The sequence below is a fragment of the Erigeron canadensis genome, chromosome 1 (assembly GCF_010389155.1).
Source record: "Erigeron canadensis isolate Cc75 chromosome 1, C_canadensis_v1, whole genome shotgun sequence".
NCBI lineage: Eukaryota > Viridiplantae > Streptophyta > Magnoliopsida > Asterales > Asteraceae > Erigeron > Erigeron canadensis.
The window spans coordinates 36264587-36407232 of NC_057761.1; the positions used below are offsets into that span (position 1 = coordinate 36264587).

At 33.8% G+C, this 142646-nt stretch overlaps 17 protein-coding genes across 27 annotated transcripts in view; 8 read left to right on the forward strand and 9 right to left on the reverse strand.

Moving 5' to 3' along the window:
- Positions 1–231, forward strand: part of LOC122603060 (cytochrome P450 CYP72A219-like) — a 2642-nt gene extending 2411 nt beyond the window's left edge. The window contains exon 5 of the mRNA XM_043775675.1: positions 1–231. This exon is cut by the window's left edge and continues 344 nt beyond it. Coding sequence (XP_043631610.1) covers positions 1–85 — 85 coding nt within the window. The 3' untranslated portion in view covers positions 86–231.
- An 8767-nt stretch (positions 232–8998) lies between these two features.
- On the forward strand, positions 8999–31735 carry LOC122603839 (cytochrome P450 CYP72A219-like). 3 transcript variants are annotated; one of them, XM_043776681.1, is made up of 5 exons: positions 8999–9420; positions 30133–30353; positions 30441–30685; positions 30816–31200; positions 31294–31735. In XM_043776681.1, exons 1-5 carry the CDS (start codon positions 9147–9149, stop codon positions 31720–31722), a joined length of 1554 nt encoding a protein of 517 aa, XP_043632616.1. In that variant the 5' UTR covers positions 8999–9146; the 3' UTR covers positions 31723–31735. The 3 variants fall into 3 exon arrangements, with proteins under 3 accessions (XP_043632616.1, XP_043632600.1, XP_043632608.1); XM_043776665.1 differs by lacking the exons at positions 30133–30353; positions 30441–30685; positions 30816–31200; positions 31294–31735 and adding exons at positions 10804–11024; positions 11120–11364; positions 11449–11833; positions 11942–12520 and having other exon boundaries at positions 9033–9420; XM_043776673.1 differs by lacking the exon at positions 8999–9420 and adding an exon at positions 21884–22255.
- A 2498-nt stretch (positions 31736–34233) lies between these two features.
- On the forward strand, positions 34234–42050 carry LOC122585613 (probable ubiquitin-conjugating enzyme E2 23). 8 transcript variants are annotated; one of them, XR_006321744.1, is made up of 11 exons: positions 34234–34783; positions 35201–35280; positions 35528–35585; positions 35665–35722; positions 36510–36786; positions 36878–37126; positions 38069–38842; positions 39291–39469; positions 39647–39712; positions 40092–40176; positions 41704–41973. XR_006321744.1 is itself a non-coding variant. In XM_043757734.1 (3 exons), the coding sequence occupies exons 1-3, from the start codon at positions 39438–39440 to the stop codon at positions 41941–41943; spliced, it is 360 nt and encodes a 119-aa protein (XP_043613669.1). In that variant the 5' UTR covers positions 38868–39437; the 3' UTR covers positions 41944–42050. The 8 variants fall into 8 exon arrangements, 1 of the variants encoding a protein (XP_043613669.1); XR_006321739.1 differs by lacking the exon at positions 39647–39712 and having other exon boundaries at positions 34236–34592; positions 34687–34783; XR_006321741.1 differs by lacking the exon at positions 39647–39712 and having other exon boundaries at positions 34237–34783; positions 36510–36652; positions 36749–36786.
- Positions 42051–52650: 10600 nt separating this feature from the next.
- LOC122591233 lies at positions 52651–54295 on the reverse strand. The gene is made up of 3 exons (XM_043763467.1): positions 53972–54295; positions 53658–53880; positions 52651–53549 (listed from the first exon to the last, which is right to left on the reverse strand). Exons 1-3 carry the CDS (start codon positions 54293–54295, stop codon positions 52651–52653), a joined length of 1446 nt encoding a protein of 481 aa, XP_043619402.1.
- Positions 54296–55035: 740 nt separating this feature from the next.
- On the reverse strand, positions 55036–55929 carry LOC122591241. Its single transcript, XM_043763479.1, has one exon. The coding sequence runs from the start codon at positions 55927–55929 to the stop codon at positions 55036–55038; it is 894 nt and encodes a 297-aa protein (XP_043619414.1).
- An 11125-nt stretch (positions 55930–67054) lies between these two features.
- Positions 67055–70490, forward strand: LOC122586178 (cytochrome P450 CYP72A219-like). Its single transcript, XM_043758284.1, has 5 exons — positions 67055–67407; positions 67715–67935; positions 69163–69407; positions 69518–69902; positions 69992–70490. The coding sequence occupies exons 1-5, from the start codon at positions 67134–67136 to the stop codon at positions 70418–70420; spliced, it is 1554 nt and encodes a 517-aa protein (XP_043614219.1). The 5' UTR covers positions 67055–67133; the 3' UTR covers positions 70421–70490.
- A 7412-nt stretch (positions 70491–77902) lies between these two features.
- Positions 77903–83625, forward strand: LOC122610896 (cytochrome P450 CYP72A219-like). The gene is made up of 5 exons (XM_043783855.1): positions 77903–78354; positions 81802–82022; positions 82122–82366; positions 82498–82882; positions 82987–83625. The coding sequence occupies exons 1-5, from the start codon at positions 78081–78083 to the stop codon at positions 83410–83412; spliced, it is 1551 nt and encodes a 516-aa protein (XP_043639790.1). The 5' UTR covers positions 77903–78080; the 3' UTR covers positions 83413–83625.
- Positions 83626–84309: 684 nt separating this feature from the next.
- LOC122586124 (G-type lectin S-receptor-like serine/threonine-protein kinase At5g35370) lies at positions 84310–85418 on the reverse strand. Its single transcript, XM_043758231.1, has one exon. The coding sequence runs from the start codon at positions 85394–85396 to the stop codon at positions 84467–84469; it is 930 nt and encodes a 309-aa protein (XP_043614166.1). The 5' UTR covers positions 85397–85418; the 3' UTR covers positions 84310–84466.
- Positions 85419–86128: 710 nt separating this feature from the next.
- On the reverse strand, positions 86129–93740 carry LOC122610436 (probable sugar phosphate/phosphate translocator At1g06470). Its single transcript, XM_043783429.1, has 12 exons — positions 93623–93740; positions 90029–90673; positions 89763–89932; positions 89111–89196; positions 88932–88981; positions 88109–88176; positions 87649–87749; positions 87491–87503; positions 87190–87374; positions 86978–87064; positions 86672–86766; positions 86129–86527 (listed from the first exon to the last, which is right to left on the reverse strand). Exons 2-12 carry the CDS (start codon positions 90478–90480, stop codon positions 86407–86409), a joined length of 1428 nt encoding a protein of 475 aa, XP_043639364.1. The 5' UTR covers positions 90481–90673; positions 93623–93740; the 3' UTR covers positions 86129–86406.
- Positions 93741–98864: 5124 nt separating this feature from the next.
- Positions 98865–103297, forward strand: LOC122602806 (glutamyl-tRNA(Gln) amidotransferase subunit A, chloroplastic/mitochondrial). The gene is made up of 10 exons (XM_043775406.1): positions 98865–99463; positions 100280–100591; positions 101478–101657; positions 101766–101860; positions 102124–102199; positions 102290–102367; positions 102436–102529; positions 102607–102656; positions 102732–102845; positions 102950–103297. Exons 1-10 carry the CDS (start codon positions 98930–98932, stop codon positions 103040–103042), a joined length of 1626 nt encoding a protein of 541 aa, XP_043631341.1. The 5' UTR covers positions 98865–98929; the 3' UTR covers positions 103043–103297.
- An 832-nt stretch (positions 103298–104129) lies between these two features.
- LOC122609702 lies at positions 104130–112187 on the forward strand. Of its 2 annotated transcripts, none has more exons than XM_043782661.1 (8): positions 104130–104354; positions 104963–105184; positions 105265–105402; positions 105618–105696; positions 111404–111475; positions 111611–111680; positions 111761–111817; positions 111910–112187. In XM_043782661.1, the coding sequence occupies exons 2-8, from the start codon at positions 104981–104983 to the stop codon at positions 111998–112000; spliced, it is 711 nt and encodes a 236-aa protein (XP_043638596.1). In that variant the 5' UTR covers positions 104130–104354; positions 104963–104980; the 3' UTR covers positions 112001–112187. The 2 variants fall into 2 exon arrangements, with proteins under 2 accessions (XP_043638596.1, XP_043638588.1); XM_043782653.1 differs by having other exon boundaries at positions 104966–105184.
- A 2860-nt stretch (positions 112188–115047) lies between these two features.
- LOC122609270 (citrate synthase, glyoxysomal) lies at positions 115048–119882 on the reverse strand. Its single transcript, XM_043782329.1, has 13 exons — positions 119547–119882; positions 118776–118956; positions 118572–118657; positions 118272–118376; positions 118088–118150; positions 117886–117995; positions 117229–117348; positions 117072–117147; positions 116548–116621; positions 116334–116454; positions 116158–116255; positions 115828–115951; positions 115048–115373 (listed from the first exon to the last, which is right to left on the reverse strand). The coding sequence occupies exons 1-13, from the start codon at positions 119796–119798 to the stop codon at positions 115236–115238; spliced, it is 1548 nt and encodes a 515-aa protein (XP_043638264.1). The 5' UTR covers positions 119799–119882; the 3' UTR covers positions 115048–115235.
- A 3290-nt stretch (positions 119883–123172) lies between these two features.
- Positions 123173–126632, reverse strand: LOC122584743 (ubiquinone biosynthesis O-methyltransferase, mitochondrial). The gene is made up of 10 exons (XM_043756797.1): positions 126505–126632; positions 126016–126246; positions 125733–125822; positions 125092–125170; positions 124733–124810; positions 124354–124402; positions 124120–124169; positions 123767–123916; positions 123555–123635; positions 123173–123461 (listed from the first exon to the last, which is right to left on the reverse strand). Exons 2-10 carry the CDS (start codon positions 126219–126221, stop codon positions 123354–123356), a joined length of 891 nt encoding a protein of 296 aa, XP_043612732.1. The 5' UTR covers positions 126222–126246; positions 126505–126632; the 3' UTR covers positions 123173–123353.
- Positions 126633–128125: 1493 nt separating this feature from the next.
- Positions 128126–131329, forward strand: LOC122609006 (phosphatidylglycerophosphate phosphatase 1, chloroplastic/mitochondrial). Its single transcript, XM_043782070.1, has 5 exons — positions 128126–128845; positions 128941–129018; positions 130503–130576; positions 130645–130752; positions 130878–131329. The coding sequence occupies exons 1-5, from the start codon at positions 128188–128190 to the stop codon at positions 130992–130994; spliced, it is 1035 nt and encodes a 344-aa protein (XP_043638005.1). The 5' UTR covers positions 128126–128187; the 3' UTR covers positions 130995–131329.
- A 258-nt stretch (positions 131330–131587) lies between these two features.
- Positions 131588–134318, reverse strand: LOC122584676 (G-type lectin S-receptor-like serine/threonine-protein kinase SD2-5). Its single transcript, XM_043756722.1, has one exon. It carries the CDS (start codon positions 134256–134258, stop codon positions 131721–131723), a length of 2538 nt encoding a protein of 845 aa, XP_043612657.1. The 5' UTR covers positions 134259–134318; the 3' UTR covers positions 131588–131720.
- Positions 134319–136379: 2061 nt separating this feature from the next.
- LOC122591251 lies at positions 136380–136757 on the reverse strand. Its single transcript, XM_043763489.1, has one exon. The coding sequence runs from the start codon at positions 136755–136757 to the stop codon at positions 136380–136382; it is 378 nt and encodes a 125-aa protein (XP_043619424.1).
- A 2245-nt stretch (positions 136758–139002) lies between these two features.
- The window catches only part of LOC122591260 (G-type lectin S-receptor-like serine/threonine-protein kinase SD2-5), a 5091-nt gene continuing 1447 nt past the window's right edge, over positions 139003–142646 (reverse strand). Inside the window, exon 3 of the mRNA XM_043763500.1 lies at positions 139003–141541. Coding sequence (XP_043619435.1) covers positions 139104–141541 — 2438 coding nt within the window. The 3' untranslated portion in view covers positions 139003–139103. The remainder of the gene's footprint in view (positions 141542–142646) is intronic.

Consider the following 142646-nt stretch of genomic DNA (forward strand, 5'->3'; position numbering starts at 1 on the left):
CTCGCCATCATATTCACATGGTCCTCATACCATCGTCACTCTTCAACCTCAGTTTGGCGCTCACTTAAATATGCGTAGAGTTTGATGGATTTTGACATTTCAGTATATGTGTCTACATATATGTAGTAGCACTATATATAAGCCTAAATATATATGTCTTGCATACTGTGTAACTATGTAAGGTTTTCCAATAATTCAGAGCTACTCAACATCTTAATATTTTCACTATCATTCCCCAATCCCCACTTAATTAGTTTTTCACTTGCATACTTAAATGCAGGGCGACCCAATAGTAGTGGTAGACTGGTAAACTAAGCAATGACTTTGGGTCCCCAAAAAGTTAAGGCCTCAGTTTTTATTTAGTATGCTGTTTTAAAGACTTTTGGATTAAACAGTCCTCACAGTTAAATGTTCATAAGTTACTAAATTAGTAAATTTATGTGAGAACTAATTAGTCCACCTGATTTTGTAGCTATTATATATCATATCACTTGGTATCTAACTCAACTCTTTTTGCGTTTATTGCCATGTATTTACATCTCTAAATAGGAGTGAAATGCACAATAGATAGACTAATGAATTGATCATATATATTGGTATTTGTATGTTAGTATATATCTTTAGTACATAACCGATAAAGATTTAATAGAGCACAAACTAAGCAGATATTAAAGTCACAGTCACTTAAAGATATGTAAGAAAAATGATTTATCATGTGTACTTCACAAGTTGTAACTTTTAAAGTTCAGCGATATTCTTAATTTACTGAGCGGTCGGATGTTCTTAAATAACTTGGATGGCATGTTTTGTTCAGTCGTTTACATATCATATGATATTGTCAACATAATTTGGTCACTTGCTCAAATGTGAATTGTGGATATTGTGATCCAGGCAGTCACTCTAGTGCATCAGCACTTCCATGAAGAATGATTATAAGCATTGAGATGGAGTCTCTTAACTCTTAAACTTCAGGTACATTTAATTGACCAATTAACCCTTATATCATAACACGTAATTTATATGAATAATTAGTATATGCTAAATGCAATCGATTTAACAATGATCTTAGTGCTCTGTCTATTCTTCTGTTGATCTCTTCTATGTTTTCTAATGTAATAAACTAAAACGAAAGGAGACCTATAATTTTTAACGAGCATGGTACCCGCGCAATGCGGCGGCGAGCCGGTGATAACGGTGGAGTGATGGCGGCGATGGATGATGATGGTGGTGACACCATTAATTGGTGTAGGTAAATGTATTTGATTTAAAGAGGGTAGTAGAGATATTTTATAATATAATGTACTAATGGTGTAATTTAATATTAAGGGTTGATGGTTATTTAATTCTTTAAGAGTATTTTGGTCAACTCGCATGTCTCATTTTTATAAACTTTCAACATGAACTTATAATTTTAATATAATAGTATAGCTATAGAAGTATAGATAGAAGTTAATACTTTAATTCATTATATTGTTTTTAATATTTACTTAATATCGTATTTTACCAAAAGAAGTTATTATTTACTTTATTATCTATTTTTAAATGTTAAGTGTAAAATCATTTTAAAAAATTCTTTCCTTATTTTATTCATTCATGTACCAAGAGTCCAAGACCCAAGTATTAATATTAACGTAAGCTTCTTTTCCATTTTCAGAACCAATTGTCTTACCCATGGGCTCATGGTCATGTTGTTTTTCTTTCATCTGATACTGGTAATGAGGCCCAATTAATCTATAAAGATAACTTCTGGCTCCTGCCCAAGATTAGGACTGGTGCCGTGAAAGCCCATTTGAACGGAGTCATATACTCATATATATGAAAGGTAGGCTTTAACCCTCACCTTAAACCAAACTTTAGCCAAGTAAGGACATTTAATAAACAAATGTTCATGTGAATCTAGCTACATGTCACATAAAGAACACGAAACTGCATTACTCGAACCATTGATATCTGCATTGCTACAACTGATCCTGAGTTTTAAGTTTTTGTTTAACTAACTATAGAATGAATGCATGCTTGGGGATATGATACGAATGCCACACATGGATAACAAGCTATACCATGAGATAGTGGTAGCCCTGAGAATTTTAACACCCTGGCCGAGCAAAGAAAAATATGCCTCTAACTTTAGCCGAATTCAAATATATAAACATTTTTTTTATATAAATGATAACTAGCATTATAACAAAAAATTATATATGCATAATAAGATCATAATTTTAAAATTGCATACCATAGTAGTTATTTTTTATCCGATGATCTATGAAGCTCTCCTGGCATTTTTCAGAGCAAATTAGTTAATTAGCTTTTCACAATTTATGTTCTTTAAGATTTCGTTCTCAATAGCTATCATGACCAATCCACTAAGTCTTTCTTGAGACATTGTTGATCGTAAATAAGATTTCAATAACTTAAACTTAGAAAAACTGATTTCTGCATATGCAACTATGATTGGAATAGTCAATAATATTTTGCATGCAATGGTTACATTTGGAAAATAACCAAGCGCTTTCGAACGCTTTAAAACATCTATAGGGTTGTGAAGTTCATCAATTTGTGACGTGTCAAATAACTTCAACTCCATATAAAGTTCATGAGCTTCGATATCCGATCTTTCTTCAAACATGAGTGCATTTTCAAGAAGGTGGCATGACAACTTAAGCTCTTTATCTTCAATTTCCCTCAAGTTATGTGGAAAAAAAAAAACTAAACAATTTTTTATACTCTTTGAATTGCTCAAATCTTGTCTCAAGTGAGGAACGAACTTGATTAACAATGTATAAGAAATAACTGACTCTAAAGTTCTCTTCGGGTGTAAATGAAGTTTCTTGGCTACTTGAACTCTCATCAAACTATTTTTTCCTTTGAATCACACGCTTTTGTGGAAATATCGGATCAATACCTAATTCACTAGCAATCTCCTTTGCGTCTTCAATCGCTTTTGAATACCCCGTTTGTCTATAATCCTTGAAATATTGAATCAACGTGTTTATTTCTCTAATAGCAACATCGAGATGCATATCCTTCAATTATTGTAACTTCTTGCTCACAATATTCACCTCCTTTAACATATAATATATATATATAAAAAATATAAAATATTTATGCCCTCTCAAAATTTATGTCTCGGCCGGGAATCGGGTTTGCACACCCTCTAGGCCTCTACTGCCATGGGACAGATTCCGCTCCTGGTCTAAGATCTTCTCAAGCGATATATACACTACACTGAAAACTCCTTTAAAATGCCATTTTTCCCCATATCTATATATATAATAAAACAAATGAACATGGATGAATTTATCATTAAATGTTTCATGAATGATTGGTCAAATATTCGGCAGGCGATATATGGGGGAGGTTGAGATGTAAAGAGTCACTGATCGCTGAAATTATACGACAAACCCCTCTTGTTTTAGGCATCCTACCCAAAAACGCTTTGGTTAAATTATCCAGATAAATAAGCTGTTTTCATGTTTTTTTCTAAAGTAGAAAGAAATATAATCTTCGTCATTAGAATGAGTGATGATCGATCAGACCCTTAACGTCAGAGCTAAATGTGTTGACCTCACAAAGCATCTTTCAAATCATTTTATTTTATTCAAAATATTAGAAAAATGTGCTTAGGATACCCTAGGTCTGATGAAAGGTACCAATTTTGGTTTTATATTTTTATCTTTGTAGTATTCGCGTATTGAAAAGTTAAATAATACGAGTACTTTTCGATATCCAAGATTTTGATATTAGAATTCGATCATAACCATATTTAGGTTGTATGTATATAGTACCGAGCATAATATTCGCGCAATGCGGCAGCGAGTCGGCGATAACGGTGGTGTCGACAACTCGACATCTATTGGTGTAGGTAAAAGTATTTGATTTAAATGGCTTAGTAGAGATATTTTATAATATAATGAACTAATGATGTAATTTAATATTAAGGGTTGATGGTGATTTAATTTATTTAAGGTATTTTGATCAATTCCCATGTCCCGTTAATGTAAACTTTTAACATAGAGGTTATAATTTTTATATAGTAGTATAGATAAATTAGTGACGCAGTTAAAATGCAATATTTTACAAAGTCTATGAAAATAAATTAATTTAGTACCTACTGTGGAGTCTTGGATTCGCTGACCAGACTTGCTCGATGATGTGTGTCGTCAGCGAGTCCAGTGACTCTCTTCAGCGGGTTGTATGCTGCCCAAATGTTTGTCATGGCGGGAAGAATTAAAACCAGATGAAAACAAAAGTCACATGGTGGTTCTTCCAACTGTAATTTGCCTTGTATGGCTAAGGTACAGTTGGGACCAATTCAAGGGTTCTCTCTTTCATACCCGATTTGGTAAAGAAGACAAAGGCTCTTGCTTGCAAGTACTTCGAGCCAATGGAACGTCGACAACCACCATCAAGTCACTATCTTTGTAAGGTTGTGTTGCCCTAATTCTCCTCTATAAAAGGCAACACAACCGCAACATAAAAAAGTGTGTTTGTCACCTCAAAAGTGTGTGTCACTTGCAATTGTTTAAGTTTTTGGTGTGTCTAGACTTAGCAATTACTTTATTCATTTGTATTCTTGTAATTCAAGTTTGTAATATCGACCATGTATTCATCGTTTAATCAATGATACATATGATTATACTTGCATAGATTTATTACATTTGAACTTGTCATTGTTCTTGTTGTTTACCTTCTTATTTACTATTTTGTCTAGCTTAATTATAACATAAGTTGTGCATTCGTAGACTGTCACCTACCCAGTCATTATTAACGAAATTAAATGGTTCATGAATGACTGGTCAAATATTCGGCAAACGATGTATTGAAAAAGTTGAGATGTAACGACAAACCCCTCTTGTTTTAAGCGTCCTACCAAAAATGTTTTGATTAAATTATCCAGATAAATAAGTTGTTTTCATGTTTTTTTTCTAAAATAGAAAAAAATCTTCGTCATCTATACTTATATACTTCTATATTACTATATAAAGATTATATACTTTTGTTGAAAAGTTAGAAAAAGGAGAGATGCAAAATGATCATTATACCCTTAATGAATTAACTTACACCATTGGTCCTTTATTTTTTAAAATATCTCACTACCCCTTTAGATCAATTACATCTACATCAATTACATTTACATCAACCTACATCATTCGACATCACCACCACCACCACCACCAATAGTCGCGCCATCACCACCTGTTGCCGACACCACCAGACCACCGTAACCATCACCGCCGCATTGCACGGGTACCGTGCTAGTTACAATGAGTGAGGATCGATCAGACCCTTAACTTCAGAGCTAAAGGTGTTTACGACACAAAACAACTTTTGAAATCATTTTATTTTTTATTCAAAATATTTGAAACATGCGCTCAAGATACCGATTTTGTTTTGATATCTATATTTAATACGAGTAGTTTCAATTCCGATATCCAAGATTTTGAAATTAGAATTCGATCATAACCATATTCAAGGATAGGGTTTATTCCAAAAAAAGGTAACCTATTTACACGAAATTCCTATTAAAAGTAACCTATTTTGTTTTCGTCTATTTAAAGGATCCTATTTTCAAAAAATTCCTAATAAAGGGTATATCGTTAGTTTTTGACAGACGAAGCTCGTTAAGTGCCACGTCACCGATGTCACATCAGCAGTTTTGATGACGTGGCACTTGACTTTGATTGGCCTAATTTCGATATATATATATATATATATATATATATATATAAGTGTTATACTTTGCAAATTGTAGTACAATAAACACAGGTTCGCCATTGTCATTATTAGTTTATACATATTGATGAAATTGTTTGCTGTAGTCATTGCACAAGGCACATGTTACATAATTTCTCTATTATAGAATTTTTTGAAATCAATTGTACTCATAATGTGATATTATTAAGAAAGATAATTAAGAATTAAAATATAAACATACTTGTGATTCTATACTCGACATTCAAGTATATGTATTTGATCATGATGCGGACCCATAACACGAATAAGTTTATTTTCAATCACTTGTCATGTGATAATGATATAACAATTATGATTGTTTTCATATTCTTTGATAACAATTAAGACTCTTGATTTAATTGACAATTGTAACTTCAAAAAATTAAATATAAATACTTTTTGTAACTTTTTATAAAAACTAACAAAAAAATCTTTTCAAGTTGATGGCTAAAAATAAATATAAATTAAGTATTCAGAGCTAAAAAGTGTAAATTATTGATAGAAAACAAAAAAAGTGTAAATTAATGAAATTTTTTCTACAAATTAATATAAATATTAATATTTAGATAATGATTATTAGGATTTTTAAATTATAGTTAATCTAAATGATGACATAAGCGAGAGTCAATTTAATGAAATTAAGGAATTTGATTGGTTAATAAATCATTAGTTCAACTGTTTAATTATTAGGCTAGAAAGTTTTTGGACCCTTGGAAAGATGTGGGCTACTTACGTGCAGTTGAGCAGCCTCCAGAGGCCCATCACTTGCACTGCCTTATGGCTATATATCTCATTATAATCTTTGTTATCACCTATTCACATTTTTTGTTTTAAGTTTCTTAGGTTTAAATTATTATGTTACTAACAAATCAGCATCTTATTTCAATATGTGGAGTTTTGGGTCCCCTATATTAAACTATAGCCACGTTTCCCGAAGATTGGTTCATGAATGAACTTTCATCATTAGCTTCAATATCTTTATCTGAATTAATTAATAACGTTTTCAATAACTAAAAGGTCATCAAAAGAGTATATTTTCAGTTACTCTTTTTTAACTTAGCATTCTAAATACTACAATGCTAAGCTAGAGGCTTGATAGCACACCATCCTAATCAGCACTAGGACTTGGTCAAAGCAACAAAAAGCATCATTGCTCCCGATGGAAATGATTACATGATCCGGCCCAAGCTCCGGATTCAACACAATAAAACAAATAAACCATCAGTGAATAACACGTGGCTGACCAACCTGACAGAATGACGTAATACTAAGCCAATCCCTGTTGAGAAAAGTACATTCCGAACGGGCTCCAAACCGTACTGACGGGTCACAGAAGATAAGTACTCAGACCTTGTATCCCCAGCCTCTATGAATACTCGCCTCAATCATTCATTTGAAGCAGATGATTTCACACACTTACATACTTACTCTGATTATTTGGTGACGTGGAGTATCCATTACCAGTAAGGAACTGCCAACAAATACAATCAATCTTCTTCTGACCCCTCTTTAAACAAGGTCACCCCTAATAATTAGACGACGTTTAAACATTTGTGGCTCAATACATCTTCGACATCCGTCGCATTTGCGATAACCCACTCTTTGGTTCAATTTCGGCATTTACGGGACCACACCTACCTATGAAACATTGAAACATTCAATAATAGGGGATGGTAGTAGTACTAAACTATCAAACCCCAGGACCATTGATGCAATCAACTTCAAAATTTTGGACCATACAGAAAGGAGGAGAAAACAAAATACAACACATATTGAAACGAGGAAGAAAAATACAATTAGAACAGTGTCACAAATAAATGAGTAAAGGAGGTATGCCGCCTAATAAGACTAAAATTTCTAGTCTTCTAGAATATGTTTACTTTTCTTTTTATGACCATTACAACAAATGTACTTATATAAATGCGAAAAAAATGTGTTAATTCTAAAAAAAACATTCACAGCTAAAAATATAATAACACATTAAAAAATTTAATTTATTCACAAGTAGTATCCGGGTATTACGTGGGCATGTAAAGAAAATTTTTACTTGTACTAACCGAAAAATATTTGTATGTCTCATGTAGTCTAATAATAAAAAATATATATATAAAAAGTTTAAAAGAAAGCATGTAGCAAACTATAATATTTAAAATTAAGTGAAGATATTTAATGGAGGAATAGAAAATTAAAATTTAATTAGATTGATTTCATAAATTAATTAATTAAAAACAAATAATTAATAAGAAAATATCTAATAAGGACAATGAGATTTTCCTTTAATAAAAATGATATCATCACAATTTTCTTTTATTTATATAAGAGATTAAATATAGAAAAAATTTCACGGTTGAAATGTATAAAAATATATTAATTGTTCACATATTTAACTTATGGAAGTCAAAATATAATATCAAACTTCTTCACGTTACGATTAGTTTCATATATACAAACATAAATATCATGAGATGTTTACCTAAGTTTGAGAATTAATTCCCTTCGAAAATATGGGAGTAGAGAATATGATAGATGACCTATTTGACAAATTTAAGGTAATTAGTTATCAACTATATTTAATAGTTATCATACAACTTAAAATAAATTACTACTATATGCTGAGTATAATAATGATAATAGAATTTATATTTAATGTGATTTTCAATATGACTAAAAATCGATTTTCTTATCTATCTAATGTGGTTTCGTTATACATATAAAAAAAAAAACCTTTGTTCGGGGAAAATACTACTCCCTCCGTCCCATTTTAATTGTCCACATTTGACTTTTCAAGTCTTTTTCTTTAAATTTTGACCGTAAATATCTTTATTTGTGTTATATATTAGTTGGTGTGATTTATATCAATGAAAAGTATATCTAAAACTCAATTCATTCATATATTTTACATTAAGTGTTATAAAGTATAAACAAAACTATTTACGGTCAAAGTTGAAGACATAAGACTTGACAAGTCAAATGTGGACAATTAAAATGGGACGGAGGGAATACAAGTTTGCCTCAATTGATTTCTAAGTCTTGTTCCATAAGATCTGATATGTAGTTTTCACATGTAAGATTTATAATTTTCATTAGAAATACAGAAGTTACTGTTTTTGTTGCTGTGTATAGTTTAAGAATAAACTTTTAATTTAAAGCTTAAATAATTTATCATTTGCCTTTGAAAATAATAATAATTTATCACTTTAAGAATATAAAGCGTGCAATCATGAAGGACTTGTTATGTCAAAAGCAAGAAATATGTCGATCATATAAATTCATAATGAACATTTCAACAATCAAATAATATTCAAAGCATTAGGTGGCATACTGAATTTTGGTCATCAATAAATATCCCACATCTCTTTCTTATAACATCCCTCGTACCTTTAATTTTATTATACTCACAAGCAATACAATATATGGAAACAACAACTGTTTATGGTGTTCTAGGATTAGCAACAATCTTGGTGTTATGCATATGGAGAATATTGAACTGGTTATGGTTCAAACCGAAGAAGATCGAGAGGTATCTAAGAGACCAAGGCCTCAAAGGTAGCCCTTATAAGTTCATGTATGGAGACTTGAAAGAGTTCTCACGGATGATGGTTGAAGCCAAGTCCAAACCCATGAGTCTAACTCACGATATCGCACCTCGCGTCATGCCCTTCTATGTTAAATCTCTCACCACTTATGGTATGTATTCGGTATTGTTTTTCTAGTATTGTTAAAAGCAGGAATGGGACCATGGCCGCTCGAAAATTAAATTTTTTGTTATGTATTTTTCCCATAATTTTTCTAAGTTTTGTCGATAGTTTTTAAATATTTTTATTATTTTTTGTGTTTCTCTTTTGGAATTTTTTCAGACTTTTTAAATTTGCTTCCTCGTGAATTTTCTTTTTTCTTATACTACCTCTAGCTTAAAAGTGTGTTATATATGGTCATATGGACATGTTTTGATTTTTATGCACATTAATTTGTCTTTTATTGTAACTTTTTGAAAAATTATTAGATAACCTCGGTTCCTCACTAACCGGTGGTGAATGTTCTTTGCGGGCCCTATCAAATTTAACTACCATTGAACAGACTGTTTGCGAGCATCTTAGTTACTAGTTAAGAATTTTCAGCCACACATATTTTTTCCTATTGATACTCTATGTTAGTAATAATATAATACATGTGAGTACTTATATCTTAGCTAACATTCCCATACCATATCGATAGGAATAAAATAGTTAAAGATTTTTGTTTTCTTAATAACATTGCATGTTTGCTAACATTCACATACCATATCTCAGCTTATTTCTAAAATGAAAAAGACATTAAAATTTTATAAAGGAGCATAGATAAGAGCCACTAACGAGGTTATATCTCTTAGCATTCTGGGCCTCTTTCTGTTTGCATAGAGTTATGGGCTGAGGGCCCGCCTTAGTTTTGGTATGGGGCATGTTAGTTTCGAAGCTTGGAAAATTGTAACTTCCTAGTTCCTATTAAGAACAGTACTAAACTTTGCTACATGATGGGCCGTTGGGGGTCATTCCTCCTAGTGGGTCATTAATAGATCTGGCGGGGCCGGGGCACATCCCCTCCTCAGTCTAAGACTACTGGCAATCGTTTTTTTTATATTTACAGTTAAAAAAAAACTAAATAACGTTGCAATTCCCGCTGGAATAAAAATTGTGAAACATCCGAATTATGATAGTACCTGTACCAAACTGACCAAATTTTATGTTCAGAAATAACTCCAAGCTAGAAGAGATATATACCTCTTTTAATTTGCTCTACATGACTCTAAAATCCACAAAAAACTTGAATTTCTATTACATAGTTTTGATTCATCTACTTATTTATAATCATATACTTACACGAAAAATTATTCCTACAAATTATTGAATCCTTGCTGTATATTGTAGTGAATTCAGTTTTAAATTTTTTTTTTTTTTTTTGCATAAATTAATAGTCTTCTCAAATCTACTTCAAGTTGGGAGCATGCACTAGATACACTAGCTTTATAGAAGTAGTATCAATTAAATTGATATCTGTATTTTTGATACTTGTAGATATTTTTTTGATTTATAGGTAAGAATTGTTTTACATGGCTGGGAACAATACCCGTGGTACACATATCAGAACCAACTATGATACGAGAGGTATTGGTTAATTATACTAAGTTTCAAAAGCCAAGGGCAGGTAACCCATTAGTAAAATTGCTAGTAAAAGGATTACTCGATACCGAGGGTGATCAATGGGTGAAACATAGAAAGATCATCAATCCTGCATTTCATGTCGAGAAGCTCAAGGTTTTTTTTCCCCCGCCCTATGTCTTTAAATATGCTATGTATGCTTCGGAAGCCATCATGTGGACATCCTTATGAAGTCTAGTTCCTTTATGCAGCATATGATACCGGCCTTTTATGTAAGTTGTAGCGAGATGATTGAGAAATGGGGAGAAAAAGTCATGAAAGAAAGCTCATGTGAGGTGGATGTGTGGCCCTATCTTCAGACGTTTTCAGCTGATGTAATTTCACGTACAGCATTTGGAAGTAGTTTTGAGGAAGGGAGAAAAATATTTGAACTTCAAAGGGAACAATCACATCTAATTATGAAGGCTGCTAATTCATTTTACATCCCGGGATCAAGGTAATAACAAATCTCAATGGGTGTTTACATTGCATCCTTATTTGTTGGTTTTCATGAGCTAATTAATTAAATAATTTCTTTTAGATATTTACCAACAAAAAACAATAAAAGGATGAAAGAGATTGACCGGGAAGTGAAGAGTTCAATAGAGAACATTATCGATAAACGAGTTGCAGCAATGAAAGCCGGGGAAGCTAGCAGTGATGACCTTCTCGGGATACTTCTAGATTCTAATCACAAGGAAATAAAAGAACATGGAAGTAGCAATTTTGGATTAAGCATAGTCGAAGTCATTGAAGAGTGCAAACTTTTTTACTTTGCAGGACAAGAGACAACAGCAAATACACTTGTTTGGACTATAATTTTGTTAAGTCAATATACTGATTGGCAGACACGTGCAAGAGATGAAGTGTTACATATCTTTGGTGATAAAGAACCGGATATTGATGGCCTCAATCATCTAAAAGTTGTAAGTTTTTCCTACTTTAATTAAATAAAATGATATATATATACCTTGATGAATATATATTGATATTAATAATTGTTTTTAACTTTAACTACTTGTCTCATTTTGTAGATCAACATGATTTTAAATGAGGTTCTTAGGTTATATCCTCCAGTGGTATCACTAAGACGAATGATACACAAAAAAACCAAATTAGGTGAGGACTTAACCTTACCGCCAGGAGCCTTCATCCAAATAAATGCATTAATTGTACACCATGATAAGGATACATGGGGCGAAGATGCAAACGAGTTTAAGCCCGAAAGATTTTCCGAAGGTATCTCAAAGGCGATCAAGGGACAAGCCTCGTATCTCCCTTTTAGTGGTGGCCCACGTGTATGCATTGGACAGAATTTTGCTATGTTGGAAGCAAAACTGGCTCTTGCAATGATTTTACAACGCTTCTCTTTCGAGTTATCACCATCATACTCACACGCTCCGGCCGCTATACTCACTCTACAACCCCAATTCGGTGCCCATTTGATATTAAAGAAACTTTAAGCAATCTATTCTTAGTTTTAGTTGATTTTGTAGTATAATATGATATATAGGGTGTGTTTAATATAAGAAACAAAGAAATTTCTTTGTAACATTTGTATTATTCATATAATTATGTAATTTAATAATTAAAAATTACAATAATTATTTATAGTTGCATGTTTTATTAAAAAAATAAATTTTTATTTATAGTTGTTTTATACTTATACAATACAATACTATTATTATTATTATTGATAGATTTTGCTATATATAATACTTGCACGTAAACGTAAGTTGAATACCAATATCCACTAATAAACTAAAACAAAATTAACGCATTTTTCAATTGACATCTGTCGTTTTTTTTATACGTGTCAAACTTATGACAACTAAATTTTATTTTTATCTATAGTTACTTTATAATTATAAAATTATACTATTATTATTGATAGATTCTATAATATATAATATTTACATCTATATATTTATTAAAACAGTAGTTACCGGATAATTTAAGAGCATTTTCATCCGTTTTGTTCATATCATTGAAGTATGTCCATCCGTTTATAGGGTATTTGTTGATAGTTAATGACATGTTTGTAAATATCTTCAGAATATTCATATTATTTTTTTTGTTTGTTTGTATATGAAATATGTAAGGATGTGTGATGATGTAGAAAATATAAAGATATATAAAGATGTTTGCAAGGGCGTAGCTACCATAGAATGGGGAGGGGTGCCCGACCCTCCGAAATTTTTTTTACGATGTAGGGGGTATATATGTTTCGTGTAGAAATTTTTTGATATATTCGGTTTCGACCCCCATTTTAATTGTGAAAATTTTTTTATATACCAAACAATATAATCGATCCATTACATTTTACATAAGCTCATTCAAAATTATTTAGCCCAAACTAAAACCCATAACCTAATTACTTACTTAGCTCATAACTTCATTGAATCGAACCAAGTACCAACCGATTGTCTCTTTTTTAATGTTTACTTTTTTCTTGGACAAGTGTTTAGTTTTTTAGTGATTGAAACATTTTTTTTTATAATAATAGCATTTAATTTTTGACCCGAATCGAATCACCGACCCGAACATATTACCCGAAAAATAGCGTTAGGAAAAAAAATATAGATCCCGACCCCCACTCAAAAATTTCTAGCTTTGCCACTGGATGTTTGTATGATCGAAGATAAAATTAAAAGATTTTAATGATTTTAAAAAATTTTAAAAATTTTAAAGAATATGATGTGATAAATTAAGGAGGGGTCCCTAGCATTGGTCCAACCTTAACAAACTATAAGGACCATTGATGGAATTAAGTCGATTTACTTCACTATATGTCAAGTGTAAACTGCATAAAGAGGAAGAGATAAACCAAAATACCAGATACAAACATAGAAAAGTGAAGAAGAAAAATCCAATTAGAACAGTCCCAAATAATTGAATGAACTCATGAAGTACTAAAATCACTAGTCTTCTGGAATATGTTTAATGTTTTTATATGACCCATACGTACTATATTATACTCACTAGCTAGTCTTATTTATTTTGGGAAGTGATATATTCGAGTTATTAGTCAAAGTGGTGTTTTATAAATAAAAAAAAAATTATTACTAAAATGGTGTGTTTTAAAAAGTCTTTATTAAAGTGGTGTTTTTTTAAAAAAGTATTTACTAAAACGATGTTTTTAATAAGTTTTGTATTATTTGGATAAAAACTTAACTTCTCAATCATCTTTCTTTCTTTCTTGTTAAATTTTAATTTGACCATTATAAATTCTATATGGTATATTATCTTCTCAACCATATTATATTATATATTATAATTATAATGGCTAATATTTTTCTTGGGCCGTAAGAATTTCACTGAAATTGTTGTGGTTGGAGGTGTTTTTGCCATAGCTTTTTTTATACTTTTCCAGAACAATATATGTTTGTTAGTTCTTACTAAGTAAACAATGCAGCTAGCTTTACTATTTACTCCTAATAAGCTTACGTTTTAAGACTTGATGATAGTGATGACTTTGATTTTGGTTCGCAAATTTTCATTAATACAGCTAGGTATATTCCTGATAGAAAAACAGTCTTGTACAACTGTGTAATTCAACTTGCACCTTTTTAGACCATTCGGAGTAGCCCGTTCCCATCAAAAAAATCCGTGCGCAACACCCCGGGAACGCCCTCGTTCGGCCCCGGGGGGCGTTCCGGAATGTAAAAATGTGTGCCCCGTTGCATTTTAAACGCGTCCGGCATTTTGGAAGGTAGTGGCCATATGGCCGTTTTTTTCTTGGAAAGAACATACAATTTTTTTTTTTACCATTTCAGACTCTATATATATACATAAACATACACATATCAATATACAACTATTTATCTATCTTTTTCCTTTCAAAAAAATTACATACAGACACATTCTCCTCAAAAATCACCATATGGATTCCGATGACTCATCCGGATCTTCTAACGGGTCTGCCGATTACGAAGAGCGTGTACAGAACATGCTTCTTCAAGTTGTCGAATTAATTAGACGACAGATTGACGAACAACCTGCCTCAGTCACTAAAAGAAGGGTACCAGTTGATCGTGATCGTATTGAAGCACACGCTCGTTTGATGCGTGACTACTTTGCTGATGAGCCGCGATACAATGCGAGACTTTTCAGACGAAGGTTTCGTATGTCAAAAAATTTATTTGAGCGGATAGTCGGTGATTTGGAGGCTAGGTACCCATATTTTCAGATGAGATATGACCGTGCTGAGCGAAGAGGGTTTGTCGGGGTACAAAAGTGTACATCTGCAATTTGTCAATTGGCATATGGCATTAATAGTGATTTGCTTGACGAGTATTTGCAGATGTCTAAGCGAACATCAAGGGAATCCTGCCTAAATTTTTGTGTTGGTAATGATATTTTACAATATATACTTATATATATAGATAAATATTAATTCTATATAGTTATATACTTATATATAGTTATATATATATATATATAGTTATATATATATAAAGTTAACATTTATCATTAAAAGGTATACGGGAAATTTATGGAGCAAGATACCTACGGAGACCGACTCCGTCCGATCTTCAGCGTATATACGATGTTCATGAACAAGTTGTTGGTTTTCCCGGTATGATCGGTAGTATAGATTGTATGCATTGGCCATGGGAGATGTGTCCGGTGGCGAGGTTTACACAAGCGGGCATGTGGGTAGACCGTCTTTGATCTTTCAAGCTGTAGCATCAAACGATCTATGGATTTGGAATGCGTACTTTTGGACAGCAAGGTTCTCACAACGATATCAATGTGTTTGAAGCATCGTCAATTCTTGAAGAAATTGTAAACGGATTGGCACCCACTGGTTAGTGTTTATTTTCAGTTTTATATGTGTATTGAGTAGTTTTTTATTCTAGTTTTTACTTCTAAATGTTTTACTTCTAAATGTTTTACTTCTAAACGATCTAGTTTTTACTTCTAAGTGTTTTATTCGCAGCTTCGTTTTGGGCAAACAGAAACTATTACGAGAAGGGATACTATTTGGGCGACGACATCTATCCCGAATATGCTACATTTGTGAAGACCTTTTCCGACCCGATCGATGAAAAAAGAAGACATTTTAAGAAAAAACAAGAGTCGGCACTAAAGGGTATTGAGTGGGCTTTCGGTGTGCTTAAAAAACGATGGAAGGTTCTAAAACATCTGGCACTATATTGGGACAAAAGAAATATCCAGGATATTTGTTATGCTTGTATCATTTTACATAACATGATCCTGGAGGACGAAAACAAGGCCGTATGCCAGTACTACAACGATTGAGAACCGAGCCTAAATCCAAATTATTGGAGGCGCATAACTCCAATGGAAGTTCGTATCCAAAATCTGCATGCCGTAAAAAACCGTGAAACCCACAACATGCTAACGGCATATTTGGTTGACCATCTTTGGGCGAACACACCACATGACTTCGAGCCTGTAGCCGATCCCTTCGCCGATCTTCGAGAGTATGTTAGCACCGACGACGACGACTCTGATTAGTTTTATTTCGAGTTTTTATGTAATGTTTTTTAGTGTGTTGTTTTTTTTTTTTAATAAAAAGTAGTTTGTTTTTTTATTTAACGAGAGTAAGTACTCGTGCGTTACGGCGGTGAGATGGTGGGGGTGATAGCTAGGTCAGAGAGTGTGATAGTCATATGTCTACGGCCTCCGCCCTCCGCCATCGGATTTAAAAATTCGTCGAAAGTATATCGAATGACATCTCTAATGAAAGAGCATGAAATTTTAAGAACACCCATACAATTTTTATAATTTATCGACGTATGATTTTTGAGATAAAAGATTTTGAATGAATTGGAGGAATAAATGATTTATGAAGGAGAGAGAAAAAAGATGATTGGTTGAGATTTGAGGAGAAAGAAAAGGTATTATGGTTATTTTAGATAAATATAGAATAGATTAGAGGGGCATTTTGGAGATGTACTTAAAATCAATATTGAAAATTTCAACTCAATGTTGAAAATCTGGAAAGAATCTGCTTTATAATATTGTATAGATAAAAAGTATGTTTTTAATAAAAAGTAGTATGTTTTATTTAATTTATTTATAAATCAAAATTAAAAAAAAAATATTGGGAATGCCTTTAAAGGGCATTCCTCCACCCCAAGGAAATGGGAGGAATGCTCATTATGATTGGTGAGTGCCATGTGTCGCGTTTTGGATGGTGGAAGGGCATTTCATGGATGGTCTATTCTTAATAGTCTCATGGGACACTAGGAAATTCATAATTAAGCAATGCAGTTTATACTAATCAGGGCAACTGTAGTACACATCTTAGGAACAAGCAAACCATCATATATATCTTTCTTGTTGAGTAATTAATTTGTTTTAAATTGGAGAATGTTTTTAGCAAATAACATATAAGGCTAGTTAAATTGTAATCTCATTAAAGGCGAGCCCAATGAACAGTGTCACGTGCCACGTGACGCTGTTCTGTTGGTCCACCTGTACCTTGCGTTTTTTCCCAGATTTTGCCATATAAAATTCTGTTAAGGTTATTTTTCGTTCCGTTTTTCTTGGTTTCCTACATAGTTTTTTTTTGCTTTTGTGTTTTCTTTCTATTGGTCCACCTATACCCCGCGTTTTTTCGGATTTTGCCATATCGGATCCCGTTAAGGTTATTTTTCTTTCGGTTTTTGTTGGTTTATTACATAGTTTTTTTGCTTTTGTGTTTTCTTTCTATTGGTTCATCGGATACCCCACATCACTATCTAGATTTTGCTATTTTGGATCCCGTTTAGGGTTTTTTCTTGGTGTTCATCATAGTTTTTTGGCTTTTGTGTTCTCAATTAATATATTGGAAACTTTTACTCAACATTTTATTTTTCCTTTGTCATTTCTATTTTCTTTAAGGTTATTTATCTTTCGGTTTTTCTTGGTTTTTTGATACTTTTTTTTTTTTTTGCTTATATGATCTCTTTTATTGGTTTATCATATACCCCGCATCTATTTAGATTCTGACATTACGGATCCCGTTTGGAGTATTTTCTTTCTTTTTTTTTGGCATGGTTATCAATAGTAACCATGCTTATTAAAACTTGACACGTGACATCGGTTATAAAATGACACGTTGCACGTTTCTTATAGATTCCCAATGAACAGTTTCACGTGCCACGTAGCGCTGTTCTATTGGTCCATCTGTACCCTGTATTGTTTCCTGGATTTTGCCATATCGGATTCTGTTAAGGTTATTTTTCTTTCGGTTTTTCTTTCTTTCTTACATAGTTTTTTTTGCTTTTGTGTTTTCTTTCTATTGGTCCACCTATACCCGCGTTTTTTCGGATTTTGCTATATCGGATCCCGTTAAAGTTATTTTTCTTTCGGGTTTTGTTGGTTTATTCCATAGTTTTTTTGCTTTTGTGTTATAAATTAATATATTGGAAACTTTTACTCAATATTTTTTTTTTCCTTTGTTATTTCTACTTTAGTTAAAGTTATTTATCTTTCGGTTTTTCTTGGTTTTTTGATACCTATTTTTTTTTTTTTTGCTTATATGATCTCTTTTATTGGTTCATCATATACCCCGCATCACTATTTAGATTCTGACATTACGGATCTCATTTGGAGTTTTTTCTTTCGTTTTTTTTTGGCATGGTTATCAATAGTAATCATGCTTATTAAAACTTGACATGTGACATCGGTTATAAAGTGACATATCACACGTTTCTTATAGTTTGGATTTTGCCACGTTGCATCCTGTTCGGATTTGTCACGTCTTTTTTTTTATATTTTTTTAGTTTTGTTTTTCCTTTTCGGATTTTTTATTACAGGTTACTTCTTTTGTTTTTTTCACACTTTTTATTTGTCATTCAACCTTATTGTGATACACCCCGTACCATTACTTGCATTTTGCTATATCGCATTCGCTTGAATTTTGAATTAATATATTGATATTTTTGTCATATCACATCCCGTTCGGGTTTCTACTACAGGTTACGTTTTGGTTTCTTGCATACTTTTACACAAGCATATTAATGACAAAATTATTTCTAATTAAGCGGTCAAAATTTCACAGCATATATACAAAAATAACGACCCGTTTTAACAAGGGAATTGAGACCCCGCAACGCGGGGTCCAAAATTTTCTAGTTATAGAATAAGATTGATGGCCTTATGAATATAGCAGCACACGAGAAGCTTATTTCCCGTAAAAGAGCAAACTTTTATATTGGCTGAGTTTATATTATGTGTTAGATGTTACTCGTATTATAATATGGTTAGTAGTCATAATTTACCATTTATAATCTGTTAGATGAATATTATATAAAAGAAACATCACTTTTGTAAATACTTTTTAAAATATACCATTTTGGTAATTATTTTTTCTAAAAACACCATTTTGGGTAATAATGTTGATATATTCACAACTCAAATTTGTCATCTACAACAATTGTCTGCTTCACAATCGTACATTGTGCAGTAACTTCTTGTATTTTGTTGTAGATGACAAATTTTTATTGTGAATATATCACTTCTCATTTTTATTAAATTATATTTATGAAGATTTACATTTCTAAAATATGTTATCATCGAAATCAAAAACTGAGTATAATAATGATAAAAGTTATTTTATTTGGTGTGCATTTCGTAAGTACGTACGGTTATATATATATATATATATATATATATATAGGATTTTTTTACCCGCACGATGTGTGACTGCTTTAAAAAGGTGCTCAATAAAGTGAGATTTGAGTTAAACTTGCTTAAAAAAACATTTAATGAAACGCTTAATATGTGAACAAATGAGTTAATGGAATGGATCAATAATGATCGTAAAAAAAACATATGGACGAACAATCTATTTAGTTTCACTTAATTAAATTAGCAATAACGTATTCATTATCCAATCATTAAACTAATTGTTATATACACTTGTTTTGAACTAACTTTTCATCTACCATCATAATATTTTTCTCATCATCACAATGAAAAATTGTATTGTTAAAAAACAAAAGAAAAAAGAGATTATATTAACCATTATCATAAAATTCAAAAAAAGATAAAAGAATTAAACCAAAAAATGTACATAATTTCCATGGTGATATGAACGAAAGAATTAACATAACTCTTTCAGAAAGTTATGATATTATACAAAGCTCTTAACTCATATAAGATGAATATAATTTAGTGGTGATAAAAAAAGCTTATAAACTTTAAATATTGCCACTAATGATTAATGTGATGAGAGTTCCAACTAACCAACGGCCTGAGCAAACTTTCATATAATCACCATAAAAAAAACGAAAGGAACCTCATATAAATATTGAATAAAGAAGATAATGAAATATCATTAGGTATAGACGTGATTTTTTAAACTAAAGAGAATATATCATTTTATCTAATGAGAAGATCTTAGATTCTTACAATATATATATATTTATTTATTTTAACATATATAGGTTCATTTGTTTTCTAAATATATAGTTTACTTAAAGAAAAATATGGACTTGACATATAGGATAAAATCTTATGTGGCAATTTTTCAAGTTAGTTTTAGATTGCAAGAGGGCTTTAAAATGCTTGGTTAACTATTGTTTTATAAGAGTTATAAATATATATATATATATATATATACTAGATTAAACTCATGCGTTGTATGGTAAATAAAACATTATTAAGAATAAATAAATGCCTCTTTTTAAAATTAAATTATATGACTAATGACATGTAAGTTTTTATAATATCATAACTTGACGAATATTTAACCAGGTAAAAATTAAATCAGTAAAAAATATGAAGCTACATTGGTGGTCGTTTAGATTCCGGTTAAAAGTGATCATACAGTTGAAAAATGGACACAGCGTTTATTAGAAGTCTCGTTAAGTAAGGTTTTGTTTATTTGGATGTCTTTCATTCATCTGGATATGTTTGCATTGTCATTATATTTGTGTTTTAACGTTTTGTTCAAATAATTTGATTAGGGGTTGGGTATTGTAAAACAAGTATTAAAGTAAAACAAATAGGACAATATCTTGACTCTTAGATCATGGTTAAAATTATGCACAATGAAACACGAAACAATTGATGCACGATGATTTTTATGATGCACGATGATGTTTAGTAAAGAGAAACTTATTGTTTTATTTGTTTTACTTTAATACTTGTTTTATTTTACCTAAAACCAATTTAATTATCCACTAAAATTACTAAGTAATTTAATTATCAATCTATATATCACATATTGTGTTATCTAACTTAAATTATGCATAATATCATTGCATTTTTCATACAATTATTTTTCTGATATATAATTGTGATAGCTTACTATAGACTCCATATTTATTTTTTAGCTCTTTGTTAAGTAGACGACTTTGATATCCGGTCTGATTTCCAAAACATTGATTTAAAAACAATAAAATATTAATGATATAAAACTAAATACTTATAACCAATTTTATTACGTTATACGATAAAAATTATATACAAGAATATAATTTAGTAAAAGGTATTTCATTAAAAAAGAAATTTTTATTATAAAAAATCAAAAAAATTATTTTAGAGATGAAAAATGATATAAAATATAAAAATACTAGTTTCCATAATTATATAATTAAAAATATTAATTATTAATGTCTACAAACTTAAATAAGGAAATAATAATCACTTAAAATTATTAAAATTAAATTAAATATAAAAAAGTTAATAAATGTATATAACATCATTATTTGATCTAATGACTCTAATTAAAATATTAAATTCATCTAAAAGTTTATACTTCTTCAATTATATATAAATTAAGGGTTTTTTTTTATACATATTTAGAGATAATTGTTTTGGTGTTTTTTAAGAATAAACTTTTTTAGTTTTTGAAGCTCAAATAATTCGTCATTTATCGCACTTCTGCGTGTGAACATAACGTGTAAATATGGAGGACTCGCGATGACAAAAGCAATAAATATGTGAATGAATCATAATATATAATAGGAGTAATAGTTGAATCAAAACTATTCAAACCATAAGGTGGCAAAATGAATATAATTAGTCATCAATAAATATCCTAGATTTCTCTTTTATCATCATCATCACATATTTTAAAAAAGATCACACTTTTTTCTACTACACACAAACTATGCAAACAACTACTGTTTATGGTGTTCTAGGAGTATCAACAATCTTGGTTTTATACATATGGAGAATTTTGAACCGGTTGTGGTTCGAACCAAAAAAGATCGAGAGGTATCTAAGAGACCAAGGACTAAAAGGTAGCCCTTATAAGTTCATGTATGGGGACTTGAAAGAACTGGGTCAGATGATGGTCGAAGCCAAGTCCAAACCCATGAGTCTAACTCACGATATCGCTCATCGTGTATCGCCCTTCTATCATAAATCCATCACCACTTATGGTATGTACTCGATATTTGTTTTTCATAGTTTTGTTAAAAGTGTATTTTATATGGACATGTTATTATGATTTATGTGCAAGCTAGTTTATTTGAATTTTATTTTAGTTTTAATATATATAGTAACAGACTAACAGCTAACCTTGGCTTCACTACTATTAACCGGTTCTCGACTAACATGAAAAAAGTGCCTACCATTTCTTGATTTTTATAAACATCCTTTATTTCATTGAGAAGTTTTATACAATATCCTTTATATCATCAAACTTAGGCGTACCAAGTATTATGGAACTTTGTTACAAGTTTTTGTTCAACTATGGCCTCTTTCTGATATTTAGTTTTATTTTATAGAGGGGTGTTTGGGTTAGCTTATTTTCATGGCTTTTTTATTTATTTGCTTATGAAAGTAAAATAAGCTACTTTTTAGTGTTTGTGTGGGCTTATTTGCTTAGGCTTATTAGCTTATATAAGCCATTTTTGAGAATCCATCTTTACCAAGCTTTTTAGCTTATTTCCCTTCATTTTCCTTTCAAAAGCCATAAGCTAATTCAAACACTACAAAAAAGCTTATAAACTTAAAGCAAAAAAGCCATAAACTACTTATATTTTATAAGCATAAGCCATTTTATAAAAGCTAGGCCAAACACCCCCAAGCCATAAGCTACTTATATTCTACATATATATATATTGCTATTTGTAATTAAGGCTATCTAACAAGTAACACCTTACTAGAATAATAGTTATCGTCTATATAATACTTCATATTTGTCATTAAAAAAATATATATTTCTAAAAAAAACAGATGCAACAATTATCATTTTCTATTTGAAATGTGCGGTTCGAAATATCATATCAAGACTATATTTTTTTAACCGAATTCACGCTACCCTCACCCAATACTTAATAGGATGCAAAACCTTATAATAGTCCGCTAAAAACACGACAAAGATGGATGTTTTAAGAATGGTTCGGTCGGATCTATTGTTAAAAGAAAATAATAAACAAACTTAATAACAACCGACTTATAGTGGGTGAGGCAATGGAGGTTTGGTCCAAAATTTTTTAAATTTCAAGTTGCAAAATTATGTGTTTTGACTTCATTTGTATATATTTTTTTTCTCAACTTGTTTTAAAAAATCAAAATATAAAATACAGAAATAATGATATATAAATTAAAATAGTATTTTGAATATTTTATGCTAATTTTAAATAAAAGAAATATTAATTAAAAACATTATTACATATTTAAAAATAATAATCTGGTTGGGTTGTTAGTGAGAGTATAAAATTGGTACTAGGTAATATAGGAGACGGAAATCAGTTTTTTAATAAATAATATTGTTGAGTTGGATTATCAATGGAGATAGCCTTAATAAAAAACCTTGCATTCTAAGACTTGAACCTGGATCTCTCCAAATTCAAGCCTCGTGGAAGGACTTCTTTATCATTGGGTTATTAACTAATAACCCAATTACATAACTTTTCTAATGAGAGTATAACTAGATTAATGACCCGTGTAATACGCAGGTAACTATATATTTAACTAATTACATATTTAATGACAATTATAAACCTTAATAATTACCTTATTATATTATTACCTGGATAATATTTCGTACTCACTATTAAAAGTCAACATAACAATAAATATAAATAAAATTAAAATAAAATACTAACTTTATAACGTACTATTAACATTATAATTTCTTTTCCTACATGCTTATCAAGCACCTTACTTTTTTAATGTCATGTTTTTCTATTATTTTATTAAATACTTTATGCATCTAAATAAAAGTTTTACATTTATAATAGTTAAATCTTTAATATTGTAGAATTTTGGAGTGCGTTTAGTTCAAGAAAACTCCACTGTTTTCCATTTTCATTTTACAAGAAAACATGGAAAACAAGAAACGCGTTCAAATTGTATTTTTCTAGAAAAGGTTTCCTAGAAAATGAAAATTCTCTTTTCCAACTTTTGCACTAAAATTAGAAAACTGTTTTTTTCAGTTTTTGTTTTCACTTTTCTATTTTCCAAACCTTTTATAAACTTAAAATTAGAAAACAAGTGAATTTGAACATGTTTTCTAGTTTTCTAAAATGGAATAATAAAAACTTCATCTTTTAATTTGAACGTGTTTTCAAAATTTTCAAGGGTTTTCTATAAATAAAAAACCTTTTCATTTTCTAAAAACTAGAAATGAAAAATTTGAAAACATTTTCTCGAACTAAACGCGCTCTTAATGTTTCTGTATGAACCATTAACTTCAAATAAAAATATACCTTGAAATTCATATGGAAAATAAGTTTGAAGAATTTTATATTAAAATATTAGAGTTTTCCTAAATTTTTATGATATAACTAATTCTATAAATTAATTAATTTATTAAGGGTTAAATAAAAACTATTGATATTACAGGAATAAAATTGGTATTAATTAAAAGATTAATAAAAAATGACATTATTTTTCTTGATCAATAGCTTAACTTTATAAGGAACTTCATTCAATGATCTATATTTTTTCATTTATTAATTTAAGTTGCTCTTTTATTATTATTGTTAGATATTTCTACAACAAAAAATCATTTTTTGCCGAATGATTGTTCTCATTCACTACTCATTCAGTGACCATTGTTCTCCTGTAGCATCCAAAAGAGACCAGACTCCAAGTCTCCATGTTATTAGTATATATTATTGGTCCTATTGCCGTTAATTAGCATTTAGCTATATAGAAATGCTTGTAGACAAGGTACTCTGTTTCTTCACCAACAAATACCCCGCATCCCAACTAAAAATAAGCCATTAAAACTATGCATATATATAGCTTATATAGCCTTATTTAAGTGAATAAATATAATTACCTACATGGCTACATGAACGAAATGTTTCTAATGTATAGAAATACATACAATGTTTAATTAGAAAAATAAAAAAGAGTTTGGTTAGAACGTGCATATAGATACATGATACATCACATTGCAATTTCAATGTATACACATGGGATGTCTATAGTGTGATATCAAAGTTTACGTCGATATATGAACCAAAAAGCATGATACTACTGTAATAGTTATGTCTTCGAGGAACTTTATAAGAGTTGACCAGTTAATTTATAAAATGGTGATACTTTAAGAAATGGCCACACCGCATATACCCGTCTCATTTTAATTGTCTTATTTTAACTGTTTTAAGTCTTTTTCTTTTGACTTTGACCATAAATATCTTTGTTTGTGTTATATATTAGTTGATAAAAGTTATATCAATAAAAAGTACATTTAAAACTCAATCAATTTATGTATATTATATCAAGTGTTATATAACACAAATAAAAATATTTACGGTTAAAGTTAAAACAAAATAACTAAAAAAATCAAAATAGGACACTTAATATTGGACAGAAGGAGTGATTAATTTGATGATTGAATTTGATGAACTTAAAAAAAAACAAAGAAAAGAAGTATATATAAAACCATTATTTCCATCCATTATAGGGGGAAAAAAATTTCATGTAATTTACCTTCTTACACACAATTTTCTCTTTTACCTCCAACTACTTATCTATAGTTTATACTCTCTTATAAAAATTATAGGGGTGGGCGGGTAGGGTTGAAAGTTTAGAGTTTTTGGGACATGAAAATTTACTAACTTAAATATCCTCAATTCCCCATTCTCTCTCTCTCTGCCAAAACAACACACACAAAATATTCTCTCTTTTTATATAACAAAACAAACACACACACCCCATTATTTTCGTCAATAACCACTACCGTCGTCCATCATCACCAACACCCTGATTACCGTCGTCCATGATATTCATCGCAACGCGCGGATATCATGCTCGTATCACCTTATAATTAAGCCATATCCTTATTCAATTTACAATTTTTAATACTTCGTTGTATCCACTTCGATCGTTTTTAATTGGTCTAAAGTGTTGCATTAAATGATGTAACACCCCACCGTTGGTGGAAACATGAGGTGTCATGAAAAGTACAACACGACATGGAATTACATAGATACTACTAAATGAAATAGAATATAATAAATATATTCCCAAAAACATGAGTTCAAAGTCATAACAGTGCTAAAATAGCTTATTACAACCAAGTCCATAAAGAAATAAGTCCGCATGTAGCCTTAAAGTCTGACAATTAATAAGGAGTACTAATCTCCGAAGTCCAGCCTAGCATAGCAGTCTTTATCCCTGATTAACCTGAGCACCTGAAAAGTATACTAAAACGTGTCAACACAAAGGTTGGTGAGTTCGTAGGTTTTATGTCAAAAGTCTAATAAAAGAAATAAGTCTTTTGTCGATTCTTTTAAATCTAAACAAGTAATAGTTCAATATATAACGAGCAGAGTTACACCATAATAAGTCCAAATGCCTCAATGTCTCAAAGTCCGGCCTTACGGTACCTGCCTTAGTCCAAAGTCTCAAGTCTCAAGTCTCAACTCATACAATAAGTATGTCCAAAGCACAACAAACAAACACATAATCACACAGATACAACAAGATCAAAGCATGTCAAATGGCACAAGTAACTCTATACGCACAGGCTCAATCTTGAACATAAAACAGAAATCGACAAAACTATTTGAAAATAAGTATACTTTCCACCCCAAAATTTGTAAAAAGAGGGGCTACGAAACTCACCTGAAAGCAGCACAAGTATAAATATCCTATATCAACGAACAGGAACACGAACTGTCAGAAACACTGAAACAAGCTCACTATCTGTCCAAAAGTCCTACATTGTCCACAAGTCACCCAGTAAGAACTTGGATTTAATTGTACTCGTATATGTCCTATACCAGTGTCTTAGGAAATGCCATTATGTCTTGTCCAAATAATTAGTTTGTTAAATAATGTCACATTTCATTGTTTATATCCCGTCAAGTCTTCGTAACAACGTCATTATAAAATATATTAAGTCTGGAAGGTCATATAACTTGTACATCGTCTTTACAACGTCTTTTATTCTTTGCATTTATATATAGTCGTTATAAAGTATATGAAGTCCGATAAGTCGTTAACTATCGTTATACGAATGTATAATTTATATAGCTTTTTCAAAGTCCTCCTTATAATTAATTAATAATTTTTCATTTCAAATTATTCTTTGTATATATATATGTATGTACATATGACTATAGTTAAATTAATTAATATATATATATATATATATATATATATATATATATATATTTAATTATTCATTAATTCAATTTCTAAACAAAAACTTAATTTTAACCAACAATACTAGCACTTTAATTTTGACTAAACAAATCTTAATCCAACTTTAACCAAAAATCCAAATAATACCAAAAAATAATTTTTGACCAGAAAATTGCCGTTGACCGGCAGTTTGACCGATTTTGACCGAACCATAAATCGAGTTTCCGGGTAGATCCGGTTACAAGGATGAACATTACAACTAAATTTCATGTCCAACATCATGATTCAATTCGGATTTGGACTAGATTTAACCGAAAACTAAACAAAAGTCACATATATTTCGGATTAAAACAAGGTTTCGGTTTATATATATGAACAAGAACCGATTTCATGATACATACATCCAATCTAAACAAGAACAAAGATTTCGGATATAGAGTTTTCGGGTATGTATTTCCGGATCTAAAGCTATACATACATATATATATAACCGAAAAGTGTAGAATAATAGTATGAACTTCCGGATCGAAAGGATCTCGGTTCATAACTTTTCGGGTTCAAGGATTTCGCATATATAAATACACAAAACTTATATTAAACCGGATTATATAAGTTTTTGTAAAGAATTTCAGATCTATAACTTTATATACATACATACTATCGTAAATATATATATATATATATATATATATATATATATATACATTTTCGGTTTTTGAGAGGAAGAAGAAAAAGAAAATCGAATTACATAACAATTTTGTAAAAAAAACGGATCTATATATATATATACATTTACAAAACCGATTTATATATATACCAAGATAAAGTTTTCGGATCTAAACAATAATATATAAGAAAAATTCGGATCTATATATATATATATCCGTAAATATGAGTATTTTTCAAAGAACACGAATTTGATGAAGAACAAACGAATCAAGCATTGATTTATGCCATTCTTACCAAGAACTAAAAAAAAATAAGAAGGAGGAGATGATTGATGGTGGTTCGGTGGTGGTCTTGTGGTGGTTTGCGGCGGTTGAGAAAGGAATAGAGGGGGGGGGGGGAGGCTAGAGAGGAGAGGGAGAAGAGAGGGAGGAGTGTGAGAGAAGGAGAGGGGAAATGGGATGGGGGCTAGGGTTTATTTTTCCTTATATACCCTCCATAACCCTAATTACTTTCCTTTAAAACGTTTGACCCGACAATTCAAGAAAACCCGAGACTCGTTAATTTATTTTGTTGATATATTTGAATGAAATTTTTCAATAGTTTTCCAACGACTATAAATATGTCTATATTTATTTATTAAATCTTTTATTGATTTAATTTTAAGTATTTTACTTAATTTGGCATTTCCACAAGACAACTAGTATTCTTCCTATTTTCGAGTCCACGTATAATTTTTCTAAAGTCCAAGGGCTCATAAAGCTCAAATAAAACAAAAACCCATTTATTCCATGATAAAGTCTTAAAGTCTAACGACGAACATGAACGAAACAACTAAAAATGACCAGAAAAGTATATCAGGAAAAACGTTTGGATGACGGTTGTCACAAATGATCTCTGCGATTATAAATGCAAGACCTCTAGACCAATTACAAATCACCATAGTGGCCAAAAATAAATTATTTTAATTAGATGATAAACCAGACAAACTTTTTTAGGTCAACATAGGTCTAATCAGGTTGACTTTAAACCATGGATTGAGATCCTCTAAAGTTGAAAGTAGCTTTATATAGGTAAAGTTAAGGGATTGTTGACCTTTAGATTAAATTCAAAGGTCAAAATTTAAAAGTAACCTTTAAATCTTAACCGTTGTTTTAAATTCAAGAGTCAAGATAATTAACTTCACCTATTCAACTTTAGAGAATCTCAACCCCTAAGACCAATTGTAAAGGTCGGATAACAGCTTCGGTGATATATGCCATGTAATCGGTCAATTGTTACCACACGTCAGTGAAATGGGCCGGTCAAGTTGTGCCGGTGATTTCATTCACCAAGTGAATTTTTTGCTTTGTGGTTCAGGGCCAATGAGTTGTCACTTGTTAGGATCTCTTTCTATTGTTTATGAGATAAAGTGTGTTTTATATTTAACAATGTAAGTTGCGATATATATTATGTCATGAGCTCCTCTGCGAATAAGTATATAGTTTATTTTTGGAATTTATTGTCCACTTCATACTTGAATGGATCTTTGATTTATTTATAAAAAAAACACTATTTTTAACTGTAAACTTATAAAATTAAAAACATATTATATTTCTTATTTTTCTTAATTTGTTATGTCTTTTTTTTGTTACTCTAAATAAATATATTATTTTAAAATAAAAGATGTGCTTTTTATTATATAAGAGTGGGGACCAAATGATAGATGAATGGTTAAGGAGAAAAGTAGAAGGTGAAAGAAATGAGAAGGTGATGCTGATGTGGCAGGAAAAAGTGTAGGTGAAAAGGTGAACGGTTACGAATGGTCTAAACCATGTTATGTATTCTTAATCTTTGTCTGTAAATTTTAATTTGTTTTTAGATCACTACCGGAACACTTTTTTGTTGTTGTTTAGTTATGTGCTAAGAATATTCTTCAATTTTAAGATCACTATAGGAGCAAAAAGAAAATAATAATCATGTAACCAGATGATTTATACATTAGTAGCTTTGAACCGAGATTAAAAGAAAATAATTTTCAGATTTTTGTCTTGATTTACAGGTAAGAATTGTTTTACATGGATGGGAATAAGACCTGTAGTACACATATCTGAACCAACAATGATACGAGATGTATTGGCTCATTATACTAAATATCAAAAGCCAAGGGGGGGTAATCCATTAACAAAGTTGCTAGTAAAAGGATTAATCGATGCAGAGGCTGATCAATGGGTGAAACATAGAAAAATCATCAATCCTGCATTTCATGTCGAGAAGCTCAAGGTTTATTGCTTTCCTTTGTCTTTTAATATATTTTACCTTGGAAACCATCATTTGGACATGTTTGTGAATTTTCATTCCTTTTTACAGCATATGGTGCCCGCGTTTTATGTAAGTTGTAGTGAAATGATTGGAAAATGGGGAGAAACGGTAAACAAAGGAAGCTCATGTGAAGTGGATGTTTGGCCTTATCTCCAAAGCTTTTCAGCTGATGTAATTTCACGCACAGCATTTGGCAGTAGTTTCGAAGAAGGAAGAAAAATCTTTGAACTTCAAAGAGAACTAGCAAAACTAATTATGACGGCTGCTAATTCATTTTACATCCCGGGAACAAGGTAAGTTTGTTCACAACAACATATATAGAAAACTCGAGTAATAACAAAAACATAATGTAATAATAAAAGTGGAAGTGATACTACATCCATATATGTTAGTTTTCTTGAGCTTATAGATAATTTCATTTAGATATCTACCAACAAAAAACAATAAGAGGATGAAACAGATTGACGAGGAAGTGAAGAGTTCAATAAAAAACATTATCAATAAGCGACTTGCTGCAATGAAGGTTGGGGAAGCTAGCAAGGATGACCTTCTTGGAATACTTCTAGATTCCAATTACAAGGAGATCAAAGAGCAGGGAAATAGCAATTTCGGATTAAATATAGATGAAGTTATCGAAGAATGCAAACTTTTCTACTTTGCAGGACAAGAGACGACTGGAAATATGCTGGTATGGACTATGATTCTATTAGGTCAAAACACTCACTGGCAGACGCGTGCAAGAGAGGAAGTGTTACATATCTTTGGTGATAAAGAACCAGATATTGATGGCCTCAATCATCTAAAAGTTGTAAGTATTTATTCTACTGAAAAGTTGTAAAATCTTGATGAATATATGCTGATCTTCTAAACTGCTTTGAATTTAATCGGTATGATTTTGTAGATCAACATGATTTTTAACGAGGTTCTTAGGCTATATCCTCCGGCAGTATTATTAAGACGAATGATACACCAAGAAATCAAATTAGGCGATCACTTGACCTTGCCGGCGGGAACCATCATCCAAGTAAATGCATTACTTTTACACCATGACAAGGATACGTGGGGTGAAGATGCAAACGAGTTTAAGCCCGAAAGGTTTTCTGAGGGTATCTCGAAGGCGATCAAGGGACAAGCCTCGTATCTCCCATTTGGTGGTGGGCCACGTATATGCATTGGACAAAACTTTGCTATGTTAGAAGCAAAAATGGCAATTGCAATGATTCTACAACGCTTCTCTTTTGAGTTATCTCCATCGTACTCACATGCTCCGACCTCTATTTTGACTCTACAACCTCAATATGGTGCCCACTTGATTCTACAGAAACTTTAGACAAATCTCTTATATGTATTATTTATATACGAGTAATTATGAACTTTAATAATAAATAAGGTGGTTTACACATAGGGACTGTTGACTGTTTGGCAAGGGGTTTTTAGGGCCTTAAAAGCCATTAGCTTTTAAAAATAAGCTGATTTGAAAATTATAGCCTTGTTTGGTAATACATAAGAAATCAAAAGTCCCAGCCTCAAAAAAATCCTAAAAGCCTCAAAAGGTCTTTAAAATAAAAGCTCGTCGGAAGAGAGTTGACAAAAAGCCCCAACCCCTAGCCCTAACGTCAAGCTCCAGCTTCAAGCTCTTAACTACAGCCTCAGCTTCAAGCTTTTGTGTCAAGCATGCCCTAAATATCAAAATGTTGGAAAACCCTGAGATTACCGGGTCTGTTTGGCAAGAGGATTTTAGGGGTTTTTAAAAGTTTTTAAAAGCCCTTAGCTTTTAAAAATAAGCTCATTTAAAAATTATAACACTGTTTAGTAATACATAAGAAATCAAAAGCCCCAGCCCCGAAAAACTCCTAAAAGCCCCAAAAGAGCCTTTAAAATAAAAGCTCGTAGGAAGAGAGTTGAAAAAAAAGCCTGAGCCCTTAGCCCTTAGCCCCAACCTCAAGCCCCAAACCCTTAACTACAGCCCCAACTCCAAGATTTTGTACCAAACATATCATGCCCTAAATACAAAAATGTTGGAAAACAGTCAGCGACCTGGAATAGATCGACAAAACCCAAAGACCGCAAGACCATAGAGTTGGAAAAAGTAAGACCGTAAACCAGATTGAATATGATCGGGCCGGTCTTGGTTTGGTGGTTTCGTTTGGTTTTTCAGTTCCTTGACCACCACTCTGGCTAACTACCACCAACACCAACTTTAGTTCCACAATGAGAAAATACTTCCAAATGTCCACATGGCCAAATTTAATTATCAAGGGAAAATTTCATGGCCAAATTTAATTATCAACAATCGATCAATTCTAAACTGTAAAAGTGCAAAGATTTGTTCATAAGATCAAAATCAAACTACTACCTCAGATATAAATTCCACAAACATTTTACAGTCTAGTAACTATTTCTCTTTAATTCCTATTTCTAAGAGGTATGCTCAAATATTTAGATTACATAACTATGAGTAGTACTTTATATTCTTCATAACCTATACAAGTTTTTTAATCAAAGGCCTACACAAAAAATCTGACCGGCAATGATTACGGGATATTTTTGTTAAGTTGTATACATCTGATTCAAGAATGACGTCATCACTAGTTGGCTCAAACAAAGAAAACCTTTTTCATTTCAGTTTATCATTACTTTATTTTCTTCATAACTTGTACTACGTGAGGCCAAGGAACATCTCTTTCATTTCCATTTATCCCTTTGGGGAAAATTTTTTTATAAAACAAGTAAATCCGGCATTAGAATGCCGGACTCGTACACGTAAGCTCAACCCGGATATAGGAATGTCGGATTCAAAAACTTTTTCGTACGTGGCAGGGAAGGGAATATTGTACAAAGGAATCCGAAAGTTGGAATGCCGGATTGAGAGAAGAAGTACACACGTGCCTGACACCAACAAATCCGGAAGTTAGAATGCCAGGTTGATTTTGAATCCGGAAATTCTACTGCCATTTTCTAAAGTATAATAATGTTCCTTAAAATTTATAAAAAGTGTTCATATTCTTATAAATAAAACTGATAAATAGTATTTACTTCAATCCGGCAATAGGACTTCCGGATTCACTTTTCCAATCATTTACTTCAATCCGGCAATAGGACTTCCATTCACTTTTCCAATCATTTACTTCAATCCGGCAATAGGACTTCCATTCACTTTTCCAATCCGGCAATAGGATTTCCAGATTTGTTGTTGTCAGGCCACATTTGTACTTCCATGTCAATCCGGCACTCCAACTTCTGGATTCCTTTGTACGATATTCTCTTTCCTGCCACGTACGAAAAAGTTTTTGAATCCGGCATTCCTATATCCGGGTTGAGCTTACGTGTACGAGTCCGGCAATTTTAATGCCGGATTTACTTGTTTTATAAATTTTTTTTCCCAAAAACTTGTTTGACAAAATGAGTACTAAATATGCCCACTTTAAAAAAAATTCATTGGATGAATAATGCTACATATAACTAATTGGTAGGTATATGACTATACCTAAAAATCTGATCAATTAGTGGTAAAGATTGACAGAGAGAAAAAAGATGTCTAATTCAATTTTTCTCAATAGGAAAGAAGATCTAATTTGCTCAACTGATTAAAAAGAGTTTCAATTTTTCCTGCTTCCGATTGCTTCATTGGCTGATGGGCTTTTTTACTTTTAGTGGGCTAAAACAGTAGTCAATCAATATAGGTTCAAAGCATGTCACAATGTCACATGGCATAAAAATTTGTTAGTCAGCTACATGCTTAAAAATACAAGAAAGCTCATACATGCTTAAAAATACAAGAAAGCTCGTGTATGGATTACTTACTTTTAAATAGCAGTTAAGAGTTTGTAGGCGCAAAAATATGTAAACCGTCTTCCCCCATCTCATTCTCTCTGATATAAACCGTGAGTTACCCATCTCTCACTATCGCTCTTCTCCCTCTCATTCTCTTCAACATAATCCATCTCCGAATCAGTATTATGGATATTGTTCTTCATCATCAACAAGGAAATCACTAAAACAATCACAGTGAAAAAAATAGACTTGTTGTTATCCTCTTTCATCAGTGTCGTCTCCATCTGATTTCAGATTGCATAAGGATATGGCCCAATAATTATTCTGTTGATTTGATAAACATATTTTTTTGAATCTGCTCTACTTTTTTCAAAATATATCATCAGCATTCAATTCGAATTTTGAGAAGAGGGACCAAATTTGTTGGTAACCGTTCGTGATAAAGCAGTTATTTTCTTAAAATGTACACACAACCATGTTTTTTTAGGCCGTTGATGTCAAAGGGATACGGTTTTTACAGATTTTTCGAATCCTGGATTCTTATTGGCTTTCATCTGAGGCTTAATTTATTCTCTTCACTAAATTGGTCATTCACAATACTCCAAAATCTTTTGAAGGTAAATATTTAATCATTGTATGTATCTTTATTATTATTATTATTGTAGTTCATACTTTATTTTCTTTTTTTGCTGGTTGATTTCATATAAATCATGGCATTTTAGAGATAGGAAATCATGCCATTGACAAATTCGAGCCAACAATGGGGATCTACATTGTCAACACTTATCATTAGTCTTAAATTAGATTTCTAGGAGGGATTTTTCAGCTGGTTGGAAAATATCTGCATTAAAGCTACAATTTGGCAGCATTTGACCCGTTTGCTTCCATTTTATATTGACATTTTTCTTATTATTCTATTTTTACCTTTTTTATCTGGCTTGAAATAAAAATTAACTTGAAGAATCCAATGCTTTCAAGCAAATGGGACAAAGTTCCACCCCACAATTTTTACTGGTAATTATCAAAATTTGCAGGTTTGTGCAGTTTGGTGGTGTAGACTGTAGACGACAACAGAGAGTGAAGCCCAAAAACTCAAATGCCAACATAAAGATAGGTACATGTCAGGTGGCTATAAATTCTTTAAAAGCAAAACTAGTTCTTTGTTGGAAAGATGTATGTATTTCATGAATGATTAAAAATGTCTTATGGTGGTAATTTGTAGTCATCATTATTGGTTCCTCTACAGTTATATAGGATTGAAATCTTTCAACGTGATGCTCTACTAAATAAATTCTCATAGTGCGTCCCTTAGTTAAAGTTTCAAGTAATCCCAGCAGTTATTTTCATATTTTGTTATACAGGCTGACAAGAACGGTGTTCGAAAAGCAGGTCTAAAATCTCAGTTCACTTTGTGTAAAGGTTTGATTATCTTAGCTTAATTTGTAGAAGCCAAGAGACTGTAAAATTGCAACTTCATTTTCTATTCTCCTGTTTGTAGGAGGTTCAAGACAAGCGAGTGATCAGACAAGAACATCTCAATTGGCAAAGTCAAAGAGGTATAATTTCATTTTTGTTTAGATCTATGTTTATTGAATTTCCAAAGTATCATTTAGAACTGATGGTTTGAAGCCATTTATGTGGAAACAATTCAGTTGCCACAGTTGCTAAAGGAAAGCGGCTAATAGTTTCTCAGTAATTTTTTTTAATAACTTATCTGGCATCAATAAGCGTTTTGATGTTGACACAAGAAAACATTTGGTAAATGTTGATTGTGTCGTTGTTGCATCTACTTTCTGGTGGTTTGACAATTAAGTAATCCCCTTACTTTTTCACATATATCATGTTCAAAGATTTAGCAGTGAACTCCTTGATTTGACACAAGTTGATTGGGAGCTTTGTTTAGATCCGAGATGACCATAAAAGTCTCTTACTAGAGGTAGTTATTCGAATTTCAACTGTATGAGATGGTACGTGATATTATTTTAAAAAGCCTTCTTAATCTAAAAGATAAACACTTTTTATTGATGGTTTGTTGAATACATGAAAGGTGTAGGTGCTCGATTAAATGTCTAAAATAATTAGAGGATGCAAGGCATTTTTGTTGGCCAACTTTGGATTCTAAGTATTAATTTCTTTAATAGTCAGAAAGTGTAATTATATATACATATATATATCTACAGGTACATGTATCTTTGTATAATACATATATGTATGTAAAATTTGAATATGTTGATATCTTTATATGTATAAGAGATAATTTAGGTTCCACTTATTAACAAAGCCAGTAATGAAGACGTATTTGGTTTGTCGCATGATCGATGTGTTTTGTGATTTACTGAACAGGAATTGGCAATTGGCAATGGACTCACCGACTCTGTTCAAGATGGACCCTGACTTTGCTTTCCTGAATAATTTAATTAAATCATGAGATTACCTCAGAATAATTTGGATAGTTCCAGAGTGTCAAAATGCAACAAAGAAATGCGGTAAGCTCTTCATAATCAAATTCATGATTTACACTTGACATACTTTCTTCAGCTACAGACCTGAGTACAATTTTTCTATCGGGACAAATGTTAAAGATCAGAAGGAATGATTTCTCTTGCAGTTGCATCATCAGGTAATCCACTATAACCTGTTCTAAAAATATACTGTGTACATAATCATACCAGCTGTTGTAATGGCTATTTCGGTTGTCTAGTTGTATGCAGGTTCTTCCACCGGTTTTTTATTACAAGTTGCCCAATATGTGTCCATTTGCTAGCATAGTGGATTACAAGCAAGCAAGCTGTATCGTAACATTAGATATGATTGAGGGTGATAAGAGGGGAATTGCATATGGGTGTATTGGACTAAAGTGGACTAAGAGAAAGAGGATACAGGCCCTGGGAAAAGCCGATTATGAATATTGCTTCGCTGGGTTGTTGGTCGAGCATGTGAAATGGCTAAACGCTGAAAAGGTGCTTGCCTGTTTTCATTTACTTCTTTTTTTGTTATATATTTTTTTGTTCTTGCAACGACATTGTGTTGGAATTTAAAACCCTTAGTTAGCTTTGCTCTTTATACATGTTTGTTTTAAAAAAGAGTACTCAAATGGGGGCTCAATTGGAATACAGTTTTTTTTTTTGAAGCTTTTATATTTATTCTTCATTATGTATATGTTATAAGTGCATCTTTTTTTTAGTAAGTTAATCGGGGTACATATATATGACTACAAAACATTATTTTTCAAATAATGATCTTAATTGTTCAAAGGAGTAACAGATTGTATACATCAAGAAGACTATAAATGAGTTTCAACCTATTCCTCTTTGATTTAACCCATGTAAACATAACCCACATGGACCTGTTCATATCTATATATATTGAACTTTTCCATTTCTCAAATAAATTAAATGTCACCATCCATCATTTGAATATAGATGCCAAACCTTGAGCTAGATAAAGAGCAATGTAGGACTGATGGTCGTTACAAATGATGGCAATAATGGGGGTTATCATTCCATATTCAATGGGTGTTATCTACTTTTTGTAGATTATAAAATGGGCACACTAACTAGTTTGGGCTGAGATAGATCAGTTTTTAGTATGTGTTATTGCTTTGGTCTCTTTCTTTAATAACTTTCAATACATTAAAGTTGATCACCAATATTACAATTCTAATTTGTAAATATAGTGATCTAGAAGAACCCTTTGGGAGTAGTGTCCCACAATAAGTCTTGCTAACTGCGTTAAGTTATATTTGGTTTTGAAAGGTGAATGTTTCATAAAACTCGATTTATAATTAAAGAGAGGCATGGTTGTAGGCCCTAATCTTTTTCTTTCAATTTGAACATGTCTATGTATATGTTATGCGTTATAATGAAGGCACACTAAAAATCTTTGCACTTTTTCTTGCGCAGACCCATTTCATGAATGTAAAAAGGAAGGGGTGACTGCAAAAAGAGGTAATAAGTGCTCATGTGGGTGTGGGAAATTTCCTTGGTAAATCCCCCACTTTGGCCAGAGGTCAGCGTCTTAAGGTATATAGTTCTGTTGGTATTGATATTGGCAAATTTGTATTCAGGAAAGTACTTTGTCAATACTACTGTGACACCAAATTTGCAACCAAACATATTCAAATCAGCAAAAAGAGAGAATTTTAGTTCATTTGAAAACCGAAATGCTAAATTTGTTTTTTAATGACATAGAACACCCTCGAACCAATGGGCAATCAAGATCTCAATCACATAACATTAATCACTTTCATTGTTTCCAAACATTGAACACCGCGTATTTGTGACTTAAAAACACAATGTTCAGCTAATCACTTTAAAACCCAATTCCAAACAGGCAAACACCACCTTTTTTGCTACTGTTTTGTTGTGAATTGTTTGTTTGGAAGCTACAGATTTTTTGGGGGTTGTTTGAAGGCTGTTTAGAAGGTGTGTTTTAGTTTTTTTTAGCTGCTGTTTGTGGGCATGTTTAAAATCTGTATTATAGCTGTTTTTTTAGCTGTTTTAGCTGCTGTTTGGGGGCTGTTTGAAGGCTGTTTTGTGCAGTTTTTCATGGCTTTTTTGAGGCTATTTTGCTGGTGTTTTTGGCAGCTGTTTTGAGGCTATTTTGTGCATATTTGGAGGCTGTTTTGAGGCAGATTTGAAGATTGTTTCTAGGCTAACATTGTCGCTCTTTTGAAGGTATCTTGTGGTTTTTTCGCTGATCACAAGTCACCAAGTTTTTTTGGCCCCCACTTAGACAAGTTCTTGGATCTGCTTCTGAGAGAAAATGTAAAAGGAATTACATCTAAATGTAGCCTTATTCATTTACTATTGACTAAACAATCTTCGACTTGATAATATAAAAAAAAATGGTAGATTGATGGGAACCACTTGATCCCATGTACCGAATTGGTACCCACATAACCCCCAACAAGGATAGTGTCAAGGTAAATCAACCACTTAAATTCAATTTTGCCTCTGGCAAGATTTGAACCCAGGTTCCTTCTAGAAAGTGGCAGCTGGTGGCCAACTCTTCTATGAAGAGTTGGTTACTTGATTATATTAGATACATTATTATTGCATTTCCATTAACTGCTATTTCTAAGCTAAAGTAACTTATCTCTTTGTTGTTATAATTTTCTTTAAGTCCGCATGCCTTCACGTTAAAGAAAGAAAGAACGAAATTGCTCAATGCCTCCACAGACACCAGTGACCACAAACCCACCCAGTGTGGACTTGAACCTATCAAATAATCTTAATGAACTGACATATTGTGTATGCAAGAAAGTGAGCTATGGGGACATGGTGGCATGCGATAACCCTAAAGTAAGTGTAACAGTAGAGGTGATGATATTTGGAAGGTATGATTAAGAGTCAAAATGGTAGGGTCGGGTTGGCTTGAAACACTTAAAAAGTTTCAATATATATAAATCACTAGTTTGTCATATATAAGAATCTAATTTGGGGATCAACTAACTGTGATGATTCTGATTTTATATTTAGGTTAGGGAGGGAATGACCTGGGGCAATATTTTCAAACCCAACTGTATTAAATCCAACATTTCACAGGTCTTGCTTATAGTTCAGTTTATTATATTTTGCCTACTTGAATCCAATATTTTTAGAGGTCTCTTACATTCTTAGAATTATTTTGTAATCACAAGATGATAGGTTTTTTTGGATGATCTGATGGTTCTTTTATGAAACTGGTGACATTCTCCCATAGCCATATAATACGTGTCAATTTTTGAAAGCATGTCACTTCCTTTTAAAAGTGTATTTTTCTTTCACAATGTAAGTGGTTAATGTATTTTTACTTTGAAATTCCTGCTTTCAGGGATAATGTAGTCATTGTAGCGTAAGTATTAGTAGCTGAATTTGTCTTTTCCCTTACCGTGGAACGTCCTTTGATTATTATTTTTTTCCTTATATTCATTGTTTTAAGTAGTGCCTACCGATCTCCCCATTGCAAATCAAAGAGGGATGGCCTCAAGGATACCTATCCTGATGATATTCTTGCACCAGTGTCGAAGGTATCTTTCTTCCATCTTCTATTTTGGTGCCGTGGTTCAGTTTTTGTAAGATAATATGTTACATCTTTTAACATTATCTTTTTCTACGTGACCTGTCATTAATAGAGAAAACGAATGTTAGTTGGGCCGAAGTTGGAGGTATAATTGTTGTATCAATGTTGGGAGTAGGCTCCCAAAGAGCTAGCGAATTTAGGATGGCTACATTCTATGTTGAGTTTCCTGATGTCCTAGACTAAAAGAGTGTTCATTTTTCAGTTATGTATACCTACTACTGATGATTTACTAATATATGATTTCACATGTTTTTTAGAACCATGTCAGTTAGGACTGTCAACAGGCAATGTTCCTCCAGATTACGTAATGTAATAAAATAACTTATTTAAAACATCCTAAATGTCATAACCCTATTCTCATGCCGGTTTTGGTTGTCCTGCATAAAATTTGTGTCTATTTTTTAAAAACATTAATATGCCAGATAAATGTTCAAAAACTATAGTCTTCCCATAATAAAATAAGTTTATGAATAAATGATTTAAGATGTTTTTGGACAAAGTAACAGTTTGGGCGATTTTATACCCCTTTCCTTTGAAGGTAACTTACCCGTTTTTGAGAATATGCAACAGCAATTGACCTTTTCAGGGTAGAGGACAGAGGGGGTGAAAATAGCAACTTTACTGTGATATTTTCGTGTGTATTATAGGATGCGTGATCACAGTGTCATAGTTATCAATTAATCTGGTAAACTACGAGGGGCTCATATAGCTCATGCTAGATTAATTGTATTCTGGGTCACAACAATGAATCTTTTTTAAGTGGCTCATTTCGTACCAGAGATGCCTGTGTGTCTATAAGGATCAATTTTACTAGCCGATCTAGCTACTTTATGTTGGGGGGTAGGTCCTGGTGGGTAAGTGTTTGTAATTTGTGTAACTACCATCTGGCACAATAATTTTTTAATGATGATTTCAAATGGCTTTATCTGTTTTTCCTTATTTTATTGAAATGAATTGCCATATGGGTCCTCACCGTAGTTGGTATGGATGTTGCATTACCTTGAATTATAAATTTGTAGAGCTTAGTAATTTTCTTTCAAAGCAATGATCAATACATCGATTGTTTAGTCTAACTTATCTGTACCTTAAACCTAGAAATCTTTCAGACTGTTTCTTTTTGCGTTTTGAAGATCTGATCATTGCTGCTTGATGTCAAGTACTCAGATTTTAATGTCAAAATATATAGATTAAGATTATCTGGAGGGGACACTCAGTTGCAACTGCAACATTACAATAAGTTCCTTTAAGTTTTTCGGAGAGATCATTACCCCCATTTCATATACATTTTATAATGACTACTTGTCTTATACTGATAACTTAATGTCATGAAAATATCATTTATTTCGTGTATAAATAAAAGTTGTATTTTTAAAATAGACTTAACATCACCGATAATCACTTTCCAAGCTCACCACCGAAACACCTTAGTCTACTTCATTAGAAGTTACATTAACTAAACTTCTTATTAATGCAGGACTTTGAAGATCTTGTGATTGAGCATTTTAGAGTTGGTGGTCATTACATTCTCAAGGCTTGTGATGAAAGGCTATCTAATTGGGTCTCTATAGAAGACACTTTTATTTGTGAAACAAGTATTCCAAATGCAAATTCAGTTGGTTTCAAACTAATGTTAGCCAAGATTGTGCCAAAATTTCTATCCGCACTCAATGAAGTTTATGTATATGAAATACTACTTTTATTTCATTCCATTTAATTTTTACTTAAGACTAAGTTTGATAGATCACCCACGTACAATGTGTAATTGTTAATGTTGCCTAAAAATGGAATGAATATATGTTGCGTTTATCAATTTCTTCTAAATATCAATGTTGTTTATTGTAAATTTTGAGATTGTGGGCTGATCGATTTGTTATATGAACCTTCTATCCATTTCTAACTATATTGGAGCCATATATACATATCTATTTTACTCCATCACCATTTAGAATAAGTAGCCATCGAGCAGCAACCATAAAGACTATTTCTAACTATATTGGAGCCATTTCTACATAATTATTTTACTCCACCATTTAGAACAAGTAGCCATCGAGCAACAACCATAAAGACTTCACAGGTCAAAGACAAGAAAGATAAGAAAATCTCCAAATATTAATATTAGACTTAGATGGCATGAACGGGCTAGATAACAAATCACACAATCATTAATTCTGGTTGAATGCAACATAATGGGTGGTATGAAGAATTGGATAACATGTGACTTACAAGTCTCGACCGTTAAGCCCTCAAATCCCTGACTTACAAGCTGCCATAAATGCACTTTCATTGATTTTATTGGTTGACTGTTTAGCAAATGTGGTCAACATTTTGATACACCAAAGAGATTTTCAAGTTTTATATGGATTCAACTGGGATTTCATTTTATACATAATCAAATTGTTCATCCGGTTTATAATTTAGCATCAGAAAATACGGTTTTTTTAGGCACCTCATCCGGAAAATGATATTTCGTAATATATTCTTCAAATAAAAAATAATTTCACGTGTGTACTAATAAAACCATGTTATTATGTGTAGTATACACGGTGACCTCATAAAGGCGAAATGTCAAAACTAATAGAGCATTAATTTCGTTACTATAACGATATGTCGGGTTAACACACGGGGTGCTTATACAATTTTTGTCCAGATATTCTTGAAAGTCTGACATTTTATAAATTTAATTTTTGTTTATATATTAGTAAGACGTTGTAATTTAATATTTTGTTCGGTTAAGGCTTTTTTATTTGAGCCGGCAACCATTATACTATTTTGGAAAACTTCAAGATACCGACGGGTTTTATTTTTTCTCTTATAGGTTTTTTTTTAATTAAGACAAATATATGTAAAACACATATAAAATATATACACACAAATATTACTAAAACAATAAAAAAAAACCAAAAAAAAAGTTGGTTAATGGATCATGATATCAACATGAGATAAAAAAAACATTGTTGACCAGCCTAAATGGTTGACACATCAGTTTTTCTTATGTCATTGAGAATTCTTCTTTAAAGGAGATTCTACTCAATATTATTCTGATTGTAGCCATATATGTGGAGATGCCAACATTTTTAAATACAAATCGTAATGAGTTGGCCTAGGTTGGTGATGGTTGAACGCATTTGAGGTTAATTTGTGTAATGTCGTAACGGGTCAAGCTCTTCTAATACTATTGCTTCTTTATTTTTCTCATGTAGCTTAGATATGATAGATGATTTTATTATCACCTAGAATCTTAAAATCGAGAAATTTAATCATGAGAAACATGCTTATATATGTTATTGATTTTTTTTAAACAACGAGTTAGTACTTGGTAATTAGCATGTAACATTCAAGACACCCCGATGACATGGAATTGGGCAGTATACGGAGCTCGAACCACGCATGTCTGGGATGAAACTCGAGACTCTGCAATTGGACAGTAAAAAAAGTACATCATCAGAATCTTAAACTAAAGTTAAAAAAATTATTTAAGGTTACAGATTGATCAAGAAAGTTTTTTGTTCTTACTCAAGATTATCCAAATTCTTTTTTGTTGCGTTCTTAGGGGAAACCCGAGGATCTTATTGTAAGTTTGATTTTTTTTTACACTTTGTGATATCAAACTCATGTTCTATGTACACCTTTAATATGCTTCAAGCCATAGAACAAGCACAAGTGGTGGCACATGGATCAAGTGATAGTTTGTGCATTTGTGTAAACTGTAGACAAAGAAAATTTGTCATGTCAATATACATACATATATATATATATATATATATGTATATCACTCCAAATAGTAGGACAGATAAAAAGATATAACAAAAACGCTGCCTACATAGTAAGATTTCAGTGTAAATAAAAAAACACAGCTTCCACCTATTTTCTCAGCTGCCCAACCATCTGGGACCTTTGATAAAGCGCATCCATAATAGAATGTTGAAAGGATAGTGCCTTTGGTTGACTCACTTACTCTTCGTCTAATATCAGGAAAACTACACTAATTCATATTGTAACACCCGTCGTTTAAAAATTTGGATTTTTAAAAACTTTGTCAAACGGCGTTTAAAATAAGCGGAAATGATCACTTTTGAAATCTGTCCCATCCGTAACGGATGGTACCTTTAAAATTGGTGTTACTATTAAGCATCATCAAAACAATAAAAGTAAGTCCAAGTATGGCACCAACATAAATGCCCATTATTACAAGTCTTAAACATAATCAAAATAGCCGAAAACATAAGGCTATAAGGAAGTCTATGCATTAAATGTCTTTTCTAAGCTTCTTTATTCTTTCTACCCAAGGCTCACCAAGCTAACCTTCGCCTAGCTCAATCTTGAATATCCTGAAGGCACAACATTTTCAAAGAACAAGTGTTAGCTAATAAAATTAGCTAAGTAAGATAACATAGATTTGAAAACATTTGTCAATTAAATATATTAACAAAATCTGCGTTTTAAGTTAATATCACATACATACATAACAACATAACATACACTTTAGGTTCATCATGTCCTAAAATGTGCCTACATTTTCTTTCTTTATCTTTCTTTCTTTATTTCTTTGCCAAGACGTAGGCTAAGTGACTTACGCCACTTACATAGGGATGTGGGATTGTGTGTAAGCGGTCATAGACCATACATGGAGTCCTCACACCCGACATGGTGGGTAAACCATAAGGTGGTCCATCAGCGTCGTTAAGGAATGACAAAGTCAATCCAACTGAATAAACCGTTTATGCCTTTATGCAATGGTGGTTAGTTACTCCACCCAGAATACTCAAACATAACTATGCCACGGGAGGTATCATGATTCCCATACCACGTGACCACGTACGCACCAGCCCCGAGGAGCTAGCACGGGTTAAGCTTAATACAAGACTTTACATATTGCTCGAGACTTTAATCTTTATATTAGTTTAGGTTACACTTTCACCTAAACTAATCACATATCATCTTTTACTTTAGGGCCCTTAACGTGCACGTGACATGGCAATCCTATCATAAGTCTAGTGACTAGGTGTTCAAGCCATGCATACAAACATATAGCATTATCACTTCATCTTTTCATGATCACATAACATAAACATTTCATCATTTCATAACATGTATACTTACCTCACACCTTTGCAACCTGCATAAGTATGTGATACATCATAAATGGTAAGTATAATATCCCTAAGCAACCTCCCATAGTCACCCATAAACATAAAACGTGCATACGTATCCAATTGGAAAGTTTAACTTATGAAAACGTGTTTTGTTGTACCATCAGGTGACAAAAGATGTTATCTTACTTCGGTATAGCTTACCAACCAGTTATGAGTATCTTACAGTGCTTGCTAAGTGCTCCCGACTACCTAGAATGAGTACAAGATCGACATATAAGCTAAACGAAGTGTTTTGTGCAATCTAGGCATCAGGTGCGTCACACCCCCTACCAGTCAACTAAAAACTCAGATAAGATACAGGGTCGCCGCACCAGCCCTTGGTGCGTCGCATATCGGGCTCCATCGAAAATCCAAAATCTCAATCTGGGCAGTGGTACGTCGCACCACCCATTTGGTGCGTCGCACCTGGGGTGCCGACCAACAACTCAATTTTTAAACTTGCTCTAAACGATTCCCATTCGATCTCAAACCCTTAGCCCGACCTGGGGACATAAAATTGACCTTTTTAATGATACTTTTGATGACTCAAATCCAACCCAAACCCTATGGCCTAGATCGAAATCACTTGCATAACATATATGATCAGATTTCAAAGGGAATTTACCTATATTACCTGTAGATGACTTAGGGGATCCAAGATCTTAACAAAACTTAATCAATATGGCATGAAACAATGAAATCTTGGAGGGAACTTTGCTTTGGAGAGGGAGGGGATCAACTGGGGTTTCTCACGCACAAGAGCACAGAGTTTATGACAATTAGGGTAGCCTAATTGACTTGTAACCCCTGGCCATCAACCCTTTAAGTTACACTTAGGACCCCTCAACTTATAAACTTGACTTTCTTAGCTTAAACTTCTATCGGGAGTCTTAACATTCTAACAAGCACTTAATTACTTAACTTTACTTCAATTACTTTCATTAATCATCATATTAATCACATATGCATTTATTCACATAATCCCTTTATAGGGCACATAAACATAACGGACCTAATGTTAACTAACGGAAAGTCAAATAGTCAAACATAAAATGTTTGGGATGTTAGACATATGCTATGATTAAGTTTGCTGACGAGTGTTTGAACCTAAATTAATCGGCTCAGTGACAAATAAGGGTCATTACGCAATCATTACTCTACTGATAAATCAGTGCAAACCTAACAAACTCTTGGCGAGTTTAAGGTGGAATGATTGGGTAATAAATATGAGTTTGACTGCTATGATTGAATCCTGATTGATTGTAAGTATTGAATGAGATTGAATTGAATGTGAATTGAATGTGTCCATTGACATCATTGAATTCAGCTTTTATAGAAGTATATTTAGAAGGTAGACAAATACTTTCCGGGATTCGTATACTGTTACTTTCCTTTTCCTTGTAAAGACTGTAGTTTGACGTGTATCAGTTATCCATGTGAACATTTATGTACATATGCATATGTATATATACTTGAGCAACTAAGTCCATCCCATGTTATTCCATGTTGTAACAAGGCCATGTAATGTTGCTGTTTAATTATACATCTCATGCCAAGCATTAGGGGAGTCTTCTTGTTATTCCAGCAAGGTGTTATAACTCGAGCCATATGCATCGTGGATTTAAGGGTTGCACTTGGCCCACTTTGGCCCATTAGGTTATATAACTAGCCGTCCCATTTTTAGATCTTAATATATATATATATATATATATATATAATTGAGGGGGCATCTCCCATCTTGAGCACTTTATACCGTGCTTTATCTACTTGAGCTTGTCATATCTCGAGCCCTTGTTGTCGCATCTCGATCCCCTGTTGTCACATCTCGAGCCCCTGTTGTCACATCTCGAGCCCTTCCTATCTTTGAGGACATATCTCGAGTATATTGTAAGTCAAGTTCTTAATATATGTATATACATAACTCGAAGATGTCATATCTCATGCCTTCATATCTCGGGCCTATTTCTAATTTATGTAGGTCGAGCCCCTTCTTGAATCATAGCTCTAGCCTTGCCCTTTATTTTAAAATCGAATATATGTATATATATTTCGGGTATTAGATCTCGAATATTAGGGGTTTCCAATTCGTGTATGTCATAACTCGAGTGGCTCACTATACTTGTCTTGAGCCTCTTATATACATCTCGAGCCCTTCAAGTCCATCTCGAATCCCTCGTATTAAGTAAAATCCTTTAATTTGAAAATATACATATAATATATATATATATATATATTTCGGGTAATCGATATTGATCTCGAGCATCTCTATCTCGAGTATATTGGGTATTCGATATTGCCCTCTGTAACTCGAGCTCTCTATCTCGAGTCCCACTATTATCCGATGGTTTAATGTTTCAAGTATACATGTTTAATTTCGTGGATATCTATACACGATCAAATCCCCCCAGTTTACATATAACAAGATTTTGGGAAAGATCTTTTGTATGTAAACTTATTTTACTTCTTTTCTTCTTTTCTTTTTGACAGGGTTCTTCCTTTTTTTTGTCGTCATTGTTGATTTTCATAAGGTGCTGCCTTGCTTGTTTTCTTTGCTTCGACAGTAGCATCAGGGCTGGGGCGTGTCTTCAATTTGGATTTCTTTTTCTGGAGGTATGCATTCTACCCTTTCAAATTGTCAAGTATCTCATGAGTTTTGCTTTTTATCCATATGCAAGCCGTGTTCATTTTTGCAATTTTAATGGATAAAAATAGCGTAGGTAACTATAAAATGATCACTAGCTATTATTGTGTAAATATATATATTTTGCTGCCCCAAATTAAGTGGTGTATTTGGTATAAATTTGGGATGGTAGAAATAGATGGCCACTTATTTGTTTGCCCCAATATGCTTGCACATCCAAATAGTTTAGTTTCATTTTGCTGGGATCGCCAATATTCGAGTACAGTGATTGCACTGTAACTTTTCTTTTACTTATTTATATATATGCCTTGTATTGGAGTTTTGGGGTTATATATATATATATATATTATTATTATTATTTTTTGAACTGGTCAACATATATGTAATATGTATATATTATGTTTACTCATGAATTTGTTGAATTTGATCGTTATAATATGCCATGAGACCTTATTTAGGATTGCTCTTTTTGCCAGGAAGCCTTTCTCTTGGATTTGTTTTCTAAAGATTTAGACACTTTCATTATGTCAGAGGGTAGTAGTAATCATGAAATGGATAGCCAAGGAACAAATGATCATGAGGTAGTTGACGGGGATGATTTAGATGATGAGAGAGTTTCTCAACCTAGGATAGATGATGCACCTTCCCGCCTTAGTGCTTTTTATTTGAAAAAACTGATTTCTCCTCATCCATGCTTATCCAAATACAATCTTGTTTTACCTACCAAGGATCAAAGAGCCCATCGCCCTCCTCCCGGCAAAGTTGCCCTTTACCGGGCTTATTTTACCTCTTCTAATGTTAGGCTTCCATTGACAGAGTTTTATCTCAAGGTTCTAGCTTATTATCAGATAGGTGTTGCTCAAATGCAACCAGTTGGTGCTGGCAAAATATTAACCTTTGAGATGATTCTTGCTGCTCTTGAACTTCCTCACTCACTTTACCTATTTAGGAAGTGTTTTAGATTGTTTACTACTGGAGATTGGTTTACCGTTAAATCCAGGCCAGAGTATGCTAAACTGATAACTCATTCTCCCGGCACTATTAAGTTTTGGCGCTTCCATTATTTTTTTGTTGATGCCACATTTATTCCTTCGGACAAGCCTGTTTTGCTTGGTTGGACTCGAGATACCAGTATTAAGAAAGAGTGTTCCCGATTTATTAGGAAAGTTAATGTACTGCCGGCTGAACATATGGTGAACAAAAAGCATCTTGAGAGGTTAAGGGAGGTTTCTATCCCATATAAGAGTTATGCAAAATGTGAGGCTATTTTGGTTGTTGCCAAGATTAGCCACGATTGGGAAGGAGATGACCCTATCTTAGTTGATGAGTCCACTGGAAAATGTATGAATTTATTTTTGTCCTTCCTTTATTTATTGTTTGATGAGAATTTATTTGTTCTCTAATGTGTTTTGTTGTTGCAGCTATGGGTCTTTGGGAGAGCATGGGTGTGGATCTTGAAAAGCTTGGACAACGCCAATCCAGTAAACCCTGCTCGAGCGATGAAATCTTGGAAGGTCAAGCTGAAGGTACTTCTCATGCTTCTCCCCTATCTAGGAGGATTTCTTTCTCCCCTGAGCGCCAAAATCTTGGCATTGATGGTACCGCTCTTCGTGCCTTCTCCTCCCTATCCACTGAAGAGGAGAGTGACAAGGCTATGGGTGACTTCTTCGAAAAGGAATGCCCTTCTACTTCTCCCCCCACTGGTATAAAACTTTAAGTTATTTTGCTGATGATGTTATTCTTTATTTCACTATATTTAAATGATTGCTATCTATTTTTGTAGGTGGACCTTTAGGAGGAAGTCTTTCTGGAAAGAGGGTTGGGGGTGATCTTATCAGCCCTCCACCCAAACGTTCCATGCCTCCTTTTGAAGCTTTTAAAATCTTTACTTCTTCTTCTTTTACCTCTAATTCTGTAGGTCCTCTCAGATTGTCCTTTTCCGGTGGTGGCTTGGAGGAGACTATCAATGGCCTTGCACCCATGAGAGGTGCAGGATTTCATTGCACTGAATATCCTACTCTTCCGAGTATTGCTGGTGATGAATGGAATGATATAAGACGTATCAATGCTCATAATCTGGGATATGATGGTCCTACCCGTACATTTAGCTTTCCTCCAAGCCGAGCCGGTTCCACTCTTGTTCCCCACCCTACCCAGGAGCTTAATAGGGGTTTGGGTAACGATTATTATGTGTACCCGCCATCTCTCAAACTTAAAGATGATTTGAGAGATCCAGGTGTGGCGAGGCGTTATGCAGACTCAGTGGTTGCCCCGCTTTTTGCTGCAGAGACTAGCTTTCTTTCCCTCACTCAGTTGGCTATGGTTAGTTAATTTTATTCATTTTCCTTTATTTTATTTTATTTTGTTATTATTATTTTGATATCCTTTATTGTTTTATGCAGATGTATGATACTCATGCTGCGCTTGCCTTTAATGCTGGGACTGTCATGAGGGACAACTTTTTGAGTGATCCTACCATGCTCCGAAAGAAAATTGATGGGCTAGAGTCTGAGATGGGTATGGTATATGGGAAGCTTTCTGATTCTTTGCTCGAGGTGGAATAAGAAAAAGATGACAAAAGGTGTTTGGAGGTAGAGATGCATCAGCTTAAGTCCAAGTTGGGAGCTAGTGAAGTTAAAGTAGAGGAGCTCGAGAAGGAGCTTGAAGGAGAGAGAGCTCGAGGGAAAGAGTTAGAGTCTGATGCTGAGAAGAGTACCCAGTTGAGGAGGGATACCCTTTTAGCCTTTTCCTCGTTTGTTTAGGCTTGTTATGGATCATTCAGATGTGATGGGTGTACTTAGTGGGTTTTATCGGTCTGCCATTGCTGTTGGGAGGCACTCTGCTACCCTAGATCTTGAGGGAGTTCATCCATCTATTGACCCCGCTTCTCTTCCCTTCTATGATGTGTCTGTCCCTGACAAGGCTCGAGAGGCTGAAGCTGCTCTTGAGGCAAAGTCTTTTCCCATATTGGATGTCATTGCTATGGATCCAGATGCCTCCCTGCAGGATATAGAGTCTCTCATCACGGCCTGTTCAGAAGTCGTAGAGCCAGAGAACTAGTTTCATTTTATTTTCCCTTGTATTTTTGGTTTTATAACTTGTGATCATGTATGGACTTTTATGACTTTGAGCTTGTTTGTCATTTATGTTTAGCTAGTAGCCTATGTGAACTCATTGCTTGTGTAATTTGAGTATGTTTGGTTAACCTTGTGTATGTGATTTATTACTCGCGAGTTTCATTTCCCGATGAGAAATGCTTATCTATTTCACCCCATGAGTGAAATGATGAATGTTTTGTAAGTTTTAGAGCAGGGCATGTATTAATCCATGTAACCCTTTCAATGTACGCCACCCTATGAGTGGAGAAATGTTGTAAATTTAAATTTGATGGGAATGAGGGTACTAGGACCTTTGTTCTTCCCTATTACTTCCCCATGAGAAGTCTTATCTTTTCATCCTATGAATGAGAAAGATGAAGGTTGTTTTGTCATAATATAATAACATAACCTTAACATTTAACATTTCAAGAAAGATGCCACTTTATTCAGTCTTTAAACATGATAACACATGATGAGAAACCCGATTACATGGTAACTTGCATCATAATTGCAAATAAGACTTTCTTAGGTAGTAGCGTTTTCGGGTATTAGGAACCCGAAGTTCTTACAAATAACACCTTTTAAGGTTAATAGCATTCCAAGTTCTGGGTATTGGATACCCATCAAGCTCTGTTAGGATGTATGATCCATCTCCATTTGCCTCATTGACTTTGTATGTGCCTTCCCATTTCGGGCCTAGCTTGCCAAGGTCTTCCCTTCTGCTTGCCTCATTTTTTCTCCAAACATGGTCTCCCACCTTGAAGGTCATAGGGCGTACTTTCTTGTTGTAGTACTTTGCCATTTGCTCTTGTTTTCTGCTTGGCGAATGTGTGCCATTTCTCTTCTTTCCTCGATCAAATTCAAGTTTTCTCTAAGGGCTTCCTCATTCTGAGCAGGATCAAAATTAATGACTCTTTGTGTTGAAACAGTCAGTTCTGGTGGAATTACGGCTTCTGTTCCATATACCAGGCTAAATGGAGTTTCCTGGGTGCTTCCTCTTGGGGTAGTTCTATGAGCCCATAGAACACCTGCTACTTCATCCACCCATCCTTTTCTGCACTTGCCTAACCTGGCTTTAATTCCCCCCAATATGGTCTTGTTCATGACCTCCACCTGGCCATTGCCTTGGGGATGAGCTACTAAGGTAAACCTTTGTTGTATATCCATGTCTTGGCACCATGTTTTGAAGGGATTCTCGGCAAATTGTTTCTCGTTATCACTAACCATCATATGGGGAACCCCGAATCTACAGACTATGTGTTCCCACACAAAATTGATCACTCGCTGGCCTGTGATGGTTGCCAATGGTTTTGCCTCTACCCACTTTGTGAAATAGTCCACAGCTACTATCAAAAATTTCATCTTACCGATGCCTTGGGGAAATGGACCTACTATATCAATTCCCCATTTGTAAAATGGCCATGCTTTTGTAACAAGGATGAGGTCTTGCCTGGGCCTGTTCGACACGGGGGCATGCATCTGACATGATTTACATTTTTCAATTTCTTCCTTGGCATCTTGATATAAGGATGGCCAGAAGTATCCAAGTCTCATGATCTTGGTCCAGCATGGATGCCACATGTTCCACCATGCACTTCTTGGATGAGCTCCTTCGCTTGCAAGGGACCTACACAACGAAGATGGGGACCAAGGAAGGATTTTCTGAACAAAGATCCTTCCATTATCAGATACATGGGTGCTTTCATCCTTGTTTTCCTCGCACTTTCTTTATCTTCAGGGAGGGTTCCATCTTTGATGAAGTTATACAATGGAGTCATCCAACATTCAGCTTCTTCAGTTTGAGAGACTTCCTTTTTTGGCACTATTGATTTTTCTTCCAGCACCTCCACTAACACCTCCTTTGTAAGATGGGCAAAGGTTAAAGATGTCAGCTTACTTAAGGCGTCTGCCTTCTTGTTCTGGCTTCTAGGAACCTGTTCTATATTGAATTTCTTGAATTCAAAAATAATCTTTCTGGCTTCCTCCAAATAAAGCTGCATAGTCTTTTGACTTGCTTCAAATGCTCCTTTTATTTGGTTTGCTACTAACTGGGAGTCCACGTAGGCATGGATTTTTTCCACCCCCATTTTCCTTGCTATTCTTAAACCAGCTAGAAGGGCCTCATATTTAGCTTTATTATTTGAGGCTAGGAAGTCAAAACGAAGGGCATAAGTGTATTCCTTCTTTTCTGGGTCAATGAGGATAAGACCTGCTCCTGATCCTCCAACACTTGAGGCTCCATCTGTAAAAAGAGTCCATGGTGGGTTTTCTTCCACCTTGCTTACTTCTTCCTCCTCCCCGTCAACTTCTGCTAGAAAATCCGCCAAAATTTGGCCTTTCTTTGCATTTCTTGATTGAAATGTTATTTCATGTTCTCCAAGTTCAATTGCCCACTTAGCTAGCCTGCCAGACACCTCAGGCTTTGATAGGACTTGCTTGATGGGCTTGTCTGTGAGAACTTAGATGGGATGACCTTGGAAGTATCTTCTAAGACGTCTAGCTGAATGAACTAAAGGAAGAGCTATCTTTTCCAAGGCTGGGTAGTTTATCTCGGGACCTTTCAATGCTCGACTGACGAAGTATATGGGCATCTGAGAACTTCCTCTTTCTGCCAACAACACAGCTCTTACACATTCTTTGGAGGCACCCAAGTAAAGAGTGAGTGTTTCCTCGGGTATAGGAGTAGTAAGTGTTGGTAGGTCAGCCAAAAATTTCTTCATGTCTTGAAATGCCTTTTCAGCTTCCTCTGTCCAAGAAAAATCTTGTTTCCTTAAGCATCCCTTCAAGGTTTTAAAGAATGGAAGGGATCTATCAGCTGCCTTAGAAAAGGAATCGTGCTAAAGAGGCCAACTTTTCATTTAAGCTTTGCACTTGCTTCTTTGTTTTCGGGGAAGGCATATCTACAACTGCTTCAATCTTTTTTGGGTTAGCTTTTATTCCTCTTACAGTCACTATGTGACCCAAGAATTTACCTTTTTCCATTCCAAAGCTGCACTTGGAAGGATTAAGCTTCATATTTATTCCCCTTAATGTATTGAAAGTTTCTTGGATATCAGTTATCATGGCATTCTCCTCATGGCTTTTGATGACTATGTCATCCACATAAGCTTCAACATTTCTCCCGATCTGGTGTTGGAAGGTTTTATCTATCAGCCTCTGGTAAGTAGCCCCAGCATTCTTCAAGCCAAAAGGCATTTTTTGGAAACAATAGATGCCCTGGTCTGTATGGAAGGCAGTCTTGTCTTCATCACTTTTCTTCATTGAAATCTGGTGATATCCCTTGTAAGCATCAAGGAAACACTTTAACCTGAACCCATCCAGAGATTCCACCTTCCAACCTATTTCTGGGAGAGGGTAATTGTCTTTAGGACAAACTTTGTTGATATCCTTAAAATTGACACAAAGCCTCCATGAGCCATCCCCCTTCTTAACCATAACTGGTTTGCTACCCATGTCTGGTATCTAACCTCTCTGCATATGCCTGCTTCGACCATCTTGTCTACTTGCTCGCTAGCAGATTTGCTTCTGTCATAGGCCATGCCTCTTTTCTTCTGCCTTATAGGGACTATGTTTGGATTAGCATTCAAGGCATATTCTACAAACTTTCTTGGAACCCCTGTCATATCTGACGTTTCCCATGCAAAAACATCTAAACTTTCTTTCAAGAGGTTGATCAACTTGCATTTTGTTTCTTTGGGGAGTTGTGACCCAATGATAACTGGTTGTTCTGGGAATTTTCTATTTATGATTATCTTCTGCTCCAGGACTTCACTTGCTTCTTCAATTGACAAGTCATGCCTCACTTCTTTTGGACTTTCCTTATTGACCTGTTTGCACTCCCTTGGCCATACCATGCGTCCCTTTATGGTGGCTACCCCAGCTGGGGTAGGGAACTTAACCATCCCATGGATGGTTGATGGTACGACTCCGAATTTCTACATGGATGGCCTGTCGAGCAACACATTGTATGGTGAAGGTGCTCTAACAATTGTGAAGTCCACAACTTCAATTCTCTGGAGTGGGTATTTACCCATCATTACCTCCATACTTACTTCTCCAATGGGCCAGCTAGATTCACAATTGAAACCAACTAGAGGTGCCAAGGGCGGGCGCTTGAGATCTTTAACTCTTTGAGGGAGTTTATTGAAGCAATGCTCATAAATAATGTATGTAGAGCTTCCATTATCTAAATATATTTTTCCAACCTCGAAGTTTGCCAAGTGAGCTTGTATGATGACAGGGTCTGAGGATACCGTTTCCACAGATGGAAAGGATTTTGGCACCACTGCCCAACCTTCCAATACATTTGCTTTACGCTTTCCTGGATCTCTCCTTTGGTATACCATACAAACATGTCCTTCTGCTGGACCCGGATCCTCATTGTTTTCTTTTTTAACCGGTATCTTCTGCCATGCGAAGGTCTTCTTTGTAGGAGTTTTTCTTCCCTGTTTGGCTCCAGGGACAAGGTGCTCTAACTTCCCTTCTTCTAAGGCCCTTTTGATTTCTGCTTGGAGTTCTCTGCAATCATTAGTATCATGACCATGGTCTTCGTGAAAGTCACAATACTTATTCATGTTTTTCTTTGCAGATCTGAGAGGAGGAGGGGGCTTGAAAGTTGAGCCCACCCTCTCAGTTTTCAAAATCTCTTTTGGAGACTTTGTTAAGTCCACAAGATGGACACTTTTGCCATATTGAATGGGTCTCTTGTCTCTTCTGTCATATGGACGGTCATCTCTTCTGTAATCCTCCCTACGACCATCTCGTCTAATATCAAAACAAAGCCTTTTTCCTCCAGAGGGTCCTGCCCAAGACTTATCTTTTCTAATCATCCCCCTTACTAACGTGGAGGTTTCTCTGGAACGGAGTTAATCATAGGCTCGATCAATGGCTTCTTTAAAAGTCTTGGGGACTTTTGTAGTCAACTTTTCTTGGAGACCTCCGGGGTGCAAAGCAAGAGTAAAGCCAGAGATTTGTTGACTCTCTGGTAGACCGGGTATCCTTTGGCAAACTTGAGTGAATCTTAAGATGAACTCTCTGAGTGGCTCATTCTCCCTTTGTCTTATTAAATGGGCATCTAAGTGATTACGCTGGTGTTTCTTTTGTTGAAAGAAATGAGCAACAAATTTTTCTTTCAAATCTTTTATACTTCTTTCAGGTAGGCCAGTAAACCAGTCTCTAGCATGCCCTTGCAATGTTCCAGGGAACAAGTGACAAGCCACCGGGTCTACCCATTTTTCTGTGAGTATCGCTTGGTCATATAATGCCAAATGGTCTTCTGGATCCCTGGTGCCGTCATAAGTCCCTACAATTGGAGGAACTTTTTGGCCATCTGGGAATGGATATTCTGCGATCCAATAACAGAATCTTGGTTTGACAGCTGATCTTGGAATACTTACGGTTCGTGCTTGCCCCCTGCCTCTTCATCGGATAATACTTTTAACATTTTCAACAGTTCCCTTGCTGGGTTTGGTGGTGGTGTTGGTTTGAGTATACTGGTGAGTTGTGATAACCAATCTTGGCTGGGTTGTGATGTAGCTGGAGAGGTGTGTGTTTGGGGAGGTGGTTGGGAGGGCTCCCCTATGAGCTTTAGCAATTCAACCAAGTGGCTTTCTTGGACAGTAATGGTCCCGGATGAGCTAGGGAGAGGTTGCTCAATTGGGATTACTTGGTCAGGAGATGTGATAGGCAAAGGTGTAGCAAGTGGGGAAATTATTGGAATGATATTTTGAGCCTCATGACCTTTTTCTTTTAACATTCCCTGGGTATCGGTGACGGGGTCACTGTGCCTACCAATGAGGTGGCTGATGAGGATGATGTTCCTCCTACTGAAAACATTGACCCTATGGTACTTGAATTTAGGGAGGGTCTTGTATTAACTACATCTTCAGACAAATATTGAAGTCTCGATCTAACATCTAATAAATTTTTATTGGAAATTCTTTTTTCACCTTGGGTATACTCACTACTAGTACTTTGCATAGTTACTAGAGGTGGAGGAGTAATGGTGGTATCTTTTTGAGATTTTTCACCACCACTTGCTTCAGCCTCCATAGACCCAGGTGAGGTTATTTTTTAGAGTGGAGTTTCTTCCCTGGCCATGCAAGACCAAGAAAAAGAGAAACGAAATGGTGATTTTGATTTTAATCCGTTCAACAAACGGGTCCCACGGATGGCGCCAATGTTTGAACCTAAATTAATCGGCTCAGTGACAAATAAGGGTCATTACACAATCATTACTCTCCTGATAAATCAGTGCAAACCTAACAAACTCTTGGCGAGTTTAAGGTGGAATGATTGGGTAATAAATATGAGTTTGACTGCTATGATTGAATCCTGATTGATTGTAAGTATTGAATGAGATTGAATTGAATGTGAATTGAATGTGTCCATTGACATCATTGAATTCAGCTTTTATAGAAGTATATTTAGAAGGTAGACAAATACTTTCCGGGATTCGTATACTGTTACTTTCCTTGTCCTTGTAAAGACTGTAGTTTGACGTGTATCAGTTATCCATGTGAACATTTATGTACATATGCATATGTATATATACTTGAGCAACTAAGTCCATCCCATGTTATTCCATGTTGTAACAAGGCCATGTAATGTTGTTGTTTAATTATACATCTCATGCCACGCATTAGGGGAGTCTTCTTGTTATTCCAGCAAGGTGTTATAACTCGAGCCATATGCATCGTGGATTTAAGGGTTGCACTTGGCCCACTTTGGCCCATTAGGTTATATAACTAGTCGTCCCATTTTTAGATCTTAATATATATATATATATATATAATTGAGGGGGCATCTCCCATCTCGAGCACTTTATACCGTGCTTTATCTACTCGAGCTTGTCATATCTCGAGCCCCTGTTGTCGCATCTCGATCCCCTGTTGTCACATCTCGAGCCCCTGTTGTCACATCTCGAGCCCTTCCTATCTTTGAGGACATATCTCCAGTATATTGTAAGTCAAGTTCTTAATATATGTATATACATAACTCGAAGATGTCATATCTCATGCCTTCATATCTCGGGCCTTTTCTAATTTATGTAGGTCGAGCCCCTTCTTGAATCATAGCTCTAGCCTTGCCCTTTATTTTAAAATCGAATATATGTATATATATTTCGGGTATTAGATCTCGAATATTAGGGGTTTCCAATTCGTGTATGTCATAACTCGAGTGGCTCACTATACTTGTCTTGAGCCTCTTATATACATCTCGAGCCCTTCAAGTCCATCTCGAATCCCTCATATTAAGTAAAATCCTTTAATTTGAAAATATACATATAATATATATATATATATATATTTCGGGTAATCGATATTGATCTCGAGCATCTCTATCTCGAGTATATTGGGTATTCGATATTGCCCTCTGTAACTCGAGCTCTCTATCTCGAGTCCCACTATTATCCGGTGGTTTAATGTTTCAAGTATACATGTTTAATTTCGTGGATATACACGATCAACGAGCATGGGATAATAGTCAGAGGCCACACCGTCTTATGGATGATGTCAAATACCAGCAAAGATGGTTCAAAAAACTTTCACCCGACAAAGTATTAGAAGTAGCAAACAAAACGAGTTGACTCTGTTGTCAAAAGCTATAAAGGAAATTAATTGGCTAGGATGTTATGAATGAGAACTTGCACCATAATTTCTTTGAGATTTGAAAAGGGATTGGTAAGAATAATAACCGTAACATTGATCCAAACATGATTTTGTATATGAATGAATTTAATACTAAACATAAAAGCGGCCATCTCCTAAAAAGTATTCGACAAAGCATAAGGCGATTCAAGTTTATCCAGGTAATAGTGGCATGAAAATGGGCATCGGGCGCGAATGTCATTCTGGTGCTAAGCCGATTGACCTTCATTGCGTCAAAAGTTCTTTGCTGTCATTAAGCCAAACAGGTTTACCAATATGGCTGACCAAGTTGGATGTTAGAATGGATCCAACACTCCAAAATAAAACTCAACTACATGAAACACCATCTGCTGCTTTTTCCAAATAAGAAGCATGATGCTGGTTTTGAGGTGAAAAGATTGGCAAGTCGGACGGGTTAAGTAATAACTAAAAGAAGTAAGAATTGGAACAGACCAGACCTGCTAAACTAAGCACAATCTGGTACCGTAAATTAGACAAATATCCTAAAGTTACACATGATGAAGGTACATGAACTATTGTATGCTTTATTTCACTCAAATTTTTTGCCGGGAGGTTTGGTTGTTTTTTTCATTGGTGATGCAATTAGCTATTAAAATCTCGGATTCCAATTTAAGTAAATCTTTTGGGCCAAAACGCATAGCATGAGTTGTTTGTTGGGGTATATCTTTTTTAAAAGATTTGCTGGCAATAAAACACCCCCACCCCACTCCACACAGATGCACATGTTCTGGCCCTCACTTAATAGTTGTGCAAACGAGAGTGTATTAGTTTATAAGATTATCTATGCAGCCCAGTTGCTCACCATGTCGGGCTACTCTTTTGTTTCCGGTAAATGTATGAGACAAATGTATGAGACATTTATCTGGTGTCATTTTAATGGTTCATACTTATTTTAATGGTTCATAGTTATTTTTGTGACACCTACATCGTTCCCTTCCATGTTTAAGTTTAATGATGTTTTATACTTATTTTAATGGTTCATAGTTATTTTTGTGACACCTACATCGTTCTCTTCCATGTTTAAGTTTAATGATGTTTTCCGATGATCCTCGGTCTAAATGGTTGATGTATACTATTCAAGAAAATATATTGTAAAAGAAAAAGACGGGTAAGATGTAAACGGAGTTTTAATTCTATTATTTTCATTCTTTATGTACCGCGAAAGTGTGTTAAGATGATTGATAGTAATAGTATTAGTCTCCCTTCCTCTCCCATTCATTACTAGGTGTATTTCATAGAAGTGAATTATTTTACAAGTAGCCTATATCTAATGAAGTTCTTTCCAAGATGACACCATTATAAAATGTGGGAACTAATTAATCTTGAGATAAAAGAGTTCTAATTATGTTTTCTTTTGTCTATGGATTTAAATGCGGGTAGGAAACAGTTTTAAATATCAATGTATTTCATAATTCTTCTTTTCTACGTCTTTCTTTATCAAGTTAAATATTCTAACTTTATATTAAGGATAGAACGTACACAAAGCAAAAAGTAGTGAAAATTGAAGCTGATGTTCTCAAAGGTCTTAAGTTTAAAATGGATAATCCCACAATAAAGTTATTTCTTAGATATAAATAAAAGCTAATTTCTTTAAATACTCTGTGTTAATTAGCTAACTTGTGTTATGTGTGTTATTTGTCATTTTGTTGATTTGTATACAGTTTATTAGAGTATGCTTGTGTCAAATTTTTGCCTTCTACGATGGCTGCATCGGTTACCTTTCTTTTTAATTCATACTAAAACCAAATTTTCAGAACTTGCCTTTCGAAAAGCTTAACAATGCCCTACAATCCACTAAGAAAAGCAATGCCTCGCTTTGCCAAAATACTGAAGTCATCGAGGTTGCTCGAATATTATCATGTGGAATGGTTAATTCACGGCCTAAAAGAAAGTTTTATTTCTAACATACTAATTCCAAAGTATAAGGCTCTTTTTGATAGTTGGTCTTTTTAATTGGGTTCCATCTTTAATACCAACTTGATTTCTGAATTGATGGGTAGAGTTATGTATGCTATTGGTGATAGTAATGGTAAGTTTATAATACTGGATCACTAATTTTTGATCAAATAACTAAAATTTGTGAGACGTATGATTAGTTTCATCCTATTATATTTCTCCGTACCATATATGGTATCATGTTGAATCAATATAATCCGTCTTCCATATCTGAGCTAATTTTTATTTCACAAAACGAGATTTATGCAGTTGGAAATGGATCTAATAATCCAACATGTTTTTGCAATAATGTCTTTGGTATACAAGAAGTTAATTAAATTTCACAGATGCAACCATGTCAATAAAACAGAAATTAAGCATGAAGTTAACTTAATAATTTAATGTTTAAGTATGTAATTTGTGGCTTTTTTATGTTTAGTTATATGGTAATATTATGTTCACATGGATATGTAATCAACACTATTGTAATTTATCTTCCTATTTAGCTTACACATATATGTTTCTAATTGCTTACGTGTATAATTGCTTAAAGATAAAGTTTTAAAAATTTGCTTACGACTACAAGCGCATCGCGCGGGTCTAAACACTAGTAGATAAATATATAAATAATTCATGAGCGGGACAATTTTGGGCCCATTATAAGAGTATCAGGATGACTTTTGTTGCCCACTAAGATGTTTACACTTATGTTTAAGCTTTCTCAAATCCATATCACTTCAAACTTATATCGACGATAGAATTCATGTTAAACCCTTTTGTAAGATAGGTTGGTGGTTTCGAACTCCAACGAACTTTCAACAACCATAACAATCTAGTGTTGTACCTGGTCGTTGGTCGGGGATAATGATCACACAGACTTCAATGCAGGTCATTGATTTTAACATGTCAGTTGTTATCATTAGAAGAAAAAATCCTTTAAAGATACATAAATCTTAAGACATTAAGTTTTGATGGCGAAAAAAAAACTATCTTTGAAAGATAAAAGTTAAAAGCTTTGGTAAAAAAAAAAAAAAAAAAAAAAACTAAAGCGAAGTACCATGAATTATTAAACATAAAACTTTAATGGTTAAATTTAAAAGTCTTAGAGGATTTAGTAGTTAAAGTGTGAAACACTAGAACGTTATCATCCTAAAAATAATGATATACTTCAAAATAAAATATAAAAAACCCAAGAAGTCAAGTTGATATCTATACATCACGCTAATTATAAAAAATAAAAAAAAAACAAAAAAAAACTATACGGGCTAGACTGTTGATCCAGTTGTTTACCAGCTAACTTCACTATTCACACGAAAACTTTTTATATAGGTTATAATGTATCGTTGTTTTTGTTTCTTTTGCTTATGTAAACTGTTGAGTCATGGATAGCATCTTAGCAACTCCTCAACGGTGACAATTTATCTTCAAGTTAAAGATAAGTTCAATGACTCACTGCACAGTTTGTAAATCAAAAATGGACGGGAAAATGAAGGTAAGAAGAATGGTCCAAGAACGCGTGTCAACTTGGAAGTACAAAGACATGTGACCTGACCCTTGTACATAATTGGTATCTTGGAGCTTTTCTGTCTCTCATACCTGATATGGAAACAAACAAGAACGAAGACAGCGTACCAGACTTCTATACCCATGGATGATCGACAATCTTCTAAGTGTCAACATTCATACGCTGGCATGTGTTGCCATCTCTCTATCACTATATAAGACAACACATTGTCTAGCTATTAGCTGGTTGGTATATGCCATATTATATTACACTTGGTGTGTGTTTTTATTTACATAAGTTGTAAAAGAGTGAAGTTTAAAGTGTGTTGAAAACTTAAGTCATATTGTCTTTATATGTTTTTGTATGTCAAACTAAAACCGAACTTGTATTCACTGTTTAATCTCTATTACTTATTATTAAACTTGTTCGCAATATTGTTTTTTCTTTCTAAATAATATATTTACTTTAGTTGTTTAAAAATGCAATAATCACAGAGTCAACAAAATACCAAAACTTTCAATAATGCAATTCAAAGGTGAGTAATGTGGTGAGTGACGATGGCTAGTCAAAGTTTACAGAAGCCAGGTTCACAAAATTGGAATTTAAATACCGAGGAGTGTTGTGGCTGCTCAATGGAAAACTATAAGAACATTATCTACAATTTTTCCTTGTCACGTGAATATCATCTTTTCACTTCTTTCATTTATTTTTTTCTCTTTAACCACTTATTTCATATTTATATCTCACATTATCACAAAATATACCAATCAAAACAAAACAGATAATATATAGAGTTAATGACATAAATCGTCCCTGTGGTTTATCTAAAAAGTCACTTTTCGTCCTTTAAAATCAAAAACCTTGAAAACAGTCCTTTTATAGGAGGATAAGGTTCACGTTTGGTCCTTTGACTATTTGAGCATCAACTTCTCTCCGTTAAACCCCTTAAGTGTCTCCCATGTGAGGGGTATTCTGGTCATTTCCACTCTAAAAGACGATACGTGACTATTTAGATAAACCACACGGACAATTTATGTCATTAACTCTTTACAAAAACCTGATATTTTTTTTTATCTTTTTGTTTCACTTACTTGAAGCCTAGATATTCTAAAGTTAAATACATATATACACATACATAAACACAATACTAAAAATATCTCTATTTGGAGATCAAATCTATCCAATTTCATTCATCCATTCAAATGAAATAGTTGCCATTAATCACAGGCAGAGAACACATCAAAAAAAAAGAATGAATGAAGATGGGGATACCACCACTTTCCTGCCAACCACCGTTGGGTTTTTTAGGCCATCAGACTGTCGAATCTTTTAGGTCATCTGCTATATATATCTAAATGGTGACGAAGGAGATGGGGAGGTCGACGTTGCGGTGATCGGCTTTATAGATATAGGTATATATATATATATCGATCGGAGGTGGGGTGCGGTGGTAGGATTAGATATATATGGATCAGGATATAAATGCTGACAACAGATTTTATAGATTTAGATACAAGCAAGCGGTGTGGTGCCCGATGAATACGCGAGCACAACAACATGTGGGTCTCCGTTTGCGGCTGCCAAATGTGTTGTGGAGGGTCGAGTGGGGGTGACGTTGGTGGTGGTGATGTATGGGTCAGACGGAGTTGGTGATGAGCAGGGTTGACGGCGGCTGTGAATTGTGAGGTGCTGACGGTTTTTGGTGGTGTGGTGATTAACGGTGGCAGTAGTGTAGGTCTTGTATGGCAGGTGGTTTTTCGATAGGGTGATGGAGGTGTGGGGTAGGTATTGTTGATGTTAGACGTGTAGTTTTCTGGTGAGGTAACCGGAAACTCCAAAAACAGTTTCAGAAAAAAGTACAAACTGTAACTTAGAAAGAAAGAGAATGATAGAGAGGGGGGGGGGGGGGTGACAGAATGAGATATATGAAAAATCTAGAGATATATGTATAGATTTATACTTAGAAATATATAGATGCAGATGTATAGATATGACCATGTATATGTATAAGAAGATGTGTTATAAAGGTTTTAAAGGATCCTGAAAAGAGGATGATTTTATTATTTTTATTATTAAAAAAGAATTATTACACCTTTTGGTTTTTGTCATGGGCGTAGCTTTTAAGGGGCGGGGAGGGGCGCGACCCTCCGAAAAAATTTTTGCGACGTAGGGGTATATTGTTTTCGTGTAAAAAAATTTTGATATACTTGGTTTCGACCCCCCATTTTAAAAAAAATAGTGTCAGGGAAAAGAAAATTTAGATCGTGACTCCCCATTGAAAATTTTCAAGCTTCGCCACTGGTTTTGTAAAGAGTTAATGACATAAATCGTCCATGTGGTTTACCTAAATAGTCACGTATTGTCCTTTAGAGTGGAAATGACTAGAATGCCCCTTACGTGGGAGGCACGTGAGGGGTTTAACGGAGAGAAATTGACGGTCAAATAGTTAAAGGACCAAACGTGAACCTTATCCTTCTATAAAAGACTGTCTTTGAGGTTTTTGATTTTAAAGGACGAAAAGTGACTATTTAGGTAAACCACATGGATGATTTATGTCAATAACTCTTAAAAAGAGTTATTTATATTTTTCACATAAAACACAATCACATTCCCGTCTTCATCAACTATCTTCACAAACCTCCTAAATTATTATTTACCTATATGTATATGTATATTTTCATTTAATGAGTATGGTAACCGCGCAAGATGTATATTTATATTTTCATTTAACGAGCATGGTACTCGTACAATATGACGGCGGTGGAGAAGGCGGTCTAGTGGTGTCGGTGATGGTACTATTGGTAGTGGGGATGGTGTCAAGTGGTGTAAATTGATGTAATTGTGATGGTGGAAAATTTAAAAGATAGGGGCTTAAAGTGTTAATTATTAAAATAAAGGTTTAGAGTGTAAATAATAACTCATTAATGGCAATACATAAAAAGTCAAAGGTAATTCTGATAATTCAAACTTCAAAGGTAGAATTACATAAAATAAAAATATGTCATCTCTCTATATAACTAACAGAGGATAATTTTTTGCTTAGTTGTCAATTATGAGATAATGACATGTAAGATTTTTCATGATGTGTCATTTTTTCATTAATTTTCTAATTTTAAGAATCATATGTCATTTAAATTATTCATATTCATTTATCTTAATCATCATCATTAATTAATAATTAAAAAATTAAAAAGTAAAAAATAAAACAATAAAAGTCGGCTGCAACATGGTAAGTAAAGATAGTTAGCTAGAGAGGTAAAGATTTATAAACAACTTCATTTAATATTTAATATTACGAGTAATAGATATTCATTTCGTTATATTACTTTTTATATATGTGTATGTACGTTTATCATATGAAGTAAATAAATGCATTTTTTTTTGTCACTTCAATTGAAGCTAAATTTTTATTTTGTAATTTGATACTCAAAATATTTTCACTTAAAGTTAAAAAGATATTATATTTTTTTTTATATACATATTAAAATTAATCTTTAATATTATTTTAGATTCATTTTTTTTATATAAAGATACATCTTATATTTATGTTACCGTATATCGTACGGGTTTAATTTAGTTTCTTTTATAAGGAGTAAAGATTAGCCTTATTATCTAGCCTTTAAGAAAAACCAACTGATTGGATCAGTGGTTGGAGCTCATGCCTCTGGAAACAGAGGTCATGGGTTCGATCCTCATGCCCAGCAAGGCTGGAGGACCTTTTCTACCTATGGTAGAACCTGGAAGCAGCCTCTCTACCTTTGGTAGGGGTAAGGCTGTCTACATATCAACCTCCCCCATACACCGTCGAAGACGGTATTGAGACCCATAACCCATAAAAGACGGCATTAAGAGTTACTTCCTTACTTTTACTATCTAGCCTTTAAGAATTCTGTAAGGGCTTAAATATTTTGTTTTTGTTTTTCTTTTTAATTTTAATTTCTCCACCAATCAGTAACATAATGGAATAAAACGGGTGGTGGCTTAAATATTGCTCACGAGGGAACAGTAAAGGGCTGCCACACTATAATTTTCTGACGATGGCTTGGAAAGAAGTCAAGAACCATACTTGTATATAATCAATTTTATACATTATTCTTTTTTGCCGGTTTTTATACATTTTAATTAGCTCCTAATTCCATGTTTCGTAACAAATCTTCTAAAATGCTTATATAAATACCAAATAATCAATAGACACAAAAGTTCTACGAGAGTTTTTCAATGATGGCTTTGGATCCAGGAGACCTGGGTTCGAATCTGTAGAGAGCCGAGTTTTCCCCCAATTAATTTAATTGGGGGTTTCTCCCCCCATCTGGTATATTAGATGTATCGGAGTGGGTAACATTCTGGCCTGGAAAACTCCTAACTAAGGGTAACCCAACGATCGTTCAAAAAAAAAGAAATGTTATTTATTAACAAATAATCATATAAAATTATATATAATTTAGTTAATAGAAGTTGGTTATTGATTAATTCTCTTAAATAGGTAAGGAGAAAAGTCAGTGAACAGTGAACATACTATAAAAACTAACAAAAAAAGTTAAAAATATTAACTAGTTTTAGTATTTTTTTTTATGTTTTGTTCATTTTTTTTATGTCAAATATCTTCCAATAATTTAGTAAAAGACCGCAGTGTTCCATAGATTTTACATCCCATTATTATGCTTTGACGAAACTGAAATTTCCGCCAACCTTCATAATGTGTATTTTGGGTTTAAATTGGATACAGTAATCGACATGTTTCATAATTTGTATCTTGGGTTTAAGTGTGTGAATATGGAGGACTTGCCATGACCAATACAGAAAATATGTGGATCAGATCAACAACTATTCAAACCATAAGGTTGCCAAATGAAAACTAATCATCTATAAATATCCATCATTACATGTTTCAAAAGACTAAACTTTTTTGTACTACACACGAGCTATGGAAACAACAACTGTTTATGGTGTTCTAGGATTAGCAGCAATCTTGGTGTTATGCATATGGAGAATATTGAACTGGTTATGGTTCAAACCGAAGAAGATCGAGAGGTATCTAAGAGACCAAGGCCTCAAAGGTAGCCCTTATAAGTTCATGTATGGAGACTTGAAAGAGTTGGCGCGGATGATGACCGAAACCAAGTCCAAACCCATGAGTCTAACTCATGATATCGCACCTCGCGTCATGCCCTTTTATCATAAATCCCTCACCACTTATGGTATGTAACAGGATACTGTTTACTGAATTTTGCTAAAAATGTGATTTAAATGGGCGCGGGCGCATGTTATGATTTTTATATATGCACATTTCTTGATTTCTAGACGAGCTATTTTTGTTAAATCTTTGATGATGAAAATCACCAAATTTGATGGTTTCGAGAAACATTTGGGTTTGTACACTAAAAACTCGAAAGCAGAGATACCTCTTCGATTTAGGCCCCAAAAGAGAGCAAATGATTGATGCTTGGAGGGTTTTTTTTATAACTTTTTTATATTTGAATGTTGTCTTGATTATTTGATTTATAGGTAAAAATTGTTTTACATGGATCGGATTAAAACCTGTGGTACACATATCAGAACCAACTATGATCAAAGAAGTCTTGGCTAATTATAACACATTTCAAAAGCCAAGCGGAGGTAATCCATTAGAAAAGTTGATAGCAAAAGGATTAGTGGATGTCGAAGCTGAACAATGGGTTAAACACAGAAAAATCATCAATCCTGCGTTTCATGTGGAGAAGCTCAAGGTTTTACAGTATTGTTTATCATTTATATCTATATACTATCTATACTATATTAGTATATTATAAAACAAAAACTCTCTAGATTTTCAACATTGAATTTAAATTTTCAATATTGATTTTAATTACTTTCTCAAAATGTCCCTCCGATCTATTCTATATTTAACTAAAATAACTATAATACCATTTATCTCTCTTCAAATTGCAACCAATCATTTTTGTTCTCTCCCCTCCATAAATCATTTATTCCTCCAATTCATTCAAAATTTTTTATCTCAAAAACCGTACATCGATAAATTATAAAATTATATGAGTGTTCTTAAAATTTCATGCTCTTTCATTAGAGATGTCATTCGATATACTTTCGACGAATTTTTAAATCTGAGGTGGAACCCATACGGCTAAGGCATTTGACTATCATACTATATGACATATCAACTCTTAGGGGGGAGGGAGTGGTCACCCATCTTCCCCCATCACTAACCAATCAAAATTATTCACCTCAATTTTCCCCAATCTTCCCCCACTTTCCCTAAATCATTGGCGGCACTTTCCTTCATCTTCCTCCAATCTCCACCTCATCATTTTCTTTTCATTTACTTTTAATACATCAAATCTAAAACTATATAAAAATAAAACATATACATACATATATAAATATAAATAATAATAAACAAAATGAAAGTAGAGGGGTTGAAATGTAATTAATAGAAAATTACAAACTGTATATATGCATAAACTTTAGGGACTGAAGTGTAATTAAAATAAATTAAAAAATTAAAAAAAATAAACAGATCGAGATCTCACTTCTCAGATGCTTCATCTTCTTCAATTGATGATACATGCATATATACTGTATGTATATATATTTTGCTTCCTCCATCACTAAAAAAAAAAAGATTAAGATGGTCCCCATTTTCTATCCACCAATCACAGTCTCCCTCCCTCTCTCTTCCTTCCTTTCTCTCTCTTCTCTTCCCCCTTCGGAGTTCTTCCCCCCATTTTTCCTTCTCTCTCTTGTGGTGAACCGCCGGCGGCGGTGTGCCCGCGCGGCCCCGTTTTCCCGCTCCTCCTTCCACGCGACCACTCCCTCCCATCTTATAACCTATCACACTCTATGACCTAGCTATCACCCCACCATCTCACCGTGACAACGCGCGGGTATATTTTAATGTGTTATAAACTGGAAACCATTATTTGGACATGTTAATGAATTTTAATTCCTTTTCACAGCATATGGTACCAGCATTTTCTATAAGTTGCAATGAGATGATTGAAAAATTAGGAAAAAGAGTAAAGAAAGGAAGCTCATGTGAAGTAGATGTGTGGCCTTATCTTCAAAATTTTACAGCTGATGTAATTTCACGTACAGCCTTTGGCAGTAGTTTTGAGGAAGGAAGAAAAATATTTGAACTTCAAAGAGAACAAGCAGAGCTAGTTATGAAGGCTGCAAATTCATTTTACATCCCAGGAACAAGGTGTTCACTAGCAACATTCTTAATTAATTTTAAAAACTCAAAGCTAATTAAGTAATAATAAAATTTTAACTATGGAGTACAACTTTTAACTTGTAATATGATAATTTTAGATATTTGCCGACAAAAAACAACAAGAGGATGAAAGAGATCGACCGAGAAGTGAAAAGTTTAATCAAGAACATAATTAATAAGCGAGTTGTGGCGATGAAAGTCGGGGAAGCTAGCAATGATGACCTTCTTGGAATACTTCTAGATTCTAATCACAAGGAAATCGAAGAACATGGGAATAGCAATTCTGGATTAAGCATAGATGAAGTAATTGAAGAATGCAAACTTTTTTACTTTGCAGGACAAGAGACTACAGGGAATATGCTTGTTTGGACTATGATTTTGTTAAGTCAAAATACTCATTGGCAGACACGTGCAAGGGAGGAGGTTTTACATGTCTTTGGAGATAAAGAACCAGATATTGATGGCCTCAATCATCTAAAAGTTGTAAGTATTTATTCTACTAGCTAAAAAGTTATAATATCTTGATGAATATGCTCAAGTTCTAATTTGCTTTGATTTGTTTCATCTTGTAGATCAACATTATTTTCAATGAGGTTCTTAGACTATATCCTGCAGCGGTATTACTAAGACGAATGACACAACAAGAAACCAAATTAGGCAAAAACTTAACTTTACCGCAAGGAGTCATCATCCAACTAAATGCATTAATTTTACACCATGACAAAGACACGTGGGGTGAAGATGCAAATGAGTTTAATCCTGAAAGATTTGCTCAAGGTATTTCAAAGGTGACTAAGGGTCCAGCATCATATCTTCCGTTTGGTGGTGGCCCTCGTATATGTGTTGGGCAGAATTTTGCTCTGTTGGAAGCGAAATTGGCTCTTTCAACGATTCTACAACGTTTCTCTTTTCAGCTATCTCCATCATACTCGCATGCTCCGACTAGTATACTTACTCTACAACCTCAGTTTGGTGCACATTTGATTCTACACGGACTTTAGGGAATTTAATTATCTCTTGTTTTAGTTGATTTTTATCTGGATTAATGGTATAAAATAAAAAGTTCAATTCTATTAGTGGTAACATGTTACTATATATATATATACAACTAATAAGACTTTAAAATTATAATAGTAATTTAGTATATCGTTTTTATTGTTGATAATGAGATAAATATTTGATTTTTCTTCTTTTAGGCATTTATCCCGATTTTATAGTATGATAAATTTAAGGATAGTTACTTGAAATGAATAAATTTTGGTTGCAACATTTGTATGTGAATGATTATAAGTACCAAGTGAAGTTAATATTTTTTCTAAATTTGGGAAGTTTTAATATTAAAGTTTTAAACTTAATTAATTCCTTTTAAATATATTTACCTTTATTTATATAAACTTTTGTTTTATTTAATACTTTTAAACATATGCTTTGTGCGCACATGTTTAAAAAACTTTTATAAATAAGATTTTTCAATAAATGTTTTATATAATGTGTCCTAATAAACTTTCATTCTTGGATATAACTGGTTAGTGTACCTGTGGATTGTCGCAAAATACGTTTTTTACACGACAAAATTTTGGACCCAAATTTATGTCAAATATAACCCAAAATTTAAAAAAGACAACTAACAATATATCAATAACAATAAAAAATATATATATATATATAAAAAGAATAATAAGATGTATAAAACCATAAACAATAACTATATTAATGTTTTAAATGTTACATGAACGTAGATGTAACGATGATTAAAGTTTTTATACATTAAAAACATTTGTATGTATATAACGGATGAAAACAATCAAAACCAAATGTTTAAAAGTAAATTGTAACTGTGTGAAAGTTGTTTGATTAAAAAATGAGAACTCAGAAGTTTGGTGTTGATAAAATGAAAACATAAACTTTGAGTGGGGCAAAAGTTAGAAGACAAAAACTTTAAGGGGTTGAAACAAAAATTTTGTAAGAATTATCATCTAGTATAAAAATTTATACATTTCATATATAAAGAACTTGTAAATTTATATAGATAAAAGCTAAAACTAAAATAAGTCCATAATTAAGCTCTGAAATAAGCTAATTAGCCGAACAACCCTTTAATGTATAGCAACAGAAGAAAAGGTCAAAAGAAAAAGTATACGCATGACGTTAGTGTCTTAATACTCCCCAAATGAACACTCGGTTCTAAAGATTAGTATATGTGATTTGATAACCGTGTGATTAAAAAACAATTTTGATTTTGCATATTTAAAGGCATTGAAAGGTAATACAAACTAGCCCAGAAGTTAGGCTAGGTAAAACCTGAAGATAACACCTTAACAAACAAAACCAAGGCTGTTAAGAGTAACTTTAAATTATTATTTCATTTTACTGTTCACATTACTATAGTTATTCGTCTCAAAATAACTGAATTCTTAGAACGCTATTTTTTTCATCAATTACAGTTATTCTGTTTGTGGACAATGATAATGAAACGGATGTTGTATTTATCAAAGTTTTGGGTGAGATGGGAAGCTTACTAAGTTGCTTTCCCTATAGACCTACATGCATCTTTTCATTCAAATGGGCCATGACAGTAAAAAGCCCAATCCCACAGAAGTTATTGGTATGGATTGGGCCCCATTAACAGTACCAAATGAAGGTGTAAATTAGACCAAACAATATTGTACATGTATTTCACTTAATCAATGATGGTTTCATGACTTACATCGACTTCCTCACAATCAATGATGGCTGGTTTTGCACTCTTGGGGCACGTTTAGTTGGAAAAGAAAAAAAAAGTAAATTACACTTTTTGTCTTGAAGTTGGCACGTTTTTCACTTTTCGTCTTTTAAGTGAAAAAATTACAATTTTAACCTTAAAGTTGGCAGATTTTTTCAATCATCGTCCCTCGCCAAACGTCGTTAAGTTTCAGCCGTTAAATCGGACACGTGCAAAACACGTGAGGGACTGAAACTGCAAAAAATGACAAGTTCAGGGACGAAAGCTGAAATTTACTTTTCTGTTGTCATCATCTTCATCTTTTCCGACTGACTTTCGTCAAAAAAACTTAGAATACCGATATCTCATTCGTTTCTTCGAATTAGACCACGAAACCACCACCAAACTTCTCAAAATTAATTTCCGCACGAATCCTAACAAAAAAAAAATCTTAAAATGCCGATATTTCATGAAATGTAAATGAAAAGCATCGTAAATGAAATTGTAACCAAGACCCAGTTGACCAAAAAACTCAACAAACTAGCATGGAACTTGTACGAACTGACAACTTTGAGTGCGAATAACTTATAACCGAAACGAGATCCAATGAATCGGTTGTCACACCCGAATTCTTTGTACCTCAATCTACTAATCTAACTATTGTAACAACTTAATAACTTTAACGATTGATCAGTAAACTATATCGAAAACCTTACGATGAAACTAACATCTAACTAAATCGCCAAAAATGAAAGGTAACGAATCGCTATGAAACTTAACACAATACTAGATGAATCAATAGTAAACTTGTAACAACTTTTAGAATGAGATTTCGACGTAAGGATTTCACAAACAACGGATTTAAAGTTTCTATACAAAATATAAAACAAGAGCTATAATCAACCAAATGACGAACTGTAAATTGCTTTGAACTTCTATTACATAAACTAAGAATCAGGTGACAATGATCTGAAATATTTGAGTTACCGGGGCTTGTCAGGCCTCCTGGTCCTTTTGTCCCTCTTTGCTCCCTCTTTATATATATTTCTAATTTTTTGAACTTATGTCTTTGCCTCATTGATAAAAACCGAACCCACATGAAGGTCTCTCCCCATTTTGTACTTTTCTTTTTGGTGCAGAGCTTATGGAATAATAAATGAGACATATCATTGGTGTCTTAATGAGGAGTACAAACACCTAATCCAACATGGGCTTATTTAAAACAAAAATATTGCATTCTTGGAACAAGCTAAATCGTACAGAAATATTGTTCAAAATCCATGTTATGGGTATTTTGAGTTTTCCGGCAAGTATTGAATCTGAAATCTTTTTGTTAGGATTCATGCGGAAATTAACTTTGAGAAGTTTGGTGGAGGTTTCGTGGTCTAATTCGAAGAAACGAGTGAGATATCGACATTTTAAGTTTTCCGGCAAATTTTCCGACAAAAGTCAGCTGGAGAAGATGAAGATGATGACAACAAAAAATTAAATTTCAGTTTTCGTCCCTGAACTTGTCCTTTTTTGCAGTTTCAGTCCCTCACGTGTGTTGCACGTGTCCGACTTAACGGCTGAAACTTAACGACGTTTGGCGAGGGACGATGATTGAAAAAATCTGCCAACTTTAAGGTCAAAATTGTAATTTTTTCACTTAAGAGACGAAAAGTGAAAAACGTGTTAACTTTAGGGACGAAAAGTATAATTTATGATACTCTATGTTTTTTATTTTTGTTAAACAAAAAACTCTATCAAAATCATAACTAAACATTGTATTCCATTTTTTTATGAAAAATTAAAACACTTTTTTTAAAATTATTTCTCACTTTTCATTTTTCATTTTTTCCTAATTTTAGAAACCTCAAATTATATTAACTTTCTACGTCCTTACCCCTCGCATCATGTCACCCCTCGCCCCGCCCCGCCCCCACCCTACCCCAATAACCCACTTAACCAAGTAAATTAGAACATGTACTCTGATATGGAAAATGAAGATGCATTTTCTAGTTTTGAACATGTTTTTTCAAAATTTTCATTTGTTTTGTAAGAATGAAAAACTCCTTCCATTTTTTAAAAAAATTAAAAATGAAAAACTAAAAACTATTTTCCGTAACTAAACGCGCTTTTTGGTTTTTATAATTTCATGGATATGGTAATGAGTTGAATATACATGTGGTTGTGGGGTAGTCAAAGAATATTTAAAAATAATGTAAAAAATAGATAAATAACTCTCGATATCATCTTTTATATGAGTTTAATGGGTCATAATACCATTAATGATGTTGTGTAAGGGGTAAGAATCGGACTTTTGCCTTTTGCTTTTTAACAACAACGATGACTACTTGATCAAAACCTTGTGTTGTTTTCATGTAAATGTACTTTCATATTTGATATTTCGTATTATTTTTGCTTAGTAGTTAACTTTAACTAGAATAAGTCGTCTAGGAATTGACGCTTTAAGTTGTTTGTTGTAGAGGTAATTGTACTCTTGTAATCTTGTTGTCTTTCTTATCGTTTAGTTGTTGAAGTTTCGCAATTTGTCTTGACAAAAGTGTAGCAAAATGAAAGCCCTATTGCTACTTATTCCTCGTCGAACTTGGACAATAGGTATGAAGAGTTCTATTAGTATTATTCAGTAACCAGTATATGCGATTTTATTAGGTTTTGTTTTATGATATTTAACTAATTTTACCTTTTTTTTTAATGTTCGTTTTTTATCAGAGTCTGTTCATCCCATGTGTGGTCTCTAAACCCACCGGGCAGGATGTCATCGCGGTAGTTCACAGAGAAAACCCTCAAATAGATTGTCAAACGACACGACATCTACGACATTAAATATTGCCAGTTGGGGGTAAGACATGCGTTCCCTTAGATTCGAACCCTAATTGCCGAAAGAACAAGTCTTCATTGGAGATCTCAGATACGTCTAATTAAAATATCAAAAATTTAGGATTGTAGTTATAAAATCGTATGCTTATGGTATAGGAACTTATTATTTTATTCCTTTCACAATGTATACTTTGAGAAACTTTAAGAGAAATATTAAGTTTAGAAATAAAACTAAAGTATTTTAGAAAAAAATGTTTATAGACTTCTGGTTTTTCTGTTTCTTATTCAACATCTAAAAAATAGGGATAAAGATTCTCTAAAGTTAGATTAACTTTATAGGTAAAGTTGAGGGAATCTTGACCTTTGAATTAAAATCAAAAGTTAAGATTTAAAGTTGATTTTTCAATCTTGATCATTGATTTTAATCCAATGATCAAAATCACTTAACTTTTTCAATCTTGAACATTGATTTTAATCCAATGGTCAAAATCACTTAACTTTATTGAACTTTATAGGATCTCAATCCAAAAAATAGAATCCAATCAACAACCTCATAAGTTGGAGAACATACTAAGACCATCCACACTCCCAACCTACATCAACCCAACCTTTAATAAAAAATTAGTTTCTCTCTCTTCCACCTAAATAACTCAACCTAACTCAACCTTTTACCCATATTCACAACTCAACTTATATTATTTTTTAAACTAAATTAATATGATTTATGCTAGAAAATATGGGATTTGAAAGAATTTATAGATTAGAACTGAGATGGTGATATGAATATAAGTTATGTCTATACATTCTTTATAGACCAAAATTGACTCTTTTTATAAATAAAAAAAAAAACTATATAACATAAAAAAAAAATTAAAAAAAAAGAATTTTTTTTCAAGAATATTTTGAACCAATGTAACAATAAAAAGTGTCATAAAATTATATTTCAAGAATAAAATTTTTTTGTTTTTAACAAAATTTATGTCAAAATATTCGTAAAGAAAAAATAGAAAATATCAAGTTTTTATATTTTTATAAAGTATTATAAAATGAAAGATTTAAAAGAAAAACCAATAAGGTTTATAAATAAATCTAAACTAAGCATAGAGTGACAAGTGGCAAAACTTGGGTGACTCCCTTAAGTCATGCCACCAATCAAGTTGTTATTTTATATGACTTTTTTATTTTTTTAAAAATATTTTGAGTGACTCACCTCCCTTTTAGGGATGTGGGTGGTTTAACACATACAACAATATCATAGCTAAAGCCTAAAGCTCATTATGTAAGTCTATTTTAAAAAATAAAAAAAGTTTTCTGATCAATCCTTCTAATTAAAAAGCTCCTAGTTTTTATAGATCGTAATTTATTAATTCTTTTTTATTATCTAATCTTTTGATTTTATCATGTGTGTAATGATGGTGTTATTAGAAAGATAATTACGAAGAAATTTTAAGAAGATACTCGTATATCATTAATCAAATTTAAGCCGAGAATTAAACCTCCAGTAAAACCTGGTTAACCAGACTATATATGAAACATTTCTCATTTGATGACCTTTGTGACATATGTCAGCACTTTCGCTCCTCTCACAGTGTCACCTCCCTTCTCACTAAATGACAACTCTAACATACGTCAGCACTTACGCTATCTCACCACTATTCTATCCTTTCTATATTATAACGTTCTCTTCTATTTATTATTTGTTGTTTTCTTTTTGGAAAATGATATATACGAAAGACTTTACCTAAGCTTAGGTACTGTCATTTTAAAATAAATTATAAATTAAACATTTGAATTTGATAAACATACATAGCCCCTGAATTTTACATACCCCCTTTGAATTTTACATAATCTCTCCCTGCTTTACCTAATTAAGATAGGTACTGCATGCTTTACCTAATCTTTCCCCTCTTTTCTTTTTATAACTATTTTACTTCTAAATGAAGAAAGAAACTGCTCAAAATTGTATTCTGTAGTTTTAAACCCTAATACTTCGACAGTGTATGAAGAAAATTAAGATATAGACATACTTTACCTCTCGCTAAGTATAGATGTTGCTTTCATTTTCTACCTAAATGGTAACAAAGACCCACCAACCTTTACATGTCAATTGCTTATATTTAATTTTATATTTGATCATAGAAATATCCTTACATATTTTTCAGAGAAATTACATTAGATAAACTCAAAATTAAGTACGTTCCTGTTTAAAGACATACTTTTATTTAAGGATGAGCATAGTGTCCGCGCATTGCGGCGGTGGTAGAGATGAAGGGCGGTGGTGGAGATCGAAGGAGGCGATGGAGAAGGAGGGTGACGACGGAGAGTGATAAAAGGTCGATAAAAGTGTGTTATGATTAGAGAGAATGGGGGAAAAGGGGTATATAAAAGTTTTATATTTAAATAGGGGTATTTAAGATAAAAAAATATCAAGGGATATTATGGAAATACTGAAAAAAAATATTTAATTTCTAAAAATAAATAGCCAATATGGTAATTTATAGATATAGATTATAGAAGCTATAGTTAATTTAGTGCATTTGCACATATTCTTGTTTAAGGATATGTCATTGGACAAGCGTTGTTGTACATAGCCTAACTAATCATTTACAATATATCTAATACATAAAAAACCAAACATTAGACATACCGACATCCTCAATACAAAAATCATTTATTGTTATTCGTTATCAAAATAATGAATAATCTTATAGCAAACCACTAACAACTTACAAGTCTAATTTAGTGATGTTGGTTCGTTAGTTATCAAAACATATAACGACAGAACGGTAATGGATAAGAAAACCGTTGTGATTGTTCTGACCCATTCTTTTAACAAATCAAACACGTCTTATACGTACCGGCACATCTGAATAAGACAAAGTATATTATTAAAAGTAATAAATATGTATATATATATATATTAAAGAGTACATTATATATAATATTTTTCGTAACCTTAACTGATCTAAACATTACACGTACAGCTCATAAGAATCAACTATAAACAAATAATAAGTGGTAAAGTGTACAATATTAGTCATCAATAAGTACCCTCCTCCCTCTCTAATCATGATTCATAATAACAAATTTTAAAACATCACACCCTTAATTTTATACTACCTTATATATATATATATATGGAAACAACTACTGTTTATGGTGTTCTAGGAGTAGCAACAATCTTGGTGTTCTACATATGGAGAATTTTGAACCGGTTATGGTTCAAACCGAAAAAGATAGAGAGGTTTCTAAGAGACCAAGGACTGAAAGGCAGCCCTTATAAGTTCATGTATGGAGACTTAAAAGAACTGGGTCAGATGATGGTCGAGGCCAAGTCCAAACCCATGAATCTAACTCACGATATCGCTCCTCGCGTCTCGCCGTTTTTCCATAAATACCTCGCCATGTATGGTATGAAACTTTCATGCATCTTCGTTATATAGTTACAAATGTTTCATATATCTATCTATCTATCTATCTATCTGTGGACTATATATGTATTTGTTTGTTTCTTTATTTATTTAAAACATTCGGTTTATGACTAAAGAAGGTACTATTTACAAAGAAAGAACAGAAGCACTAGAGCTATGTACCACTTTAGTTTTTAGTTAGATATACTATAAGGGTACCCGCGTAGTGTAGTGATTTAATGGTGGCAGATGTGGTGGTGGTGGCGTGTAGCGGCTGCAATCGGTGATGGTGGACGTGGTGGGAAAAAAGTTAAAAATAAACAGAGATGATATTTTAGGGATAAAAAAAAAATTTAATTTCTTATAAGGGTAAGGGGTAGTTTTTTCTTAAAGAAATGTTAAACACAGTTATATGTGTATAACTATTTAATGCAGCTTAATTGTAAGCTTAAAGAAATGTTAAATACAGTTATATGTGTACAACTATTTAATGCAGCTTAACTGTAAGCCTAAAGCCGTTGGATTTTTTTCTATGGGGTTTTGTATCTATTAAAACATCAATTGCCTTATCAGCACTAGCCAGTTTGACGATGGTTTAACTATATGCATGGGTGAATATATAGCTTGTACGTTTATGGCGAATTCTTGCAATAATTGTCCCAACACATTGTTTATTGTTTGATTAGATAATATAAACCACTTATTTCGTCTCATGCTATCTGTATAAATCACAAAGAGGATATATAATCATACTCTTTAATTTAACCGGCCACTATTTAATGTTTATATTTAGTTTGATCGTATGTAAAAGTTTTAGAAGGAATATGAAAAACTAAAATGATTCAATTATTATTATTATTATTATTGATAGTAAACAATTAATTTGGGACAATGTTTCACATCGTGATCACCTACTACTGAATTTTGAAATAGAAGTGATGAATATTTTACTACGTTGTTTTTGTCGAATTTAATTAGCAATATAGAAAGAATCTAGATGCAAAAAAACAAGTTAGCCAATACTTACAAACATATTATGACGACTCCATTGCCTAGCAGACCGACCAGCCCAAGTTGAAATTATTTTAAGTCAAACAACGTAACAATCAATCGATTATTTTAAATACGTGATTCTTTTGACCAAGAAAATAAAAAGCACTGGTGTATTGGAATATTGCATAATAATAAAATTACAGATTTACACATATCCTACGGAAAATAACCAATATCTCAAATATCGATGGATTTGATTTTGGACCGGTATAAGTGTATAACTCATATAGGTTGACGTATGGAAGTACCATCTTTACAGGTAAAAGTATACTAGATATATTGTCCATAATCACTAAATTAATTATGTGAGCCTTTGAAAACTTTTCTATTATATATCTTTGTTTTGTTTGTTAAAGATCTTCTTTATTATTTAATTATAACTAAAAACTGTCGTTCAAAAAAAATTAAAAAAACTAATGTTATATATAATTGTTGGTTAAAGTGTTAATGTGTTTTTAGAGGATTGAATTATTGAAAAGTGATACCCTAAATATGGATTATTTATGTCTAATTTATTGTACCTTTGGGATAGATATATCAAAAATAATGATACCAATATTTCTGTGATACTAATACAAAGGGTTTAATTAGTATACCGAAGTGTAAGCGATGTTGTAACTTTTTCTATTGCATGTAAATATAAAAATTTTTGTACATCGTATGTTAATATCTCACTAAATTGAACAATTAATGTAAAATTTTTACGTTGACTAATCAAAACCTTTTATGTGGGCAGCTCATATGGTTGCCACGTATACATTTTTACATTAAGCGTTCAATGTAGCGATATACTTACATACAATGTTCAAAATTTTTGATGCATACACACAATAGAAAAGGTTGCAAAGTTACTTACGCAGTTACGCTATGGGATACTAAACACTAATACAAGTTATAATGGCATTGCTTTTGTCACCTCTTTGTTTAAATAATATGCTAGCTAGTAGGGGTGAGCAAAAACCAAACCCAAAACCAAAAAAAACATGAACACTGAAAAACCCGAAAACCGAAAAAACCAAAAACCATTGGTTTTGGTTTTTTAAAAACCGAAAGTTATCGTTTGGTTTTGGTTTTTAATGAAAAACTGAACCATAAAAACCGAACTGAACCAAAAGTATATATATTGTTTACTCTATTTTATATTTATATCATATTGTTATTAATTTTTGGTAAATATGTTAATATATTTGCATTGTTAGGTGTATATAATAATATCATCTATATGTTTTAAGTGAAAATACACAACTAGATTGATTTGTTTTAACAATTGTATAATTAAACAACGCATAAAACATATACATATAAAATTTGTTTGAAGTTTGTACAACTTACTTTAATGGATTTGTTGTCATTGTTGTAGTGTTATTGTTACTGATATTATTTTGAAAACTTGTTGAAATTAGTTATGATGTAATTATAAGATATAGACTTATAAACTTTTCAACCTCAATTGGCCCGCCTTCTTCTCCTCTTTGGCAGTTAAAATCCATCATCTTTTACCCCATTAGAGCCAATCTCATCAGGCTTAGGTGCATTAGTTTCCAATTCATCTATAGTATTATGTCTTACACTACAATCATCAAAATTATGCCCAAATATTTTGCAATGTGAACACCTAGAGGGGATCCAATTATACTGTAATCGAAGTCGCCTGGTAGTACCCAAGACACCAACTTCCACAAACATAGGTACCTCCTCATCAGAGCATATACCCTAGCAAACTCAGTCCTACCTGTTTTCTTGTCACACATTTCTGTAGTATATCGATCAACCGCTGAAGGGATTCCAACAACACTGACAATGTTTAGGCTCATAGTTCCAAAAGGGATCGGGAAGATCATAAATGTTTATCCACAAAGAGACCTTAGTGGGTTTAGGCTTATCAAACCACAAGACAAGGCTTGTTCCGTACTTTACTTACGAGCTCGTGTAGTACTCGCCCCTATCTCTTCTCTAAAGGGGCGCACACTTGCTGTCTACTAAATGAGCTCACGAAGCGATCTGGCGGACACTTTTTGTTATCTAAAGGCGAAGACTCTGAAGTGGGCGATATCCTTAAACAGCCATGGGCCGTTTTCTAATACGTGCATTAGTCCCTGTCCGGTCCCAAACTTAAAGTAAAAATAACCTTGATCATTCAGAATCACATCATCTAACTCAAACTTTTTCCAAAGCCTATTAGCATGAAACTTAACAAATGGAAATGCAGGCCTCTTTCCAATAAAATAGCCAACTAAAGTAGTAGACCAACTTTCAGCTTGTTTAGCAATCAAATTCTCAGGAATCATAGCTTTTTTCAAGCCTACCTCAGTGACTAACGGTGCAATGATTGTATCAGACATAGCTTTATCAGACAGTATTTATTTTTGAATTTTTGTCCATTGATTGTATATAGGTAATGATTGTTTTACATGGATGGGAATAAAACCTCTGGTACACATCTCTGATCCGAAAATGATACGGGAGGTCTTGGCTAATAATAGTAAATTTCAAAAGCAGAGAGGAGGTAATCCATTGCTAAGGTTACTAGCAAAAGGATTAGCTAGCGTCGAGACGGATCAATGGGTTAAACATAGAAAAATTATCAATCCTGCATTTCATATGGAGAAGCTCAAGGTTTCTTTCGGTTATGTTGGCTCATTTTCTTGTTATGTTAACTTTATGTGTCATGACTCTAAAACCATCATTTGGATGAAATTTTAATTCATTTTGCAGCATATGGTACCTGCATTTTATGTGAGTTGTAGTGAAATGATCGAAAAATGGGGAGAATTGGTGACTCCAGGAAGCTCTTGTGAAGTGGATGTGTTTCCTTATCTTCAGGCTTTTTCCGCTGATGTAATTTCACGTACAGCATTTGGCAGTAGTTTTGAGGAAGGAAGAAGGATATTTGAACTTCAAAGAGAACTAGCTAAACTAATAAGCAAGGCTGCTAATTCACTTTACATTCCAGGATCAAGGTGATTCTTTTTACAAACAATATTTTCAAATTAATCATTTCTATCTATATATATATGCACAAACAATAAACCTTTAGAGTGGCTATATTGCCATTTTGGCTTTATGTGTTAAACAAACATTCATTTTATAGATTTTTGCCAACCAAAAACAATACGAGGATAAAACAGATCGACAAGGAAGTGAAAGATTTGATAAAGAGCATTATCAATAAACGGGTTGTTGCGATGAAGGCTGGGGAAGCTAGTAATGATGACCTTCTTGGCATACTTTTGGATTCCAATTACAAAGAAATCAAAGAGCAAGGGAATAGCATTTTTGGATTAAGCATAGACGAAGTCATTGAAGAATGCAAACTCTTCTACTTTGCAGGGCAAGAGACCACAGGAAATATGCTTGTTTGGACTTTGATTTTGCTAAGTCAAAACCCCCATTGGCAAACAAAAGCTAGAGAAGAGGTTTTACGCGTGTTTGGCGATAAAACCCCAGATATTGATGGCCTGAGTCATCTAAAACTTGTAAGTTTTCCCTCTTATAGACCTATAAATTTGAAGCCTTTTTTGAATTAGTAAGTGTACGTTCTTGGATATTTTATATCTGAAATTTTCATCTCATCTTGTAGATCAACATAATCTTCAATGAGGCTCTTAGATTATATCCTCCGGGGGTAATATTAAGGCGGATGGTACATGAAGAAACCAAATTAGGTGACTTAACATTACCGGCAGGAACGCTTATCCAAGTTAATACATTAATTTTACACCACGCCAAAGATACCTGGGGTGAAGATGTGAATGAGTTTAAGCCCGAAAGGTTTTGTGACGGTGTTTCAAAGGCGACCAAGGGACAAGCTTTTTATCTCCCATTTGGTGGTGGGCCACGTATATGCATCGGCCAAAATTTTGCGATGTTGGAAGCAAAAATGGCTCTTTCAATGATTCTGAAACGTTTTTCCTTTGAGTTGTCTCCATCATACTCACATGCCCCATCTGCTATAATTACGCTACAACCTCAGTTTGGCGCACACTTGATTCTACATAAGCTTTAGGCCATCTATCTCATGTTGTTGTCAATTTTTGAAGAATTTTACACGTGTTCAATATGGTCACTTGCAGGTTTATTCCTTTGTAACATATGTATTACTGTTATAATCAGATGGTGTAATCAGTAATCCTGGATATCAATATGGAAACATATATAAACGATGTGATATATAAGTCCTATATTATCAATAAAATCATGCTTCAATTTTCTCTGTTCATGTCAAGTGCCGTAAACTTGGTATTGATCAGTGGTTACAGGCGGCGGATATAACAGCAATTGAGATGGCACGGTGGTGGTTATAAACTCAGGTTTAGCTGGATGTGATTGTATTGTAATGGATGTGATTATATTTTGTAGCTAGTAAATCTTGCATATATCTTGTTCAAATAAGCCACAGTTTTACAACCAATAATAACTAATGCTCTTTTGTTCATGTTAGCCTAATTGGATGATGTGTGTACAATATTAGCTTTAAGGTAATCAAGATCATTAGATGATTATCAAACATCTTTACTAGAAGAAAGACAAATATTTTATGTTATTTTCATGGACAATGGGACACCAATAACTAATGCTTTCTTGGTCATGTTAGTCTAATTGGATGCTTGTACAATATTATATCCAAAGTTTTGGCTTTATGGTTATCAAGATCATTATTAAACCACTTTTCTAAAAGATAGACAGATATTCTCTGTCATTCTTCAGGATACTATGGTAAATTATGTTAAAGAACAGAACTCCAATTGGTTTTTGCTAAAAGTTGACTATCAAAAAGCATTTGATTGTGTAAACCAGGACTTAATGTACTCATGTAATAATGGTTCAAATGAGTTTTGGATCAAAATGGGCAGAGGGTGAGAATTATTACTAAGTTAAAAAGTGTTTGCACCAATAATCCGTGTAACTTTTATTGTTATTCAGCCGTAACATACATGAGTACTTGCAACAATTCAATACTTATGGTAATCAATCATCCATTTATTCTACATAAACCGACCATATAAAGACATCCTTAGGAAATTATAGCCCAAATAATCTGATTTGATCAGTTTCCATTATTAGCTACGGACACCAAACAAATCTGCCACGACGTTCCACCCCGACTGCCATTCCAACACTTTCAAATGCCCATCAGGCATTAGTTTCATGTACTGAGCAGATGATGCTAAAGGCACAGGAATCTCAGCATCAGGACGGCTTGGCTCTGAAGAATGAATGAACAAAGACAAACTTCCGTTTAAGAACTTAACGTAACTTCTTTCTTTACTTCTATCCACTCCATTGATTATGTAACTATAATAAACTCGACGTGGGTTCGATTCAAGATACGCAACCAAACCCTTATTTGTGACTTCAAGAGAATACAAACCTTTACCCCAATTCGTGGATGAAACACTAGAAACCAACTTTTGTCCTTGAACTAGTTTTTGCCCGGGTACCATGCTATCAGTCTGGTGATCGAAAGATTGCCAAACACTCGTGTTACGTGAATTAAACAAAACCAAGTTTCCAGAATCAGTAATCTGCATGCCAGCAACAGATTTCCCTGCAGTTTTTGTAGACCAAACATGGCTACCATCAGCATCACTAAGTACTAAATCTCCAGCTGCATTAAGTTCAAGTTTGGCCCCAAGTTTAACAGGATGGTTTCGGTTAGCTGACCAAACAACTTGAGGGAACCCGATAGCGGGTTGAACAATACCACCTCCGCTATTTGTTTGAACAATGAAGACTCCAAAGAGGTAAGATGTGCATGGTCCATTGCAGTAGAAGCCACAAGCAAACCTTGGCCCGAATGTTCCTCTTAGGAGGATGGCTCGGACCGTTGAGCCATCAGTGAAGCTAACTGAGTGGGGTGCGGTCACATTGTTGTTCCATGTGGTGGAAAGACTTGCAGTTGGGTAATCAAAGGGTTGGGCTTTGGTTAAGTGGTGAGATATGAGAAGAAAAAAGGCAAGGAGAAAACTAGAAATGAGTTGTTTTTTCATGACTGATATATCTAAATAGATAAGTTATAACTATTGAAATGTATATAATGAAATGATGAATAGCTCAATACGTATATGTAGGTATTTATATGATTTCAAGAATTCGTAAGTCAAACATATATATTATAGTTTATACTAATTGGAGTTTCCTGATATTGAATATAGACAAAACCGTGTTCTATACTCATGCTGAACGATGCTTCCTCATAAACATAATTATTTTTCATAATTACCCATTGCTATTGGTCCTATAAATGATTTGTTAATTTAAAAAGACTTAGTTTGGACTGGTTCAACTTAAGATATATGCGATCGACAGATCTATGATGCTTCCTGATATATATAAGGTGGTCAATCTTTTCGGCCACCGTTCATTTCTTGGATAATCAAGCTGTAAAACGATGTGTATATAAAGTCCTAAACAAATCCTTTATCCAACATTCCAACGTCACATACAGGAAAATGACTAACATGCAAATTGTAGGTAAAAGGTTCTCAACTATTTCTTGCTAGACAACTTTTTGTCTTCAAAAGTAGGTAATGGACATTACTTGCAAAATTTTGATAATCAAAATAGCTGGTCAAAGTTCAATGTATTATCCATTTGCCAAGTTTTAGCGGTGCTACCACGCACCTGGTTCGTGCTTTAAACCGGTCATCTACTGGTGATATAAACAGGAATTTTGCATCTTACCACAAGCTTCAACACATACATAAACACAGCCTTTGTAATTACAATGAGAACATATTATGATTGCATTTGCATGTACATGAATTGAATTGTACATCTGTTATATATCCTGCCCGCTTGGCAAAGGCATTTACACCGAAAAGAACACTGATATATGCAAACAAGTACATTTTTAATCGATTATGCATCATCTACAAAAATGGATTTGACATTTTAGAATGAACCCCAAAACATGTATAGAATCTACAAAAAATAAAAAGACTAATAACTGACAAGGGGTTCATACTTTTGTAACTTGTAAAGGAACAGGTAACAGCATTCAAAAACTGCTTTCTTCTTCTTCTTCCATATCCTCAAGTATAACATATTTCGCAGGAATATTCTTGTCAGATACTTCTGTGTCACTTCCACTTGCAATTCTGATCTGGAATTTTTGGTACCTAACATATGATCCAAAAGTATACACAGATAAACAAAAAGAACAGGCGTGAAAAATAGCCCACAAATTGAACAAAGAAAAAAAAAGAAGTATATTCTAAACGATGAACCAAGAGACAAGGGAAACGAGAGGCCTGATCACTTACTTGTACCAGTTGAATAGACTCACGCCAAACATAATGGTGACAAGGCCGGCTCCTTTCAGCCATGTAAAGTCATCATGAAAGTAAAATACTGCCACCTGAAGATTAAATATAAATATTCGTAACATAAGTTTGGTAATAAGACAACACTTTCTAGTCATGGTAATATTTATTCGGATATACTCATTTAGAATGGCAACGCATGCAAGTTTGTACTTGGGATTTATGGATGATGCACATATTTTTCCCAAAGATAATACAGTACTAAACAGTGCCACTAGTAATATTGACTTTAAAATGGTGTCATACCAGTATGGTGACAGCTTCCTTCACAACTCCGGCAATAGTCACAGTTACTGCACTCGTTATTGAAACAAGGATGTACTCAGTTAGCACCTACAATAAATGATGACAGGCAGAATTAAAACAAATAGGCGATGATTATCTTTCATAGTAATGTCAACTACAAATAGGTGATGATTATCTTTTATAGTCATATATAGCTAAGTGAAACAACTTACCATAAAAAAAGCAAGAGTTCCCCCAAAAAGCATCAAGAGGCCACTTCGGGCAATATGCCATGAGCTATCAAAATAAATGCTCTTTCTGAACTCATCCCATGGATCCAAGATGAGAGAGAATAAAGCCGTTCCCAAGGCCATTATTGGAGTTACATAGCTCATCAGCATCAGGGGGTTTTTCAGACCTGTCAAAGCAAGAATATCAGATAACGTATAAGTTACATATTTTGTGGAGTTCTTCAAAGCCTTCTACAGATACAAAATATAGAATTCAATCGTAGTTCTTGATGTGAAAACTTACCATAGACTTCTTTCTGTTGGTTCAGCATACGTCAGCGGGCAAGCAATTAATTTTAAAAAAAAAAAGGGGATTAAACATGATGTACGTACGAAGGAAAAACAGCAGAATATACATAAATCAGAAGCCAAAACATCATCGAAATCAAGCATGAATAATACCTGAAGAAGGATCTGAGTCATACTCCAACGGAAACCAGACATAACAGCGGCAAGCATGACAAATATGAACCCCCAAAATTCAAATGCAGTTTCTTTTGCAACTGCAATGGCAATAAAGACGCCAGTTGGATAACAGATTATTAAATATTGAAAATTTTCTAAATATAGGATCTACCTCATAACATGCATAAATATTATTTTGGCACTCAAATTCAGTATTTGTACAAGTTCATAGAAGTATGAAATGGAAACATCATTTTTCGTATGAAATAATATCTGGCTCCAATGACAGGAATGCATGTGGAATTCCCTTATCAAAAAAGGTAAAATGGATAATTGGATCTTTGATGCTAAATGTATTACATAACTCAGTGATAATGCATCTGTTATACACAGTGAAATAAGAACTTGCACCACAAAAAACCCAAATGAATGGTAAAAGTTGTGAAGTAGATTATACCTGTTAACAGAATCCCAATAGAAATTATCAAAATAATGCCTAGAAGTTTGGCACTTGGAGTCTCCAACCTACAAAATATAGTTTAGGTTAGTCGCCAGAAGGCAGGTCACTCCTTAACTACTAATCATAAGTTCACGACGATAAAGAAAAGCCCACTACTATATCGCCAGAAGGCAAGTCACTTCCTTAACTACTAATCATAAGTTCATGACGCTAAAGAAAAGCCCACTACTATATCTGTAGAAGAGCAACCCAACAGGCTGTATATCACAGGAAGAGATGAAGGAAAAGATATGGCAGATTAATGATGATGCAGATATCTCTGATGATAGAGAGAATATTATGCAGCTACTTTGGTAATAAGTGTATGGGTACAGTTAGAACTTAGGAGTAGACAATTTAATTGTTCGGCTTGTTAGTTTGAGAAGGGAGATTCCAGATGGGTCTTCTCTGAGTTGTATTTCTTTGCATTCCATTTAATAAAATCATCCCTTTCATTCTAGTTCTCAATCACATTAGTAGTTCTAGTATTCTTCCTATCATACAATATCAGAACCAAGTCAAATACATGTTTAAGTTGGCTAAATGAAAATTCATTTCCTTTTTCATAAGATTGGTATAATTGATGAACAAGTTTAGGAATGACGCCTTAATAGGGTTCAGTTTTAAAGTGTCAAATCAACATGATCAATATTTGACTGACTATATACAAACCACATATCATTATGATTGAGCAGGATGTAACAGATACTTGCAAGTTATAGTTGACATGCGTGAAAGCAGTCAACGAGGGGCAAAAAAATAATTGGTAAGTAAACAGTACCTGAATGCAAAAGCAAAAATCAAGAGAAATATAGGAGATGCAGATTTGCACTACAAACATGAAAAACATTATATTATTAAAAGCACTCACTAATATTAATAAAGTAAATAAAACACAGAAAAGTTCATATTAAACAAATGTACTGTATCTCAACAAAACGATAGAGAAAGATGACCAACCATAGTAGCAAATGTTACAGAGATAAAAACAAGGGATGCGTTGCTCAAGTTGATATCCAGTGCAGTTGCAAGAGCTGTCGGTACAACTGTGAAAGCAAAGTCCATCTGTAGCATTAGTTATTAGAAAAGTTAATAAAAAAATAGAGACAGGTAGAAATTTCTCAAGTTAATAGTCTAATACTTAATCAGACATGCCATAAAAGGACAAAAAGGAAATCCCAAAAATAGTAGGCATGCATAGCTTAACAAGGTATATATTGTTAAAGGCATGAAGAGTGCACGGAAACAAGTAATAACTTGAGTTTCTCCAAGAGTAAATGCCAGACAAAGAAAATCAAAAACTAATGTGTTTTCTTCATATTAGGTCTATAAGCACGATAATACATAACTCAAACGACATTCAATTTATAATTGTTTTGTTTAAATTCTGTGGGACGCCCATCAAATCACTTCTGTGTAAGTAAATATATTAGCAAACCCCCTACTTGTTTCAGAGAAAGGCGTACCCTATACTTCACAATAATAATATCCTTATGGAACTTCTCAACCATAATAGCCTTGTAATGCTAGTAAAACAAACAACTAATCACAAATGGAAACCCTTACATACAAGAATTTTACAGCTAGATGAGATAAACTTGGACACACTCACCTCTCATAAAGTAGTCCTTCCGTGACATAGGTACAATTGGTTCAAACTTATGAGACCAAAAGTATGTGATGCCCTTTGATAAGACAGCTTGCATTGCAAAATGAACAGTATTCATCAACAAGGGAGCAGGGAATTTTCCCAGATGATCTCCCAGTAAAGTCTTATTATACCTATCACCATGAAGAAACAAGTTCTAAAACTGCAACTCAAGAGGGAAATTGGAAGATAAATTGAGCTTACAATAACAAACAAGAAAAGAGACTTACAGAGTCAATAATGTACTAAAAATGTACCACGTAAGTATCAAAAACAACGTCTTGAGTATATCAGACGCAGCAATTGGATTCTTGGGGCTTGACGGACCACTTTTATGTTTGTATAACTCACTGTCATGAGCATCTTCAATATCCAATGATGCAAAATTCTCATTTCTATTTCCATTTCCTCTTCTTGGACTAGGCGAAGAAACCATGTCCACGCTTCTACTTCCATTCATCTTTACATCAACCTCCAAATATTCACTCTGTAACCCGACTTCTCGAAGCACCGGCAGTCTAAAACCATCATCCACTTCAGACGTATTCACAATCTCGCCCTCATGTACACCCTTTGCATTAAGCCCATCTTTTTCACCCCATCCCGAAAACGAAGGATCCCTTTGGAAATCAAATCTTTCATTATGAACAACTTTACCGGTGTTTGAATCACTTTCTACCATTTTGTTCCCCAAACTATTGTCACAGCCATCTAATCGTCATCCACTAAAATAATCAAAATCAACACATGAATTAGTATGAATCCTCTTCAGCTAGTTTTGGCTCTATACACTGTTAAGTTTGACCAAAGTCATGTGTTCTGAATTCCAAAGTCGAACTGATCAAAGTTCCACAAGCACTACCAGCTCTGAATTTCTGATAAAATATAACAATATATTCAGAATCAACTCTTAATATCTATTATATATATATATATATAGGGTAGAGATCCTGGAAGAAGGTGTCTTAAGGAGAGAAGGGAGAGAAGGTCTTATAGGCCAATCAGAACGCGACATGTGTCAAAATGAAAAAAAATGCGCGGTGGCATTTTGGTAAAAAAATCAAACTTTTCTAAAGCTTGGTCAGCCTGGGTCTGATCAGCTTGGGTCTGGGTCAGCTTGGGTTCTGATCAGCTTGGGTTCTGGGTTAGCTTGGTTGGTCAACCTGGGTTCTGGGTCAGCTTGGGTTCTGATCAGCTTGGTTGGTCAGCGTGATCAGTTTGGTCAGCTTGGGGTCTGGGTCAGATTGGGGTAGGTTGGGTTAGCTTGGGGTTGGGTCAGCTTAGGTTCTGATCAGCTTGGTAGGTCAGCTTGGTTGGATCAGCTTGGTCAGCTTAGGTTCTGGGTTAGCTTGGTTGGTCAATCTGGGTTCTGGGTCAGCTTGGGTTCTGATCAGCTTGGTTGGTCAGCGTGATCAATTTGGTCAGCTTGGGGTCTGGGTCATAATGGGGTTAGGTTGGGTCAGGTTGGGTTAGCTTGGGGTTGGGTCAGGGTGGGGCCAGGTAAGGTCAGCTTGGGGTCTGGGTCAGGTTGGGTCAACTTGGTTAGCTTGGGTTGGGTCAGCTTGACACAATCTACACAAATGTAGATTATGGGTTTTGGGTCAGCTTGGGGTTAGGTTGGGTTAGCTTGGGGTTGGGTTGGGTCAGCTTGACCCAATCGACACATAATCTACACAAATGTAGATTATGGGTTTTAGGTCAGCTTGGGGTCAGGTTGGGGTTAGGTTGGGTCAGCTTGGGGTCTGGGTCAGGTTGGATCAGCTTGACACAATTTGCTGCACAAATGTAGATTAATCTACACAAATATAGATTATGGGTTTTGGTTCAGCTTGGGGTTGCGTTGGGTCAGTTTAGGGTCAGGTTGGGTCCGCTTAGGTCAGCTTGGGGTCTGGGTCAGGTTGGGTCAGCTTGGTTAGCTTGGGTTGGGTCAGGTTGACACAATCTACACAAATGTAGATCCCAAGCTGACCCGGAACCCAGGCTGACCAACCAAGCTGACCCAGAACTCAGGTTGACCAACCCAACCAACTGACCAAGCTGACCAACCAAGATGATCAGAACCTAAGCTGACCCAGAACCCAGGCTCACCAAGCTGACCCAACCAAGCTGATCAGACCCCAAGCTGACCCAGACCCAAGCTGATCAGAACCCAGACTGACCAAGCTTGACAAAAGTTTGATTTATTTACAAAAATGCCACCGCGTTTTTTTTTTAAATCCACATGTCACGTTCTGATTGGTTCATGGGACCTTCTCTCCCTTCTCTCCTTAAGACACCTTCTCATTTGATCTTTCTCCTATATATATATATATATATATATATTGAAACACAAAATAAATTGTCTACTATATAGTCGCACTTATACTAACAATGCAAACAATTTGATTCAAGTGGTTAAAGCATAGTCAAAAATATATAACATCATCAAGTTTGACCGAAGTTGTATAGTTTTGAAGTCCAACTGATCAGAGTTCCACAGACATTACCAACTCTTATCAAAGGATTACAATATATATAATCAAGCTCTTAAATGCCTACTTTATAATTACATTTAAATTGCACACAAATTCGTGTTTGACCTAAATCATACAGTTTAAAACTGTTCAAAGTTACTCAAAACCAGCTGCAATCAAATTATAGCAACAGTGTCATGATAGCAGGCGATGCAAATAGTCTCTGACATTTATTTCAATTTTTGTGGTTTATGTTGGTTTTTACAGTTTCTGGTGGTTTCTAACAAATTCTTGCAAGTGATGTAGTAGATGACAAGACGTGTTCCCATTGGTCGAGAAAAGAGGGTGATTTGTCACATTTGTATTGGATGGCGAAAAGATGGAACTTGTCACATTATGTATTAAAAGTTTTTTTTTAAAAAAAGGAACAGGTATTTACATATAAGGGATTAGTTCCCTCGAATGTAAGAAACTTTGAACGAATGTATATAGTAGGAAATAACTAAAGTTGTGTGTATTGTATGTAAACAACTTTGAAATAATGTTTATTGTATGTAAGAATTTCGTTTCAACCAATTACAATCTGACAAGTGGCACCTGTATATGGTTGCCACGTATGTTTTCTTACATACAATAAACATTTTTTCAAGTTGCTTACATACAATACACATAACTTTAGTTTTTTCCTACTATAGACATTCGGTCAAAGATAGTTACATTCCAGAAAACTAATCCCTACATATAATGATTCTAGCAAGTTATCCACAATGCAGGTGCGGCAAATAGTTTCTGACAGTTTCTCAAAATTTTGCTACTAGTGGTTTCCAACAGGTTTATATTTTTATTGAGTTGCAAAAAGTATCGATGCGTCACTTTTTTAAATATCCGATTGAGAAAATGGGTGACGAGTCGGTTCCCTATCTGTGGTATTCAACCTTAAAATGGGATATAACTCATATAAGTGAGGTTCGAACCTGGATCGTAATGATAGATATACACATACATATATACATACATATCGAACTATAGATAGACATTCATTCAGAATTCCAGTAGGTCCTAGTTTCATTCAAAAATACAAGAAGGTAAAAACTCGTGACAAACTGACTTTATAATCAAAAATGCAAACAATTGCGTGTTTGACCTTCAATTTATATGTCATGTATATAAATTGAAGTTATGCAAATAAATTGAAGTCCTAACTATTTTTTAAAAATATTACCAACTTTAACTTATTATAAAAATACATACTACATCGCTAAATTGATATATATACGTAATAAAAGCTCAGATTAGATTTGCTAAGTTTATGATAGCAAATTAAATATAAAAATAAAAAATCGAATGGTGAAAATAGATTGAGATACATACCTTATAAAAAAGAAATTTTTTTTTATTGAATCTGCGGAGATGATGTGATACAATGGATTGAATTCGTTTCAGGTTTTAATATTCCAGATCTTTGGTATATAGATACAGAGAGAGATCTGTATGTGTGTAATAAAAAACTACTATTATGATAGAGTTGATATCTCTGGTCCTTCAAGTATTGAATTATCTACATGTTGGTCTGTGTAATTAGTCAGGGCCTTGGGTGGTCTTGTTCCGGTTTGACTTGTTCGGATCATGTTTCGGGTAATCCAAATTATCTACTACTCCATTCACCCTCCAATTTTAAGAAAAAGTTAGAAAATAGTTAGATAGAATCCTTTGTAATGACTATTCACCCCCTATTTTAAGAAAGAGTTAGAAAATAGTTAGATGAAAAATTACTAGATTACTCTTAATAAACAACCAAAGGGTTATTAAATATTACCAAAATTACCTTTAATGAATTAATTTACACTTTAAACCCTTATCTTCTAAAATATCTTTATCACCATTGTATTAACTTACACGGTTAGACCACTCGACACCAATTATCGATGTCATCGATCACCACCCATCACCGACACCACTAAACCACCGTTGTCGTCACCGCCGCCGCATTGCGCGAGTACAATGACTTATATTCAGGAGTGTTACAACAATTTTCATTGTTTATATATTTCAATGAGTGTGTATGAAAATAAGTTTTTGTTTTAATAAGTTGAAAAATATCAATTTTATGAAGAAAAAAAAAGTCTTTTATTTTAATGATAAAAAGCTTTTTAAACTTTTTTTTTTAATAGACTAAGGATATGATTGGCATAGAGCTTTTAGGAGTTTTTAAAAGCTTCAAGTTTCAAAATTTTAAGAAAAAGTTATTATCAATAAAAAATCTTGTTTAGTGATAAGAGCTAGAAACTTTTAAATGATTTGAAAAGCTCCTTGGTGAAACGCTGTTCTACCTAACGTTTGAGGAAAAACTACAAGTTTTTCATTTGTAAATTACGTATATGTCCTACAATAGTTGACCAAACCGTTCTCCTTGCATGTGGATATGTATGCATACAACGTGTATATTGTGGGATAACATAAATACATCACCATTAAACTATTAAAACAATTTTTGGTTTTCTTTTCATCCATGAAGTTTCAAGTAATTTGACATATGTGAGATTTTTATTATGGGTCTACTTAGTATTTGCATACAAAAAATGTATTCATATTAATAATATATCACTATGTTTAGTATTACATATTTTTTATTTATGTCTATTTATGTAATTTTATATAACTTTTAAAAACTTATAATTACTCTGTCAAGCATTTAAATATATTTCGAAAAAGTTTAGTCACCATTTTTCAGCTACAGATATCAGCTAACAGCTACCCGCTATCGGCTTGTAGTTAGCAGCTCGTTTTGTCAAACATACCCGAAATTTTTTTTGAAACGGACATATTTGGCGAGTGTTTTGTCAAACAATTTTTGGCAAAAAAATTTTTATGAATCAAGGTAAACCGGTATTGGAAATACCATGTTCAAAAAAGTCACCCGAACGCGGTATTCGCAAAACCGGTTTCAAAAAACCAAGATCAAAACTGGTATTAGCATCCCCGGTTTCAGGCTTGACATGACAATTTGCAAATAAATTTTTACTTGATGTGACATGATGTGCAAAATCGAGCTTTAAATTTATAAAACTAGAACTATCTAAAAACTCACTACTACGCACTCACGGGCAGTGGACCCGATCGTTTGTAATATAGTTAAGAGATAAGTCCGAGTTCGTTCTTAGGGATTGGAAATGACTAGTTGCTTATGAAATGGTTTGGAAAAACGGGTGTTGCTCTTGACAATTAAAGTAAAAAATTGATTTGCAAGTCAAATTGCATAAAATTAAAAAGAACTTCAGACAATATAATTAAAAGTCATCCACCTTGACTTCCCTCGACTTCAAATGTGATTGCATTTAATTAAGAACAAATTCTCTAGAATTTAAAGATAATCGTGACAAAATTAAGGTGCTCACATGGTACCACCAATCGTGAGCAAAATACCGAATCACCTAATTGCTAGTTAAATTACCCAAGCCGGTACCACCAAAACAAAGACAACTCTTCCAACAATTAGTTTTATTGACTATCGAATTATCAATTGAACCTATGTGACAATAACGTGGTACCACCAACCGATATCAATCACGTTAACAAAATTAATCTTTTCTTAAAATGATATTCACTATCATACCATGAACTAGTGATAATTACTCATAGACAAGTAACCGTTTTAAAATCATATACACATTCAACTGGTACCACCAATGAAGAATTATATGCAACCAATATCAATATTAATTAATAAAAAGAATTAAATTTATCAAGATCACAGAACAACGATAATTAAATAAACTCTTTTGAATTAAAAATATTGCAATCACATTATCCGTCTCATTTCATCAAGGTGGATGATTAAACGTTTAGCCACTCATGATCAATCCACAATAATAATTAAAATAGAAGAGAAACATGATGTACCAATCGTTTGATGAAAAATAAATTGCAAGACAGTAAGTAGATACGATCTAGATGGGTGCTCGTGAATCTTCAATGAATCCGCCTAAGAAATTATCTTGATTGGAGATTGAAGAACCCTTGTAGAACAACTCCTAGAAAGATTTTTGATGACTGGAATTCGACCTAGGGTTTTGCTTATATACTCCTCCAAAAATCTGATGCAAAACCGACTCTAGGCTCCCTTTTCCCGTGCACTCACTGCGGCGCAGCGGGCTTCGCCTTCCTTCACTGCGACACAGTGAGTCTGCTTTGACTTTGACTTCAATGTGACTGCGGCGCAGTGGCTTGTGTGACCACCACTGCGGCGCAGTATGTTTCCGTGTCTCAAATTCTTCTTTCAATGACTGCGGCGCAGTGGGGCAATCTTCAACTATTTTTGTGGATTTGGGCTGCGGCGCAGTGGGCTAAGTGCATCCCCACTGCGGCGCAGTCATCATATGTGTAGAACAGCCTTCTTTCGATCTTGAACTTGCTTAACTCGCCGTCTCTTCTACTCGAATCAACTCTCGATATTATAAATCACTTGCTTAACAGCCTTCTTTCGATCTCATCCTCATTTCTCATCAAATCGGTTTACAAATTGTCATGTTTTGTTCACAAGAAGATTCTGATCATGATCATTGTTTCCGTTTTCTGATTGTGAGTGTTCATGAGGGGCACATTTTCCGGCAAAACCAGTTTTTCGGCGAAACAAGTTTTCTGGCGAACCTTAGATCCGGATTCTTTTTAGAAAGGGTTTATGCGGATCTTCATTTCGAATGTTTTGGTACAAGTTTCTGGTTTTAACTCGAAAAAACGAGGGAGAGATCATGATCTAATGTTTTCCGGTGGATTTTCATATTGAGTCCGGGGATGGCAAACCCGGACTCACTCTCTCTCCAACATCACCACTGTAGCACTGTTGCCCATATCACATCGTGTTAGTATACCTGCAAGACCGGGGATGCTAATACCGGTTTCGATCTTGCTTTTTTGAAACCGATTTTGCGAATACCGGGTACGAGTTACTTTTTTGAACCGGTTTACCTTGTTTCATAAAATTTTTTTTGTCAAAACTTGTTTGACAAAACATCCGCCAAATATATCTGTTTATTCATCAACTTACTATTATAGATTTGAGATTGTATTTCACTATGCATTTTATAATGTTTTATATTATTATATGAAAGAGTTTTGTGATAATAATTATCTAAATTTCAAGAATCATGATAATACTTTATAATTAATGACAGATTAGAATAATTCATATGTGAGTAATTCACATACAAACAAATCTAGTTATACATAATTTTAAATATTTTATAAAAAGAGTTTGTTCTCATATTAACTTTTATCATGTTTAATATGAATGAAAAAAATAACTAACATGTGATAATTCAAAACATAACTCAAATCAAATAAGAGTTCATGTTATTTGGGTTAAGGAATTTTAATTTGGATAAGGTTTCGAATATCTAAAGTTAACCATTTTCATTACATTTTTTTGTTATTCCATTCGGTACAATCAATTGCTCTCCTGAAAAGTTGATAGCTTATTGGCAAGATGTTTTATATTCAATCCTAAATATTTTTCTAATTTTAGAGTAAGAAAGTAATAATAGATTGATTAATTTTCCGGTAGAAAAAAACAATAGGTATTATTTATTTAATTTAAGAGTAAATTACAAAAACCATTTCCATCGTTCGTTCATTTTATCAATAACCATCCCTGATCGGATTTTTTTTTCCATTATTCATCCCTAATGTGGTAAAGCTTTTACATGTTTTAGGGCATATATATCCTTTTCATTTAATTTTAATACTAAATATTATTTCAATCATTTCTAAACTTCAGGAAAAACTATTTTACCCTCAAATATATTTTTATCTCCTATTTTTTTTTTTGCCATATTATTGCTCAATTTCAATTGAACGGTGAATATTATCATTTATAACAAAATCAACTCTACAACTACTATTCACCACCACCCTCGCAAGTCTATAAAAACTTGACTTTTTTAACACTTCGATTGTATAATAAATAGCGGGATCAAGGATTAAAATTACGAATAAATTGATAGATAGAACAATTGCATTATTTAAAATGTCACACCTTAATTACACAATTTTAGAGTGAAACAAATCAAGCCTAATATTGTTGTTGACAAATTGAAATTGACTCATCTATCATAAATCGATTCAAGCTATTAGATTTTTTCTTTAAGCACAGATGGTTAAAGATGAATGTTTATACATCTGAAGAAGTGGTGGTATGTGGTTTTTATAGAAGGGATCTTGTTATAACGGTAGATATTAAGAGCATTTGTAATGGGGTATGATGTGAACGAGGTGGAAGCTATAACCTTGACCACATGGTGTGGTATCATTACAACTTCAAAGTGAATTTGGTGTGGAGGTTACAAAGTGGATGAGACTACGTTAAGATTAAATTGGGTGGTGTGTTTTTTTCTTTCTTTTTCATTTTTTTATTTGTTTTTAATATGGAGTTGTTTAATATGGTGTGGTCACACTACATGTTGTGAACCATTACATATACTCTATGTTTGAAGTTTAAAAGGAAATTGAGAAAAAAATGTAAAAAATGAAAGATGAAAGGAGAAATTATGAAAAGTAATACGAGTAATAATAATAAACACCTCTGAAAAGTGAAAAGTAATACTCTTCATTTTTCATTTTTTTTGGGGGGATTGAGTTGAAGGTCAATCTTTGTTCTCCCTGAACAAAAAATAAAAATAAAAGATGTTATCTACAGTCCAAAACCCACGGTTGTTGCTCCACCATTGCCGGCGGTCAAAACCCTTCAACCACCGTCACCTAAAACCCATTCACGCCATCACAAACCACCAACCAACCACCATTTCCACACACCCCACTTCACAAATCCAAACTATCCAAAAATCAATCCTCTCAAAAGAAAAAACCACACGCCAATTCGCCCAAGAATTCCTAACCCGAATCCGAATAACCGAACCCCATCTCAAAAGCTTCCTCCATTTATCAGAAACAGTGTTGGCTGAAGCTGATGAAATTGACAGAAAAATTGACAGGAATGAAAATGTGGGTCCACTTGCTGGAGTGTTTGTTGCAGTAAAGGATAATATTTGTACAATGGATATGCCTTCGACTGCCGGTTCGAGGATTTTGGAAGGGTATAGACCGGCTTTTGATGCGACTGCGGTGAGGAAAGTGAAAGAATGTGGTGGGATTGTTGTTGGGAAGACTAATTTGGATGAGTTTGGTATGGGGAGTACTACTGAAGGCTCTGCTTTTCAGGTTTTCGGTTCGATTTTTTGATAATGTGCATGAAATGTAGTAATTAGATTGGTTATATTTCGTTGAAATGAGCAAGTTTGGTAATTTAGTAGGGGGAACCAACAATTAATGTGATCCGTAGCACATATCGTTAATGTAGCATGGAATAAGTTTTAAAAAATGTGATTTTTATTAGAAATGGACAAATGGTAAACGAATTAAAGAATAAGTTATTATCTAGAGGATAGGTTCCGAGTAGCACCGACAAAGAATGTAACTAGTTTGAAAAAAGATTCAGTTTGTGAACCAAGCAGACTGTAACTTAAGCTACTCATACTATCGGGTGGTTCTGCTCCTGGCAACCGAACAAGTATGGCATGTAAAAAAAAGTTGATGTGGCAAGACACCTCATTTGAAAAAGTGCCACATAAGCAATTGGTCATCGGTGATCAAATTTCCAAATTAGCCTATTTCAGTAAGATCTAATCATGAAGTTGGGACATTATTGAGTATGATTCTTAAAATCAGACCAACAACCTAAGCATGCTGCTGCTTTACTTTGAAAATTGGCCCTTTCAACTGGATACAAATTTATGTAACAATGTGAAAGCTCGGTTGCTTATTTTAGTTAAAAAAAAGGAAATTATGTGAAACTGGGTTTCGCTTTTTTATCTTTTGCATAAATTGGTATGAAACTGAAACATGGTTGCATTAACTGGTAATGAATACACCTAGTTGCTTTCATTGGTAAAAAAGATCAAAACTTGGTTGAATTTTTTAAGCAATTGCTCAATTGCTTAAACGTGGTGTATTAAATGCATCTTTGTTACTTGTTAGGTTACTGCAAATCCATGGGACCTTGAATGTGTACCGGGAGGGTCATCAGGGGGGTCGGCAGCAGCTGTTTCTGCCAGGCAGTGTGTAGTATCGTTGGGAAGTGATACCGGTGGAAGTGTTAGACAACCAGCGTCTTTTTGTGGTGTTGTAGGATTGAAGCCGACTTATGGCCGTGTATCACGATATGGGCTGGTGGCGTATGCATCGTCATTGGATGTTATTGGGTGCTTTGGCTCAACAGTTGTTGATGCTGGAGTTCTGTTTCAATCAATTTGCGGTCATGATAAATATGATGCCACCAGTAGCAAACGGGTATGTTTGATTTGCCCTGTATTTTGACATTTACGGTTTCTTGCAGTATATTTGAATAGCATAGCATACATGTTGATTATGTCACAAACAAAAATATGCAATTTTCTTATAACATGGAAGAGAGAGAGAGACTAATATAGAATTATCATTTTGAACTCGTGAATCTGTATAGTTTTTAGGGGGTGTTGGGTGTTCCGTATATTAAGGAGTCTTGACATGGTGGAAGTCATCAGTTCGAGCCTGATTATCCCTAAACCCAATGTGAGTTTTTCATTTTGATTTGACCATACTGGGCAGCAGTAATTAGTGCTTGGTAGTGTTTCTGCTGCAAGAAGCTTTAAGCATTAGATAATTTCATGTTTGAGTGTTTTGCAAATGCTCATTCTACAAGGAGTATTGGTTAAAAGGACCAAATATGCCATATTTGTTTAAAAAGAGAGACAATATGTGAAATCGGGGTAATAATGTTTAGATTATCAGACACAGGATATCTATATCTGAACTCCGAGCGCTAAAATCCGATTATGTTATTCAACTCGCGATGCTCAGATAAGCAGTTCTAAAAGATAAATCCAACCACACTTTTTGGTATTTATATCATCATGACCTCTTTACAAGAGTTCTCACATTTGAATCTCACTAGGTAACATTCTTGGGGGTGGCCAGGAAAGGGTTCAGAGATGGTCACAGGATGCCTGGTTAGACCATATACATTAATTTAAAAAGACTCGCCCTTCCTGGGTAACCTGAACAGGGAAAACCTCATCCAAACAAATAGATCCAATATGCTGTCTAGTCAAATAACTAACTGTTTAATTATAGTTTGGTAAACTTCTTTAGTTTTAAGTAGTTTTTATGCTAATAATAGTGCAAAATCTGTCTCCAGGAGGTTAATGACTATACATCGCAGCTCATTGCCAAAGATTATTTCGAATCACAGCCTTTAAAAGGACTACGGGTTGGTGTTATTCGTGAAACTCTTGGGGAAGGAGTTGATCAGGGTGTTGTTTCTTCTATCCAAGGAGCTATTTCTCATATGGAAGAACTAGGATGTATTGTGTCAGAGGTTTTCATTCTATTTTAGTGCTTTTTTATGTATGTGAGGCTGTCATAAATCTATTAGTCTATTTTAGACTTCTAGGATCATTTTTTCGCATTTGGTAATGGATTGCAGGTCTCATTGCCATCTTTCTCCCTTGGATTACCAGCATACTATGTTCTTGCTTCATCTGAATCTTCTTCAAACTTGTCTCGTTATGATGGTATTAGGTGATGTATGAATTCATTGGTTTACCTTAAAGTAGAAATATTAGGAACAAATGTAGCAAATTCAGAAATTCTATATATTTATAGTTTTTACATTGAGTTGCCAACTACGAATACCATAGGTAAAGATCAGGATTTTCTTGGACATTTTTAATAAAGATAAAAACTATCTTGTTGTTTTAACTCCAAAGCAGACCTGATGCTTATAGTTTAAGAAAAAAGTAATGATAGTGGATCTCTTATTCTTATATGTTTTCAAATTTCAGGTACGGCAATCAAGTTATTTCTGATGAGCTTAGTTCCCTTTACGGGGGCTCTCGTGCTAATGGCCTTGGTCCAGAGGTATGAAAAGATGATATTGATTTGGTTGGTTATTATGATCTATCAACAATATTGTAACAATTAGTAAATTATCTAGATACGATGCTGCAGGTAAAAAGGAGGATCTTGATGGGGACATATGCCCTTTCAGCAGGTTACTATGATGCTTATTACAAACGAGCACAACAGGTATACTCCTAATTTCATTGCTAATGATGCCTAATTACTATACTGATCCTGGTGATGTGGCGGTTTAGGTGAGGACAGTAGTCCAGAAAGGCTTTAAGGCGGCACTAGATGAACATGATATTCTAATTTCACCCGCAGCTCCATCTGCAGCATATAAAATCGGTAATTAGCCCCCGTGATCACCTTATAACAATTACGGAGTGCTTTTTTCCCCTTTTTGTCTGACTTAATGTTTACAGGTGAAAAGAAAGACGATCCATTGGCAATGTATGCTGGTGATATAATGACTGTAAGCCATTTTTATATTGATTTTATCTTTTTTGTTGTTTTGAAACAGCATAACTTAAGATATAATTTATTACAGGTGAATGTGAACTTAGCTGGATTGCCAGCATTGGTTTTGCCATGTGGCTTTGTTCAAAACGGCACTTCTAGTCTTCCTGTTGGCTTTCAAATGATTGGTGCTGCTTTTGATGAGGCGAGGCTTGTTTATTGATACATATTTATATCCACAGGTTCAATACCATCATTAAACTTTGATATAATTTTGGTCTAACATAAAACAAGTGTTCATATCTGCAGGAAAAATTGCTTAGAGTGGGACATATCTTTGAGCAAACGCTTCAAGGTTGCAGTTTTATCCCACCGCTGATAGCTGATGAATTTAGATGCTAGAATTAGTGGATTAAAAACCATCCTTGTTGAATATTCTTTTTGGTGAATTATTGCTTAGAGTGAAAGTAGCAGTAACTTATGTATTCTAATTCTAATAGTGGATCAACAGCTAAACTTAAGACTAGTGAGATGCTCAATGATGCCCATAAACTTCATGGCTCTTTGAACTAAAATATTTTTGTTTAATAAACTATGTATACATTCAAAGAAAAGAAAATGAAAACAGAGACTCAAATGTGGTTTCTGTGTTGGATATACTATCCGCAGCTTATGTCAGCCCAAACCGTAGGTTTTAACTATGAGATCAACCATATTTGCTTACGGACTTGGTTAATTTTTTTAAAGTACTTAAATGTTTTGCTCTAAACTAGTAGTAAACAAAAGAAAGTTGCTTGAAAGAAATGCTGCACTCTTGAGACCGCTTTGCTAGTTATTGAGTAAGCTAATGAACGACCATGTTGATCACTCAGTGGGCTATGGTTGATCACTCAGTAGACTGATCCGCAAACCTGGTCGTTGGATAAACTTGTATTACCATCTCAATAATGGAATACGAGGCACATTATCACACAAAGGGTAAATAACTTGAATGATGAGATTTCGTAGCAGCCTAAGCCAATATCATTAAGTTGATGAGTGAAGCTACTAAGCTAGTCACCAACCGGGAACCGCCGAGGCACTGGGTATACAGTGACTATATTTTGAGCCAGTATTAAAATTTATCAATATCCATTAAAATATTGGTCGAATCAGGGTATAAATTAGTAATAAACATTAATCGCTTGAGTTATCATTAAATTTATTTTTAACGATAAAGTATGTGTCATAAAAATAAATATTCATATCGAGTTGTAAAAGTTATTTATTATTGAATTTTAATAAATTATGAGTTTTGTTAAACTCAATGTTAACGTTAAAGCTGTAGTTAAGCTACACTAAATAGTTAGTCGTAAATTTTTGAGCTGAATTTTTTATATAATTTTTTTTTTTTTTTGTTAGAGACTGCATTTAACAATTTTTTTTTCCTTTTCTAATTTATGAAACAAAAACTTTCCTTTACATGAAACACGTCATTCCTACCCACGCGAAACGCATATTATACCTTCCCATTCACAGAAAGAAAAACACAACAAATATTTTTGTTTAAAATACCGATATTACCCTCGAAAACATTTCCGGTAAAGATTCTGTTATCCGCCGCCGTTGATATCTCCGATCACATTTCCTCCGATTGATCTCGATCTTCTTATCTGAATATTGACCATAATTTTTTTGTCCGATCACCTTTTTTGGCCCCGATTTTAGCTACAAGGTATTCATATTCAACTAATTTTATATCTTTTTTTATTTACAACAAATAGTTGCAATTATTGCTTTATATATCATTTGTACATAAATATATACATATAAAATTATAAATTTACATAATTGATGATTTTTTCTTGAAAATAATTTAGCTGGGTGTAAGATGTGGCAAGATTTATAGATAATTATGTTTACCTATAACTGTTTTGAGGAATTAACAAACTAAAAAGTACAAATCTTTATATATTATGCTCTATGATATTCCTTTTTCCTAATTAACTGAAAAATTTTTAAAAAAATTCATAATTTTGGTTTTTTCATAAATCTTTTAACTTTATATTTGCAAAAGTTTAAAAATTTTATTAGTGGAGTTTCCTATTTTTGACTAATATTAGCCATTTTTTTTCCTAAAATTTTGTCAAAATATGTGGTCTTTTGAAGTTTGGTGTTGTTGAAACGAAATAATTATTGTTTTAAATCTGGTATGATCATGTAATGGATTGAATATGTGAAACATTTTTATCTCGTAAAAACGAAAGGCATAATGTTTTCGTTTTTCTTATTAGGCAGTAAGTTTTGTATTCTATATAATGTGTTTGTATTATGTGCTTTTAGCAGGGCGGTAGTCTAAAGATGAAATCAGGACGACATACGATGGACGGATGGGGTACCAAGAGGATAAGAAGGATCCCGACATTGGTTGATCTTTGTGTTCAAAAAGCTATAGATAACGTTAGGTACTTAGGAGATGTAGGTGAGACGGACCAACATTTATTAGAGCGGATTTTACCACATTGTACTATGGATCAGATTAAACATATTGAGGAGAAAACCAAGGTATTAGATCTCTTTTGGTGTAATTTTCTTATGGGAGAGATAAATAGTGTTGAAATTTGAGAAATTTTTGTGTTGTGCAGGGACGAGATCTTAGCCCAGTTACTGATAAGTTATGGAAGAACTTTTACGTGCAGCAGTTTGGTTCTAAGAACGCCAATGATGTAGTTGATAAAATGAAAAAAAAGGGAGTTTCACACAAATGGAGCGAGTTGTATAAGGTAATAACTTTTATTGTTCGTTTATTAAAAGAAAGAATGTTATCGGGCATAGTGATAACTTCTTATTCAATGAGTGAAACTAGGGATAATTCTGCTTTCATAAATCACGAGCATTACATAATTGACAATATGTGTTTCTGGTAGTGGACTAAAGTATTATGAGAACAGTATTATTCAATAATGGCTCTGCTACAATTTGGTTACTTAACCTGCAGATAAAATTGGAGGTCTTGGAAGAGGCTGAACAGAACATAGGTGAAAGGCTAAAGCAACGTTATTCTAATGCTAATGCTAGTAAGTCTCCATTTACATATTCCGAGACCTACGTTTGGTCACTTTTTTGCTTCATGTTTATCTGATGTTAGTCATTTTTCACCATGTTCTACTAATTTGGTTCTGCCTTAATTATATATGGTCTTCCCCATGAACTTCTAAAGGCATGTTTCTCTTGTTCCATTGTACACTATATTCATCCAATACATGTCAAGTTAGTATTTTCTTCTTCACCTCTTTTTTTGGATGAAAGGCTTTAAGCCCAAGAAATAGTTTCTTCTTATCCTCTTCTCTTATATTTATCGTTTTTAAACACAAATCCACGACCATTATTTCGTCATTAATACCGGTGATCGATTACCTTGGATGCGAGTGCATGTTTAGCATAACATGGTCTTTCGGGGGATTAAAAAAAAGGCAAGAATGTTGTGTAAATGGATGACGAAGTATTTGAACAGATAGTATGATGACATAATCTTGCGATGCCTTAATACCGTTAATCATAGGATCATAAAACGTAAAGAATATGCGTCTTGAAGCCTTACCATTACAAATTGAACTCATGCAACGAAGTCCTTTTCAGCGGTTATTGCTTTCACAAATCAAATAAAGATATAGGTACAAGAGTTTCTAGATAGAGGAAACTAAAGAAGCCGATGCTATGTCTTACGGTATGTTTTGATAGTATGGCGATAGAAAGAAATTCATTATTTCTAAATAAAATAATGATGGTTGTTGAATTGTTCGACATCTTCTGCGCTTACCGCTTCTATGCTTACAAGCAAAGCATTAACTAGAAATGCTTCGATAAGCCAATACAACAAGCTTTTCATACGGATTGCTTTGTGAGACAAATAACGTGATGCAATGCAATTTCGTTACATAAGACGAGGAAGTCGGCAATCGGCTTTCACATCAATGATAGAGTTCATTACAAAAGCTACCATGGCGGAAGAGGTGTTCTTAACATGGACTAGGAGAGTTTTCATTCAAACTTTAAGTTTGAGAGATCATGGATGCAACAAATGAAGATTGAAGATATGATAAATAGAATGTTTAGTGCCATTTAGGTCATATAATTAGATATGAATTTTATTCAAGAAACGATATAAACCTAACTTCAAACGACTCATTTGAAGGACTCATACGAAGGTTATGAGGATGGAGAGGATGCTTCCATCAACAAAAGAGAAAGTGGACACTAGAAAGAAGATAGCAAGGCAATGTCTCATTACAAGCATTCATAAGGACTTACAACCAAAGTCTATGCTAGAAGAAACTCGCTAGGTTTGAGGTAAAGTGAGATGCTATTATCCGTGATGATGGATATTTGTACACTTTGCCTTTTAATGAACACTCTAATTGAGCAACACATGAAAATTTACCCAAATTTTGCAAGGGTTAAAGGCTATTGATGTGCAATAGGGTTTGGTTTGACGACAAAGTAGCAAAAAGAAACATTGCACAAAGGGAGAACAACTAAAGGATATGAACTATGAAGAGATGTGGATTCTTTATGGAGGTATATTCTCGTTGTTGCTTCGATTCAAATCTTTAGACTTTTATCTCTCAAATGTATCTTATGTCCTCTTTAATAAGGTTTGTATGAGTTAATGAGCATGTCTAATAGTGAAATTCGGCATGGATAAAATGTATAGCTTAACAAACAATTGTGTAGGCTATAGCAACTACATCAAACATTACCTTATATCTTTCACAATATTGGGTTCTAAAGGTATTTTCCAAACCATGTAATCTTCTTTTTATATGTCAATCTCTTTGATATATTTATCTTCACAAAACTTTTAAGAACATGATGCAAGAGTTTGAGCTTAGTTACTTGAAAAGTTTTCTATGTATTTAACTCATTTTGTCAATTCCGAGATTTGCACGACAACGCAATCAAAAATCAAGCATCATGGAATGCTATAATGCATCCCTCGTAGTATAGCTCATTATGAATCAAGGTAAAAAGATATGGGCTAAGTGATGATCCCTAGTGTAAACTTACTTTATACTCTATCCTTCCCATTATGATCCGTACACAAGTCTTCGCCTTTTGTACATATCCTAGATAGCTATTATGTATATTCACGGATGTTAAAATTTTCTTAGTGATTGTTTATATGAAACAAGGAGAACATTTTGCTCCGGTCTCCGACTTCATTTGATTACATCATTGAGTTTAGAGCCATATTAAACACTTATTAGGACAAGTGTCTATGTTATGCCTATGTGACATTTGCATGTCTTTGTAACATTATCTAAACATTCATAATGATACCTACCGATGGTATTCTATAATAATTGAATGTAAATCCTACCAATGTAACATCAGGTCAACGTTGAACGTAGGTCACGAAAATTGTTTCCTTTGTGATTCAAAATTCGTGTTAACTTGTAATTTATGTGGTCTAGGTGTCATTGTGGTTTTGAAATTTGTTTTCACGCAAACACAAGTGATGATTTCTTGATTTTTCATGTGATTTGTTTCATTACCCGATTTTAAACGATCGATGCTTTCTTTGCATTTCATGGTCATTTTCCACATCATTATCCGGTGATAGTGATTTGATTTCATGATCTTAGTCATCAACCCTCTTGTCGTTTAAAAGCATGATAGTTTGTTTGTTTTAGAGAATGTCTAAGTGAAGATTATTTGGTTCTACAATTCAAGAATATTTTGTATGAAACCATGATAGTTTTGTTTGTTTAGAGAATGTCTAAGATAAGATTATTTGGTGCTACAATTCAAGATATTTAGGAGACATTGTTTATTAAGGGAGAATGTTTGACGGAGTTTGTTTGGTACTTCATTTTAATATTTTTTTTGTTTCGTGTATTCATGATGAGCACAATTGCTTATCTTCATCAGAAGGGAGAGAAATGTTCATTTTGGTTAATATTTGAGGTGTTTAAATGTTTAGAAGTGATTGAGATGAACAAAGGTTTAGTAGAAAGTTTGATGAAGACGAGTGAAAATAATGAAGATTAGATTAAGTTTGTTAGACAAAGATGTTTGAAAGTGAAAGATTGAATGAAGTTTGTGAGTTGCTAAATATTTAAGATTGTTTGATGAAGATTGTGTAGAGTTAATGATTGATTTAAATTGAAATGATTGTGTCAATAGGTTAGTGGCTCACTGGGAATGACTTTGACCTTAGGAGGATCCACCTAGGTAACTGCCACATTTTTGGGGGTGGATTAATACGGGATTTTTTGATAGTGTGTTACGATCCCACATCGGCCTATGGGGATTGGTTGGTGGTTTATAAGGGTAGGTGTCCCCTCCTCTTTTGAGCTAGCTTTTGGAAGTGAGTTCTACACTTAGTTTATGGCATGATGCGAGCCTATCATGGGATGGGTTCGTATCAATTGGTATGAGAGCCGACCCTACCTTTCGTGGTTCCAACACTCGAAGTGGTGGCCTATGTAGTGGTGGCTTGGACCCGAAAAAGAAGTGGTGCCAACCGTGACCAATGAGCTCAGAGTGGTGGCCTATGGAGCGGTGGCTTGGACCCAAAAAAAAGGTGCCAACCGTGACCAACATAGCCGTGAAGGGTGGGGTATTGTTACGATCCCACATTGGCCAAGTATGAGATTGGTTGGTGGTTTTGGCAGTGAGTTCTACACTTAGCTTGATGCGAGCGTACTATGGGATGGTATTAAAGTTCTGGGTTTGATCTGAGACATTCGTGTAATCCGGAAGTACGAGTAGGATAGTATGCCGTTCAAATAAAAATAAAAATTGAAAGGATAGTTCAATGGGAGCAAATTTAAATTCTTAGAAAGATAAATAGTATCAGAATGAAGAGAAAAGTGAGTATGGGGCTGTTATGCACCCAACTTGGGTGAAAAACCCCTCACATACCAATATTCTAATATTTTAAATAAATGCTTGGCCCCCCATGATTTTTATGGTTTAAAAAAAGGTATGTGAGGGGTTTTTCACCCAACTTAGATGCCTAACAGTTTGATATTCCCTTCCCCCCAGATTGAATGTTCAAGTCTTAGAAAGGGAGTATAGAAAAAGAAGTTCTTTTATCATCTATATAACATTATAAAGATTCTTTCACCTTGTTGAAAAGTTATAAAATGTCCCCATGCGAAAATATCCCTAGATCATGCTAGCTCAAAAACCATCCCAACTTTAAAGAAAATCCAGCCATGGAAAACTTTCAAACTTTTGTTCTCAATGCAGTACAAATTTGGACTATTACATACTAAATTACTAATTACAAAAACAGTTTTATTTATTTTAGGTCAAATTAAACTATTACATAACAATTACAAAAAAAGTTCTATGTAAATATAAAGCTACAATAATTAGTTATAAGATAAAGAAACAAACTATTGCATAAATAGTTATAGAACAAGTCTTTACAAAATATAAACTACAATAAACTGACCCGATTAAAAACTGGGCCCTGTACTGTTGAGCAGCACAGGGTTTCGCAAGCCATGGGGACCGGTTAGCACACATTAAAGTTTTGTAGGTGAAGATTGATAATTATGTTTAAGGGACACTTATTTTATGCATAATATTCTGATGCGTTTGTAACTATGACGTTAAGAGCTATATTTAACAAAAAAATATTTAACTAGTACTAACGGTCAACAAATGCAGCAACGGTGTATAAATTCGTATATATATGTGTGTGTGTGTGTGTATTTGGGACCCTTATTTCGAGAACCCTTTTTTTTTTCAAGAACCATGAGAACTCCTAAATTATGTTTTTAGAAAACATGTTTTTAAAGTTTATTCACATGTGAAACGTTATAAGATGTATGTTGTAGAACAAAACTTTTTTCAAAACCTTAGCTGTTTGTTCACATGCGAACGAAAACGTGAATATATTCATTTACAAGTTCACCCAAGGCTATTTTGAAGGTTTTGAAAAATTGTTCTAAAACATACATTTTTATTACGTTTCACATATGAATGAACTTTTAAAAATATGTGATCCAATACAAAAGTTAGGAGTTCTCATGTTTTTTGCAAAAAACAAAAAATGGTTCTTGAAATAAGGAAAGTCAATATAGGAGTCTCTTATGTTTTTTTTTTTTATTAAAAACTATTATTTATGATTTTCTATATATTATGATTCAGAATCTTTTTACTTTTTCTTGTTGATTTGGCCCATCCTGATAAAACTTTCTAACGCCACTGACCAAGTCTTTATGAATAGTTTTATGAGATTGGCTAGGTAGTTTTACCATGATTTTCAAGGCACTGGGAGTGTCTCAAAGTTTGGAACACATTCTCCATGTGTGCTAACAAAGTCTTGTTTGGTTTGTTCATTATGGAATACTGTTTTTTCTTTTTCCAATTGATGATAAGCTAGACACTAGTTTTTCCTTCAACTCTTCTTTAAATCTTGTGCTTGTTCAGCAACACTCTTTACCTGTTAAACAACATTTTTCAAAGGGATATATTGAAATATAGTACTGTCACCAGGTTCTTGATGCATTGCAATGAATGGTTGTTTAAGAGTTGCTATTGTCTTGTTAAATCCCATTAAAAATCCGACAAACTAATGTCAGAAATTTATCTTCCCATTCTATTACAAATTTAGGTTTCCAAAGTTAGTAGAGTTATTGTAGTTGTATCATACATGTTTCTACGCTTGATGCTTAGCTAAGAAATAATCATGTCCGCATATATGTTTCCTGCTTGAAAGGAATTTCATTATTGTTATTTACACTTTCTATTCTTCTGTTACACCAGTGAAGCAAAGTCGGCAAGTTCAACTGTGCACCAAGGTGCCACCCTCCAGCAATAAAAGATGTTTTTATGGAGGTACCCTGATACCTTATAAAGTTGCATCTTCTCATTCGATAATGATCAAATATCATAATCTTTACAATATATTGTTAGTGGAGGCAACACCTTAATGGTAGGCTAATATGATGGTGAAACTTGTCTGTAATGTAGGGCCGGGTATTAACCTTGGCAATACAAAGAGTGGCTTGATGAAGAAGGCAAAACTAGAATTCCTTAATAGGTACGTTAACTTTTTTATGAAAAACTGAGTGCATTATCTTTCATTTCTCATATGTTTATCCTTGTTTTGTTTGTGGACAGCCGAGAGGTTAAAAACCTTTCAGCCATGAAGAAAGCAACCGTGCATAGAACTCCCAGGTAGCGTTTTAGTTAATTTCTGTCTAGAAATACCTTCTCACTTTTGTAGATCTTGTAACTAACCCTTGTTAAAATCTTACTTTTTATTGTAGTGTCACCCCTATAAGGAAACCAAGTCTTTTTCATGGAAGCTCTAGTACTTCAAGTTCCAAATTTAGTACACCGACAGCAAGGAGATTCTGAAATGCCTAAGCAAGTTTGTCATCTATTCATGTTGGTTTTCCAACCGTAGTTCAACTCATTTGCAACCCATAAAAGTTGTTTTAAATGTTGATAAAGTAGTTGTTCTGCTGTTCCTATGTGCTTCCGATTTCCAAATCTGTAGTGTCATGTATTTTTTTAATCAATGGTATATTCTTTTTAGGGGAAAGCTACCATGCTCTTAACAACAGATGCTTGGCTGCAGTTGCCCTCACATCCAAGGGGGGATGATTATTTGTTTATCACATAGGAAAATCACGGGGGGATGTTTGTGAGATAGCAGTACTACTACTAACAGCACAATATATATTCCCTTCTTTTTATTAACAGACAAGTTGAAATAAAGTTGGAAAACCAACATGAATAGGTGCAGTTTGAAAACTGTATCTAGATCACGCCGTATAAAAACTTTTCAATTTAAAATCTTATTGTAGATAATGATAGATTTTCAATATTACATTTGTGAAAACTTCACCCTTTTTATAACATCAAAAATGACAACATATCAAGTGTAGTGTTTCTTGTTGGAAGTTTTGTAATGTGAATTTAATTTGAAATTAAGATCATGCAATTTGTCATCTGATCATTGATCAAGCGGCTAATACATTTAAGTATGGTCAAAAGAGTAGTGATATACTTAAAACATCCTTCTATAAATCTGCTGATATATTAAAATATTGTCAAATTAGTGATGGTATAACTTGTAAAACATCGTTTTTGTGTAACAATTTTACGTTAACCAAATACACATACAAGTCACACAACACATACATCAACCAATTATGGATCCAAGAAAGGAAACCGGAACTCAACCCAAAGTAAAAGTGGTTCGTCTTCAACCCATCCCAACCCAACCTGAAACACGACCCGAGCAACCCCAAACCCATTGTCTTCCCAACCAGGTTTTTACCAACCGGATTTTTCGCAACTTGCACAATACACAAACCGACTCGACTTTTCGCAAGTTACCTACTAAGAAGCCAGTTTTTCACAATTTTTGATAAGAGGACGACGAAGACAACGATGTACCGTAGACACAAGAGGAGGTTGTTCCTTGCGGACGAACAAAGTGCCGTCCTTGGTCACAAGCAGGAGAAGAGGCTTTGTCAAAAGCCTACGTCAACGTTCTCAAGACCCACACAATGGAAACCATTAAATTATGCACTCACTTGGAAAATGTGCTAACCAAGTTTAACAACCATTCAAGAGAAAGACTCGTTGCATACCCGTGATCAATGTAGGTCGAAATGGAATAAAAAAATGAATGGCAAGGTTACTAGTTTTTTACTTCGGTTTAGTTTGTTAATTGAGAATCTATATTTATTTCTTTTCATTTGGGGTAATTGATATTTATCTATAGTTTTTCAATCTATCATAAGATGTTTATATATCCAGGTTTTTTACTTATAAATTTATAAAAATACCCTATAAGCATTTGAATCGTGGAAAATGATAACTACAACACTAATATCTTTTGGTAACATTACATAAAAATAGTTGTATCTTCCATAAAAAAAAAAACTTACCCTAGATGTCCCAGGTTATGTCTAAATAGCTATTATTATGTCAAAGGATATATTAATAATTAAGTAAAGGTTAATTATTAAAATTTTTAATTACGTAATTAAACCTGTCAAGACACCATATTTAAATCCAATTTCTGTCAATGATTAAACACCCAAACCACGCCAAACCCGCCCAAAATAGGGCTAAACCACGCCTATGACACTGTTTTATCCATGATGACTGTTTGGTTTAATAACAACCTTGACTATGGATTGGTGACATCCAATATAGGCGTTAGAATATAGATTGGTGACATCCAACATATTATCCATGACACTGTTTTATCCATGATGACTTCCTAACTATTCAGACATAATTTAAGAGTCTATTTTATCCTCATGAAATTAGAATATGGATTGGTGACATCCAACATATTAATATTTAGCATATCATTAGGCTAATTAACTAAATAACAATTAAAATTAAGAAAGACTAACCGTATAATAGGCATTAAGCCTTGTGAAATATGATGCAAATAATTGAATACCCACGAGCTAAAGTACTTCAAACCTTTTTTATTTTATTGAATATTTTATTACAAAATACACACAACCTAGAAAAGTACAGAATACTAGTAGTGAAAAAACTTGTTCTAGCCATGACCATTGCGTGGCTTTTATTGTGCAGATGATACTCTTGAAACTTGAGTTTGTTTCTTGGAACTTTGAGAGCAACATGTTTGCATCCATCTGGCTAGTGATGACTAGTGACGGAGGTATGATTTTTTGAGGGGAAATGATATTTCTCAACAAATTTTATCCATCTACAACAAAACCTGCATCATGCAGTTGTATTCAGCGTATAAAAAGTTGCGTCTTTGTTGTAGATGGCCAATTCTTGTTGTAGAAATATCACTACCTTTTTTGAGTGGAAATCTATGATTTTTTGTACCATATGATGACTAATGATGGAGGTAGGACCCCTTTTATCAATTGTTTTTGTCTTGTATTATTGCAAACTTTAATACAAACTTTATCTCTTGTTCTATGTTGTCGGAGATTCTTGCTTATCTGTAAGACGTTTGATTAACGTTTCTTTCATTTTGTCAAAAATGTCTTCCAAAGATATTTTTCGGTCTGCTGTTGAGATTCTCCAGCTAAATAATTGTTCTCCAGCTAAATAATTGTTTTCAGAATTCATGGAAGTGTCTGACTTATGATGTCCTCTCTCATTTCTTTGAACTTTTTGCTAAAATACAACTATTTTTACATGTTAATGACTGACCGTCCTGTCATTTTTGAATTATATAGCTCTTTTGATAAAAACCATAACCATCTTTAAAATAATTTTATTTTTCACACTAAAATTATAACATTTTATTTTATAAAACCCGTGGCACTGTGGCTGGCTAATTTTTTTACCTCATTTGTTTGCATTAAAAACCATCTATATCACAAAATATTTTTTGCACTGCATCTGTAAGTAAATATTGTAAGATAGTAATGAAATTCATATTCAAAATATACCAACAATTGTGAAGGTGCACCTATCATCGATATATCGAAAGAGTTAAAACATAAGTTTGATCATACATCTTATTACAGCACCATATATAATAATCATATAGATGAATTTGTGATATTACAGTTCCAATTATTTTGCTTGGCATTGTTTTCACTTGTCTTAAAGTTGAAATGCCATTACATATAGCTCAAATACCAGAGCCAGACAACCGTCGCCTAGTGGCATTGGAGACAGAAAGCTGCCCAAGCTTGTCTACTACAGCTGCAGTTGATGACATTCGTTCTTGGGCAGGAATATAATGGCGCATCCATACACCCGTGTATACCTGAATAAAATGAGAAACACAAATATATGATTAGATGTGAATGATCATATTATTGAAACTAAAGTAGATGCCAACGAAATACTAAATGGCATCCTTTCAAGAGGAGATCACCTCTCCAAAATAACCTACTCTTGAGAGATAGGTTCCCACCAACAATGTTTTATAATCAAATTAATCATAAAAGTTATTTCTCCTAATCCCTATTTCTTGAATTGCTTTATAATCAAAACAGTATATGTTACCTAATTTAATTATTTTAAAAACATATAGTCGTCCTCAATCATGATTATATCTAATAACTTGCAAAAAAAAATGTAGTAGAAATTTGGACAAAATATGTTGGTCAACTCTTCCCTGATCTGTTTTAAGTCATACACTAAAAACTGGCTTCACCCGATCATTTTCCATCTCTAATTAAGGATGTATATTTAAGCATAAGTTCAAAGAAGCAAACCTGTGCGGGCCTCATGATCTTTGTGTCAGGATCATCAAGCGACTCTCTCCAGTGTGACAAATAGCCAGCCATTCGAGGAATTGCAAACAATACAGGGAAAAACTCAGTTGGGAAACCCATTGCCCTGTGTTCAAGAAGGTTAGCATAATGGATTAATCGTAGACACATCTAAGGTGCCATTTGGTTTGTAAGTGGGTTTGGGAATGGATATAGATGGGAAATGAAAGAACTGATACCATCAAATCCGAACATTGCATATGACTTTCATATCCATACCTCTATCTACTAATATTTAGCAAGTAACTTTGTACAATATATCACGAGACATACCTATAAATCAGCCCAGAATAGAAATCAACATTTGGGTACAACTTTCTTTTAACAAAGTACTCATCTGATAGTGCAGCTTGCTCCAAAGCAATAGCTACCTGTTGGGAACATGTGGCTAATGAATACTCTAGATGATAACTAGAAAATTTTTACTTTGAGCTTAGAAATTGAAATACCTCAATAAGGGGATCTCTGCCTACAATTGAGAATACCTCCTCTGCCAGCTTTTTAATAACCTTTGCTCTAGGATCATAGTTCTTGTATACACGATGCCCAAAACCCGACATTTTTCGCTTTCTATACACATAAGTTCAAAAACCTTTATAATTAACTCACTCATTATACATTTTCCTTAACATGTCAGCGGTTATCATTGGAAAAGAAACCAACCTATTTTTCACTCCTTCGATGAACTCGGGAATATTGTCAACAGTTCCAATCTCATTGAGCATCTTCAGGACCGCCTGTAACACCAGGATAACACATAAAACTTAGTCCTATCATTTTAGCCATTTAGCATTTCTGTTTTGTGGGTTCATCCATCATTTTATCAGAAAAATGAAGATAGACTGAAGCCCCATTCACAAGATGTGGAGATAAGTAAGATCTCGGTTTCACCCTATATTAGAGGTGGTAACTTGACCCATATATTCTTGAATGGGGGATTTTTCCAAAAGTGTCAAGAGTTGCCCAAATAGGTTTTTTTTATGCATACCTACATTGGTTTATTCAAACTAATGGATTATTAATGTACTAATACAGTTTTAGTAATCCTATTTAACAAATACTATCAATAAAAATATAGCAGGAAATTTATGCAGGTCAACCAAACTTATCCAACTAATACTAACAATGGTCCATTTGACCTGTTACCCTTTACATCAATATCGCCACCTCTATTGATATCAGCATACCTCATTTGCTCCACCATGAAGAGGACCATATAGTGCTCCAACCGCTCCAGCAAGAGCTGTGTATACATCAACACCACTGCATGCAGATATCCAGTCATTGTTTGCCATGAGCCCATAACACAGGACAAATGCAATCTAATAAAGAGAAAGTGCTTACCTTGATGCAAGATGCCTCGCCGCTGCTGTGGAACAATTCATTTCATGTTCTGCATGTAATATAAAAAGGATATCGAGTACTCGAGCAAGTCTAGGGTTGGGTTTATAAGACTTGTCACCTCTGAAAATATATATAAAGAATAAATCAGAATCACATCAAGACATGGTCACCAAGGTCTAAAATTGCCTATCCAAATAATCGGAAGGTCGCAAGAGGACAATCAATATAAATATATCTGCACATAATATGCGCCCAGTGGTATATATCTAAATTAAATGCATAGAAAGGCACCCAACTTTATTCCAAGTGTTTAGGGTATTGTACGTATTTTACACCAGTATAACCATAGAAATTCACTACTATTTGATAAAGGTGACCAATTTTCTTAATTTCGGCTTCAAATACTACGAAATGACGAGGAAGTGTTGTAACTGAGAATTCATCAAGTTACCATCTTAACTTTGTTTCAGGTGTGAGGTGTGACACTAACAACTTTCCTAAAAACTGGTTTACTTAGGTAATAGAGAATGACATTCAGCTTGGAACTTCAATTGTTTTTTTGGGATAAGTTTGTTAGCTTTAATGCAACTAACCTAAAAGTATAACGGCAGTTGTAACTATTGAATCAATACCAACACAGTATATAAATAGACATACAATGAATCCAGCATGTATAAGAAATTCTCTGAGTAAGAAAGATTGCTGGAAGGAAGAACAGGAGGTCTCCCTGCCATCCTAAGATACGCTGCTGCTGCGATAGTAGGAGCCTGAGCATTAATAAATTGGGCATAAGCTCAAAATTAACTGACAAATTAGAAAAGGGGGAAGTGTGAAGAAAATGAGACGAAGTGGCCAAGACCTTCCCAAGTATGCGCACTATTTGCTTATCTCGCACTGGCTTAGATTTGTACAAATCTTGACCCTATATAAACAAATGAAGAAAGTAAACATATTCAAAATTTATATTCACGTGTTTTTTATATGCAAATAGTTAGGACGATAGATTTATACGATTTAAACATAATGGAAGAGAGAGAACTTACTCTAAGAGCAGGGTTTGCATCGGGGTGGAATACAGAAAGGGCACTCATTGCGCTGACCAAAACACCCATTGGATGAGCATCATGAGGCATTGCATGTATGATATCCTGCCACACAAGAGTATATTTAACTCAAAGTTAATTCCTTCCTTAACCACTTACCAATTTACCATAAGCTTAAAGCTTCAAAAACCAAATATGTTTTGTCATACAAGAAAAAGGGATAATCATAAATTTCATCAGAATCTAGTCAATAAATCTTACTGAAAACTGTTTACAAGATTAAATGCAAAATCCTCTTACCAAGATTCCTTGGGGAACGGCTGAATGTTGTGCAACGGTGAACTCCCAATCAGCTAACTGGCTCTGAGAAGGTAAGTTCCCATACACTGCAGATGACAAACATTAGATTTTTAATTGAACCAAGCAATAGCAACCCATTACCCACCCTGCCCGTTTCACCACTTCTATTACCAACATACTAAATACACCGGAAACAGGACTTACTTAAAAGATAGGCTACATCTAAGAACGAACTACTCTCAGCTAACTCTTCAATCGGATACCCTCTATACCTCAAGATCCCTTCATCACCATCAATGTAGCAGATCGATGACCGAACTGGAGCCGTGTTAAGGTATCCCGGATCATAAAGCTTCAAACCCTTATCGTTGTTTCCTGTTGTTATCTGTGATTACCAAATTATGTACACCTTTTAACTTCAAATTACATGTAGTCTAAATAAAAATATCAAAATCCATAACAACAATATATTCCGACATAACAAGCATTCAGACCAATAAAGATTAAACCTTTATCATAAAAAGATTACAAAAATATATACTAATTATATCGAACATCTTTGATCGGGTGAATATACAATTACAAAAATAAAAAACAACCTTCAATCATACTTTACAACTCTAGATCATAATATCCTAATTTTCCAACATAACACACATTCAAACCACTAAAGAGTAAAGATTAAAACTTTATCATAAAAAAACTAAAAACACAAATAAAATCCCTGCAAAAATCCACCAAAACACAAAAATGATCAATAATTCACAAACCTATTCTACACTTCACAACAGTAATAAATAACTAAAACCCATTAATTAAAACATAATTTCAACAAAATAAATGAAAACCCAATACATTTTTATACTAGACATATATCATACAAATAAATAACTACTTCCTAAAAATTCAAGAAAAAAAAACCAATATATAAATTAAAAAAAATAAACAAACCCCATAAATCAAAATCAAAATTACCTTCTTAAAGTCAGCAGCTTTAATGGTACCTTCATCAGAAACTTGAAATTTGTATTTTTTGCCAGTTCTATCATCAGAAACTGATAAAGACCCTTTTAAATTGGGAGGTGGGGCCACAAAAACTTGAGCAGAGACAGGGGAAGATTCAATGAAATCATTTGATTCAACACATGATGAAAGATGAGCTGATAATACTGCTAATCTTGCTTGTGCAACTTTACTTGATTTGTTGTTATTTTCAATAATTCCCATTTTTAAAGAATTCTATTTGATGATGATTTGCTACAGGATACTAAAAATTTTGATTGTTATATGTGTGTGTATGTATGTATAAAAAAGTTGTTTTGCTTGTAAGGATTGATTTTTAATTGATTTATTTATATAAAAGTCATGTTTTTTTTAATTGTTATTCCTTGGGAATGCTGACATTGACAAATTATGTTATCTTTATCTTGGAAGAAACTTTTTATATTTTGAGATTTTTATTTATACTTTTTCATTTTATCACAACCGGATTGTTGGTAAATCAATCTATATTTAGAAAGTAAGATAATTATCCTTTTTAATCTCGACTTAAATCCGTTTCTTATTAACGATTATCTCTTTTAGTTTCCATTTATGTATAGTAGACTTATGTTATTCACAGTGGAATAGTTTATACTTTTTATAATATTTATAAAATTTCATCAAAGAATTAGTTACATTAAAATTTATATTTCTCTTTAGTATTTATCGATAATTAAATCTAAACAAAAATGAAAAATGCATGATCAGTTAAATAGTATCGAAATGAAGTCAAAAATTTTATCAAATAATTAATAATCTTAATAAAGTAAGAAAAATATATTTGTGATGATCAGTTTTACAAGGTGAAAGTAAATTTAATGGTTGACACTAGTACACTAAAACGGTATCACCTCATCAATTATAAATTATCCTATCAAACTCATAACAATCACATTTGAAAACTAATAAATACGTTAAAAAATGATTCGGATGTTGGGCAATGCTGGCTAGAGAGTGCCCAAAGTCGGGATCCTAGCGTAGTTGGTCACAATGTCGCCATACTTCGTGTGCCATTACATTTACTAAGAGTGGATGTAATATAATTTGAAAAGGTTTAATCAATTAAAAAAATAGTTTCATACTACTATAAATCAAGGTAAATACTTCTTTATTTCTCCCTAAAATTATCATGTTGATCTTCCTTGTCATAACTTGAGTAAAAAGATAACGCCAAATAAGTCATGGTAAAAGAAGAAAACAAGATATGGCTTCAATATACCCATATTTCATTTAATATTCCATATCATTGAGAATGGGTGATATAACATAAATGATGTTAACAACTCACTCCCTACTTTTCTATTTTCATCGTAAGTTTGAAATTTTCGCAAACTTTCATAAGTAAATACCGTGAGATAGTATAAGAAAGTTTGCGAAAATAAAAAAATAGAAAAGTAAAGTTATGAAACTTCTTCCATTACCCATTTATCTACTCTACATTTATAGTTTTACACTTACATTACATAAAGAGTGATCGACACAAATCGTCCTTGTGGTTTGTTCAAAAAGTCTAATTTCGCCCTTTAAGTTTAAAACTGTCTGATATCATCCTTTATAGATGGTAAATAATCACGTTTCATCCTTTTTGAAAACGGACGTTTACTCCAAGCCGTTAACCCCAGCACGTGAGGGCATTTTAGTCATTTTCCACCGATTAAGGACTAAATTTGATATTTGATCATTTTTTCTTATCTTTTTCTTCTCTTTGTTGCATTTTCTCAATCCAATTACATAAAGTTTTCTGTGTATATCTATATCTATATTGATAGATACAATTAACTAATTAAGTAAAAAAACAAAAGTTTACATCAAAAGGAAGAAATCTTATATTATATCGGCCTCCCAATTAACCACCACCAAAGATCATCACCACCATTAATTCTCCAGCAATCTTATTTACGTATACAACAAACACATATTTAACAGTCAATCGATAGATAAATCTTAGCCATATATATCCGAGTAAGAAGCAAATGCAGCCATACGATAATCGATTGTTCACACACATAAACACCCACATACAATTGCTAACACACACACACACACACACACACACACACATATATATATATATATTGAAATCTAGACAGATTAAAAGAAACAAATGACACAAAATAATAAAACCCACCAAATCAAACCCTTTTAAGATCAAAATCAAACACACTTTAAAACTCATCCATATCTTTATTAGTTTCTCCTTCAGATCTCGAAGAATATGTGGACAACGGTGGCGGCGGTTTACGGTGGTGCATATAGTTGTTATGCGACGGAGATTAGACGCAATGGTGGTGTGGTGTGGTGGATGACCAGATCTAGCTGGTGTGGGCGGTGGGGTGGTGGATGATCGTATCTTGGTGGCCGGATATACAAACCGGATATAGAAATCGATCTAGATTTTAAATCTACTCGCACCACCGCCACACAAAAATCGATTTAATGGATGATTTAATTGTGGCAAACAGAAGCAGCAGACCCATATAATATATATGTGTGTGTGTGAGATTTTTTTATTATTTTTGAAGGGTTGTCGATTGATTGATGGAGGAGTTGGATAAAAATCATTAGCTCAAACATGAAACAACGTATCATGAAACTGGAAAGAAAGAGAGGTACAGATGGGATACAAATTTTTGGTAGAACAGAGATATATATGGATGAATGAATGGATAGATTTATGGTACACATATATATGAGTTGTTTGTATGTATGACTGTATGTATATATCTATTTGATGTTAGATTTTAGGTTTGTTTGTGTAATGAAAAAGATATAAACTATCACTTCTAGTCCTTTAATGGCGCAAATGACCATATCACCCTTACATGGAATGCAAGTTATGATAAATATATTACTAAAAGCTTGAGCTTATAAAAACCGTAGACCCAAACTCTACAAGCCAAATTCACCGATATTCTTTAGATATGTTATTGAATATCGTCATATAAATGAGGGAGATGACCATAATTTGTTGTTGCACTAAGTTTTGATGTACGATCTGTGAAGCTTGGCTGAAAGTTTTAAGTTTGCATTTCTGCTATAGCAAAACTTTTAATATAGATGGTAAGTAATTAGTAATCAATAACTTAGTTGATTTGGATCTTTTATTTACTGAGGGATTTTTATGGCATAGTCATAAAGGCACCATTGTAGCAACAAATTTGGTTCTCCAAACCAAACCGTAAACAGTTTTTTTCCCCCCTTCAAACACTCTAGAAACACAGGGGATTGAACTTTGTTTTGGTTGTCTGCAAAGAGCCTAGGACTAGGAGGACCAGCTTTTAATCCGTACATAAAGTTTATGACTTGAAAGCTTCATTCTCTATTATATACCAAGATAAATGTTTAGAGCAGGTTATAAGGTGAATCTCAATTCAATATAAATATGAAATATCCAATCATGTTCGATGGCCAAAAAACAAAGAACTAAACCAACTGGTTTAATGGCAACCACATTCCATCACCTAAAACGAAACCGAAGTAGGACTTGCCCCCTTATAGATAAAACCATAAATTGTTATAAAACTCATAAACATTCCTAATAGAAATATTTTACTGTACAATTTTCATGAGAAAAACATACATAAATGACAAACCATCTGCTAAAAAATTTTGATTACAAGAAAGGAGTGTTCTAATTTCTAAGAACTTACTGTAACTGTACTCCGACAGGTAGGCAAAATGATTACTTATCAATACAAATAACTAAATAAAGAACGCTTGTAACTTAAGCTCAAACGGGAACTATTGGTTGTTTTTAACACCAAAAGCAATAAAATTAACACCAATATCATCAGTAAGAGACCACTGACCGGTCAAAGGGTCAAACGCAAAGCCAGCCATCTCTTCAACCTACATAGATGAAGCCAAATAACCAAGCAACAAGAGTTATAATGGGTATTCTGAATGTGGATTATTTGAGCAAAACTTGAATGCTTTGCTTACGGAGATAGATGCACGTTGCAGTATCATTACTAGTTCTTCAGGAGTTAGAAAACTCGACCATTGATGTGTACCCTTGGGAAGCTGTCAAATCACGGCATACAAAAAGTCACATTTTGTAGCAACAATAAAAGTAACTAGACAGTTATGATCATATGCAGTATTGAAGTTGAATGAATGAACTTTTCGCAACAAAAAAACAGTTATGATCATACCCAATGTAGGATGTACTCTGCAGCAATAATGGCAGTTGCATACGCTCTCATAGAACGGTTAATTGTTGAGATGACAGTAGCTCCATTAGACGCAGTTAGTGCTGACAAAGATTTGCAAAATTCAGCAGGTTCTGCTACATGTTCAATTACCTAAAAATAGTGAAAATAATTTCAATAATTTGAAGGAAATTAGCTCAAAAAATTCATAGAACTACAAATTACTGCACTCAAAGGTGACCCAGATACAATTAATTATTTTTGATATATGTATGCATGTCTATCTAATGTTTAACTTTGAAAGTTTGAACTAAAGGACATGATATATATGGACTAATAGTCTAATACCATCATACCTCCAATGCTAGAACAGCATCAAACTCCTCCTTCTCCTCAACCAAATTTTCTGCTCACGTTGTTTTAGTACAAGCGTCATAAAACTGAATTAATATTATAGGTATTGCAAGAATAAAATTAACAGAATTTGTTGCATTCCCCGAAAGGACATACGACTTAAATGAGTAGATATAGAAAGTTCAAGGAATGAGACATTATAAAAGGGCTGAAGTTAAATAAAGTATGGGAGGTACCAGCAGTTGTGCAACGATATTCAATTGAGGAAGCTACTGGATCCAATTCCTAAAAAGATTATAAAATTGTGGTGCTACATCTCATTATGTACCCAATATGATAATTAACAAGAATAAGTTTCCTTCGTCCCAACAAAATGGCAATATTTTCTTTTTGGTATGTTCCAAATTGTATGTAGAAATACCTTATATAGTTGAGTTTAAATCAATATACTATTTTGCCAATTAGTACATCGGATTACTGATAAAATTGAATTTTGGTAGACAAGTTCTCGAATTTTGTCATATGAGGGTATTATATATACTTCGCTAGTGGTTGCATTGTCTTGGGACATAAGGAGTGACTTTTTATCAGAAACAACTTTTTAACTACTCATACTGCATGAAGACGTGCAATCTTGATGTTCTTATCCACAGCATCAATTCCCGTCACTGAAGCTCCCATGCGTGCCAAAGGCTGACCAAAGTCAATTAAAATCAGAGAAAAGGATGTTATGTGGTTGCCTTTTAGCACCTTAGATTGATCACATGTTTACAGTGCATATGTGGGAACATGGTACTGATTGCCGTCAAAGAAAATCATGTTTCGATGTGTGTGTGAGACACATTTGGAGATACAGGGCTGAGCTTATATATGTGTCTGTGTGTCTATATACAAGTAACTATAGAGGCAAAAAGCAAGACACTGGTAAGACATGAATAGATCAAAAGACGATGCTTCGAATATGATATGTATACCTCAGATAAGATACCTCCTCCACAACCAACATCTATAAATTTTAGTCCTTCAAATGGTCTTGCAGAAAATGGATCCTTGCTGAAAACATAACAATGTAAATAGATAAGAGCTATGTTTTATTAAATCTAAGAGCTACATTCATGTGCAAACAGATTATAAAGATACACTGGCGACTTTAACCAATAAGCAAAGGACGATTGAATTCTTTAATGGATGATAACCTTCATCCATCTATAGAAGAACAAAACATAATGACAAAGTTGCACCTCAATAAACCTAAGAGAAATGAGCTCCTAATTTGTGTAATTGTGTGTAAAAATGTTCGTTGCAGTTTCATATTCCAAGAAAAGACGGCTCACAATAGCTAATTCTTGAATGATAAAAATAGCTTATACAGTAACAAATCCCTATTACCTGCTTGAAAAAAAAGGCTATTAGTGCATGCATCTCTTTTCTTATAAGTACCTATAGCTTGCTCTTTATTCTAGAATATTTTCTCTATGTGGTAATGAAGTCATCAACACATAATGGACTCTGAATACCCAGACTTTTATGATGCAACACAAATACTCCATAAGAAGCAAACTACAAACAAAAAATATGAAGAAAACAGAGGATAAAAAAAAAAAAAAAACAATACCCAAAATGTCTGCAAAGAGTCGACCGAATAAAAGCTAGTCTTGTAGGATTCATGACATGCAACGGCTTGAAGGGTCCTTCTGCATCCCACCTTGTATGCAAACAATATCTTTAGTCAGTAATCAAACCAAACTGCAACAAAAACAAAAAAAACTACAAAGCCTATTTCAAAAGCATAAATTACTACTTCAATCACTTAAAACAATATATTAGCAAATGAAGTCGATTAAATAATGGTTGAATAACATATAAACAAAACAATATTTCAATGCTAATGAGTTTACCAACTATCAGCTATAGCCGCAAATTTAGCTAGTTCGGCTTGATTCAACGAAGAAGTAGACGCCGAAGCTGCAGGCTGAGGAGTGCTCACATAAGACCTATTCCAAACATGAGGCTGGACAGCTGCAATAACTGCAGGTCTAAAGCCGCTCCTTCTCGATAAATTCCGTAAATTATACAAACTCCTAGAAAACATCCTGCTAGACATACCCTTCAAGTATCTTGTATACAAACTGCAATGTCAGCATTTTATCAAACACTTGGTGTGCATAATAACCCGATACCACAATTATATACTTTTATAATAAAAAAAGCATTCAATGTAGGCTAATGTAAATGGGCAACTAAAAAAGATTATGGGTTTTCGATTTTATTAGTTTAGGTAACATATTTGATTAATTTTAATTTTGATTTTATATATAAGTTTTAGTAGGATTTTATATTATGCTATGAAAACATATGAAAGCATAAAAATTAGAGATTTGTTTTACCTGATTTTGATGGAGAAACAATCTTTGTGGTATGATATTTGAAGGTAATGAATCAAATTCTGAACTTTAAAAGATTTAAGAAATCAAAGCTGCTGAGCGTTTTATGTGATGATGTGTATAAGTGCTCCTTCTTTCGTTTTTATTTTTCTTTATTTCAACTTTCAAAGGTCTTTTTTTTTTCTTTTTTGTTCACGTCTAATTAGAAGGTTAGATATCTAAGTTGGGTAAAAAACTACTCACATAGGCAAACATTTATTCAAAATATTAAAATAAATGTTTGCCTAATTTTCACCCAAGTTAGATGCATAACAACTCCATACTCACTTTTCTTTTTTTACAATTAACTATAAAATTTATATGTTGTGTTAAATCTATCAAAAATAGGGATATTAATAACACTTTTTTTTATATTTAAATTTGGTCTTTATTAGTTATTAGCCTCAATATCATCTAGTAGTGATCAATGATAATTCGATCAATGAATATCCATCTGATCCGATTACTTATTAGTGAAGATGGATGACGTTAAGTGGATGAATATATGAATATAAAATGTTTAATCGAGTAGATATGCATGAAAATTTTATTTATATTATTATTACATATATAAATGTAAATGTCTTTAACATATTTTAATTTTTTGTTAAATGTATGTATGATTTGAAACTTATAAGGTAGCATATTTCTTGATGTTGCAACCAAAAAAATATGCAAGCGGAATTAAGCTAGTAGTAATATCTCAATACTTTTGTAACTTTATTTAATAAACTTTTGAATTGCAAAAGGTATGGAACATATTATGTTTTTTGGTTGCACAATATAAGAAACTAATGACTTTTAATTGTATTATATAGAAAAAAACATGATTATAGAAAGTTGAAACAACGAATTTATTGATGACAATGTGTTTACTACACATTTCAAGTAGTTGTTTGTTACAAAATATTTTAAAGCCATGCAATGGATATTCATTTATCTATTTCATCATATGGATTATTACAAAATAAATGGATATAAATATAGATATGACAACATCTGTTTAGGTATGATCCATTGTCATTCTTAGTTGGGAGTGAAACCCATTCTTAGTTGGGAGTGAAACCTTACCGTTACTTAAGGTATAAAAATTGTTTTAGGTCTCATCTAAGGTAGAAAAAGATTTCTATTTATAAGAAGTGATAATCGATTCAGTAACTTTTGTTAATTGATTATTAATAAAGTAATTATTATCAAAGATACATTGGATTTAAAAATAAAATACATTCAATATCGCATAATTTAAAAGTTTATATTATAAATTGATATAGTTTAAATAACTTGATGATTCATAACGTATAATTTGGAAGATGAAGGACATATGTTACCACGGCATGTCAATCTAACAATTGGAATCCATGACTTATAGATAAAACCCATAGTCTACATCTAATCTAACTTGATATATGTATATATGTATTTTATGTTCTATAGATTAACTATAAAGTATACAAATACCACATCCATAACTAATGGCCACAATGGCACAATCCATGATATGTCACACTTACAAACAAAAATACACTCAAAACTCAAAAGTCATTCTTCTCCAAATACATGGCGAGACTAGGAAAAAAAATTCACTCAACTAGCTATACAATACAATAATTAAACTAGTCTCATAATATAATAAATAAAATAAATAAAATGTTATCACCCCCATATCAAATCCCCCATTGTTGTTTCAAGTTACACACTACTCCTTTCAAGATTCAAACTTTATCACATCATCATCATCAATCCAACATAAAAACAATCCCCAAATCCCATTACACAACAGGAATCTTTTACACCATAGATAAACATCATTACCCACATCATCATCATCAAAACCATCAAAATAGAAATAATGACGATGATTACAATGAAGATGATTATGATCAATCCAACTTCCGAAATCGGTTCTGTGACTATTCTCCTATCTATTTGAACGATACCCAGAAGGAAAAACCTCAAATTGTTACAGATAAAAGTAAAGAATCTCGTTGGGGCATTTTATCAAACATGTGGTGGGCAGACTTGAAAGCAGCTGTTGGGCAAAGGATTAATGTTGAAGGGCTTCTTTTTTCGGTTTCGGTTATTACTAAGAACAGAAATTGGGTTATTCCTCATGTTTCTGTGCCTGATATTCGGTATATTGATTGGGCTGCTTTGAAAAAGAAAGGATTTGAAGGTGTTGTGTTTGATAAAGATAATACATTGACTGTTCCTTATTCGTTGGCATTGTGGGGCCCGATTTCGGAGTCTGTGGAGTCTTGTAAGTCGGTTTTCGGGAACAATATTGCTGTTTTTAGTAACTCTGCTGGTAATGTGTTTTTTTGAGAATTTTTAAGGATTGATGATATTGTGTTGTTTGTTTGCAATTATGAATGATGATGTGGTTTTTTTTATTGTGATCAGGACTTCAGGAGTATGACCCTGATGGCAGGAAAGCTAGAGCAGTTGAATTTGTTATCGGTATTCGCGTAATCAGACATCGTAAGTCACTTTTTTGATTTATTTGTCACAAAGTTTACATTTTTTAGGTTAGTTTTCATAATTTGATCAAGAAGTTGCTATTGAAAATCGAGTTAGAACTATGTACATTAAGAAGTATTCAGGAGAAGACCGTAAGTTTATGCTAAGAACTTTATAGGTTTCAAAATGACTACCTATTCTTAGAATTCCTAAATAAAAATGGTTGATTTTTTGGCAACCCCAACCGGACCACGACAGACTGCCCCTATAATCAGGTGAAAGGCAAATTAAGCTAACCTAGCAGTGCATTGCGATGGTGGCCCAACCAACTGATCCAACGTTCCTTTTTTTTGTTTTGTTGGGGATTGAATCCAAGATACTTTGCAAATACTTTCATCTCTGGAACCAACTAGGCTACATGCTAATAACTAGTGACGTACAAACCGTTCCAATTTTGATGGAGATAAACAACTTTTTTAGCCTCCATATTGATGAATTAGTATTGGTATTAACCTATTAGATTTTTAGTATATGTATATGTCAATCGCATGACGAGATAAATGACTTTGCTGAAACATGTGCAAGGTTTCTTATACTGATGACCACACTATTGACACCTCCTAATTTGGTTGTTTTGTCATCTTATCAGCTCTTCAGTCAAAATCTACATCACATCGCATGGGCTATTTTGCCTTTCACGACATACTTTCACATGTTCCAGCCTACTCCTTGTTGTTAGGATTATTTCCCTACCTTCTTCTACTTAGTATCCCCTGTGCATCTAATCAGATAAAACCTCATGGAACTTCCAGTGGAAATGGCTGTTGAATATACTAGTAGATGATGGCTGTTATCTGCTAGCACTGCAGGCTTTTTAAGTACACTTAACCCAAAAGGATGGAGAAAGTGGATAAGTAACATACTTTCAATGTGTTAACATATCCTGGGTGACTTTATGATTCCTCCCCTATAGCCATTACCAGTTAGGAGCCTTTTATACAGTTTAAGTAACATTAGGAGCTCTTAGGGATAACGTGTAGGGGGATTGGTCAATTAAAAGTTTAGAACTTTGGCCTTTAGGAGTTTAAAAATAGGTTAAATGGAAATATGGAATTGATTAAAATCAATTCTTCAACTTGAGGGGTGTACAAAATACAACTGTAATCAGGTGATCGGGTTATCAAGAATATCTATGAGTAATATTTTATGTTTTCTTGAATTCTATACCTTTAGTGTAATAACAAGACAGATTATGTAAGCTCTAATCTCTTCCAGTACAAGAATCATAGTTATAGTATATTCACTTACTGAAGAAAAAAGTTATTATTATTTTTATGTATATTCAAAGTTAATTTTCTTGTTGGGAAATTATACTATATAATATGTAATATTGTTTTTGCATTTAATTGCGGAATGCTTGATCCAACTAACACTTGTCACAGATGTTATCCCACTTATATTCATAACTTATATATTGCATTGCCTTTGTGCTTTGTCTACTCTAGAGGTGAAGAAGCCAGCTGGATCAGCTGAAGAAATCGAAAGACACTTTGGATGTGATTCGTCAAAACTCATAATGGTATAAATCATTTTTATAAAAGAAGGTTTAATACATTGGATATAAATAAAACAATACTACTTTTTCAGGTTGGTGATCGTCCCTTCACAGACATCGTTTATGGAAATAGAAATGGTTTTCTTACTATATTGACTAAGCCTCTGAGTCTTGCAGAGGAGCCTTTCATTGTTAGGCAGGTTTGTTTTTCTGTTTCCATCCTGAGCAATTCTAAATTGAAATTTTTTGGTATTTTGATGCTACATTTGGACTACCATTAGAGAGTTCTATAGATTCAAATAATGTCGTAATGAACTATTTACAGGTTAGGAGAATTGAGCTGGCTCTTGTGAACCGGTGGTTGAGGAAGGGGTTAAAACCTGCCAATCAGAGGCTTTCTTCAGATCCTTCGGATTGTGTGAAAGAGCTACCACCCTTGTAAGGAATGTAGTAGTAAACGAGGAACTCAATGATCTTATGTAGTTATGTGGCACAAGCCTATGATTAATTTTTGTTATTTTATAACCGAAACAAAATGTTGTGTGGGGTGGCTAACTTAATGCCATTGTAGGAAGTTCAGCTAAAGAAGTTTGTATTTGAACTAGAGTAGAGGCAATAGAGTTATACTGTTATAGGATGGGCGGGTGGAGTGCTGGAAAACTGAGCTGACCCAGAACATACAACGTCAGCCTTGGTCCTCCATTCTCTGTTTTTACAACTCACGTTTTGGTTTTGTAATGTATTCAATTTCTCAACTGATTAAAAAGGTTCCCTAAACTTAATAGTGCGAAAGGAATCATTTTAGATCATGAACCCAGAGAAACCAACAATCATGAATGAGCAAAAATTTCAACACAAGCACATGTGAGTGGTGGTGACCCATTTCTGTAATAGGAAGGGCACCATGCGAATATGAAAACCAAGTGTAGACATGGGTTTGAGGACATAATCATTAGACAGCTCTGGCTGGGACCCGAGTTTCAGGAGTCCATTCCAAAGATCAAGTCAGATTGCATTAGAAAGAAAAATTTACTCTTTTCAGAAAGCATGTGGCATAGATGAAAATTTTATAACTTACAGTTTTACCAAAGGCTTCTGTGCCTACTAGGCTAGATAGAGATCCGTTTTGTTTTACCAACGATACATCAAGAATTGAAAAAGTTGAAACTCATCTAGGCCCAGATAGAACAGAAGGCAACAATGGTGTAAAATCTTTTTCATGTTCAACTGCAGTTTTCTGCAGTCTTGGATCTGTGAAGTTGTAATCCAAATTAGATTCAACTGCCAACATCCCATCTAATACCTTAATCACTGTCGACATTGAAGGCCTTTTCGTATAATCTGTTTGTAAACACCATGAAGCCACTTTCATCATCTCCACGACTTCTGCATCGTGTGTTTGCATATCTTCACTGTACTTGTCAACTATATCTAACAAAGCTTTCTGTTCCCAACTTTTTTGGAAGACGCCAAGTAGGTGCCAACTTTCCTCGGGCTGAGATCTGTCAAAATTCTTCCTCCCACACAAGATCTCCAAGAGAACGATCCCAAAGCTGTACACATCCACTTTTTCAGTGATAATCGAGCTTAACCATTCTGGAGCCAGATAGCCAGGCGTTCCCCTCATTGTAGTCATCACCTCAGTTTCATTTCTATCAATGAGCTTAGATAACCCAAAATCAGAAACTTTGGCATTGAAATCGTTGTCTAGGAGTATGTTTTGAGGTTTAATATCAAGGTGGATAATTTTTTGTCTACAATCTTCATGGAGATATGCTAAACCTTTGGCTATATCATGGATGATTTTTTTTCTGCATTTCCAGTCAAGGACATGCTCTCGATCTGTATGGTAGATCCATCGATCTAATGATCCATTACTCATGAAATCATAAACGAGAAATCGTTCTGATTTCCATGCACAGAATCCTCTAAGTCTAACTAGATTCACATGATGAATACTTCCAATGGATTCAACCTCAGCTAAGAAGGATTTGTTAACTTTCCCAAGACCCTCAAGACATTTTACTGCAATTTTCGAGCCATCTTCAAGAGTCCCTTCAAAAACTGATCCAAATCCTCCTTGGCCAAGCTTTTTGCTGAAATTGTCGGTTGCGGTTCTCAGTTCTGCATAGGAAAACCGAGTGGGCATTCCTGGCACTTCATCTATATACTCTTCCTCCATTTTAGCGTTCCACCTTCGTTTGCGAATTATAAATATGATAAAACCAACAATCACAAGCAAAAGCAAAAAACTTCCAGCGATGGAAGTTAAAACTATTGTTGTACCCCGACTTTTTCTCCGTGGTATTTGGGGGGTAGAAGAAGTAGGCGATCTTACATTTTGGACCTTTACAAAAGCTGAAGCATTGAAATGAATTATATTTGGATCAACATTCCTCATTGTAAAGAGGTCAGAAGGTAAATAACAATCCCCATTTGAAGAATTGAAACCATACCGAAACAGAGCTGCTTTACACGAGCAGTTGTTGAGACATGCTTGTTTGCAAGTCTCCATATTCACCTTCTCCATGTCTTTGAAGGTGAAGTCTGTGAAGTACTTTACATTCTCAAGTTCGATAAAAACTTGATCTTGTGTAGCATTACATGTGAGAGGAGTACGTTCAGAACAACCAAGATTGGGCTGCCGATCATTCAATGCTCTGAAATAGTCTATCCGGGGAGAGCTTGATACAGGACAGCTACATTGCTGATTATCAGAGCAAACACCATTACGTCCACAAGCCAGAGGATAATCACAATCTTCAAGAGAATGGCTAAATACATCAGCCACCTCTGTCCACCCTACTTGCCACTCGAACACCTTCAAATGCCCATCCGGCATCAGTTTCATAAACTGAGCCGATGATGCTTGAGGTATGGAAATCTCACCATCAGGATCACTAGGCTCGGCAGAATGAATGAATAAAGACAAACTCCCATTTAAAAACCTTACATAACCCTTTTCTATACTAGCATTTTTGTCAGAAACCAAGTTACTATAATAAACTTGAGGCGGGTTTGATTCAACATAAGCATACAAACCTGATTTTTCAACTACTTGAAGAAAAATCAAATCTTTTTGAGTCGTCCAATTTGTAGACGAAACACTGGGTATCAGCTGCTTCCCTTGAAACAGTCTTTGACCCGGTACCAAACTATCTGTTGGGTAATCAAAAGATTGCCAAACCACAGAGCGGTTAACATCAAACAACACTAGATTTCCAGCATCAGTTAAGTTCATACCAACAACAGATTTCCCAGTAGTATTGGCAGTCCAAACAGCTCGTCCATCGACATCCTGCAGGACTAAATCTCCAGCTGAAGTGAGACTCACTGTTGCTCCAACCCGAATTGGAAGATCTCGGTTTGCTGACCAAACGACTTGAGGGTAACCACTAGCTGGTAGAACAATATTTCCCCCACTATTGGTTTGAACAATGAAGACTGCAAAAAGGTAGTTAGTGCAGTCTCCATTGCAATAGAAACCACATGCATATCTAGGCCCGAACGTTCCTCTAAGGAGAATGGCTCGGACCGTTGACCCATCAGTGAAGTTAACTGAGTGAGGTGCAGATATGTTGTTAGTCCATATGGTGGAAAGATTTGCAGTTGGATAATCGAAGGGCTGAGCAGTGGCCAAGTAATAATTTAAGATGATAAATAAGAAAAAACAATAAAAAGTGATCCATGGTTTCAGTTTCATCATCACTAATGAGCACAAAAGAGTGTATGAATTGAAAATGCTCCAAGATTTAAATATAAGATCTACAACTACTATATAATCAGTCTTATTAAAATAAGACAGTTGAAATTTCTATGTTATTTTAATAAAGAATACTGTGTCCTGAGCCTGTCATATTCATCTTCATTTTCAAACAAGGCCACTATACACATTTATTGTCCATACCCTCTTTAACAAACTTTAAAAATACAGGAAAAGTTGTTAAAACGTTGACCAAGTGAACAACCATGTGCAACCAAGTGACCAACCTCACATAATAGACCTTGTAGAATAACAAACCTTTTAATTTTCATGTTAAGTTTCTCGACTTTATAAATTTTGATTAATTAACTTCTAATACATTAAGACTTTATTAGTTAAGAAATTCAAAAACTAAACTTTTACATAATATATTCCCTTTTGTAGAATTGTAGACCATTTGGAAACTCATCTACAACCTTACTCATCCTGATATTGTAAAATCTGACTATTTAGGGTGCGTTTAGTTCAAGAAAACTCCCTTATTTTCCATTTTTATTTTCTAAGAAAACATGGAAAACAGGAAACGCGTTCAAATTATAATATTTTAGAAAAGTTTTCCTAGAAAATGAAAATTCCCTTTTCCAACTTTTGTACTAAAATTAGAAAACTGTTTTTTTCAGTTTTTGTTTTCACTTTTCTATTTTTCAAACCTTTTATAAACCTAAAATTAGAAAACAAGTGAATTTGAACATGTTTTCTAGTTTTCTAAAATGGAAAAATGAAAACTCCATCTTTTATTTTGAACGCGTTTTCAAAATTTTCAAGGGTTTTTTAGAAATGAAAAACTTTTTCATTTTCTAGAAAACTAGAAATGGAAAACTTAAAAACATTTTCTCCAACTAAACGCGCCATTAATATTTCTTTTTCGTAGTCAATTGAAAACCTACATAAACAGTTTGTCAAACAAGCAGTCTTGCTTTTCGGAACTTGGTGGTTCTGATTTGAAACTGCTGGTTTTGGCTTTGATACAGAACTTCCACTAGCCTTGATATACACTTTAGAGTAGCTTTTATATTGAACTTGCCGATTTTCACTAACTTAATAGCTTAAGTATACAACCCATTTGACCCACCAACTCAATTAATACCCACAAGCCCGTTTCACCAGTTTACGCTTTAACTAATCGGATTAAATGGAATGTATCAGGGTTACACATGTTTTAGTGTATCAAGGTTTGGAATTGAACTATCCAACCTGTTTAACAAAACAGGCGATGTTCAAGTTGGACTAAATGAACTTGTCAACCAAACCTGATATGTGACCCCTAATTTTCAGCTGAACCATCTTCTAGTAAATTAACTTGACCCTAGGAGCAAATATGTAAATCTGATTTGATTGCCATAAAATAAGATATGCCTTTCCAAAACTTTCCTTTGATGGATGAGGAGATAAAATACTGGTCTGTAACTTTATGGCATTTAGATTGTCGCTTCCGTTCAATGAGTTTTAAACCATGACAGAATTCAACTTTAAATCTGCATATGATATTTACACAGTATAGGATTAACTAATAACCACAATAAGATTTACAATACATAGAGAATATCTGAAAAACTCGACTTTAGGTATTGACTGCATATATGAGTTGCTTATACGTGCAGAAAGCCACTTGTAGTTTCAGAAGGGGAAACAAACATATAAACTTATCTAGCAAATAGGGTGTAAGGATATTTAGGGGAAACAGAAACTACATATCAAGTTTAACAAAAAAGGGGCTTATACAGATTTACCTGTCTATTAAAGCCTTTAAGGTAGTACAAGACTTGGCTGCTAGAGTGCTAGGAAGGCTGCAACTACGGTCAGCATAAACTTGCACAGAAAGATGTAAGTCAATCAAGTAAAAGCTTAAAACAGAGAAAGATATTACAGAAAGTCATGCATATGAACAGTGAAAGTAATTCAGTTGAACACAAATTCATCCCTTTTCTTATAATTTCAGTGTACATATGAATAGATTATCTCATATGAGATTCAAAAACTTTTATTCCTATCAAACAACAAAGACAAAAATCACCATTCACTTTACGTAACTCACTCAAAAGCTACTTAAGCTTACATAATTGATTATCTCATATGAGATTCAAACGAGTTAAATATTTGCTCGGATTGCAAGCTCGTCATTTCATGATACGCAAATGCAAGATTCAGTTTCTCCTGAATGTAACTGACCAAAAGCTTATTAGGCAAACTAATCTTCCTTTCATTCATTGCTTCTTTCCAAGGTATCACCCGCCCATCGTTAATCAAATAGCCCTCTTTGTTTACAAAGCCCTTCTTTTTAAACATATCAAACAATTCTACAGAAATCTCCATGTCAAGTCCTGGAACTCTATCAGCAAGAAAATTCGGCGATAAGGGCAACTCCATATCAAACAATTTAACAGAAATCTCCATGTCAACATTCACATCGATTATCCTTTTCCTACTTTTATCTTTCGGCATGTGAACAAAAAGCGTGGGTTAAATTTTCCATTTTAAGTGTACTATTTTGACTTTAAAAGTTTTTTTCTTTAAATTTTGATCGTAATTATCTTTTGTTGTGTTATATAAATATATAAATGGATTCGATGTACTTTTCAATATATGATATAAGTTTTATCAATTATTATAAAGTACATATAAATATATTTGCGGTCAAAATTAAAAGAAAAAAATTTTAAAAATCAAATTAGAACACCTAAAATGGGACGGAGGGAGTAGTATTGTGATTCAACAACATTTTTTTTCAACTACAATTTTTGTTATCAGATTTTCACTTAAGTTCTCAATTTTAACAAGTTATGATTTTAATTGTTTTTATTACTTATTGATTTAAATTAAACCCTAAATATTACACCGCATTTTTTTTTATTTTATTACTTTGGCTTTGTGAGTTTAGAGGTGTTTTAAATCTACTTTAAAAAGGTATATCCTAAATCAACCTTTTGAAAACTGCATTTTATCTATAAAAAACGTAAATAATCAGTTTTTCAGTGAAACATTCTTGCATTATGTAATAATGATAATGGCATACGAATGTAACCACCTATGACAAAATCTTTATGTAATGTAGTGACCTACTCGGGAGGTATGTGATGTAAGATCCTTCATTTTTCGGGTTATGTGATGTATCGTGTTACATGTTGTAAAGGTTACCGGTCACCACACTACATTACATAACCATTTTGTCATAGATGGTTACATTCGTATGTCATTATCCCATAGATTTAATTTATAATATATATGTATAATGTATATATGTATAATGTAAAGGTTACCGCTCACCACACTCGTTGACCCGCATTGACTTGTACATGTGATGGCAACCGCCTTCGTGCATGAAATATTTTTGAAAGTCACCACATGCAATATTAAAAAGCAATAAAACTTTTCGAAACAATTGGCATTCAAAAAAGATACTATCGATCACCACGCAACACAGTAAAAACCTATATAGATTAGTAAAAAGTTCAGTTTGGTTGCTAGAACAATTAAGAATGAATATTTTACAATAATTTTTAGGACAATTTTCTTTTTGTGCTTGTGATCGGAAAAAATGGTGTCACCGGAAAGTGTCACCGGAAAAATGGTATTATGGTGGTGGTGACTTCATTTCTAACTCATTGGTGACAAGATACAAGGATGGTGTTGTCTGAAAATTCATCGGAGATGATGACCGGAGTGTAAATTTGCCAGATACATTACATAACCATTTTTTCTTAGGTTGTTACACTCGTATGCCATTATCCTTTAAACTATTACAAATTACCTGTTACAACTTGCAATACCCGGTAACATACATCACATAGCCCAAAAAAACATAAGTGCATACATCACCTAGCCACCCAAATAGGTCATTACATTACATAACTATTTTGTCATAGGTGGTTACATTCGTATGTCATTATCCTATGTAATAATTAAATGAGATAAACTTATATGTTTCCACCTCTCTATCACATTGATTTTAATTATATTGTTAAGCGTTAAAATATATTTTGAAAATTATGAGACAAGAAACATGTAAATACATACGGCTTAAAAAATCACTACAAAATACAACTATCCATTATTCGAGTAAAAGTTTATTGTTTATTCTTCGTTACCAAAGTTAATGAGTTCTTGCCGGACAACTCTTTTTTTTTTTGGCCAAAAGCGTCCCTTGGGCATTGTGCCGGGTAGCATGAGGGCAGAATGGGGCGATGTCGGGCAAACCGATGCCTTGCTCTGTATAGTCGTTGGTTATGGATATAAATGGAGATGCCAAGTCTCATTATAACCTTAACTTGAGATAACAATCCTTCTCTCAAAATTGTGATATAGTGTTCCACTCTCAGGCCAAAGGGGAGTCGGCGTGGTGTAAAGTGAAGATTAGGGGGCGTTCTATGCCTCATTCCTCCCCTCTAAGAACAGAAGAAAAGACACGATTCTATTTTTTTTGTTTTTTTAGAGAAGAGAATGGTTTCTTCTCTCTTTAAGTCCAATTGAATGAAGAGGACATTCTGATACTGCAAATAAAGAAAGCCTTACCGCGGAGTCCTAGGCGTATTAAAAGGCTTCATTGATCCTCGCATGCTAAGCTTGAAAAGTAACATCCTATTTTGTACTATACTGCAACTATCTAGTTAAGGAAATATTTGGTGTTGTTCAGGTGTGCACAAACCAACATTTGACATTCAAACAAAAAACCAGAATAATATGCATATCCTTTGCCAACATATATTTTACATTTAGAGCCAACAAAATATTTTTTAATCTACACTTAAGCATACAACAAAAGTATGCATAAAAATGAACATAGCTACTTAATTACCTTGGCCATGAAAGAATAGAAGGCATTAGCTGTGTCAGCTCTTTCTCTTGTGCAATTGCTGTTTTCTGCATTCTCAGATCTGTGAAGTTGTAATCCAAATTTGATTCAACACTCATTCCATCTTCTAACACCTTAACAACCGTCGACATTGAAGGCCTTCTCGTAGAATCGGTTTGTAAACACCACGCAACTACTTTCATCATCTCCACCACCTCTGCACCATTTGCTTGCATATTTTCACTATACTTGTCAACTAAATCTAACAACGTTCCTTGTTCCCAGCTTTTTTGAAAGGCGGCTAGTAAGTGCCAACTTTCTTCTGGTAGAGATCTATCAAAAATCTTCCTCCCACATAAGATCTCCAAGACAACGATCCCAAAGCTATATACGTCCACCTTTTCGGTTATAATTGAGCTGCTCCAACATTCTGGAGCAATATACCCTGGGGTTCCTTTTATAGTAGTCATCACTTGCGTTTTATTTTTGTCGACAAGCTTAGATAACCCAAAATCAGATACCTTGGCATTAAAGTTTTCGTCTAGTAGTATGTTTTGAGGCTTAATATCAAGGTGGATAATTTGTTGCCTACACTCGTCATGGAGATATGCTAATCCTTTAGCAATATGAAGAATAATGTTGTTTCTGCATTCCCATTCCAGTACATGCCCCTGCAGATCTCCATGGTAGATCCAACGATCTAATGACCCGTTACTCATGAAGTCATACACGAGAAGTCGTCGTGATTTCCAAGCAGAGAACCCTCTAAGCCTCACTAAATTCACATGGTGAATGCTGCCAATCGATTCAACCTCTGCGAGGAAAGATTTGTCGACCTGCCCATGACCCTCAAGACATTTAACTGCAATTTTGGAGCCATCTTCCAGGATCCCTTCGAAAACTGTTCCGAATCCTCCTTCACCAAGCTTTTTACAAAAATTCTGAGTGGCAGCTTTCAACTCGCCATAGGAAAACCGAGTGGGCAATCCCCGTACTTGATCAAAATACTCTTCTTCTTCTTCTTCTTCCGTTTCAGTATGTTGTCTTTTCTTGTGGACAATAAACATAACGAAACCTACCACCACAATAAGAGGAATTCCAATGGCAGGAACTAAGACTTTTGCAGCTTGGTTTTTTATCTTTGGTGACACAAAAGGAGCTGGGGACGTAGACAAAGGACGTGTTGTTGCATTTTGGACTTTTATAAAAACTTTGTAATTTTTATAACTATTATATGGATGAGTGGCCATTGTAAATAGGTCAGAAGGTAGATAACATTTGCCACTTGAATTGCTGTCATCAAAATACTGAAATAGAGCTGCTTTGCACGAGCAATTTTTCAAACATGCTTGTTTGCATGTCTCCACACTCACATTCTTCAAGTTGGCGGTAAATGTGAAGTAGACGCTGTTATCGACTGCAATAAAATCTTGATCTTGGGTTGCATTACACTTGAGAGGAGTAATTTCAGAGCAACCGAGGTTGGGTTCTCGATTGTTTACTGCTCGGAAATATTCTATCTCAGCAGGGTTTGATACGGGACAAACACATTGTGGGTTAACATTATTCAAGCAAAGGGCATTTCTCCCACAAGCCAAAGGATAACCACATTCTCCAAATAAACGAACGTCTGTAAGTAGATCATCAACCTGTTTCCAATTGCCGTTGTAAAAGTTCCATTCAAACACTCTTAAATGCCCATCTGGCATGAGTTTCATATACTTAGTGGATGATGATTGAGTTATGGAAAGCATACCATCAGGATAACTTGGCTCGACAGAATTAATGAATAAAGACAAACTATCATTCAAAAACCTTACATAACTTTTATTTCCTTTATTTGTTTTTGTTACAAATGCACTAAAATAGGCTTGAGGTGGTTTTGATTCAACATAAGCAAACAAACCTTCATCGGTGACTTGAAAGGAACACATATCTTTCTGATCACTTGTCCAATTTGTTGATGATGTAAGTTTTTGCCCTTGATACAGCTTTTGGCCAGGTAACAAACAGTCGGCCGGGTGATCAAAAGATTGCCAAACCACTTGGTGATTCACATCGTACAGCACCAGGTTTCCAGCATCAGTTAAGTTCATGCCAATCACGGATTTACCAGCCGTGTTGGTGGTCCAAACCGTTGTTCCATCCGCATCACGTAGCACCAGTTCTCCTGCGGCTGTGAAATCCAGTGTCGCGTTGTTCTGGACCGGATGGTCTCGGTTGGCTGACCAAACTAAGGGAGGAGATACCAATGTACTCTGTTCATAAACTTTACTAACAATGAAGATGGAAAAGAGGTTCTTAGAGTTACAGTATCCATTTTCCCCTAATTGACAGAAGAAGCTAAGTGCGAATTGAGTTACCTTGGTTTCTGTAACGAGGATGGGGTTGTAAATTCCAGTTACAACCTGATTTGAGTCATATATGTACCGGGAATCTGCATTATAATTGATGATCCATGAGGTGGACAGATTTGCAGTAGAAGGATATGATGTTAGCCCAGCAATGGGGGTGATGAGTGGGTAGAAAACAGATAAAATGATGAGAAAATTAATCCTTGAGTAAGAGGATGCAGTCCTCATAACGTACGTACACAGCACTAGTACGCACTTTTACAACCAAATGAATTGATCGATATATCAAAGAATAACTATGGAGATCGAATTGAAGATATATGCATATATACTAAAGATATAATTAACAGGATTATGTAAAGTCAAGTCAATAACGCACTTAACTTCCTTCTCATTTCCTACACAATCACAAATTAAATGGTCCTAAGATCTCGTAATCCTAGCTATATGTTTTCATCATTAATTATTATATTAATTACCAAGTTGGTGTGGAGTCTTCGTCTTCCACTAAATGGCCCTGCCGTCTAAACCTTGCAGGTGGAAAATTGATTTAATATGTATATGACTCTCAAACTTTAACTTTCAACATTCGTTTCATCAAAAAAGTTATCAGTGCATTGTATAGAGATGGATATAGGCTGATGATGATTTTCCACAACTGGAATTCTAATGTAAAATAATTGAAATGGATGGTTTAGATTTTAGAAAGTGAAGAAAGTATATATGTCGATTTCAAACTTAAACAACAAATAATATAATATAATCATGTAGGTGTGGGTTATTTATAGTACAAACATTTAAAAAAGTACAAAAAATACATGTGTAAATTAACTTACGCATGCTTGTTCCTTCCATCTCCGACCACCACCACCACCATCATCATCATCTCCGACCACCACCTTGATATTCTGGCGACAACGACCATCTCCGGCGAAACTTACACATGTGTAAGTACAACTTACACATGTGTAAGTTAACTTACCGGCGAGAATCAGGTTTATTTTCGGGTAGATACGGTACGGGCCAGAGGCCCTCGTCCGTCTTTTTAAGCTGACCGTCAAGGGACGCATATGAGAATCATATGGATTTGATGGGTGGTGATCCAAGTGATGTGACGGTTTGCTACGGTATGGGCAAAGCCCTTGATGCCGGCGTCATGGTTGGGGTGGTCGGAGATGATGGTTGCTG

What these genes read in the sequence shown, in the direction of transcription:
- LOC122603839 (XM_043776681.1), top strand. Translation starts at nt 9,147, where the DNA reads ATGGAAACAACAACTGTTTATGGTGTTCTAGGATTAGCAACAATCTTG. An exon ending in TAAATCTCTCACCACTTATG is followed by an intron (nt 9,421 to 30,132) that starts GTATGTATTCGG and finishes CTTGATTTACAG; the next exon opens with GTAAGAATTGTTTTACATGG. An exon ending in TTCATGTCGAGAAGCTCAAG is followed by an intron (nt 30,354 to 30,440) that starts GTTTATTGCTTT and finishes TCCTTTTTACAG; the next exon opens with CATATGGTGCCCGCGTTTTA.
- LOC122585613 (XM_043757734.1), top strand. Translation starts at nt 39,438, where the DNA reads ATGGGGACATGGTGGCATGCGATAACCCTAAA. An exon ending in TGGCATGCGATAACCCTAAA is followed by an intron (nt 39,470 to 40,088) that starts GTAAGTGTAACA and finishes CATTGTTTTAAG; the next exon opens with TAGTGCCTACCGATCTCCCC. An exon ending in TTCTTGCACCAGTGTCGAAG is followed by an intron (nt 40,177 to 41,703) that starts GTATCTTTCTTC and finishes TTATTAATGCAG; the next exon opens with GACTTTGAAGATCTTGTGAT.
- LOC122591233 (XM_043763467.1), bottom strand. Translation starts at nt 54,295, where the DNA reads ATGCCTTTTGGCTTGAAGAATGCTGGGGCTACTTACCAGAGGCTGATA. An exon ending in CCCCGAAAACAAAGAAGCAA is followed by an intron (nt 53,881 to 53,971) that starts GTGCAAAGCTTA and finishes AAAACCTTGAAG; the next exon opens with GGATGCTTAAGGAAACAAGA. An exon ending in CGTCAGTCGAGCATTGAAAG is followed by an intron (nt 53,550 to 53,657) that starts GTCCCGAGATAA and finishes AAGTTCTCACAG; the next exon opens with ACAAGCCCATCAAGCAAGTC.
- LOC122591241 (XM_043763479.1), bottom strand. Translation starts at nt 55,929, where the DNA reads ATGATTAGAAAAGATAAGTCTTGGGCAGGACCCTCTGGAGGAAAAAGG.
- LOC122586178 (XM_043758284.1), top strand. Translation starts at nt 67,134, where the DNA reads ATGGAAACAACAACTGTTTATGGTGTTCTAGGATTAGCAGCAATCTTG. An exon ending in TAAATCCCTCACCACTTATG is followed by an intron (nt 67,408 to 67,714) that starts GTATGTAACAGG and finishes TTTGATTTATAG; the next exon opens with GTAAAAATTGTTTTACATGG. An exon ending in TTCATGTGGAGAAGCTCAAG is followed by an intron (nt 67,936 to 69,162) that starts GTTTTACAGTAT and finishes TCCTTTTCACAG; the next exon opens with CATATGGTACCAGCATTTTC.
- LOC122610896 (XM_043783855.1), top strand. Translation starts at nt 78,081, where the DNA reads ATGGAAACAACTACTGTTTATGGTGTTCTAGGAGTAGCAACAATCTTG. An exon ending in TTCATATGGAGAAGCTCAAG is followed by an intron (nt 82,023 to 82,121) that starts GTTTCTTTCGGT and finishes TTCATTTTGCAG; the next exon opens with CATATGGTACCTGCATTTTA. An exon ending in CTTTACATTCCAGGATCAAG is followed by an intron (nt 82,367 to 82,497) that starts GTGATTCTTTTT and finishes TTCATTTTATAG; the next exon opens with ATTTTTGCCAACCAAAAACA.
- LOC122586124 (XM_043758231.1), bottom strand. Translation starts at nt 85,396, where the DNA reads ATGAAAAAACAACTCATTTCTAGTTTTCTCCTTGCCTTTTTTCTTCTC.
- LOC122610436 (XM_043783429.1), bottom strand. Translation starts at nt 90,480, where the DNA reads ATGGTAGAAAGTGATTCAAACACCGGTAAAGTTGTTCATAATGAAAGA. An exon ending in ATTTTTGCTTTTGCATTCAG is followed by an intron (nt 88,177 to 88,931) that starts GTACTGTTTACT and finishes TATATTTTGTAG; the next exon opens with GTTGGAGACTCCAAGTGCCA. An exon ending in TATTGGGATTCTGTTAACAG is followed by an intron (nt 87,750 to 88,108) that starts GTATAATCTACT and finishes TTGCCATTGCAG; the next exon opens with TTGCAAAAGAAACTGCATTT.
- LOC122602806 (XM_043775406.1), top strand. Translation starts at nt 98,930, where the DNA reads ATGTTATCTACAGTCCAAAACCCACGGTTGTTGCTCCACCATTGCCGG. An exon ending in CTAATGGCCTTGGTCCAGAG is followed by an intron (nt 102,200 to 102,289) that starts GTATGAAAAGAT and finishes ACGATGCTGCAG; the next exon opens with GTAAAAAGGAGGATCTTGAT. An exon ending in ATGCTGGTGATATAATGACT is followed by an intron (nt 102,657 to 102,731) that starts GTAAGCCATTTT and finishes AATTTATTACAG; the next exon opens with GTGAATGTGAACTTAGCTGG.
- LOC122609702 (XM_043782661.1), top strand. Translation starts at nt 104,981, where the DNA reads ATGAAATCAGGACGACATACGATGGACGGATGGGGTACCAAGAGGATA. An exon ending in ATATTGAGGAGAAAACCAAG is followed by an intron (nt 105,185 to 105,264) that starts GTATTAGATCTC and finishes TGTGTTGTGCAG; the next exon opens with GGACGAGATCTTAGCCCAGT. An exon ending in AATGGAGCGAGTTGTATAAG is followed by an intron (nt 105,403 to 105,617) that starts GTAATAACTTTT and finishes CTTAACCTGCAG; the next exon opens with ATAAAATTGGAGGTCTTGGA.
- LOC122609270 (XM_043782329.1), bottom strand. Translation starts at nt 119,798, where the DNA reads ATGGGAATTATTGAAAATAACAACAAATCAAGTAAAGTTGCACAAGCA. An exon ending in AGATGTAGCCTATCTTTTAA is followed by an intron (nt 118,658 to 118,775) that starts GTAAGTCCTGTT and finishes TGTCATCTGCAG; the next exon opens with TGTATGGGAACTTACCTTCT. An exon ending in CCGTTCCCCAAGGAATCTTG is followed by an intron (nt 118,377 to 118,571) that starts GTAAGAGGATTT and finishes CTTGTGTGGCAG; the next exon opens with GATATCATACATGCAATGCC.
- LOC122584743 (XM_043756797.1), bottom strand. Translation starts at nt 126,221, where the DNA reads ATGTCTAGCAGGATGTTTTCTAGGAGTTTGTATAATTTACGGAATTTA. An exon ending in ACTCTTTGCAGACATTTTGG is followed by an intron (nt 125,171 to 125,732) that starts GTATTGTTTTTT and finishes TTATGTTTTCAG; the next exon opens with CAAGGATCCATTTTCTGCAA. An exon ending in TGCAACGTGCATCTATCTCC is followed by an intron (nt 123,462 to 123,554) that starts GTAAGCAAAGCA and finishes TCATCTATGTAG; the next exon opens with GTTGAAGAGATGGCTGGCTT.
- LOC122609006 (XM_043782070.1), top strand. Translation starts at nt 128,188, where the DNA reads ATGTTATCACCCCCATATCAAATCCCCCATTGTTGTTTCAAGTTACAC. An exon ending in TGTTTTTAGTAACTCTGCTG is followed by an intron (nt 128,846 to 128,940) that starts GTAATGTGTTTT and finishes TATTGTGATCAG; the next exon opens with GACTTCAGGAGTATGACCCT. An exon ending in AGCCTTTCATTGTTAGGCAG is followed by an intron (nt 130,753 to 130,877) that starts GTTTGTTTTTCT and finishes AACTATTTACAG; the next exon opens with GTTAGGAGAATTGAGCTGGC.
- LOC122584676 (XM_043756722.1), bottom strand. Translation starts at nt 134,258, where the DNA reads ATGATGAAACTGAAACCATGGATCACTTTTTATTGTTTTTTCTTATTT.
- LOC122591251 (XM_043763489.1), bottom strand. Translation starts at nt 136,757, where the DNA reads ATGCCGAAAGATAAAAGTAGGAAAAGGATAATCGATGTGAATGTTGAC.